Raw genomic sequence first — 121,902 nt, 5'->3', positions numbered from 1 at the left:
GTGCTTCTCCTGGGCCCATATCTACACACCTGTGGAAATCTGCATGCCTGGCTTTCTCTGAACTATTTCTGCTAACCAGGGACTTCATTCACTGGTTGATCTGAAGGCCCAGCAACGAGATGAGTGTGGAGACACACTCATGCTGAGAGAAAGACTCTCTGATGATACAGGATCATAGGCACAGGGGGGCAGTCCCACTGTGACAGTTCATGCTGGGTTCTGCACAAGGGAAAATGTCGGAGAAACCCACATGCACATGTACACACATTCAGATGGATGCCCTTGAAGGAGCTGTAAGTAAGCTTGGCATGTCTGTCTCTAGGCCTTGTACTGGGATCTAGGTAGGCAGATGTTACTGTTGGGGGAACTGGGGGGACGGCACATGGGTTTCTCCTTCCTACCTGTGAAACTAAGGCTGAGAGTGTAGTCATCTCCGTGAAAAGTTTGAAACACAATAGGATTCCTTTTCACCAGAAGAACACCCTGAGAGGTGGGTATGGTGGCTCACACCGGTAATCCCAGCACTTAAGAGGCTAAGGCAGGAGGATTACCATGAGTTTGAGGCCACCCTGGGTGATATAGTTCCATGCCAGAAGAAGAGGAGGAGGGAGACTAGGAAGAAGAGGAGAAAGAAGAGGAAGAGGCTGCTGGCAAAAGGTTGGAGATGAAGCCATGAAGGAGAGAAGCCTCCATGACCTGCCAGCCCATCAGAGCCTCGTCACAGAAGCACCCTCTTCCTCTTCCCACCAGACTCTGAACTCCCAAGGTTCTCACTCAACTTGCTCAGCATCATTTTGATTTCCACGGCATGGTTACTTAACAATTTGTGATGAATGAATGAATGAGTGAATGCATTAATGAACAAGTTTCAAGCTCACTCTCTGGTGGGGCAGGTCAACAAGAAACTCAATCCTCTTAGAGCCCCAGGCAAGTTCCAGGGTTCTGCAGACAAAGAGGAATTTCCCAGGATGGTGAGTGATGTGAGGAAGCGTAGTGGAGATTGTCAACAGCAGGATGGTGTGCACAGAGGCTGAAAGAGAAGAGAAAGACAGACAAGGGTTAGATGCTGCAGGGGATCAGGTGATGGCCTTATGTGGGGTTCCTAGATGGGAGCATAGGGCACTTCAGTCCTTCATGTTCACAAAGGACTCTGGGAAGGCGTCTGGCTAGAGCCAGTGTTGTGTCAAGGATACCAGAGCATGCGCAGTCAGTCCAACAGGAAGAAGGAGCATCATGGAGACCCATGGAAGCCCACAACTTGGAGGGCAAGGAGGAGCAACCTGGGGGCTCAGAAGGAGCAGTGAGGGAGCCAGGAGGATGATGAGGAAGAGAGAAGTGTCCTGGGAGCTGAGACACGTTGTTTAGTCACCTGTTGTACAGAAGGTGTAGTTCATGTGTGGAGTGTGCACACATGTGGGTGCACATGGCTGTGTGCAGGGGAGGCTGGAGGAGGATGTCTGGTGTCCTTCTCTATTGCTCTCTTTCTATTCCTTTCAGGGAGGGCTTCTCACTGAGCCTGGTGCTAGGCTCACAGCCATCAAGTCCCCGAGGGCCTCTTGTCTTCACCACCAAATCACTGGAGTTACGGGCTTGCATGCAGCCAAACCTGGGGTTTTAGTGTGGATATTGGAAGTTTGAACTCAGATACTCATGCTTGAGCATCCAGCCATCAGCATGGAACCATCTCCTCACCACCACCCGAGCGTTTTACCTGCATGTGTGTGTACATATCACACGTGTTCCTGGTGACCACAGAGGTCAGAAGAGGGCATTGGATCCCAGGAACTGGAATTTCAGATAGTTGTGGGCCACTATGTAGGGCCCAGGAACTGAACCTGGGTCTTCTGCAAGAGCAGTAAGTGTTCTTAACTGCTGAGCCATCTCTCCAGCCCAGCTCTGAAACACTGTTAAATGGGGTAGTGGCCTTGGAGGACAAGGACAGCAAAGAGACATCTTTGGGAATGAAGGGTTTGAAAGGTGTGTGGGGTGGGGAAGAGTTGAGGGAAGCTGTGAAGGGAGAAGAGGAAGGAACAACTGCTGTCTGGAAGACAGAGAGAGCAGTACTGCCCTGTGCCTTTTCCTCTCGGCTGCTTTTCAGGACATGTCAGTGGGACTGTGTGTCCACAATGTTGTGTTCCCTCAGCGTCACCCAACTTGCTCACAGGCTTTGCTTCTCTCTCTCTCTTCCTCCCTCTCTCCTCCCTCCCTCTGTCCCTTCCTTCCTGTGTGTGTGATGTATGTATGTGTGTAAGCTAAGCTTGTAAGCTGATGTGTAAGCTGTGATGTTGAGTGTCTTCCTCGATTACTCTCCAACTTACTCCTTTAAAAAGTATGCTTGTGTGTGTGTGTGTGTGTGTGTGTGTGTGTGTGTGTGTGTGTGTGAAGGTGCATGTGTGGAACTCAGAGGACAACTTATAGGATTTAGTTCTCTTCTTCCGCCATGCGGGGATCTGGAGATGGAACTCAGGTGGTCAGCTTTGGCAGCAAGGGCCTTGATCCACTGAGCCACCTCACCGGCTCCACCCCTGGTTTTTAGAGATGGCTTTGTCTTCCTGCTTCAGCTGTGCAAGTGCTGGAGCTACAGATGTGCTCCACCATGCCCAGCTTTCCCAGCTGTGTTCTTCTTATTTTCATCTTGAGATAGGGTATCATGTGGCCCAGGTTGGCCTCAAATTTCCTCAGCAGCAGAGGATGACCTTGAACATTCTGATCTTTTGGCCTCCACCTCCTGAATTCTGGGATTTCAGGCATATGCCACCATGCCTGGTTTATCTGGTGCTGGGGATGAAACCCAGGGCTTCATGCCTGCTAGACGGGCGCGTGCTAGACAGGTGCAGGCTAGACAGGCGCAGGCTAGACGGGCGCAGACCAGACGGGCGCAGGCTAGACGGGCGCGTGCTAGACGGGCGCGTGCTAGACGGGCACTCTACCCACTGAGTCCTCCCGCTCCGCTCTTTATGCAGGCTAGCATCTTCCTTCCCGCTCTTTCTAGTCTCCAACCTACCTATCTTTCCTCTGCCTCAGTGCTTTGAACTAACATTTACTTAAGCACTACTGTGTATCTAGCCACCATGATTCCAGGCACCAGGGGCATAGCAATGAACAAAATTGGCCAAATAAGAGAAAAATCCCTATCTTGGATTCTGAAAGGAAACAAAAATAAATGCAGTATGTAGTTACAATTGTGTGTCATATATTAAGAGACTACATGGAAAGAAGCAGGGGCTGGAGAGATGCCTCAGAGGTAAGAGTGAGTACTTCTCTTGCGGAGGACTGGAGTTTGATTCCCAGCACCCACTTCAGGCTGCTCACAGCTCCAGCTCCAACACCCCCTTCTGTTTTTAGGGCACTTTACTCATGTGCACACACACAAACAGAAACACCTATCTACACATAATAAAAATACAATAAAAGCAAATCCTTTTTAAATGGAAGCTCTGGGGTAGAAGGGTCTGGCAGATGTGAGACCACGGAGAGGCCAGTCAGTATGTCTGGAAGAGAATGGAAACCAAAGGGTGTGTATGTCCCGGAAAGTCTGTAGACATTACCTCATGTTGGGATTACAGATTGGGAAACTGAGGCTGATTGAGAGGAAATGGCATGTTTACTTATCTGAGGAAAGAAGGAGGCAGTGTGCAAAACCCACAACTGTACTGAATCTTTCTTCTGCCCCTTGGGGCAGCTGCGGACTTCATCAGCACATCTGCTTATGTGACCAATAGGATTTCATGCCACGATGAGCAAATTAACCCACTGGCTCCTTCCCTACCTGCGTGAGAACTGAAACATCCCAGTGTGGCTCTGACCTTTTGTTGTACTAGACAAGGAAGTCAAGATGAAGTCAGCTCCCTTGTCCAGGGTTGCACAAAGCTGTGTAGCCACACGGTGATCCGAACCTAGATGAAGGCTCTTCCCCGCTGTAGTTGGGAAACACTCAAGTGGATGGTACAGCTGGCTAAGTGGTGAGATTAGTCCCAGACAAGAGGAAGTACGCCTCTTCCATTGTCCAGAGAGGAAGAGGGAAGGGTGAGGTTATGTGTGGGCTGTGGGTCAGGTGGCAGGAAGTGGAGGATATACCTGTCTAGTGGCTTGATTTTCTTTCTTTCTTTCTTTCTTTCTTTCTTTCTTTCTTTCTTTCTTCCTTTCTTTCTTTCTTTCTTTCTTTCTTTCTTTCTTTCTTTCTTTCCTTCTTCCTTCCTTCCTTTCTTCCTTCCTTCCTTTCTTTCTTTCTTCCTTCCTTTCTTTTTTTCTTTCTTTCTTTCTTCCTTCCTTCCTTTCTTTTTTTCTTTCTTCCTTCCTTCCTTTCTTTTTTCTTTCTTTCTTTCTTTCTTTCTTTCTTTCTTTCTTTCTTTCTTTCTTTCTTTCTTTTTTTCTTTCTGAGAGACCTCATCTTCAGGGCCACACACACTCAGGTGAGGTGGAAAGTACTGGAAATGACTGGGAATTGGTGCCCATGTTACTGCATGGGGCACTGTTTTGGTAAGTGACTAGAACAAGGAGGCCAAGAAGGCACCTGCAGGATGGATGCTGAGCCACGGATGCTGAGCCACGGATGCTGAGTCAGGAGAGCTAAAGGTGGTCAGAGGCTAGGGCAGAGGAAGAAGTGAAGACAGGAGATCTTGGTGGCGAGACCTGCCTTGGGAGGGTCAGGTGTCTTGGGGTGGAAGAACAGCTATGGTTGAGTCATCCACAGCACCCACTGGCAGTGTCCCTCAGAGGGAGTCCTTCCTGAAGTAGGACTTCCTGTGGCCCAGCTGGGCTATGGAAAAGGGTATCAGGGGAGGCAGTCTGTGGCCATGGGAAGACTATGGACCTCAAAAGCTGGTAGGACCTCTCTCTCTGGGCTCCTGACCTCATGTTGCATAGTGCTGGGCTAGGCAGTCTCTGAATGACACATCTTGACACCCCCAGCTTCCCAAGGTTCCTGCTTGATTGTTGGAGACAGGGTCCCAAGACTGGTTTTGAACTCTCTGCATAGCTTGGGCTTCTGACTTCCTGCTTCCCCATCCCAATTGCTTGGATCACAGATGTGATTCTTCCCACCCCCTTTTTTTTCAGGGGTAGGCTTCTTCCTTAGACATGCTGACACATATTTTGCAGGTGAGGAGACAGATTGAATACCAGCCCTCCTGACTCAATGTCTCTCTCTGGCTTCAGAACTCATGTGACTCTTTGGTTACCCAGGCAAAAGAAGAATCTATGGAGTCCAAAAGAGGGCATTAGATTTCCTGGAACTGGAGTTATAGGTGGTTGTAAGGCGCTTGAGGTCAGTGCCAGGAACCCAACTCTGGTCCTCTGGAAGAGCAGCAGGTGCTCTTAATCACTGAGCCGCCTCTCCAGCCCCATCTGTAGATGTTTCTAAGTCAGCATCCATAGCCACTGGTGCCTGCTGACACCAGGCATCCTTGATGGCAGTGGACCTCCTCTATCCCTCCATCTCCGCTACCTCCCATTATTTCTGTTGAAGCTCTGCGGTCCATCAGAAACCAACCAGCTGCGCAGGTCAAAAGCTGGGAGTGGCCCCCAACTCCTGCCCACACTCCCTGCCTCCCGCCCACATCCCCCCCTGCCACACTGGCAAGTCCCTTGATGTTAGCTCCAGATCAGAGAGCAGAGGATCCACCCACTTAGCCCCTCTCAGCCCCTTCCATCCAGCACAAGTTGCATGGCACACAAACTGGTCTCCGCTTTCCATGCTCACTCAACCCCCTGCCACGCATGTCAACCCATTCTCCACATAGCACTGTGGTCGTAAAACCCAGGAACAGCACATTGTCAAAACCCATCCAAGTCCATAATGGAACTGTAATAAATTCCAAGTGTCCCTAGGCAATCAGCATCCTTCCAGACTCACCTTTCACCACGTCCTCCGCCTTAGACCCCTATGCTTCTTTGATGTTCTTAACATGGTTGGTGTCTTCCTACCTCAGGGACCTTGTCATTGCTGTTCCCTCTCCCTGGACATACTCGCCACCACCCTGCCCATGCCATCTCCCGATCCCCTTCTCTGAACTGAGTGTTCTCTTCCTGTCTCTGTCTTTATTGGTCTCCTTCCTGTGTCTTGTTTTAATCTGTTTTATGTGTTTATTTCCTTGTGCTCTCTCTCTTCTCTGTCTCTCTCTCTCTCTCTCTCTCTCTGTCTCTCTCTCTCTCTCTCTCTCACACACACACACACACACATCACTGTTTAATATTCTTCATGTTTTATTAATTTAATTTAATTCTCATTCAGAATACAAGTCTGTCTTCAACAACTTGAGTGTCAACTCTGATGAGGAAAATGTTCACCCACTTAAGCCTGTGCAGCCTCCATGAGAAACCTCATGAAGGGAAGGGATGTGTCTCCCAGAGGATTCGTGAGGGCAGGTACCTTGCCTACCTGGTCCACTGCTGAATCTCCAGTATCTAATCTGGTGCCTGGTGCATGTGATGGGATTATATGGATCACAATGAATGAGTGACACTGTCTTCACACCTAATTCTAGGACTTCTGCACCCATAATTCCTTTCTCTTTAGACCTGAAGTTTGTCTCATTACTCAGCTCTGAGACAGGGCACAGCTGGAAAAGGCTGTGGAATAATCGCCGGGAAAGCCCATTTCTTGCTGGTCAAGCCCCTGCTAGGAGATAATGCTTCTGAACTCGGGGCACAGGATACTAGAATTAGGAAGACCCCCCCCACCACATTAAAAACGAATACAGGGTACTTTATGTTTCAACAGGGGTTGTTTTCCAAAGCCATAGGCTTCCTCAGGGATACCTGACTCTTCCTCCTGCCTTCCTGCCTCCGCAAGCCACTGTCCTTTCAAAGACCCTGAGGAAGTCCCCTGAGTGGGAAATCTGTTTGGTCTTCCTATTAGGAGGGGTGCCTCTTGAATTTATATTGTCTTTTAAAGGATTTATATTAAAGTGTGTGTGTGTGTGTGTGTGTGTGTGTGTGCATGTGAGTACAGGTGCCTTCAGAGGCCAGAAGAGGGCATCAGATCTCCTGGAGCTGGAGTTACAGGTGTTGTTAACTACCCAATGTAGGCGTTTAGAACAAAACTCAGGTCCCCTGCAAGGGCAGAAGATGCTCCCAGTGGATGTGCCATCTCTCAAGCCCGTATTTACAGCCTTTGAATTCACACAGAAGTTTTTAAAGTTTTAAAACTCACCTAGTCTCAGAAGGATTCTTGGTGAGAGGTTCTTTATGCCCTTGTCGCTGTTCGTCATCACCAAGCCCTCCACCCTCTCAAGCTCAGATCCTCAGCCTACGTGGGGGCCCCAGCCCCAGTTCCCTGGCCTCTCCCGGGAAACTTTTTGTCTCTGGACAGGGTCTCGTATAGCCAGGCTAGCCTCTACCTTACCACGTAGCCGAGGATGCCCTTAAACTCATGATCCTCTGCTCTGCTTCCCCAGCACCGGGATTACAGCTGTGTGGACCACTACACCCGGTTTACGCAGTGCTGGGGATGGAGACCAGGGCTCCATACACGCCAAGCAAGCAATGTACCCACTGAGCCCCAGCCTAGCCCTGTCTGCTGTGAACCTTTCCTGGGAAGCCCTGTCCCCTTTCTAGGGCAGCATCCTACCTCCCGTACCTGGAACAATGCTTCTCCACAGGGACAGGCATCTCCTGAGTTGTGCACTCAGGTCTACCACCATTCTACCAGGCAGTTTCCTCTCTTGTCCCCTTCCTGGCCTCAGTCTTACTCAGCTCCTGGATCAATGACACACCACACTGAGCTGGGTGCCCCACCTCTCGACTGTCCGTGTCCCTCTGAACCCTCACAATGGCACCAGTGGCGTGTAACCCTCTGGTCCCAACCTGTCAGTGCCTGTCCCTGCTTCCCCACCAGAGGGAGAGCCCACCGAGGGCAGGGGCCAGAGCTGACTCAGATATTTCCCCACCACCCTAGGCTGGGCACACTGGGAGCTGTCAGGAAATGCCTGCAATCCAGATCCTTATCTTTCCCCTGCTGGGAGAGCTGCAGGGCTTGCTTCTGCATCTCCTGCCTGCCCCTCACCTCTCTCCTCCAGCCTCAGATTTCAGGCTAGCCATTCCCTCTGCCAGCAACACTTTCCTGCAGTCAGCAAAGCACTCTGACCCACTTTACATGGTTCTGTGCTGGGGCAGGGCTCTCTCCCCGAGGCCACCCCTTTTCTGCTTAAATGGACAGGACACAGTCCCCACTGACACCCCTCAGCACCAGACTGCTGCAGAATATTGTGCCATGTACCCCTCCCTCTCTTCTCCCTCTTCATTTCTTTCCAGCTCTCTCCTTCTCTGGCCTTTGTCCAGAGCAGCTTCTGCAGTTTGCTGCATCACAGGTCTCACACTGAGTCTGAGCAAGGCATGGACACAAGCATCTTTGTGTGAACTTCTCCAGTTCCAGGGCTTTCTAGATTTGGAGGCCGGTGCTGCCTGGGCTCAGGCTGGAAACCCAGCTTCGGGGGCAAGGCCACCTGGTGAGCAGATGTAGTCACAGCGCCCTCTTGTGGTCAAATCTGGATACAGCGCCTTCTAACAGTAGAAGCCCGGGGGAGGGCAAAGTCCCAGGGACGCCCTGCTGTGTATGCATCAGGAAGCAGGTCCTCCGGATCCCAGAGTAAGGATCAAGAGCCCCTGCCCCCTCCCCGAGTCACTGCTATGTGACTCTGGGAAAGTTACTTGGCTGGGTTGCACGTTCATCTACCATAAAGTATTAAACATACATGACTCTCATATTCCTGCACTAACAAGGGAGGAACGCCTTCTTGGCACTAGGCCAGCCCCACAAACACACAAGCGTGGAGCTGTACAGTCTACCTGGAGAATATTCAGCTCCGCCTACCCCAGTCCCTCATCCCCACTTCTTATCCACAGCTGCTTCTCTTTTAGCAGCCAAGCGATTTTCAGAAAGTGGTCGTTGGATGGACTCCCGGAATAGAAGCCCTCGGAAGACTGGCCTTCACTGTTAGAATAAAACCCAAGTATTCGACTGCACACACCTGGTCCAGCTCCGATGTGGCTAATGGAACCCCCTGCTGGATCCCTGGAAGGGATCAAGGTTATTCCCATACCCTGGCTGCTGAATTGGCAGTTCCCTCCTCCAGAGGGAGCTCTTCCCCAAGAAATCTTTGAGATTCGTCCCCCTTACTTTATGTGGGTCCTGCTTCTTCCTCCCTTCCTCTATTCTACTTAAAACAAACAAACCTTTATGCTGGATCTGTAGCTCGGAGATAGACTCTCTAGAATCCCCAGGAGGTGTGGCTCAGTGGTAGAGCCCCTGCCTAGGTCTCCAGTGAGGGGCTGGGGGTGTGGCTCAGCATGTTAGGCCCTTCATTCAATCTCCAGCAAAATCATCCTGAGTGAGGTAACCCAAACCCAGAAAGACAATCATGGTATGTACTCACTCATAAGTGGATTCTAGATATAAAATAAAGAACAATCAGACTACAACCCACAGAACCATGGAGGCTATATGTGTATATATATATATATATATATATATATATATATATATATATATATATATATATATATATATATATATATATGGAGGTCCCTAGGACAACTGTGGCTTATAATAAATTTTGGTTTTACTCAATTACTGAGCAAGCCTCAATGAAACATCTCACTATTAAGATAAGAATACATACTCTATCAAGCTGATAATAGAAAAATTAATTAATTTTAAACAATAAAAATAAAATTTTGAAATATTAAACAAACAAACATTTTACTAAAGTTAAAAAAAGGGAGAACTAGGGACTCATCATTCTTTTCCACATTCTATTCTTTCCCTTGTTTTATATATTTCAAATTTTTTTAGCGGTGGATTCTGCTGGAGTTTATCGGTGGATTCTGCTGGAGGATCCGATGCAGATAAACACTGGAGGGCTCCTGTTGCAAATCACCCTCTGGAGCGATGGAAAGATCTTTCTACTAGCACATGGAGGAGACCCGATCTAGTGTTGGTGTGGCCCCTGGGTTCTGTTTATGTCTTTCCTCTGCACAATGAGGTTCCTCTTTGGATTCCTGAGCACTGAACGCGCCCTGTGGCTGCTGCTGAACCCCAACATGACAGAGACCTAATGGGTCTTCATGAAAAAATCTACCCTTCTGATGCCAATGGAGATTGAGAGCCCAATATGGCCAGCTTTGGCAAGCATTAATGTAAGCCTAAGAACTGTAGCCATGAGATTGGATTCTCCAGAAGAGCTGCCAGCTAAAGTCATGCTGGGATCAAGAAAAACGGGCCTTGGTGGTTCATGTTACTGGAGTTGTATCCATGCCAGTGGATGTCCACACAATCCAGAAGAGAATTTGACATTGCTGCTGCCACTGTTGCTGTTATAACAATGGTGCACACCACCGCTACTGTTTCTGGGATTACCATTTCATAATTGCTTACTACAGCTAGCACAGTGGAGACCCTAGCAACAGAAGTAGCAACTGGGCTGGAGAGATGGCTTAGAGGTTAAGAACACTGGCTGCTCTTCCAAAGGTCCTGAGTTCAATTCCCAGCAACCACATGGTGGCTCACAACTATTGGTAATGAGATGAGATCTGGTGCCCTCTTCTGGCCTGCAGGGATATGTGCAGACAGAACACTGTATACAAAATAAATAAATAAATAAATAAATATTTTTTTAAAAAAGTAGCTACCACAGTTAATCTTTCATTCTATTGGGCATGATAAATTTAATTCAATAGTTATATACATCTCAACTGGCTTTGAAAATTATAAATTTATAAACTCAAGTTCCAGTTGCTTTTGGAATACTATCTTACAAGGACTCCAACGTACAGTATGGCTCGTTAAGGAAGGGAATGGCTCAGTTGCCTTTAGCCTACTGGCTATGGGTGAGATAGGACCTCTGTTGGTCTTTTCTGTATCGAACACACAGATTGCAAGCCCAGTGCCACTTTGAGATCTTTGGCAGCAATTAACTATGCAGCTCACACACGATTGAGCCTGTATGATAATGAGTACTCAGAGACGGGTAATGCCTGGGGGGCACTCACCAACCTAAGATAGAGCACCTGTGTGGCCTGGGCAGGAGTCTCCATGATGGGTAAGGTGACCTGCTGACATCCCATGCAACCCAAGTCAGAAGCTCATTTTTTAATAAAAGGGGGACCTGTAGGTCTCTGGCCCCCGTTTTGGGTTAACTGTTGCCTTGCTTGTGGACCTTGACCTTGATATCCTCCCTATGCTAATTCCCTGCCAGGTTCCACCCTCCTGAATGCTTAAGGGAAGTTCCTTGTCTGTGTATCCTGAATAATGGGCGTTAACAGCTTAGATGCAAGATTGTAAAACATCAGTAGCGAACTTCTGCCCTCCGGGGTCCTCCCATTGTGCTGTAAGCCTGTATTTAAGACCTCCTACCCCCTTTAAGAAATGACATTCGACATTTAAAATTAATATATATATATATATATATATATATATATATATATATATAATTGAATGAATACTGTGAATGTAATCTATGACTACCACAAATGTGGTTAATATCATGAGTGTAATTAATGAATATCATGAGTGTAATTTAAAAAATAAATAAATAAAAATTTAAAAAAAAGAAAAAAAAAAAGAAAAAGTGGCAGTCACAATGGCCCAGTATTTATTTGTATATTGTCCTTTTCTCCCAGGATGTAAATGCCTGGAGGGAGGGGCTCCTATCTCTGCCCACTGCAGCTTCCTGGCACCTAGAGGATCAGACAAAGGAATGTCCAATATTTGCTGAATGAACAATTGACATGGTACTTAATAAGCCCCGGGGAACTGGAGGAGGCAAGGCATCCATTTCTGCCTTTCAGGCCTATCTTCATTAGCAAACTGGGTACCTACTAAGTTCATGAAGTCAACAGGTCACTTCCATGAGGACAGGACTGCAAAGACTAAGGCACCCTCTGTCCAGGGTTCGGGGAGGATCAGGGAAGGCTTCTAGTACTCTAGTGCAGGAGACGTTAGCTCTCGAGAAGCCAGGTCACACCTGGACGGGAGACTGGCGCCACCACGTCTCTTGGGGAAGTTTCCTCGGCCTCTCAATTTCCTATACGGCAGGGCAACACCCAGAAGCCTGCAGCCCCCTGGTGGCCAATCCTAAAATGCAGCCCCAAGCTGGACATGGTTGGCCAGCTCCTTTGACCACTGGACTCTGATCTCTCCAGAGATCTGATGGGGTGAAGGCAAGCCAGTTCTATTCTCACAGGAGGAAACGGTAGATTAGAGAGGTTAAGACAGGGACCTGGCTCAAGTTCTGTCTACAGAGTCCAGGCTTGGAGTGCCTTCCTCACCCACAAGGCAGTCACCCTCCCACAAGAGATACCAGGAGTAGGCAAGGGCTGGTGACAGCCCCCGTGGCCTTCCAGCTGAGTGACCAATAGCCATGTACAACCATGAGGTTGCCATAGGAAAGAAACAAGAAGGTACCTATAAGACCACAAAGCAAAGCTTAAAACGAAGCTCCTAGAAAGCATGTGTATGTTGAAGACACGCATGCTCACTCTGTTAGGTTTCCATTGCTGCGGTAAAACATCATGACCAAAAGCATCTTAGGGAGGAAAGGTTTTATTTCTCTCATCTCTCGGGTCACACTCCATTAGCAAGGGAAGTCAGAGCAGGAACTGAGGCAGAGGCCATGGAGGAATACTGCTTATTGGCTTGCTCAGCCTGCTTTCTTATAGTACCCAGAATCACCTGCCTAGGGACTGCGGCACTCACAGTGGGCTGGGCCCTTCCAGATCAATCATCAATCAAGAAAATGCCCTATGGGCCGATCTTATGGAGGCATTTTGTCAGGTGATTCCAGCCAGGGTCAAGTTGGCAAAATAAAACCAAAAAGCACCAACCAGGACACTGACCCAACAGTCATACGAAAACCATGCAAGCTTGGTTTGGAATGTATCAACTCAGCAGACCACTGTCTTCCAAGGACTCGCAGGCTAAGACTGCCATCAGAGAGCAGCTGAGGCCCACAGCAGGGATTTCCCAAGCCTTGCTATAACCTGCCTACACCAGTGTGTTTGGCCAATAGGCTTGATTAATGACCTTCTGTAGATCTAGGGCTTAAATGTTTATGTAACTGCTTCCACAGCAGCGTTCCGGGGCAACCTGAATCCATGCACAGGGCCATGGAAACCCTTAGCTGGTTCAGAATAGCTGGTTCAGAATAGCTGGTTCAGAATAGGCTTTCTCTGATTCCCTTAGGAGCAAGAGCTGTGTTTTACCTCGATGAAAGGGGCACAGTGATGATTGTGAATATGTTTCTCCTACTCATTTAGCTTTGTTTACCTGACTTGGGCAAACAAAGTGAGAGCCAGGGCTTTCCTGAGCCCACAGAAGTGCGCGGAAATGCACAGTTGTTGGTCTCTTCTCCCTCAACTTCTCCAAGGTTCAGGTTGCTGCCCAGGGCACGGTCCTCCCATGAGACACAGTCACTTCACAGGGCTCAGGTCCCATAAGACACAGACAGGTAGCTTTAGAGGGGCAGGACACTGCAGGGCAGTCACTTCACAGTGCACAGATTGCTTCACAGGCACAGGGCACTACAGAGTACAGTCACTTCCCAGGGCACAGGGCAATGTAGAGTGCAGGGCTTAGGTCACTCAGTGGCGCTCAGGTCACTCTGCAGGGCACAGGTGGCTCCTGCCTGGCCTCCTCCATCCCGGCAGAGGGTGACTCCATCTCTGGATTGCTCACAGGTGCAGGGTCCCTGTGGGGCCACAGGGTCACTGGTGGCCTGGCTCCGGTTCCCGGGCAGTGGTGGCTGGGCTTGCAGCACGCGGCGGCCCTTGCCAATGGCCAGGCGTGGCAGGCCTCGGTTGAGGCCATCCAGGAGTGCACAGGCCTGGCAGAGTGTGTGACTGGCCAGCGCCCCGCAGCGGGAGCAGGTGCCTGGAGGAGGCGGCCGAGCCGCCGGGGCAAGAGCGAGGCGCTCTGCCGAGTGCACGAGGTCCAGCACTGTGGATGGCCGCGCCGCCTCCAGCTGCTTGAGCAGGTCGCGAGCGTGGCCGCGGAAGGCCTCGGGCGCGTACACGCACTCCTCGGAGAAGTAGCGCAGGCGGCGGAAGTGCGCGTACAGCACCACCTCCTTCTGCGAAGCGAACTGCAGTGGCCGGCACCGCGGGAGGGCGCACCCCTCGCCCCCAGAGCCCAGCACTCCGCCCCGTGCCAGCCGCCCCGTATCACCACGCAGGAAGTTCATGAGCACTGTCTCCGCCATATCGTCGGCATTGTGGCCTGCGGGAGAGAGCTTGAGTGAAGGATGGGGACAGAAAAGAGGGGCCGGGAGGGGGCGCCAAGAACCCCTGGAAATGGAAAGTGGAGGACGCTGTTGGGAACCCCTGGACCAGGAGACCGAGGGGAGGATCCTATAGATAGAACTTCAGTAATGAGATAATGGAGAAGGGACCATAAAGTGGGGACACAGAGAACCCAGAGAGAAGAGGGGGCGGTGGAGACACCATGCCACCCCACGGCCTCGCAGGATACACTACCCCTCCACACCCTTCCTGTGCTCACCTGTCACGATATGTGTAGCTCCCACTAGGCGAGCGCCCTCCTCCAGCGCCCTCCTCCGCAGCACCCCGCAGAAGGTGCAGCAGGAACGGCTGCGGCCAGAGCCGGCCGTGCTGCGGGCCACGGCGTCCATCGTCCAGCCCCCGAACAGGTCTGCATAGGCCACAATGGTGAGCGGCAGCTCCCAGCGCGCTGCCTGGCTGCTCACGGCCTCCAGCGCTGCGTCACGGTAGCCGCCGATGCCTTCGTCCACCGCCACCAGGTGCAGCGTGATGCCCAGGCGCGGCGTGAGCTCGCGCAGCACATGTGCCAGGACCGTGGAGTCCTTGCCGCCCGAGGCGCCCACGGCCACCACGGCACCCGGGGGCAGCAGGCGCCCTGCGAGCACCGTGTGCAGCACCTCGGCCTCAAAGGCCGCACAGAAGCAGGAGCCGCACAGCGCCTGCCCTGAGCGCGGGCGGCGGAGAGCAGCACGAGCCGCGTGGCAGGAGGAACACGTTGGGGCGGGCATCGCAGGAAGCTTGTGATGTCTACACTGTGAAGGAAAGAGTAGGAGATCATTTGGGGCGTCTACACTGCAGGGCTGATGGGAGAGGAGAGGGGTCATAAGAGATACCCACACTGCTGGGCTAATGGAAAAAGAAGGGAAGCTGGTCACCCAGGATGTCTGCACTCTGGAGCTGAAGGGAGAGAGAAGCGGGTCACATGGATAGTCTATGTTGTGTGGAGGCTGCGGAAATGACGACCTACCCAGAGTGGCCCTTGCACAGGGGAGACTAAGGGAAGGGCAGCTTCTTTCTGCATCAAGAAAACAAAGACCCGACGATGTGATTTCAGGGGGGCAGGGAGGAAGACATGCAATAAGTGGGGTGCCTTTAAGAACGCGTTGCACAGTTTTGAGGTCACTATTATTACAGCCTTGACCATGGAGACAAGGTAGGTGTCACTGACTTTGACTTCCTGGGCTGACCAGAACCCGGAAAAGCCTGCTATTTGTAGACAGAGGGCTACAGATGTTTGGATTTTAGTAGAGGAGGTAGGATACCAGACAGCACCCATGAAAGGCATGGTGCCCTCCTCCTCTAGGCACACCGCAGCCTCCTGCATCACCTCTAGGTTACCAGTTCTGCTGAACCAGTAAAAACTTTGCGGGCTCAGTCCTCTCCCCCAGAGCACCGCATTTCCAGCTTGGACTGTTCAGTAGCCTCTTGTCAATCCGAGCAGGCACAGCTGCCCTGGGATTGACCACAATGATCAGGATTATCTGGCAACTGCCGACTTACTGTCACTAACTCCCACGAGGGCAGGACCAGTGCCACTCAGCCCTCAACCCCCACATGCCCGATTCCTTTCACCAAATGATGTTCTACAGGGAAATGAAGCTCCGCCCTTCCAGGCACTCAGACTTCACGCTCTGGGGTCTAGGGCCACCCTGATCACTCACCCTGTGGGGGGCTCAAAATGCAAAATCCAGTCTTGACTTGCTTTCCAAAGTCCCTAATCCATCCTCAGAACTCATGTTCAGATCCCCTAAAAGAGTACAGCCCATCCTGTTTGTAGCTTCAAAAGAGAGGGAGAAACCAGATACTTCCCACCTACTCCATGGCCAGCATGCTTGTCTCAGTCATTGGTCTCTGCCTTGATCTCCTCTCCTTTACAATCGCTGTTTTGCATATTAACAATCAGCAGATCCAGCCCAGTTATCTTTTCTAGGTTCTTCTGTGACTAAGGTTAGCACTGGCCCACTCACAGCCTGGGAGGCCCTGTGGCTCCTCCCCCTTACTCTCAAGTATCCCAGGAACACACCCCCTTTGGCCCCAAGAGTTCTTTCTGATTGCTGAGCCCAGCAAGCAGCGCTCAGAGCTCACTCGTCCCTCATGACCGAGCATTGCTCCTTGAAATATTTCCTTCCTGGCTTTTGATTCCATCCTCCCTCTTGCCTGGATTATGCACCCATCAGTGTCTCACCACTTCATTCCCTCAAGCCCTGCCCAGCAAGCTGAGAATCACCAAGCTCAGAAGGTGCCTCCAGGATCAACCTCCAAATGACCCAGTGAAGATTCTTGCTGGGCAACTTTCAGACCTCAATTGCCCCTGAAAACTGTCCCTTCTGCCTGGCATCTCTGTCTCCTGAGAGTGGCCACCACCTTCTGCCTGGCATTTATTCAGAATGGGGTACAAAGTCACTCTAATCCTGTAAGGGGGTTACTGTTATGAGGAGTAGCTTATGGGCGCAGGCAGAAACGGAAGCCAGGAGACCACATCGGCAGTCCTGAGCTGAGTAAATAGCTGGGAGGAGGGAGAAAATTGTGTACAGACGCTGCAAACCCAGAGGTAATACCAGGCATGGTGGCGCACACCTTTAATCCTAGCACTCAGGAGGCACAGACAGGTGAATTTCTGCAAATTCCAGGCTAGCCTGGTCTACATAGTGAGTTCCAGGCCATTCAGGACAACATGGTGAAATCTCGTCTAAAAACAAAAACACAACAAACAAAAAAAACCGAGGTGGTGCCTCCGAGTGGCCGACTTTCCATAAAGGGCAGAGGAGAGGTCTCCAGAACTACTTAACTGGGAACAATAGAAGGCAGATGGTCTGCCACCACCAGGTGAACAGAGGCCTGGCAAGAGGCCCGATTAGAGGGGGATCCTAGTCAGAACACGAGTTGGCAATCATAAAGGCGAGTGCTAAATCCCTTGAGAGACCTTCACCTCTCCGGTGGCACCACAATCCCGAGCTCGCTCGACCCGGAGCAAGAGGAACACTAACCTGGGTGGAATGGGCTCTGCACTCTGCCTGCCACGCGGAAGCCTGGAGCGGAAGCTGCCCTGAGACTACAACTCCCACAAGCCCTTGGACTGTCTTGCCTACGACTACCAGAATGTAACAGCTCCAGCGGAACGCCTGTAACTCTACAGCAGCTTGGACTACAATTCCCAGCAATTCCCACTTGAGGGCACGGCTTTGCTTCAATCTATGGCTCCCAAAACGCAGGGCTCCTTAAGGTGCACACGCTGGTGTGGAGACCGAGCTCAGGGTACTGCTGTTGCCCTGGCAACGCGAGGTCACCAGGCGAGATGCTCGAAATCAGAAGTGGCTGTGGTCTAATTTCTTAGTTTTGCGATTTATTATATGCTACCGCTGCTTTTTTTTTTTTTTAAATGAATATAGACCTCACTATATAGACCAGGCTGGCCTTGAACTCAGAACCCCACCTGCTACTGCCTCCAGAATGCTAAGATTAAAAGCGTTTGCCATCTTGCCCCTTTCTATTTCTATTTTCTTTCTTTTCTTTTTTCTTCAGAGAGGTGAAAGGAGTCCAGATGACTCACGGCTACACACGCTATTGTAATATACATCAGTAAATTGTCATTGTGTGCTGCTTAAGGTTGCTCAGAACCTGGCTCTGGAGGTGGGATTGCCCGCCTCATCCTTTAGACCCAAGCATTGGTTCAGCTGCCAGCTGGCCTCCTGGCCCTGTGAGAAAGAGAGGGAGAACAGCCAGAGATGGAAATGCCGCGTCCTTGAGAACAGAAGGCGAGTAAATTCTCAAAGAAGGATAGCGCATCCTTGAACACAGATGGGATGTGAGCCGTGCTCAGATACCTCTGCTACTGCTCATCCCGTGTGATATAAACTAAAAATATCTGTTGTGGGAACGGCTGTTTCAGAGACGGTCTGCCTGGGACCCTCTTCTTCAGCCAGAGGCTTCTGCTGACTGTATGGTTGGTTCCCCGGCTTCCCCAGCTGTTTCTGCTGGATGTTCGTTACATGTCTGATCTGGTGCCCCGTTATCTCTCTGCAGTCTGCTGTTCATGAACTTGAAATGAAAAGCACTGCTGTCATGGATCATTCCCCAGTTTGAGACAGCTCTCTCTACAGGCTGAACCGCACTCCAGCTCCTCACTAGAGGATTCTAGGCAGGAACTCTATCATTGAGCCACATCCCAGCCTCACACTGGGGAATTCTAACTCAGTGCTCTACCATGGAGTTATGCTGCCAGCACCTTCCTGGGGAGATTCTAGGCAAATGTTTTAACACTGAGTCATGCCCAAGCTCCACACTGGTGGATACTAGTTAGCACTCTTCTGAGCTACAGCCTCAACACGTGCCCCTTCCTATGCTTTTGATTTTTAAACAGAGTCTCACTATGTGGTCCATGCAGGCCTCAAATTTACAATCCTTCTGACTTTGTCCTCCAAGTAGCTGGAATTACACCTTTGAGCTACAAGGCTGGGTTCAGCTGTGTGGTAGATAGACCTAGACCAGTGGTTCTCAACCTTCCTGATGCTGAAAGACCCTAGCCCTTCAGGCTTACACCCCCAAGCCTCAGGAAAAGAGAAACTTCAAGCACCAGGGAATGAGAAACTAAAAATCTAGTTCTAAGGGCAACCTGACTCAGCCACTACTCAATCACCCCTGCCAAAATGTAACAATGTAAAGAGATTTCTGTTAAGAGATGTGCACAGCTGTGACTGGGATAGTTGTAGGTGTTGCAGGAAGGACCACTGTGACCTGTGTGCAAACTCCACTCCTGCCCTGATACCCCCCTTGAGGTTTCAGAAAAAATGTACCTGTTGACATAACTGTACCCCCTCTGTGATCACTCTGTAACCAGACCATGATCTTGTGAAATGAAATTGTATGGGAATTGTAATCTTATGCCTTTTGTGGGTTTTTCCTTTAAAAGCCCCCATGGGGCTGCAGTAAGATGCGGCTCTTGCTCTCAGGATAAGAGTTTGCCCTACTGTACAGAAGCTTTAATAATAAAACCTCGTGCTATTGCATCAACTGGACTGGAGTCTGGGTTCTTGGGGCACCCACTTGAGACCCTAAACTTTGGGGTCCAACAATGCTGTGACCCTTTAATACAGTTCTGTATGTTCTGGTGATCCCCCAATCATAAAGTTATTTTCTTTACTACTTCGTGTCTATAATTTTGTTACTATTATGAATCATAATGTAAATATCTGTGTTATCTGATGGTCTTAGGTGACCCCTGTGAAAGGGTCATTCGACCCAAAGGAGTCATGACCTACAGGTTGAGAAATGCTGACCTAGACCATGGGGATGATGTTTCGATACCATAGAAAGAGCCAGCTCAGTTATCTGACCAGTCCACTCTGTCCTGTGGTCCTTGTATGTAGCATGAATTCTAATTGGTCTTGATAATAAAAACCCGGAGCCAGATAGCGGGATAAATGCTGGAAGATCAGAGAGACAAAAGAGCAAGCCACAGCCACCACATCTTACCTCACCAACTCCTCAGCCTGAAAGAGAGTGAACTCCTGTCTCCTCCCACCTTATATTCCTTCTCTGTCCAGCCATATCACTTCCTGTTTCCATCTCCCCTAGTGCTGGGATTAAAGGCATGAGATCCCAAAGGCTGGATCAAAGGTGTGTGCCACCACTGCCTGGCTCTGTTTATCTTTTAGACTGGATCAATCTTGTGTAGCCTAGGGTGACCTTGAGCTCACAGAGATCTGTCTGCCCCCTGAGTGCTGGGATTAAAGCTATGTGCCACCACTGGCTGGCCTCTATGGCTAACTAGTGGCTTAGCTCTGTACTCTGATCTTCAGGCAAGGTTTATTTGGTGTGTTTATGGCTCAATGCCCTAATTTGCTTCCTAGTTGCTGTGATAAAACACTGACCAAAATGAACTTGCATTTATTTTAGCCTACAGACCACAGTCCATCATCAAGGGAAGCTGTGGCAGGAGCTGAAGTCAGGAGCTGGAGCAGAAACCATGGAGGAACTCTATTTAATGACTTACTTCCAGGCTCCCATTTAACTGCCTTTCTTATACTGGGAGGACCATCTTCCCAGGAGTGGTGCCATCCACAGGGAGCTGAGTCCTCCCACATCAGTCAACAATCAATAAGATCCCACATGGGCTGATCTGACTGAGGCAATTTCTCAGTTGAGGTTCCTTTTGCTTCTGTGTTACAAGTTGATAACCTAGCTTAACCATCGACAGCCGACATTTGCTCACCAGTGTCACTTAAGTAGAAACTATCACATTTCTGTCCCAGATACTGCATTTCCTGTGGTACCATTACCTTTCAGGAAAATATCACACATGGGAGCTGAGGATATACCTCAATTGATAGAGTGTTTAGCCACGGGTTCAAGTCCCAGCACTGCCCAGACCACATGGGTGGTACCTACCTGTAATCTGAGCACTTGGGATGTGGAAGCAAGAGGAGGATGTGGAGTTCAAAGTGGCCTGTGGCCACATAGTGAGTTTGAGGTCTGCCTTGGTTATGTGGGGCCTTCTCTTAATCAACCAGTAAGTAAAATTTAAATGTAATCCATTCAGTACAGTATGTAGAAAAGTTACTGGGAAAAGTAAATTCTCATCTTACTTTTCTCTATTATTCATGGTTACTGTGACTTTCTTCACCTTTTGTTGAGCATCAAAACTTATTCGTTTCCTAATTGATTTAAACCAGCAAGGCTGCATCTGGATCACTCCACTTCCAGTTCTTCTCCAGGCTCTTTCAAGAAGTTAAACTTGAGAAGGGGAACTTGGCTGGGTTTGGATGTATGACCTCAAGCGTTCACCCACTGTCTTAGGGTTTCTCCTGCTGTGAAGACATTATGACCATGGCTGTTGCAGGGTATTTGATCACACTGTGAACCCCGAGATCGCATTATTTACTGGAAAAACCTGTTTCTAGTTGTGGTGTGGCTTAGCCCTAGCACGCACCGTTTTTTGCTTAAATATTGTAAACAGGATTAAATAAAGTCAACCATAAGTCCAGAGGCAGAGCAAGCAACTAGTTGACAGGAAGTGAACATAGGGGAAAAACCATAGAGGGTAAACAGAGAGTCAGGAGGATGGATAGAGAGACGCACAGGAAGTGGGGTGGGGGAGGCACTGAGTTTGAGGAGGTTGTTTGGAGATGGTGTAAAAGAAAAAAAGCTTCTGGGATGTCTGCTGAGGAGGAAGGTTAACTGGGTGCTTTCTCTGCCTCTCTGAGCTAGCAGGCTTTCACCCCAGCATCGGCTCCCAAGTCTTTATTAGTAAAATCAAATGACTAAGATTTTGTTAAAAACAGCTCTTATAAAGGAAAACATTTGGAGGGGCAGCTTACAGTTTCAGAGGTCCAGTCCATTATCATCAAGGTGTGACATGGTGACGTGCAGGCAGATATGGTGCTGGAGCTCAGAGTTAATACATATTGATGGGCAGATAGGCAACAGCAAGTGAACTGAGACACTTGAAGGCATGGCTTGAGCACATATGAGACCTCAAAGCCCACCTCCACAGTGACGCATTTCCTCCAACAAGGCCACACCTCCTAACAGTGCCACTTCCTTTAGGGGCCATTGTTTTCAAACCACCATCCTCCACCCCCCATGGGCAAATCTATTTTCCAACAAGATGTGGCTGCCCACTGGATCTGTCCTACCTGCCTTTGCTGGAGACTAGAGACACAACATGAGTGTGCTATATCAGCTGAATGAATGAATAATGAATGGAATGAGTGAATGAAATTCCATCCATCATATCATGGGACACAGGTGATAGTTCAAAAGCATTAAATTGGACCAGTGGACAAAAGTTGATAAAGGAGAGAATGGAGCACGAGGTAGAGAATGCACGCAACTGGACAGTTCACTCCTCACACTAGCAAGATTTGTATTGCCATACAAGTACCACAAACTGTGCAGCTTATAAACATCAGAGATTTATTCCTTATAAAACAGGTTAATCAGTGCAGTGGCAGATTCAATGTCTGATGAATGATTATGTCTTCACAAATGATGCTTTCTCATGTGGTAGAACAAGCAAACCACCTTCCTTGGGTGTCTTGTATGAGGGGCATTACTCCAATTTGTGAAGGCGCCACCCCCATGACCTAAGCCATTCCTAAATGTGCTGGCTAGTTTTATGTCAACTTGACATGAGATAGAGTCCCCAGAGAGGAGTTTTAACTAATAAAATGCCTCTATAGATGGGGCTGTCAGCAAGCCTGTAGGGCACTTTCTTAATTAGTGATTGATGAGGGAGGGCCCAGCCCATTGTGGGTGGTACCAGCCTGGGGCTGGTGGTCCTGGATTCTCTAAGAAATCAGGGTGAGCAAGCCTCAGGAACAAGTCATAAAGCAGCACTCCTCTATGGGCTCTGCATCAGCTCCTGCCTCCAGGTTCTTGCCCTGCCTGAGTTCCTGCCCCTACTAATTTTGATGATGGAACTGTGAGTGAAATAAGCCCTTTGCTTCCTGAGTTGCTTTGATCATGGGGTCTTATCACAACAATAGTAAGCCTAACTAAGACACTAAACAACTCATCTCTGTGGGACTGGAAAGATGACTCAGAAGAGTGCTTGAGTGTGGGGATCTGAGTTCGGATCCCCAGTTCCCACATAAGAACCAGGAGAGGTGGTGTGAATCTGTAATGACAGTGCTGGAGTGTGGAGGCAGAGTCAGGCAGATCCCAGAGGCTCACTGGCCAGCCAGGAGAGCCTGTCTTAGTGTTCTTTTTTTCCTGTTGATAAAATATCCTGACAAAGCAACTTAAGGGACAAACATTTATTTATGCTTGCAGTTCAGGATACAGTCCACCATGGCAGAGAATCAGGGCAGCAGGAGCTTGAAGCAGCTGATCACATTGCTCCACAGTCAGGAAGCAGAGAGCAATGAAATCATGGTGGTGCTCAGCCACTTTCTCCTTTTCATACGATCCAGGATCCCAGCCCAGGGAATGGAGCCACCCACAGTGAGCAGGCCTTCCCATCTCAACTACTCTAATCAAGATAATGCCCCACAGGCATGACCAGAGACCCAGCTCCTATGTGGTCTTAGGTCTTGCCAAATTGACCATTGAAACTAACCATCACAGATCCTGCTCAGAAATTAAGGTGGAGAGTGACAGAAGAAGATACCCAAAGCAGAGCTCTAGATTGTATATGCGCATGTACAGGAAAGTGCACCCCTCTACACACTGACCTCCCTCCATCCACAAGAACCTACCTGTTATCACCACAGCCTTGGGGATAAGGATCTCAGCACGTGTGTTTGGGAGGGATCAGATGCCACCTTAGCACTTTCATTCTGGAACTCAAGGTCTTCTGAAAATGGGGAAGTGACACTCTAGGTCTTCTCAGTTCTTGTGGGCTGTGGAGTCGTAAGTTCCTCTCTCAGATGCAGGTTCTCGGAGTCTTCTCTTCCTGTCCTGCTTTCTTTACAAACTGGGGACAACAGGGAACCAGATGGGCCATGGCCCAGCCCTTCTGACCACTGAGTTGCTGCAATTTCTGCTAACTAAGAGAGAGAGCGTTGGGCAAAGATGGGGATAAAGGTTAGTTGCCACTTGAAAATGCAGAAAGTGGTGTGTGTGCACTCTCATATGAGAGATAGAGATAGATAGATGATAGATGATAGATAGATAATAGATAGATAGATGATAGATAGATAGATAGATAGATAGATAGATAGATAGATAGATGAGAGAGAAAGAGAGACAGAGACAGAGAAAGAGAGAGAGAGAGACTGAGAATGCTAGTTGAGGATGGTGGCTAGACATGCCTAAACCCACATGTATTAGTCAGGGTTCTCTGAAGGAACAGGATTTATAGAATGAATATACACTATATATATGATATATACCATTATATACACATATACGATTTACCAGAATGATCTACCGGCTGCGGTCCAGCTGGTCCAACAATGACTGCTATCAAATGGAAGGTCCAAGAATCCAGTCGTTCGGTCCAGGAGGCTCAATGTCTCAGCTGGTTTTCAGTGTGTGCTGGAATCCAGAAGAAGTAGGCTCCAATGCAGCAGCAGCAGGTGTGCCCAGATCAGAGGTGGATCTTCTCACCTAAAGAGATCCAGATTAAAAGTGGGTCTTCCCACTTGAAATGATGAGGGGAAAAAAAACCCTCACAGGTGTGCCCATCACTTGGGTTTACTTAATTTCAGATGCAGTCAAGTTAACAACCACGAATAGCCGTTCTTTGAAAAAATCAACAAGATAGACAAACCCCTAGCCAAATTAACCAAAAGGCAAAGAGAGAGCACCCAAATTCACAAAATCAGAAATGAAAAGGGAGACATAACAACAGACAATGAGGAAATCCAGAGAATCATCAGATCATACTTCACCTGTACTCCACAAAAATGGAAAACCAGGAAGAAATGGACAATTTTCTGGATAAATACCACATACCAAAATTAAATCAAGACCAGATAAACCATTTAAATAGACCAATAAACCCTAAAGAAATAGAAACAGTCAATAACCACGAATAGCCATCACGGGGAGCAAACGTAGAATCAGGAGAAGGGAATATGTGGATGGCCCTGGAGGGCTCACAATGGATGGTTTCTTTCAGGCACTCATCTTCTGGTATATCTCTGGGTCACTTTTCTGCAAGTATCTCAGATGTTTCAAGGAAAACTGATGTAAGTCAAAGGAGGCACAACCTCTTAGGAATATTTCCACTTCCTCCTACCTCCCACCACAAGTTAAACACAGTCTTCTTCTAGGAAATGCTGACCATCCCTGAGGGTAGACAATGCAAGGCTGGTGTTCCTCACTTTACTTCCTCTGTTCACAGGAACCTCTGGTGAGTGGGCGACCCTGAGTAAACTAGTAGTCATTGGAGCAAGGGGACAGTAAGAGACAACAGCAAGGAAGAAATATGTAATGATGGGCTGTGGCCATGACTCAGCAGTAGAGAGCCTGTCTGGAATACTCAGTGAGAGGATGGGGTGTGGCTCAGTGGTAGAGCCCCTGCCTAGAATCCCCCAGTGAGGGGCTGGAGACGTGGCTCAGCAGCAGAGCATCTACTAATGTGAGGGACCCTGAATTCCAACACCAACAAGAAATCCATCCTGGAACAAGGAAGGACATTTTACTTTTACAAAAATCTGTGTTATTGTAGTTTTCAAGGTCAATGCTTGAGCACTAGTGGCCCCAAGAGAGCAGGCTTGGCCACACTCACCCTCCATACACCAACTAAAGACATAAGAAAGAGGGAGATTTAATGTAACTTGGTTACACCGGGAAGAGAAACAAATAGAGGTTCAGTGACCCTCAAGTCCATCTTCAGGGTCCTGATGTCAAGTTTAGGTTTAATTAGAGGGCAAGAGGTGTGCATGATCAAGTAGTCCTGGTCAAGGTGTGGTGGTGCCCATCAGTGACACATACTTGTTTGGCCCACAAGGTGTTCCAATGTGTTGTCAAAACTGTGTGGATTCTACCTGGGTGGTGAGTTCATCCTGTAGGTGTTATGTGGACTTTAGCTTTTCTGTTTCCCCAACATGGGAGTCCTGTGGAAATTTTAATTATTTGGGGGCCCATTGTCCCAAAAAGTCTGATAGCCAAATGGAGGTCACAAGCACCTCTCTCTAAAATATCTCCCCTCCTGCTAGATAGGTTACATCTCTAGCAAGTCCCACTGTATAGTGCCTCAGCCTCCACTTCCCCGGGTCTCCTGGGAGTGAGACTCCCCTCTGTGGCCTCCGTGTATTCGCTTTTGTTGTGTTTGTTTTGGTTTGGTTTGAGGGTTTGGTTTGTATGTTTTGAGACAGGATCTGCTGAAGCCAAGGCTGGCCTGAACCTCACTCTGCAGCTGAGGTTGACCGTGGAGTCCTGCTCCTCTTGCCTCCTACCCCTAAGTGCTGGGATTGCAGTACATTCTGCCCTACACAATTCAGGTGGTGCTGGAGATGGAGCCCAGAGCTTTGTGCCTGCGAAGCAAACACTCTACCAAGCTCGCTCCATCTTCAGATCCCTTGGAGGGATTTAAATGGAAGAAGGTTCACATCCACCCCTTCAGAGCAGCTGTCCACCCAATCTGTGCCTCCTCCACTGAGGCTCTGGCTGTGAGACGCTCCAGGGGCCTGAGATCCACCTCCCACTGGACAGTGGTGCTTTGGAACACAGCCCAGGTGTGTTCAGAGAGAGTGTGCCCATGACAAGCTGCAGAGGGAGGGAGGAGAGGCTGGTTACCCCCAGCCTGCATCTCCCAGGTCCTCTTCTCCCCTATGCTCTACATCCGTCCCCAACTCCGCCAATATCATCAGCCTCAGGGGAGGCTCTGTGGGCTCTGGATGAAGCAAACCCATTTTCACTGGGCAGGACATGCCACTCAAAGGCCAAGGTCAGTGCAGAGAGGGAGAAGATGGGATCAGACCCCACACGAGTGAATTTGGGGGAGGTAGTTGCCTTCTTTGGCCTCAGGAGATCTGAGTGGCTGATCTTCAAGGTCCAAGCTCCTCCTCCCAAGGCAGCCACTGTCCTGGCCTCCCCCTGCTTCCGGTGGGACTTCCTCCAGCCTTGCATCTCTTAGTTCCTCAGAGAAGAGCCCAGAGAGTCAGACTTCTGGTGGCCCTGCAGCTTCAGCTCGACATGCTGCTGTTGCTGCTGCTGCTCTGGGGAATGAAAGGGGTAGAGGGTGGGCCTGAGGTTTTGGAGGGTTACACCCTGAGTGTGGAAAGGGAGGTGGTGGTGCAAGAGGGCCTGTGTATCCGCGTACCTTGTAGGTTCACCTACGCCAAGGAGAAATGGACTGACTCAGACCCGATTCATGGATACTGGTTCCGTAGTGGAGCCAAAATAGGGAGTGGTTCCCTAGTGGCCACAAATAACCCACAAAGGCCAGCACCGAAGCAGACCCAGGGCCGATTCTTCCTGCTGGGAGACCCACAGAAGAAGAACTGCTCCCTGGACATCAGAAAGATCAGGAAGGAGGACGCAGGCTCATACTTCTTTCGCCTGGAAAGAGGAGAAGCGAAGTATAATTATGTTCGGAACACGATGACTCTGCATGTGACAGGTCAGACATGACTTGCAGAGAAGCCACCAGGGAAAGCCATGGGTGCCACAGGGCAGGCCTGGGATACGACTCCATCCTGGGAACAGCGGGGTCTGAGCATCAGGGCTCAGGGGAGGAGCTGGATCAGAGCCCGGGCTTCCCCTGAAGCTGCACCTCACCCCTCCTGATCCTCCATTTCTCCCCTCTCCTCACCAGCCCTCACTAACACCCCCCACATCCTTATCCCGGAGACCCTGGAGGCTGGACATCCCAGCAACCTGACCTGCTCTGCGCCTTGGGCCTGTGAGCCCCCCACCTTCTCCTGGACTGGTACCTCTGTGTCACTCTTGAGCACCAATGCCTCATTGCTGACCATCAGCCCCCAGCCCTGGGACCATGGCACCAACCTCACTTGTCAGGTGACCCTGCCTGGAACTGGTGTGACCACAAGGATGACCATCCGTCTCAATGTGTCATGTGAGGCTGGGCTGAGTTGCCTGTTTTGCTAAGGCAGATGGTCCCCAAGGTGGTGTCAGGGTCTGGACACTGGGTTCTAAAATCCTGATAAGGGGACTTGTCAGGATGCTTGTCCCCTGCCATCCCCACCTAGACAGCTGCTGGGGACAGAGGGTGAGTGATGAATCCACTGTGTCGTTCTCTCTTAGATGCTCCAAAGAATCTGACTGTGACCGTCTATCAAGGAGCTGACCCAGGTAGGAGCTGTCCTCGGTAGGAGATCTGCACCTCTTCAGCTCAGGGCGGGGCTTATTCTTCCTCACATAGGACTCACCTGGAGACGGAGGCTGCTTGTTGGGGAGCCACTGGACCATCCCCTCTGAAGCTCCTAGGTGTTTGCACCAGTCAGTATCCACCCCTCACTCCCCCAGATCTGCACACGCCCCTTGCCCACCACAGGCACATGGTGACATGCACACAGCAGAACCACACTGTCCAGGACCTTCTCTCCATTTATGGATCTGCCTGCACACCCCCAATAGTTGTTCTCTGAGTTCTTGTGCAAAGAGACACAGCTACATGGTTAGACACTTAGAACACACACAGTACTGTTCTCAGAAGCTCGGTCTCCAAACTGTAAGTGACCAGTGTCCTGTCCACATGGGCTGGCTGAGCCTGGCCTTGTCCCCTGAGGTTCTGAGAGGAACAAGATGTCAGTAGCAGAGATGATCTTTGTTCTCCATGACTGCAGTATCCAGCACAGATGGATCCAATTCTGTGGGTTTCTAATACCCATGGGCAGCAAGGGCAGGGAGTCCATTCTACCACCAGCAGTGAACAGTGACTAGGTCTTGTATCTATGACCACAAGTGTATGTTCCTGAGTAATAAACTACATGCAGGGAATGTGGCTCAACTGATGAAATAAAAATAAAAATAAAATAAAACCTTGCCAAGCATGCCCAAAGCCTTAGCTGGGTTGCATCCCCAGAACCCCATAAGCTGGACATAGTAGTGCAGAACTGCACTTGGGAGGTGGAGGCAGGAGGATCAGATGTTCAAGGTCATTCTTGCTACATCATGAGTTTGAGGCCAGCCTGAGCTACTCAAGGCATTGCCTTCAATTTTCTCTCTCTCACCCCCCCACCCCAGTTTGTCTGACTCACTCTCATCATCAACTCCAAATATATGCCTGCATCACTTGTTCTCTCTAATTTTGAGGCTTAGAGTCAAGAACCTCACACTGAAATAAAATAAGTTTGGATTCTTGCTGTGGTGGTAGGTGAAAGTCTGTGTCTTCGTTTTTTTCTTTCTCCCCATTGGTGTCAGTCCACCTCTCTGGATTCTAGTGTCTCTTCTCTTAATCTCGTCACAATGACTGTCTCTTTCTCTACAGAACCCATAATCCTGAAGAACGGCTCATCTCTCCCCGTCTCTGGGGGCCAGTCTCTACGCCTCTTCTGTAGCACCGACAGCTATCCCCCTGCCAACCTGAGCTGGACCTGGGGTAATCTGAGTCTGTGCCCCTCGAAGCCGTCCAAACCTGGGCTCCTGGAGCTGCTTCCAGTGCATCTTAAGCATGGAGGAGTGTACACCTGCCAAGCTCAGCATGCCCTGGGCTCCCAGCACATTTCCCTGAGCCTGCATCCACAGCGTGAGTGACCTGTGGGCCAGAGGCGGGCAGCAGGAGGAGGTCAACTCCTGTCCCATCCGTGCGGTGTTCCCAGCAGCTCCCGCAGCTTCACAGGGGAGCGTAGCTCCAGCTTGTGCTGAGCTGTGAGCTCGGCCTGTAAATATCCAGAGCCTCTCTGTCTTATTCCTGCTGCAAGGAGGGTGTGTGGGGTGGGGTGGGGGTGGGGAGTCACCTCAGGAAGCAGCAAATCCTGAGGAGAGTGGCTGGGACTGAGACGGGTGAGCTCTGCACACAAGCTCCTTACTTCTTCAGGCCGGGAGGAAGGGGCATTTGCTAAGAGCATAAACTTCAAGAGAAAACCGAACCAAAGCAAAACAGCATACAAACAAATGGACAACTCAGTAGTCAAGCCTGTGCAGTGGTCCATGCCCCAGCCCCTCACTGGGGAATTCGAGACAGGGTGCTACCACTGAGCAGCACTGCCAGCCCCTCACTGGGGGATTCGAGACAGGGTGCTACCACTGAGCAGCACTGCCAGCCCTTCATTGGGGAATTCAAGACAGGGTGCTACCACTGAGGGAAGGTAGGCAGGCATTCAACAGCTGACCTATATCCCCAGCCCTCTTTTTAATCTTTATTTTGAGACAGTTTCACCAAGTTGGCCAGGCAGTCATTGAACTCAGTCTATAGCCCAAACCCCCCTTGAACTTGAGATCCTCCTGCCTTAGCCTCAGATAGCTGGAAGGGCATGCATTCTTCATTACATCTGGCTGTGATGACACATTCCTTTGCCTGTTTGTGAATCTGAGGTTGGAACCCAGGTCCTGACATATACTGAGATACACTTAATGATCCAATTAAAAATGCAAAAATAATCCTGGACAAGATACCGAACTAAATCAAGTCAAACTGCCGCCTAGCTCTTTGATGTCCCCTCTGCCATCTCGGGTCCTTCCACTGCCCCTTCCACACAGGTCCCTGCGCTGGTTACCTGAGCTAGGGGTGAGAAAAGCAGGAGGTCCAGGCTCCTGCAAGGCTGGGGTGGGGAGGGGAGGAGAGGAGGGGAGTTTTCTTAGAGTTCTCTCTCTGCAGGCAGTGCAGCGTTATCAGAAATGACTGTGGGGGCCTTTGTGGGTGCAGGAGCCACAGCCCTCCTCTTCCTGTTTTGCTGCATCATCCTCCTGGTGTGAGTATCAGTGTCGGTGGGGATGGACAACCTGGGGTGATGAGGGACAAGCCTGGCGCCTGACCCTGAGCCCAGGCCTGGAAGAGCGAGCCTGAAGTCAGGGGAGCCTGAAGTCAGGGGAAGCTGTGGTTTAGGCGTATGGTCGGTGTGTGGGACCCTGGAGTGTTGCAACCCTCAGGCCCCACTGTCCCAGATGGTGAAAACCACCTTTCAACACAGGAGCCTCTGGGACGGGACCACTGGCCAACCTGACCATCCTTCAGAGGCTTAATTATAAGTGTGTGGGGGGAGGATGCCAGCTGCCCCTCCACCTGCCCACACTGAGAGGCCCCTGGTGTCCTTGCAGGGTAAGATCCTATAAGAGACCAGCCAGGTCAGCTTCAACAGCCCCAGATCCAGATGCACTCAAGGGCTCGGTTTCTCAGGTGAGTGATCCGTGTGTATGTGTTCAAACCCAGCATCTTCCTGCCTGGACACCATCCCTGAGATGGATCCCAGATTGTTCTGCTGAGTGTGGTTCAAGCTGGATGTCCTGCAAGCAGACTTCTCTAGTCCGTTCCCCAATTTGACAATTGCAGACCATGTCCTCCACACTGCTTGCTCTCTGGCTGGGCAGGGAGGAGGGCTCAGCTTATCTTTCTCTTTTTCTTCTGTTCTACCTCAAGTTCTCATCCGGTCTCCCTCATCAGGATAACAAGGTGCAGGACCTTCTCCACCTTTTGGCCCCTACCATGACTCACACACACACACACACACACACACACACACACACACACACACACACACACACACACAGAGAGAGAGAGAGAGAGAGAGAGAGAGAGAGAGAGAGAGAGAGAGAGAGAGAGAGCCTGCCTGTCTTTTTGTCTCTCCCTCTCTTTCTCCTCCTTTATCTCTGTCCCTCCCTTTGCTTCTTTCTCTACCCCGTCTCTGTTTTTCTCTCAGTTTCTCTCTCTTCCTCTCTTTCCTCCCCTCCCCTCCCTCTATCCTCCCCTCCCCTGTCTCCCTCTGTCTCTCAGACTTTCTCTGGGTCTCTCCTCCTCCTCCCCTTTCTCCTTCTTTCTGTCTCTCTCTGGGTCCTTCCTCCTCTTCTTTCTTTCTCTCCTTTCCTCCCTTTCCATGTCCCCTCTCTCCTCACTGTGCCTCTCCTCCTCTTCCCCTCTCTCTTCTGCTGTCTTCCTCTCTCTTTCATCTTCTAACTCTCCCTCTCTCTGGGTCTCTCTCTGTCTCTCAGTCCCAGTGTGTCCCTCTTCCTCCTCCTCTTCCTCCTCCCTCTTCCCTGACCCTTGGCTTCCCTTACCTGCTACCAGGAGCAAATTATTAGTTTTACCCACTTGCTCTGTATTTGAATTTCTGCTCCCTGAGCCCACTTTATATAGTAACATGAAGGGTGGTCTGACTCTGTAGCTGCTCAGCTTTGCTGCTGTAATAGGAAAAACACCATAGGCCATATGCAACTGATGAGCATGCCTTGTGCTAATAAAGCTTTATTTGTAAAAAATAAACATAATAATAATAAACAATAGGCTGGATTTGACACAAGGGCTGATTTAGAACGTAAAAGCCCAAACTCCTCAGCCCTGCATGGCAAGATGGGAAGCTTGCCTCAGATGCAAATTTTAAGATGTTGCCGAAGTATCAGTCATTGAGAGAGAGAGAGAGAGAGAGAGAGAGAGAGAGAGAGAGAGAGAGAGAGAGAGAGAGTTGGGGTTCAAAGATCAACTTTAAGTGTAGTTCCTCAAGAGTCATTTTTAGGGGGCAGGCTCTCCCACGAAGCCTGGGGCTTGCAGATTAGGCTAAACTGGCTGACAGGGACCCCAGAGATCCTCTTGTCTCTGCCTCCCCAGCTCTGGATCTTATGCCTGCAGATCATCCCTGACCTTTTATAATGGGTTTGGGGAATCGAACTCGGGTCTTCAGGCTTGTGCTGCAAGGTCTTTACTGACTGAGCCATCTCCCAGCCTTGGTGCTCCTTTGAGCTTTTCCTAGATTCCATCCTTGGAATCTTCTCTGTGGTCAACCTCCAGGAAGTTCTGTGTGCCTCTGGAGGGCTCTGGAAAGGATACAGAGTTCCATATATCCTTGTTTTGTCTTTTTCTGTGTGTGTGTGTGTGTGTGTGTGTGTGTGTGTGTGTGTGTGTGTAGGTGGACATTCGAGCGGAGGCTTGAGGCTGATGTGAAGAACCACCCTCCCTGGCTCTTCCACCCTATCATTGAGGCAGTGCCACTCAGTCAAACCCAGAGGTGGCAGACATGGCTAGTCTCACTAGCCAGCTTGCTGTAGGGAGCCCCTACCTCTGCCTTCTAAGGTTAGAATTACAGGTGGGTCACCACACCCACTTGGCATTTATGTCATTCGGGATCCAGACTCTGGCTCTCACGGTTCTGCAGCAAGCGCTTTACCCGAGTCATGGCCCCAGGGCCATCCTTCCATCCGTTTGTGAAATGTGGAGTACTTACAAGGAAGCCCGCAGACCAGGTGCCAGGGACCCGTCTTTGAAGATACTTAGAGAACCGTGGGCTCAGTCGTGTTTTATTCTAGACAGGCAGTTATCAAACCACTCAAACAAACAACAAAGACAATATATGAATACCATGTAAAAGATAGAGACATTTATTGTAGGAAAATGAAGGTACAAAAACTAGGAAGTGCTGGGAAGATAGGCTATGTGGTTAGTTTGTTTACTATCTCATCTATCTGTCTGTCTGTCTATCTATCTATCTATCTATCTATCTATCATCCATCCATCCATCTATCTATCTATCACCTATCTATCATCTATCTATCCATCTATCCATCACCTATCTATCATCTATCTATCTATCTATCTATCCATCCATCTATCACCTATCATCTATCTATCTATCTATCTCTCATCTATCTATCTATCACTATCTATCTATCTATCTATCCATCTATTATTATCTATTTATTTTTCTATCTATCATCTATCTGCCTACTTATCTGTCCATCTATCATCTGCCTGTCTGTCTATCTATCATCTGTGCTCTAGATTTTGGTAACCCCATGTAACATAAAATTCACCGTTTTTGCCCTTTTCACATACACAGTTGTGTTACAGATGCCTAGGACTTTTTCATTTTGAAAAACTAAAACTACATACTGAGCAACAGCTCCTACCGCCTCCCTAGGCTTTCCTCCCCAAGCCCCTGGCATCTGCCACTCTTCCTCCTCCTCCTCCTCCTCCTTCTCCTCCTCTTCCCCCCCTCTTCCTCCCCCCCCCCCCCGTGAATTTGACTTCTACAGATACCTCCTATGTAGGACCACACCATATTTGTCGTTTTGTGACTGTTTTTTTTTCATTTAATACATGTACTTAGGATCCATCATGTTGTAGCACACTATAAGAGTCCTTGCTGTTCTAGAAGGTTGGTAATATTCCACTGTATGTGTATGTACCACAGTTTCTTTAGCCAACTTCTGAGTTTCTTCTACCTGTTTACTACTGTGATATGAACATTCATAAATGTGAAAGATCAAGATTGTATTTTCAATTATTTTATATATGTATATACCTGCATTGTTGGGTCATATAGTTCTACTTTTCATTTTTTGAGAATTTGTCATACTATTTTCCATGGTGATTTAACCATTTTACATTTCTCCACGTGTTCTTCAATATTGCTATTTTCTGTTTTCTTTTGCATTAATTTAATAGTGCATATCCTCAAGAGTGTGAGGTGTTATTTCTTTGTGGTTTAAATGTGCATTTTTCTAATAATAATAGTATCTCTTTCCTGTCTTTCTGGAGAAATGTCTGTTCCAGGTCTTTGTCTATTTCTCTGGTTGGGTTGTTTGTTGTTGAGGAATTATAGGTATTCTTTATCTACTCTGGCTCTTAGTCCTCACCTGATGCATGGCTTCTAAATATTTTCTGTAGATTGAATGTGGTTTTGGTTAGTGATGAGGGAGATTGGATTCTGCCATTTGATTATTTCAGATAGAGGGAGGAGCAGGTACCTCAGAAACAGGAGGCAGCCAGCGAGTGGAAAAGCAACTATGAGGGCTGTGTGAAGAGACAAGAGAAGCCTAGGCCACCACAGGAAGTGAGTTTGGAGAAGTTGAGTGTGTAAATCATGTCTGAGCAAACAGACCACTATGAGTGCAAGAAGGAACAATCTAACCCCAGCTTCCGTGGAGAAGGAACAATCATCCAACTGTAATTTCTTTCTTTTTTTTTTTTTCTGATGCAAAAGCAAAGAGTCTTTGTATTGTTACGACTTAACTCAGGACTCTCTGTCCATCTGACGCAGCAGCAGAGTAGGAGAGACCCTGAGTAGCAATGGGGCAGAGTTTTTTTTAGATTAATTTATTTATTTTTCTACTATCAGCTTGATACAGTATAAATTCTTATTCTAATAGTGAAATGTTTCATTGAGGCTTGCCCAGCGATTGAGAAAAACCAAAACTTATTATAAGCCACAGTCATCCTAGGGTCCCCCCTGCTATGTAGCCTCCCTGGTTCTGTGGGTTGCAGTCTGATTGTCCTTTGTTTTATATCTAGTATCCACTTATGAGTGAGTACATACCATGTTTGTCCTTCTGGGTTTGGGTTACCTCACTCCAACTGTAATTTCTGTGGACGCTTCTGGATGCAATAGGCAGGAAAAACGTTAGCAAGGAAAGGACAGAGGCAGAGGCGTTAGGAAGGAGGCTGGAGATGGTGTGGAGGGAGTCTGGACTGGCTGCTGGATAGCTAATGAAGCCAAAATGAAGAAAGTAAGTATGGGCTGAGGATGGGGTTTGAGTGACAGGAGATGAAGGGCAATAAGTGAAAGAGGTTGGAAGCTGAATCAGATGTTTGCCTTGAGCAGACAGGAGGAGACAGGCGCCCATCACTGAGGGTGAAGAGAGCACAGGAAATAATCTGAGGCAAAAAGGAGGAATGCAAAAACAAAAACAAGAACAAGACAGTCACAAAAGGACAAATACTCTCACTTTCTTCATTTCTTTCTCTGTTTCTTTGTTTCTTTCCTTCTTTCTTATTACTATTATTGCTTAATTACATGTGTGGACACACATGCTTGAGTGCAGTACCCACCGAGGACAGAAAAGGGAATCAGATCTCTGGAGCTGGAGTTAGATACTATGGGTGCTGGGAGCTGAACCCTGGTCCTCTGGCAGAGTAGTGAATTCTCTCAACCTCGGAGCCATTTCTCTAACTTTGAGTCTATTGCTTTGCTGCTTGACAAGGGTTGAGGGTTCAGGTACAAATGCTCCAGGCTCACAATGTTCCCCTTACGATTCTTTAGATTTATGAGTTTTCTTTTTAATATTTTTATTATGTTTGTTTGTTTAGCGTGCATGTGTGTGTGTGTGTGTGTGTGTGTGTGTGTGTGTGTGTGTGCATGCTAGGGTGTGCATGTGGGGGTCAGAAGAAAACTTTCAGGAGTTGGTTCTCTCCTTCCACCATGTGGGTCCCAGGGATTGAACTCGGGTCATCAGGCTTGGCAGCAAGCTCCTTTACCCCCTTAACCATCTTGCCAGCCCAGCTAAGAAATTTTTAGCTTGAACATCACATCAAAGCAACACCCGTTCTGTGGAAACCATACTTCAAAGTTTGAGTTTTGATTATTTACTGGTACCAGCAGCATGTGGTACAATACTCTCCTGTGATTCTGGGCAGTAGCCATGTGCCACAGCCCCCAGTCCATAGCCCCAAGGCCATGAGGTGTGTGGCCCATGGTTTTTCTTTTCTTTTCTTATTCCTTTCTTCTTTTCAAGACAGGGTTTCTCTGTGTAACAGCCCTGGTTATCTTGTAACTCGCTCTATAGACCAGGCTGGCCTCAAACTCACAGAGGTCCACCTGCCTCTGCCTCCCAAGTGCTGGGATTAAAGGGTGTGCTGACACCAGACACTGTCCTTGGGCTGCAATGGGGGCTGGCCGGCCTTGCATGTTCACATTGACCCATGCACGCAGCTCTAAGTTGGTGAGTAGTCCCAGACAGCAAACAACTGGCTGAACACTGAGAGGTCAGAGTACGTGCAGAAAGGGAGCTACTGCAAGGACTGTGTCTTTTGTTCATGGCCCTCCCAGAAACTGCTTGCTCAAGTCTCAGGAAACTGAAATTGAGGCCTGATCTCTGAGAGAAGACTGACAGCATCTGCTTGGTCCTTTCAACTTGATACAGACTTCTTGCCTCTGTGTTCACACATGTACCCACACCACACACAGATGTAACACACACATGAAGAAGAAAGAGCCCAGTCCTATGTCTAGCACATCCATACCACCTTGAACTATCCAACAACCATCTAAAAATCTCACACATGTGTTCCTAGTACAATACTAGGTGTTGGAGTCAGAAGAATTGGTTATGGTTTTGGCTGAGATTTTGGTTTGGGTTTCTCTTTATGACCTGTTATGATTGTCCAGACTGGCCTGGAACTCACTGTGTAGTCCAGGCTGGCCTTGAACTTGTAGCAAGTGTCCTGCCTCTGCCTTGAGTCTAGGATGGCAGCTGTGCACCAGCTTTGCCAGGGAGTCTGGAAAAGTTGCTTGCCTGTTTCCATCTCAGCTTCAGATCTATAAAATAGAGGCAAAAATAGTATCTTGCTGGTAGAGCTAGGGAGACTGGGTGCTTGTTATTAAATGTTTGGAGAATGTAGAAATGAGGGTGAATTCAACACAAATGCACACGGGTGACTGGAGAGCTCGCTCAGTGGCTAAGAGAGTGTTTATCTCTAGTGGAAGACCTAAGTTCAGTTCCCGGAACCCACATCCAGCACTCACAACATCCTTTAACTTCAGCCGTAGGAAATCATGCCCTCTTCTGGACTCTGTGAGTACTACACCATATGTGCATACACCCTTACACAAATACTTGTAATTTAAAAATTAAAATGTATGTTGGTGAGTGGATGAGGGGTCCCAAGGGTCCCTGCTGTCCTACCCTGACTCTCTTTCTCCCTCTCTTTACACAGAGTCCCCTGGTTGAACCCCAGGTAGATGACAGCTTCGAACCCCTGCCTCCCACAGTTGAGGCGGCCCCCTCATCCACAGAGGAAGAGGTACATTATGCATCCCTCAACTTCCATGAGATGAAGCCCAGGAATCCACAGGGGCAGCAGGACACCACCACGGAGTACTCAGAGATAAAGTCCCACAAGTGACCCGCATGGCTGTGACCATGGTTGGAGGGAGCGCAGCTGCCGCAGGGTGAGAGACACCAGATGCTGGCTGGTTCTAGAGAAGGAAAGAGTCCACCGGGTCAACATGCCCTGCACATGACTTCAGAGCCGCTCCTGTATCACACAGGAGTTCTGCTACTGCTCATGCCCCTGTGCTCCCTGTCCACCCAGTTCCCAGGCTCTGGCAACCGCCATTGTGCCCAGGAAACCATAAACTTGACTTTCTTCCAATTGTATGTGTGTGGGTGTTTTGCCTGTGTATCTGTTTTGCTTGTATATCTGTGCGCCGCTCACATGTCTTTTGTCTGCGGAGGTCATCACACCCCCTGGAATTGGATTACAGAGGGTTGTGAGTTGCCACATGGGTGCTGGGAATTGAACCCTAGTCCTCTACAAGAATAGCCAGTGCTCTTAACCACTGAGCCATCTCTCCAGTGCCAAGACTGATGTTTTTAGATTTAATTTTTATTTAAAAAATAGCATGTATTATTTACACCATGATAAGTCTTGTTGTATTTTCTTCCAAGTGTATCATGTATACATAGCCTTGTTCATCGCTATTACCTTCTCCTGTCTGTCTTTGGTTAGCTGCTTGTCCCTTTCTCTACCCAAACAATCTGCCTTCTAATTTCATGTTGTATGTACTAGTTTGTTTTCTTACCTTTGTTGACAAAACACTGACAGAAACATGAGGGGTGGAGAGGTTTATTCTGGCCCATGGTTTCAGTCTATCATGAGGGAAGCTCCACACATCTTCATGGATCAGGAAACAGTGGGTTTAGGCCAGAGCCAGAAGTATATATCCATCTTCCAGGCCCAGCCCCAGACACCTACTTCTACAATTTGGGACACATGCCTGAAAAGCTCTGTAGTTTTAGAAATTATTACCACCAGGTGGGTACCAAGTGTCCAATACATAAGCCTGTGTGGACCATGTACATTCAAACCAAAACTAGGTGGGTGAATGGTAGCTAGAGAGATAGGTAGACAGAGAGACATGATAGAAAAGTAAATGGTAGGTAGATGATAGAAAATAGATAATGATAAGATAAATGGCGGTAGATGTAAGATAGATGTACAGATAGAAAGATAAATGATAGACAGTTTGACAGAGATGCTGTTCCATTCTGCTCTGCTGTTTGGACTGCACTGATGCACACAGCTCAGAGAAAGTTGCGGACAGAGCCCTGTGGATGCTGAGGAGCTGTCCAAAGTGTCCTAACTTGGTTTCCTTTTCCAGATTTTTTTAAACAATGAATGTTCTTTGGGAAGGAAAAGCACTTTAGAATAAAAAGCATAAAGAAAGAAATTAACATAAGAGGAAACACTGACAATACTTAACTTTTTTTGCAATTTTTTCACTTTTCTGTGAACATACAACTGAACTGAACCTGTATTTGTGCTGTACATATTATACCTATCACTGCTGATTAATCTATACTTTTTTTGAGTCGGTGTGATGGTTTGAATGAAAATGGCCCCTATAATTCACAGGGAGTGGCATCATTGGAGGTGTGCCTTGTTGGAGGACATATGTCACAGGGGGAAGCTCAAGCCAGGCCCAGGGTCACTCTCTCTTCCTGCTGCCTGCCAATCTGGATATAGAATTTCTTCTCCAACACCATGTCTGCCTATCTGCCACCATGCTTCCTGCCATGACGATAATGGACTAAACCTCTGAACTGTAAGCCAGCCCCAATTAAATGTTTTCCTTCTAAGAGTTGCCGTGGTCATAGATTCTCTTCACAGCAGTAGAACACAGACTCACTAAGACAGACACAGAAAGAGACAGACAGAGATGGAGAGGAAGAGAGAGAAGTGCAGTTTCTATTGAGTTCAGAAGAGGGTGACAGATTTCCCTGTAGCTGGAGTTAAAGGTGACAACAAGAAATATTCCTGCCCAACATGGGGGCTAGAACCCAACTCAGGTCCTCTGCAAGAGCCTTATGAAGTCTTCTTCCTCCAGCCCCTGGTCTGCTCTGTCTCTGATGCCATCTCTGTGGATCTGTGGCCCTGACAGATGGAGCTGTGCATATTCATTTATAACTTAGAAGAGAGTGGCCTTCCTCATTGGGAAGCCCCTCTGCCAGTGTGCTTCCTAAACTTGTGTGTGTGAGAACCCATTGAAGCAACTGACACCAGTTGTCTGAGCTCAAAATTGATCGATTTCTCTGTCATTGGCAACACTGATTCAAGCATCTTCGAGGCTCTTTCAAGATTCCTTGGTGTCAGGAAAAAGACGTGAAGTTGGAAACATTGGGGGGGGGGGCGTCTGGAATTAGAGCCTGGAGCTCTCTCATGATCTTGTCCCAGCTTGGCTGGCTCTGATTGGCAGATGGTGCTGCTAATGGCCAGGCTACCTGTGATGTCACCCCTCACCCAGGTCCCATATAGAGTCTTCCAATTCATCTAGAAGACTTGATTTCTTCGGTTCACTGAGACTGGCTGGTTCCCTCCCCAGGGGACACCCTGTGATGGTCCGATTCAGCTGGTCCCCATGGGAAACTCGCTCTTGTCTCTCTCCCTCACCTCCTTGCTGGACTGAGCTCTCTTCTAGGTCTGCCATGAACTCTTATGTCCGGTTCCGCCTATGGGAAAGAAGGAGGGGAAAAGTCACATTTTGTGTTCCTAAAGTCCTGGGAAAGAAATAAAGAGGCCTGTGGAAGAGACAACCCAGGCTTAGTCTCCGTGCCCAGAGTTCCTAACATTTCCACCAATACTTCTTAATATTAATTTATTTTAATGCCAGAAAAATAATTAGCATAACCCACCTTTCTAATTTCACTTCTGCTGCTGTGACAAAACACTCAGACCAAAACAATGTAGGGAGGAGAGGGTTTGTCTCAGTTAACAATTCCAGATCACAGTCCATCACTGAGGGGACTCAAGGCCAGGATGCAGGCAGGCCTGCTTGCTGCTCCGCACAATATGACACCCAACTGAGAAACTCACTCACAACCAAGGAAGTACAGCAGAAGGCATGGAGGATGCTGCCTGCTGGTTTCACAGACTGGCTTAGACTTAGCCAGCTTTTTAAAGTATACCATACCCATGTCAGCATCATCACCACCATCATTTAGTGGTGCCAACTTTATCACCATAATTTCTGCTGTATATTGGATCCAGAAAGTTCCCTACAGAACTGTGTGTTAGAGGTCCAGTCCCCAAGGTGCTGAGAGCTGTGAAACCCTTAAGAGGGGCCTAGTGAAAGTAGGAGACCACTGAGGGGGGATTGGAAGCCTGGCTCCTTCCCCTCTCTTTGCTGTCTGCTCATCACAAGGTGAGAAGCCAGAATGTATTGCTTTGGCACTGGCCCAGTACCAATGGGGGTCAACTGACCATGAACTGAAAGTTCTGAAACTGTGATCCAAGATATATCTTCATTTTTATAAGTTAATTGACCCAGGTATTTTGTTACAGTAACAGAAAGCTGACGGATACCATCACCATTCCTTCACCATTACCATCACCACCACCTACTGCTACCATAACACCATCATCTCATTATGTATCTCCCAGCTACCCTAGAACCCACAGAAGCCCACCTGCCCACTACCTCCAAAGTGCTGAGATAAAAGGTGTGTGCCGGCATGTCCAGGTAACCCTTATGTTTTAGGAGTCTCTCACTGACCCTAAAACTTACCGTTTCAACTAGACTGGTGGTTGACCAGTAAGACCCTAGAACACAGCTGTCATCACATCCTCTGGAGCTGGGATTACAGGCACATACTGCCACGAATGGTTTTTACATGGCCGTAGGATATGAATTTAAATCTTCATTCTTCCATAGCAAGAATTTTACCATTGTGCCATCTCTCCAGCCCCATTACTATTACTACTATTGAATCTCATGCCAGGGCAGATTTGTGCTCCCAACCTGACATTTGTAGTGCCTGAGATATTTTTAGCTATCTAAACCAGAGTGGTGGTGGGTTTTACTAATGGCATCTGACAGTCACGTGCCAGGAGCAGGGCTCAACGCCATTCCATGCACAGGAGAGCCTTACTCCCCACATCTCAAGTAACTAACTCTCCCTAAGCACGGGCAGTGCTGAAGTTGAGACATGGTCTACTCTGCTGAAAGATACCTTCATCTTTTAGCACCTTTCTCTAGCTCCTACATAATGAGTCAGCTCTCCCATTAGCTACGTCCTGGGAATCTATTTGTCTGCCTCATATGAACCCTGGTGTCCAGTTCCTGGCTCGTTTCTCTATCTGGCCATGTCTCCTGAGTCATAAGATTCCTGACCCCATGATGTTGAACAATGGTCACCTGATGGAGCAAAATATAATCAGGGTGTAGACCAGCATTCCACAGACGTAGGCACTGCCCAGGGATGCCAATATGATGAGTAATATTACCAAGGATCCTGAAATGGAGAATTCTCTGTGGACAGCAGGTAGTGGCCCTGAAAGGAGAGGACAACAGGACATAGAGTTTATTTGGCTGTGATAAAACACCATGACAAAAAGCAACTTGGAGGGGAAAGGGTTTATTTTATCTTACAGTCTGTTATGAAGGGAAGTCAGAACAGGAATTCAAGCAGAAACTTGGAAGCAGGAACTGAGGAACAGGCTGTGAGGACCACTGCTTGCTGGCTGGCTCTCCATGATTTGCTCAGCTTGCTTTCTTATATAACCCAGGACCTGTTGCCCAGGGGTGGCACCGCCCACAGTGGACTGGGCCCTCTCAAGTCAATCATTAATCAAGAAAATGTCCCACATGTTTGTCTACCAGCCAGTCTTACGGAGGCATTTTTCCCAGTTAAGATACCCTCTTCCCAGTTGCATCGAGGCTTCTATAAGTTGACAAAAACTAACCAGCATACTCAGCCACGTATGGGTTCTTCAAAGATTTATCAACACCCACTATGTGCAAAGCACGATTCAGGTATCAGTGATTCATCAATGATCAAAATCAATTCCTTGGGGCTAGTGAGACAGGTCTGTGAGTGAAGCGCTTGCCAAGCAGGCCTGATGACCTGAGCTCAACGCCTAGAACCCATGTAAAGGTGGAAGGAGAGCTGACTCCACACAGCTGGTCTTCAGCCTCTACGGGTGCACTGTAGTGGGGTGCATCGCTCTATGTGCACATGTCACGCACACACACAATAAAAATAAAACCAAGCCCTGGCCCTTCTGGGCTGGCATGCAGGTGGGAGGACATGATGCTTGATGTTGCCTACTTGACCGATGTGGAATGGCCAATGAGACACATCGCTGGACATGTCTGAGAGGGCATTTCCAGAGAGGGTTGACTGAGGAGGGAGGAGCCATCCCAGGGCTGAGGTCCTGGCCTGAAGCAAGAGTAAGCTGCGCACCAACACTCTCCTCTGCTTTCTGACTGCAGGTGCAGTGTGACCCACTGCCTCATGCTCCTGATGGACGCCATGATTTCCCTGACACCGCGTACTGACATAAACCCCTCCATCATGACGCTGATTTTGTCACAGCAATGAGAAGTAACTAATACAGATGCAGACAGTGGACAACAGAGTAGAGACGGCCAGCGTACCTGAGGATAGGGAGCTATGAGGGGTGAAGTCTGGTTACACAGGGTTCTTAACTCACTGAAGACAAACACAAAGCACCATGGGCATGGCAGACACTGTGCTAAGGGGCAAGCGATGAGCTAATGGCTGGCTAGTCTTCGCCTTCCGAAAGCTTAGAGACTTGTGGAGAGGGAAACTATAAACTGGGGAGCCTCATAAGTATGCCATGTTGAATCAGCTCACAGCTTTCTCTGGGATATGCAGGCAGGCTGGTCGCCTTTTGGGAAGTTTTCTACAGTGTTTTGATTATCACAGTACCCTATTGTAGAGGGACTTGTCCTGAAACTACACATGGGAAAACCGAGTCTGGAAATGGTGCAGTTCTTGCTCCTGCTACACATTGGTAGCAGGGGTACAATTTGAATCCTAATCCTTTCATTGTATGTGTGTGTGTATGTGTGTGCACGCACGCACACGTGCTCAAGTGCACATGTACATATGAGTGTGTGTAATGTGTACATGTGCATGTGTTTTGTTCATGCATACAAAGGTAAGAGCTTAACCTCAAATGTCATTCCTAAGGTGTTACCCAATGTGTGTTTTAAAAAATTGCATTTGGTTACTCGCCTGTGTGTGGAGGTGGGAGGACAATTGGAGAGAGGCATCCCTCCTCTTGTCCTGTTGCAGGTCTCCGGGACTGAACCCAGGCTGTCAGGCTTGAGGCAAGCACTTCCACCTGCGGAGCATCTTTGTGTGTGTGTGTGTGTGTGTGTGTGTTGTTGGATTTTTTTTTTAAGACAGGATCTCACTGTACAGCCCTGCTGACCAGGCTGGCCTCCAACCCTGCTTCTGCCTCCCAAATGCCACAGTATCTGACCCCATCTCACTTTTCAAGACAAGCTTTCCCACTGGCCTGGAGCTCTCAAAGTGGGCTAGCCTGTGAGCTCCAGGGATCTTCCTGTCTCTGCCTGCCCCAGTGCTGGGATCACAGGCACACCACCACAGCTGACGTTTTCACCTGGGTTCTGGATACAGGCCCTCACGTGCACAGTGAGCACTTCACTGAGACAAGCCCTCAGGCCGAGCCCCCACCGCTTACTGACCCTTTCCTTGGCTCTCTCCCCTACACAGGTCAGTTTCTTTCCTTCCAGCAAATGACTGAGCTCTGTGGCTGCTGGGGAGAAAGCGGTGCTTTCCTTATTTGCAAAGTTGTCACACGTTCCTGATTTTAAAACCACAAGAAATAACCATTTCTGCAGTGTCTGGACTTCCATCCATCTTCCTACTTTCGATTATGGGAGTTACTGTCTTTTTGCGGTGTGGGTCTGTGGGTTCATGACCGACTGGACTGTTGAATGAAAACTCAGAGGCTCCTTAAGAATGAATCTATCCTTTTGTGGCTGCAGGGGGATACAGCCTCTAAGGAACCTCTAAAAATGCTCACCCAGAACATTTTTATTTTCTCGATATTTACAGTTTAGCCAGTTCATATCCATATGCTCAAAACAACCTGAATGAAGCATCCAAAAGTACAATGCCAAGTGCAAGTTTTTCGATTCATCAGGTACCACAGTTTCCCAGGTTTCCTGAACCAAGTTTTGCATAGGCTTGTATCCTTGAGAGACTTTCGAGCAAGATTCACATAGAGGGCAACAAGAGAAACAAAAGGTGGATTAAGGCTAGGTGCTAGCACTCTGGAGTCAGACCAGGTGTAGTCCAGTGGGAATTCCCGCACACCATATGAATACATTGAGGGCAAAGGCTAAGGGGTCAGAGTCCCTTGTAAAGGAGTCTCTCCACTTTCCCATCTGCAGTGGAGCCTTGGGTCAGGTGCTCAACTCCCTGGGGCTGGGTTTCCTCACTTGTGAGACAGAGGTATTGAATCACTCACTGTGCCGAGAGACCAGGATGGTCACACAGGCCCGGACTGTGGCTAGACATAGAAAGTAAATGCTGGCCAGTCTTGTCTCTGGTGGAATTTGCTCTGACTTCAGGACTGGAAACTACGGATGATTGATAGAGTAGACAGATTTGGACAGGTCCTTAGAAGACGAGGAGGGTGTCACTGAAGGGCTCTAGCAGGCCTGAGCATGTCAAACATGGCTCTGGCCTTGCCCTTCCCCATTCTCTCTTCCTTGCTAAACCATTAGATTGCATTCCTAAAGCTAGCCCCCAAGGTCTATTCCCTTATCTGGCCATTTCCTCCTCCTGAGGCTGACCACCAAGGTCCAGCTATCAAAGTATTGAAGTCCAGCAGTCAAAAGTCTCCTTTTGGACACCCTAATTAACAGGCTAAATCAAAACTAAACACCTCATCCTCACACAGGGTTTTCCCCTTCCCCTTTATAAACTGCCATTTGTCTATGGGCCACATCTGTCTGCTCTCTATCCAGAGGCAGTCCTTTGTTCCCCAGGGCAAATATCCCTCCCTTCTCCCTTACTCTCTGTCTCCTATCTTTGTCTCTTATTCCCTGCCCTTTGTCCCTCTGAGGCAAATAAATCTCCTTTGTGTTGGCACTTCTGCTCTGTGAGGAGAGGTCACAAGGCATGAAAAAAAAAAACAACAGTATCAGAGCTTTACTAGGAGGAGAAGGGGCACAGAAGAGAGTGACCAGGCCTGTGAAAGACATGTGCAGGAGACAGAGAGTGGGGAGGAGGAGAGAGCAGAAAAGGGGAGGATTTCCCTGCACATGCGCATGTGGGCTTATGGAGCTAAGCCATGTATGTGTAGATTGCATGACCATGCTGCATGCATTATGTACTCATGCAGTGTATGAATGATGTAAGACGTAAGACTCCTTGCTTGGCTGCTGAACTGTGCATGTGCGGTCATGTAGCTGGAGGAGTGACTGGAATCCTAACATTCCAGACTTTTTTGCTTATTGTAAAAAAGGCAGGTGAACAGGAATAGGGGCATTGTTCTAGCCACACCCCCATGATCCCTCATGCCCTGGTGAGACTCTTAGTCATTTCCACCTAGTCATTTCTGGGTCATATGTCCTATGTAATCCATGCGCTGTGTGGTCATGTAAATTGCGTGCAGCATGACCTTGTGATCTATGTGCTTGCGTGGAGTAGCTACATGGGTCCATGTGTGCATGCATGGGGTAGTCCTTAACAGGCAGATCTCATGTACCCACCCTCACCTCCTCGCCTGCACATCCTGTCCTTTCGTCTTCCTAATAAAACTTTTTTTTTTTTTTCTTTTTAAGATTTATTTAGTATACAGCATGTGTGACTGCAGGCCAGAAGAGGGCACCAGATCTCATTACAGATGGTTGTGAGCCACCATGTGGTTGCTGGGAATTGAACTCAGGACCTCTGGGAGAGCAGACAGTGCTCCTAACCTCTGAGCCATCTCTCCAGCCCCTAATAAAACTGTTGATAGTGGGGTTTTGTTGTGTTTCCTGAATTTCCCTCGCAGGGTAAGAGTGCCACATAAAACCAACTTTGGGTGCTATGCAAAGCAGGCCCTCCTGGCACTTTGCGCCTGGGAACCCGTGCCAAGGATTCTGCTCCATTCATGACTGCCCACTTTCCATTTGCCTGGCCATCAGATTTCTGCACACAACAACAATTGCTACTGCAATTGGTGAGTCCCCCACTTTTCAGCCAATGTAAACATCCTCCTGGACCAGTGGAAATGCCACCGAGTGTCTGGTGCCTCTCTGGTGTCCCTGAGACTGGGGTAACCCTGGGCATGGCCTTTACTGGCTATAGTCAATCCCTATTGCAGGCTAAAATTTCTAGCCATCTCTCATGTCTGCAGTTTGAGATAATTTGTGCTGTTGGACCCCTGTCCTCGGGTGCATCCTCAAGCTGCATGAGGCCAACACATTTCTCTGGCTTGACGAAGCAGTAAATGCTGATGGACTCCCAGAGGGTCCCCGTTTTTGCATGACTTGGCCCCCACCCCCTGCTTGATGAAGTGCCGTGGCAGCTTATGCCTATTTATAGATCTATCCTTGGCCGTAGGGATGCCCAAGGCTTTGGCTTTGGGTCACATTTGTTTTTTTTTTCTCCCAGCTGCAGTCATGGGACATAAAGGCTTCCTCTTCTTGGTCTCACTCCTCCTCTGAGAAATGCCTTAAATATCCCTATTTTACGTAAATAAGGCTGCATAACGGCTGCTTGAATCCTGATATTTCACAGGAATTATCTAACTTCTGCCAGTGAATGGGCAAATGAAAAGAGTTACCTTATCCCCACGCTTTTACCTAAGCCCTTGAACCCTCCCTTTCTGAGTTTTCCTCTCCTGCCCATGTGCATTCCTACACCTGAGGAATCTCTGATTCTAAAGAACCTGCCAGGTGGCGGCGGCGGTGGCGGCGGCGGCCGCCTTTAATCCCAGCACTCCACTCAGAGGCAGAGCCAAACAGATCTTTGTGAGTTTGAGGCCGGCCTGGTCTACAGAGTGAGATCCAGGACAGGCACCAAAAACTACACAGAGAAACCCTGTCTCCAAAAACCAAAAAAAAAAAAAAAAAAAAAAAACCAAAAAGAAAAAAACCAAGTCTGGAAGCAGGCTAAAACACATGTAAATGAGTTTTATGATCAGGATCCACATTGGGTCTAATAATCTGGATGACTCTTTAGCCAGAGATCAGTTTACAGCCTGCCTCCTAGGGGGTCTTTTTAAAACTGTCCTCAAAACCAACAAACTATAAAAACAAACAAACAAACAAACAACAAAAAAAAAAAACCCCATAATTCAAGATACAGAATAAAATCCATCTCATATCTCCCAGAGCTTCCTGACATCAGGGCTAAGCTTAGGCATCTGGAGAGAGGTCCCCTGACCCCACAGGCAGAAGTTTCAGCTGTGGCATTTAAGGTACCATGGGAGAGATGAAAAGCTCATGGCACATGCCATCCGAACAGCGCATAAGGGCACCCAGGTCCCTGTTTTAAATGTGTGCTAGAAAAGGCCACATGGGCTAGTGCATGCCCTGCCGCTTGGGCCATCAATTGAGCCTTGATCGAAGTGCCACCTAGAGAGATAACTGGTCAGCTGACTGCCCTCATGCACCTCGTGGCATGGGGACATCAAACAAAGACCTCCAGCAGACCTCCTGGGCTTGGCTACAGGCTCACAGGGAACCCAGGAGGTGATCCATTTCCTTCCTGTTGGACACCAAGCCACTTACTCAGTCCTGAGGGAGTTTTGAGGTCCCACCTCTCCTCGTTTCCCTATTGTCGGGGTAGGGGACAGCCTTACCTGCCGCATCAGATCCCACCACTTAATTGTATTCTCAGGGGCATCCCTCTTACACACACATTCTTGGTGGTGCCAACCTGCCCTGTGCCTCTAACAAGAAGGGATTTTCTAGCTAAGGTAGGAACATCTATTTCATTTGCTCCCCACATTTGCCTCACTCCAGACTCGCCAGCAGCTCCTCTCCTCCTCCTCCTAGCCACCCACCCTACTAACTCTATCAGTTCATTCTCCTTGCCAGTCTCTCAGGTGGACCCCAAAGTCTGGGACACCCAGAATCCTTCTATCGCTAGGCACCATCTGCCTATGACTATCCAGTTACAGGACCCTACCAGATATATCACCCAAGCTCAGTACCCTCTCTCACTCCAGAGCCCAAGAGGACTTAAGCCTATCATTTCTGACCTCAGAAAAAAGCTGCTCTGCCTAACCTCTTCACCTTTTAACACTCCCATACTTGCAGTTAAAGAGTCTAATAGAACCTACTGCCTGGTTTAAGACCTCCGGCTCATTAACTCTTCAGTGGTCCCCCTCCATCCAGTAGTGCCTAACCCTTATACTCTCCTGTCCTCTATCTCTTTAGGAACCTCTCACTTCTCAGTTCTAGACCTCAAGGATGCCTTCTTTTCTATTCCTCTCAGGCCTCAGTCTCAAAATATCTTTGCTTTCACCCGGACTGACCCTGACACTCACCTGTCCACACAGCTGACCTGGACTGTTCTGCCACAAGGATTCAGGGACAGTCCACACCTATTTGGTCAGGCTCTGGCCTCTGATCTGCTTTCTCTGTCTTTCCCTGGCTCTAAACTAATACAGTATGTAGATGACATTCTCCTCTACAGCCCATCCTTACAAATTAAACTAACACCTCTGCTCTCCTAAACTTCTTGTCCAGCCGAGGCTATAGGATATCCCCCTCCAAAGTTCAACCGTCCACTCCCCAGGTCACCTATTTGGGTCTAACCATTACTCCAACCCACAAGGCTATTACTATAGATAGAAAGCATCTAATCCAGTCTCTTGCAGTCCCCTCCACTAAGCAGGAGATTCTGTCCTTTCTGGGAATAGCTGGCTTCCTATGGTCCTGAGTTCCATCTTTTTCTCTCCTTGCTTGCTCCTTACATGAGACAGCTCTGGGCTCCCCACATGAGCCCTTCCTTCACCCCATTACTAAACCTTTCCAGAAGCTCCATCCAACAGGCTCTCCTCCAGGCCCCAGCACTTCACCTTCCAGACCTAACCGGTCCCTTCTCCCCCTACTCCCCCTACGTAGCAGAGGAGGGATTTGCCCTGGGAACTCCAGGGCATCAGCTGGGACCCTCTTTTGCACCTGTAGCATATCTGTCAAAGAAGTTAGACCTTACCAGTCAGGGCTGGGCACCTTTCATCCATGCCTTAGAAGCTGCAGAGCTCCTTATTCAGGAATCAAAGAAGCTAAGCTTTGGGTCACCTATTACTGTCTTCTCTCACCACAACCTATCCCATCTCTTAGCTTATAAAGGCTTACAGACTTTACCTCCTTCCCAGGTTCTTTCTCTCCAGGTGGCATTACTAGAAGATGTCACACTATTCTCCTTCTCATTCCTGCACCGAAACCTTGGAGGAACTGCTACCTCACCCTTCGCACATACAGGAGGGCACATTGCCCCAGGCCACTCATACCTGGTACACAGATGGCAGCTCCTTCTTACATGAGGGGACCCATAAAGTGGGCTATGCCATAGTGTCAGATACTGAGATAATAGAGGCACAGGCATTACCCACACACACCACTAACCAACAGGCTGAGCTGATAGCTCTCACCCGTGCCTTCCAATTGGCACTGGGGCAATCCCAATGTTTACACTGACTCCAAATATGCTTTCCATATCCTCCTGTCCCATGCTGCTATCTGGAAAGAGTGTGGGCTCCTTGCAACAAAGGGAGGATCCATATCTAATTCAGGTCAAATAATGGCCATGCTAAAGGCCTCCCACCTCCCCAAGGCTACAGGAGTTATCCACTGCTGGTCTCATCAGACTGACAGCTCCATCATCTCCAAGGGAAATAACCAGGCTGACCAGGCAGCCAGGACAGCGACCCTCCAGGGCCAAGTCTCACCCCACCCACCACAGGGAATCCATACAGTGCAGCCCACACCCTCACAGGCAACTCCTGACACTAGGCAAATTCTGTCCTATCTACACCAGCTCTTTCCCCCTAATGGTCTTGTTCTGTCTCAGTTCGTGAAAGCTCACTTGCAGCCCACCTCTGAGGACTTACAGTTCTTAAGAACTATTACTGCCTCTTGTGAGATTTTCCAAAGGACAGACCCCAATACCAAGTACAGAAGTCAGCCTTTTCCCACCCTCCAGCCTAGAGGTTCCCTTCCAGGGACCGACTGGCAGCTTGATTTTACCCATATGCCCACTGTCAGGAGAATTAAATATCTCCTCGTGATGGTGGACTTATTTTTGAACTGGGTAGAGGCATACCCAGTTTCTAATAAACAGGCTCAAACAGTTGCAGATCTCTTTCTCCAAGAAATTATTCCTCAGTTTAGGATTCCTGCCTCTCTTCAGTCTGATTATGGTCCAGAGTTCACCTCCCAGATTTCTCAGACACTAGCTAAGGCTCTCAATATTCCTTGGCATTTTCATATCCTATACCATCCTCAGTCCTCAGGGAAGGTGGAGCGCACCAACTGGTCCTTTAAATCTATTCTTATTGGGGTTGGGGATTTAGCTCGGTGGTAGATCAAGGCCCTGGATTTGGTCCTCAGCTCCGGGGAGGCGGGGGGGGGGGGGAGAAAGAAATAAAATCTATTCTTACTAAGATGTCACAGGAACTTCACCTCGACTGTGTAAAATTATTGCCTCTAGCTCTTTTCAGGCTCAGGGCTCTTCCCAAGAAGCCTCTTTCAATTTCTCCATTTGAACTAATGTATGGGAGGCCAGTTCTAATACCAGGTCTTTTATCCAACCCTCCAACTGTTCCAGATAGCCTGTTAACCCCCCTGCTATGTCGCCTAAGGTCTATCCTGTGGAACTTCGCAGACCACTCCTTACCTCAGCCATGTGACAGTCCTTGCCCACCCCCAATCCACACTGGGGATCAGGTTCTTCTTTCCCCTCCAGGCCAGCACCCTTCACCCCTTTCCACTAAATGGCAGGGACCCTTCAAGGTAATTCTTGTAACCCCCACAGCTGCTAAGCTCGAGCGCTTTCCTCACTGGGTCCACCTGTCTCATATGAAACCTTTTATCTCACCTCCATCCCAGAAAAATCTCTAATACGTAGTGACACAGACAGGGCCCTGCTCTCTCAAGTTCCAGAGGACACCAGGATCCACTGCCTTGTCACCAATTCCAGAAGAATGAGGTATCACCTCATATGCTCTTCCTTTCTGGTTGCTATTCCTAATTAACTACTTGGCTAACTGTTACAAGATCACCATAGGGCTGGAGGCCGAGGACCATCAGATATACCCAGGTGGTAAGGAACAGTAACAGTCCGAAGGTATTTACACCCCCAGACTCCAAAGGGTCTGGGCTCTGCAAAAACAGACTTTAATATAACCATCTATTACTGTTAAATGCTCTCAGCAATTGATCACCTGTGTCTCCTGGATGCTAAACTAATAAAAGAAATAGGTGCCTTAAATAATCTGTCTCTGATAAAGCTTATCCCAGGTAAAAATTAAAAACATGTTCCAAATTTCTCTCTCTCTCTCTCTCTCTCTCTCTCTCTCTCTCTCTCTCTCTCTCTCTCTCTCTCTCTCTCACACACACACACACACACACACACACACACACACACACACCAATATAAACAGAGTACTAAATACTACAATGTAATGGTCACCAGCCCAAGATTTTAATTTTCTCATGGCTGCTTCTTAATATGTTCAAAATTTTTCTAAGCTCCAGAAACCAGCTTGAATCCATCTGAATAGGTCAGATCTGCTTCAGATAAGTGCAAAAATCAAACTTTCCTGGTCTTGGGACCCCCTCTCTCACCCTGGGGACCCCCCAAAGAAAAAATTAAAAAGTTCTTTTTCTAAGCTTGTCTCTGTCTTACCAGCACCCTCCCAGACTCAAGTAGCCAGAGTCCCAAGCCAAGAAAGATGGACAACTTCAGGGCAGCAGACGACAGCCCACCATCCCAGGATGCCTAACTACTTCAAAAGTCCTCTTTCCTATCCCCCTAAGAGCCAACCGATGCCCACCAAGTCAGCTGGAAGCAGTTTTTGGGAGAAACAACATCCCATACCCGCTCATCCACCATCTTTTACAAAAACAAAGAGTTTGGGATTATAGGAATTCTAGCCATGCCCCCATGATCGTGCATGCCTGGGTGGGACACGTAGTCATTTCCACCTAGTCATTTCTGGGTCATATGTCCTATGCAACCCATGCACTGCATGGTCACGTAAATTGTGCACAGCATGACCATGTAATCTATGCACATGTGTGGAATAGCCATGTGGGCCCATGTGTGCATGTGTGGGGTAGTCCTTAAAAGGCAGATCCCATGTACACTCCCTCTCCTCCTCATGTGTCTTTTCAGCAGGCCTGATCACATCCTGTCCTTTTGTCTTCCTAACAAAACTCTTGATAGTGGGTTTTTGTTGTGTTTCATGACTTTTCCTCACAGGGTAGGAGGGCCGAGTAAAACCAACACTTTGTGTTGAGAGCTTAGTCTTGGTGTGTCCTGTGCTGACCAGTCAGCTGTGAGTGGGGTGTAGTAAGAGGGGCTTCTTGACATGGGAATTGCCTAGACAAAAACATGGGAGGAAAAGTCTGGAAAGTATGTTGATTGCACTCACGAGGTGGCTGGATGGTGACCTCCCTGTAGAAGGCCAGCTGGGTCTCCGGGTTCTCCACAATACACCGATAACTGCCCATTTGCTCCCAGGACAGACTAGGGAGGGTCATGTTCTCCTCTGAGACACTTAGGAGGGAGCCATTATGGATCCAGTGGTACTTGGGTTCTGGCCTGGAGAAACAGGTGCATTCCAGCTGCACAGTGGAGCCAGTAACAGCAGTCAGCACACCATTGAAGACATCGGGCTGGGTCCACAGTGATACATAGTCTGGCCCATCTGCAGAGACAGGACAGAAGACCACAGCTATACTCTGATCACTCTTAGGATGGCATCCTGTCCTCCAGACACAAAGTGTCCCACTATGTAAAATGAGCCACCCCAGGTGACAGCTGAAACACAGGAATGGCAGCTTCCATGCTGAGTTCTTGTACCTCCTATGGGATAAACCTTGGTAGCCCCACACACCATAGCAAAAGACACAGAGCAAAGCAGAAAAACTCACCACACCAACTGTGTGAAAGGAACCAAGCTAAGCTGTGTACATATTTCACAAGTGTGTTATCCACAAAATTTATGTCATTCGGTTCCAGAAATGACCATCTTACAGATGCAAATCTCAGAGGAGAGGAAGAGGGTTCAAGTTCCCTGTTCATACAACAGCAGCAGCAAGTAGTCAGGGCTTAGCTCCGGTCTAGGGGCCCAGTCTTGGTTCCAGCCGGAAACCCATGAACAGGAGCATGGAGGACAGAAGCTGTCTGTCCTCCTGTGAATAAGCTTCCTTCGGATGATGTCACAGCCTCCATCTTAGGAAACAGGAGGAGCACTGAGCAGTTCCTAACTACAATGTGAAAACCATCTGAGATGTCTGATTATGATTTTCAGTTGAAACTAAATGTTAAAGACAGTTCTGAGTGCTGAAAGATTCTGGATGGGTGTTTATTAGTTCCTCATATCTGTTGTTGTTGTTGCTGCTGTTGTGTTTGGGATCACGTGGCTTCGTGCACGCTAGGCCTGCACTCCACCACTGAGCTATACCCCAACCCGTCATGGGGGGTTCTGTCCTGGGGCTCTGTCACCGAACTGTATCCCACACCATGAGTAAGTTTTTAAATCCAACTTGCTGTTGAGGGAGCATAATCCATGCAACTGGAGCAAGAATAAACAATGTAGTGATATTTTGTTTGTGCTCTAATCAATGAAGCTTGCCTAGAGATCAGAGCGTTAGCCACTGGTTAACCATAGAGGCCAGGCAGTGGTGGCACACACCTTTAATCCCAGCACTTGGGAGGAAGAAACAGGAAGTGATATGGCTGGGTGGAGAGAGGAAGTGATAAGGTGAGATGGAGACAAGAGCTTGGCCCCCTTTTCAGTCTGAGGAGTCCTAGAGGTAAGAACTCTCTGGTGGCTGGCTGCTCTGCTTCTCTGATCTAGCAGCTTTTACCCTGATATCTGACTCTAGGTTTTTATTATTAAGACCAATTGGAATTCGAGCTACAAAAAGTGAAGGTGACTTACCTAAATTCAGAAGAAAAGAACAAAATCCATGAACAGATCTGAAGGTTTCAGAGAGTTAATAACTAAAAATTAATCTAAACATAATTAGAGATGAAGAGATGGCTCAGTGGCTAAGAGCATTTGTTCTTACAACGGACCTGAGTTTGGTTACAGCACCCACCGCAGGCAGTTCATAACTGCCTCTAATTTCATCTTCAGGAGAGCTAATACTCTCTTTGGCCTCTGTTGGCACACACACACACAGTATATACTTACACAGATATACACATAAATAAAAGCAAATAAAAAGGTAAAATTGTGATTTGAAATAAAAATAAGAATAAAAGGTCAGTTGTAGTCTGCTCCTGTTTGTGTGTGTGTGTGTGTGTGTGTGTGTGTGTGTGTTTATGAATTATGTGGTATGTGTGGTAGATTTATACACATGTGCATGAAGGTGTGGGTGCATACATGACTTACATGTGCAGGTTAGAGGTCAACATCACATGCATCCCTCAACTACTCTTGAGTCGTCTTTATTTTTTTTTGAAAAAAATTGTTTTCATACAATATATTCTATTATGATTTTCTCCTCTTCCAGCTCCCCTCAGATCCTCCCCACCACCTCACAAACCCATCTCCATGCCCTTCCTTTTTCTCTCTTTAAAAAACAAAAAAAAAAACAAAACAAAACAAAAAAAAAACAAGCAAGCAAGCAAACAAACAAGACAAAGTGTCGTTCTGACCTCGAATTCATCTATTCTGGCCAGGCTGGCTGGCCAGTGAGCTCCAGCGGTCTTTCTGCTCCCCCTCCCGAGTCCTGGAACTACAGGCACACACTACCCCACTCAGCATTTATGCAAATGTCGGGGATCCCAGTTCAGGTCCTCATGCTTGTTCAAGGACAGCGCTTTCCCAGCCCCACATGCCTCTCTTAAAAAACAAGCAAGCAAGCAAGCAAACAAACAAGCAAACCGACCAACAGACCTCAGTAAACTCATACTGGCCATTTCTAATCTCAGAATGGGGATCACATCCCTCTCCTAAAGCCCAACACCCCATGGGGACCACAGAGCTAAATGGCCAGAGCTGGGATTTTAACCACACCAAGTTGGTAGCAGGTTGGCTCAACCTTTCTCCTCAGTATATACTAGAGTCTACCCCTGGCTTCTCCTCACTCCCTCCCCCAGCACCCTGTCCACTCACAGGCCACACTCAGCGGTATCTCCTCACTCCTCTGAAGTATTTCTGGGAAATCTTCTATGGCACACTGAAGACTGTGGTCATAGCGACTGACCCTGTGGATGACCAGAGTCTTGCCATCCAGGGAAATTGTCATGCGGTTATTGCCTGAAGTTGGTACAGAATTCACATACCACCTGATGTTGGAGGAGTTGGTAAGACATTTGGCAACCACGGAATCCATGCCTTCCACCAGGACACCGGCACTGGCTGAAGCATTGGCTGAGATGCCTGGGTCGCTTTCCAACTCTGGGTGAAGCAGAAGGAACAGGTAAGGCATAGAGTCAACTTTTTCAAGCTTTAGGACATGTTGAAGATACGGCATATTGGAGAGATGTCAAGAGCTCTAAGATAAGGCAAAAGAGAAGCCCCGGAGCTGACAGGGGCGGAGGAGGGAGGGGTGGGCGATGGGCTGCACAGCCCTGGGCAGGGCCTGAGTCATTCTATACTTCAGTTACAGCACATTCTTGGTCACGAACAGGTGGCCTAGTGGTCGCTTTCTTCCCCCTCTCCGTGTGCCTATATGTGTTGTATGTAGGGCATGTGTTTATGGGTGAGAGTACCAACACATGCATGCCACTGAGTGTGTATGGAAGACAAAGGACCACCTTGAGTATCGAGGCAGGGCCACTTGTTCACCTCTGTGTGCCCAGCTTGGCTGGCCCGTGAACTTCCATGGACTCAGGAGTGCTGGGCTTACAGATGTGCACCCACCTTTCAAACGCTGGTCTTCGAGCTTTCTTGGCAACTCACTGATCCACCTCCCCCCACCCCCCAGGAAAAGCTAGAGAGCCACCTTCATGGATTCCAGTGTCACTTTCAGGTGACCGAGACCCTGGACAGTATGTCCTCCAAGGAATCTCCCTATCAGAGTCCTTAGGGCTAGTTTCCGGTTTCTCATTGGGGACATTGGTTGCCCCGACAACTCACTTAGAATCTCGAGCCAGCCAGTCGCTCTTTGAGTCCCGTTGCCAGTGTCCACCATGACGGTATAGTAGCCTGTGTCATTTAATGCTGACCTCCTGATCACCAGGCTACCTGCGCGGGTCACGTTCTCACGACCGGTGTACAAGGGTCCAGGGTGTCGCGTATTGGGAGGTTTATAGCTAAAAATCATGTTTTCTGTACTGTTGTCCATGTCCCGGTACCAGCTGTACTCCAGGACATCTTCTGGGACATTTTCTAGGGTCAGAATGGTCCGGAACCTCTCTATTCCTGTGAGTGAGTCTGGGCTGATGAAGATCTGGCCGGAAGCCTGACAAATCCCACAGGTCAGCAAACTGGCTGAGGAAACCAAAGAAGAGAAAGGAAGGGGAAGGCAGAGGGGAGGAGAATGGGGAGGGTAAGGGTGAGGAGGAGAGGGGAAGAGACAGAGAGATCCAGGTAATTATTTTAACAATTCTATAACTGTCAGAATTTGAATCTGCAATGTCTCCCATAAGGCTCAGATTTTGGACACTTGGTTCCCAGCTGGTGGCATTATTTTGGGAGGCTGTGGAGTCTTTGGGGGCAGGGTCTAAGAGGTGGAAGTAGTTCACTAAGGGTAAGCCTTTAGAACACATGTCCAGCCACTGGCTGCTGCCCTGCTCCATGCTCCTGGTACATGCCATGGTACCACACCCTGCTGCTGCCATGAGTTGGACCGCCTCACTATGGCTCCCCCAGTATGCTGGACCGCCTCACCATGGCTCCCCCAGGATGCTGGACTGAAACAAGAGCCAATAAGCCTCCCCTCCTTTGTTCCTGCCAGGAATTGTCAGTGACTCCAAAGTAACTAATACTATAAATTAAGAGTTCCCAGTACAGCTGGTCTAGAGTTGGCTCGGTGGTTAAGAGCGCTTGGTAAAGAGGACCTGGCCTTGGCTCCCGGCACCCCCAGTGGGTGACTTACAACCACTGTAACTCCAGGGTCTCTGATGCCCTTTTCTGGCCTCCATGGATACTTGCATACACATGCTGAACATCATACTCTCGAGCACACACATATACACATAAAATAAAAAAATAAACCTCCAAGAGTTTTCAGTTCAGGAATGATCCCCCCCCCATTTCTTCAGTCCTGTCTTTATCCATTTTTTCCTTATCCTCTCTCAGCCCACCCACTTCCCTTTCACATGATAGCCATGTGGATCTCAATAAAACCCAAATGTGGCCCTGCTCTCCTCTGCTCAATGGCCTTCCATGTATGCTGTCCCCCATTCCTGACCCACAGATCCTGCTCAATGGCCTCCCATGTATGCTGTGCCCCATTCCTGACCCACAGATCCTGCTCCACTCTCCCCTGGTGTCCCCCATTCCTGACACACAGATCCCGCTCCACTCTCCCCTGCTGTCCCCCATTCCTGACCCACAGACCCTGCTCCTCTCTCCCCTGCTGTCCCCCGTTCCTGACCCACAGATCCCGTTCCACTCTCCCCATTTGCAGCCTCCCTGTAAACTCACTGCATCTTTATTTCTGATGTCTCCTGACCAGCCTGGGCCAGGTGATTTCTGGGTTTCCTGGCATCCCGAGATCTCCATACCGCAGCCTTGACCACTCAGATTTTTAGTTTGAGGACAAATCTGTGAGCTCCAGGCAGACTGGGCTTGGCTGTGCCAGTCAGCACTGGGCACACGGCTCTCCAGCTGATGTATGGGGCAGCACCTAGCATGGCCGTCTGGAGGATGAATGCAGGGGAGTCTCTCTGAGACTGACTGAGACCATTTTGATTGCAGATCTGAATTCACAGAAGATGGTGTGGGTGGGGTGGGAACCGCTACCACCTTAGACACAAATGGTGTCCCCTGCGCTGCAATGCCTGAGGTTTGTCCATGGGGAGGGAGAGGTGCCTGAGACCCCACTCCATAGTGCAGGGCGAACACGAACAGATTCAGAGCCGGTGTCTGTGTCTCCTAACGGATCCCAGTAGCTGTGCATGCTGTGGGGCATAAAGAGTCCTGGAGAAGGAGGGGGTTAGAAAGGGAAGGGTGGGAAGGGAGTCCAGACAGATAGGGGGACCCCAGGGAACATGGGGTGATTGTAGGGAGGAGGGGGTCCAAGTTCACCAGTCCACATGGCAGGTGGATATTACTGAATTCTCTGTCTCTCTGCATGTGTTCTTGCTGTGGCTCGTGTATGCACATGTCTGAATCTGTGTCTCATCTGTCTGTGTCTGTGGGTGAGATATACCCAGATGTGTGCTCACTGAAGTCCTGGTGAGTGTCCTGCCTCCGGCTCTCTTCCCAACACTTGCCTCACGGGACTTCTGAGGGACTTCTGTGTTGTGCCCCACAGGTCTGTTTCCTACCCCTTCCCAGCTGAGCTCTTTGCTGGGCTCCCCTCAGCCTCAGAAGGAAGATTCTTCCCCCTCTTACCTATAAGGGGGAGCCGCCTCCAGGGGCTCCGGTTGGGCCTGGAAAGTTCCATGAGCTTCTTTGGTACTCCAGAGCTTGGGAGGTTCCAGTCGGTATGCCAGCCCTGGCCTCCCCACTCCAGTGTGGCTCCTCCTAAGATGGACTCTGCCCAGCACGGAGGGTGGACCCGTGGCAACCACCTCTAATCTTTATGGTTTTATGTTGTCTTTCAGCATTAATTTATCTTCTTTTATACCTATTAATATTTTTTTCCTGCTTATGACACCAACAACGCCAGCTTCTTGCTACTTTTTAAAAACTGGGAAATACTGAAAAGCAGTTACAAAGGCAAGAACACAATGTGTCTGTTGTTTCATTTTTATTCCAGCTCTGGGGATTGAACACAGGACCTTGCATGCTAGACAAATGCTCTGCCAGTGAGCTATATCCCAACCACAAACAGCATTTTTTTGTGTGTGCTAGGGTTTGAACCCAGGGCCTTCTGCATGTCTATTTTTTTGTTTTTGTTTTTGGTTTTCGAGGCAGGGCTTCTCTGTGTAGCTTTGTGCCTTTCCTGGATCTTCGCTTTGTAGACCAGGCTGGCCTTGAACTCACAAAGATTTGCCTGCCTCTGCCCGACAGTGTCTATGTTTTTTAAAACATTTTATTTATTTATTTGTTTGTCTGTTGAGAGAGAGAGGGGGGGGGGAGATGCCAGTGTGTGTAGGCCCAAGCCTGGCTCTCACCTAACCCCTCCTACTCTCTTCCTCTTACTGAGAGGCGCAGACAGGAAGCAGGCTAGGATGCATGCAAATAAGTTTACGATCAGGACCCATGTGGGGTCACAGTAATCAGGATGGCTCTCTAGCCAAAGCTCAGTTTACAGCCTGCCTCCTGGTGGGTCTTCTTAAAGCTGTTCTTTCTTTCTTTCTTTCTTTCTTTCTTTCTTTCTTTCTTTCTTTTTTTTTTGTTTTTTGTTTTTTTGTTTTGTTTTGTTTTGTTTTTTGTTTTTTTTTTTTTTCGAGACAGGGTTTCTCTGTGTAGCTTTGCGCCTTTCCTTGAGCTCACTTGGTAGCCCAGGCTGGCCTCGAACTCACAGAGATCCGCCTGCCTCTGCCTCCCGAGTGCTGGGATTAAAGGCGTGCGCCACCACGGCCCGGCTTAAAGCTGTTCTTAAGCCAGCAAACTATCCAAAAAAAATTCAAGACAGGGAATAAAATCTGTTTCTTGTCTCCCAGAGCTCCCTGACCTTAGGGCTAAAACTTCAGCATCTGGAGAGCAAGGCTCCCGACCCCACAGCAGTCAAGTTTCAGCTGTGGCATATAAGGTGTGCAATGGGAGAAATGAGAAAGCCGAGAAAGGAACTGCCAAACGTCACAGCACCAAAGAAAGAAAACAGCGCTGGTTACTGGTGCTGGTTACCACGCAGAAAGGTCATGGCCACCAGAGAACCCAGGATCAGTATCAGAGCTTTATTAGGAGGAAGAGGGGTGGGGGTGGGGGACAGGAGAACCAGGCCTGGGAAGGAGCATGTGCGGAGAGAAAGATGGTGGGGGAAGAGGAAATAGAACACACAGAGAGGGTGGGGTCTGCGGCTGGCTTTTTACCGTGAACATGTGCAGGTGGGCTTATGGAGCTACACCACGCATGCGCTGATTGTGTGACCACACCGTGCGCGTGTAGTCACCAGCACACGCTGACGATGTAAGACACAAGACTGCACATGTGCAGACGTGCAGCTGGAGTGAGGGCGGCGGAATTCTAACAATCAGGCTTGGTGGCAAGCACTTCTACCTGCTAAGCCCTCTTGACAGCCAAAGACTGCTGCATTTTATCTGGTTTTCCCGTTCAGGGTCGTGATCGATCTTTTCATGCTCTTTCTCTCCACAGCACAATTCCCACGTCACACCCCCTCACGCACTTTCCCCCGTATTCAGGCTGGGCAAGGCAGTCAGTCAGTCCAGCATGAGGGATGGGTTCCCAAGAGCCAGCCAAAGCACCAGGGCAGCCCCGCTCCCGTTGCCACCAGGCCATTTTTAAAGGCCTGTTCCACTCAATGAAAACCTTGTGAATTCCTACACACAGAAGGCACAGCTGGCAACAAACCTTTAGGATTAAAACAAAGGAGAAAATTCCTGCCACCCAGGGCAGCCGTGGAAACGACACAGGCCATGGTGCTGGTATAAACAGACCATAGCTTGCTCTTCCCATTGCGGTGATAAAACACTATGACCCAAAGTAACTTGGGGAGGAAAGGGTTTATTTTAGCTTACAGCTCTCAGGTAACAAGCCACCACTGAGGGAAGTCAGAGCAGAAACCTGGAGGCAGGAGCTGAAGCAGAGACCGTGAAGGAGTGCTATTTACTTGCTTGCTTACTCAGTCTGCTTTCTTACACAACCCAGGACCACTTGCCTAGAGGTGGTACCACCCACAGTGAGCTGAGACTTCCCACATTAATTATTAGCCAAGAAAATGCCCTACAGTCTTGCCTAAAGGCAATCTGGGGGAGGCATTTTCTTAATTGAGATTCATCTTCTCAAATATGTCTTGGTTTGTGCCAAACTGATAAACACAGCCAGCACACAGACCTACCGCGCTCCAGCTAGGACCTACCTATTGCCTTTTTCTACCTTCCCATAATAGGACAAGCCCAGTGGTTACATCAGAGCTCTCATGACCTAACTATCTGGACACACCCTCAGAGACATACTCCTAGGCATTTCCAGACCATTAAGTTGACATTAGTAATCATCACGAGGCTGTAAAGATGGCTCTGCAGTTAAGAGCACTTGCTGCTGTTTCACGAGACCCAGATTTGGTTCCCAGCACCAACATGGCACATCATAGCTGTTTATAACTCCAGAGCCAATACCCTCTTCTAACCTCCGTGGGCTTCTGCATGCATACAGGGCACATAAACTCACAGAGGCATACACACACACACATGAACAAACAAAGAAAACCTCAAAATGTGTGTGTGTGGGGGGGTTGCTGGAGAGATGGCTAAGCAGTTAAGAGAGTACTGCTTTTCCAGAGGACCCTAGAGTTTTGGTTCCCAGAATCTGTATCAGGCTACTTACAACTGTTTGTACTCCAGCACCAGGGGACCTGATGCCCTCTTCTGGACTACATGAGTATCTGCACACACTATGCATATTATCCACCCCTTGAACCCACACAAACACACAAATTATTGAAAATCACTCATTAAAAAAAAATTAAAACCACTGTAGATGGATTTTCTTTTCTGCCACCAGCCCCAAATAATGACGTGGAGAATAATTATTAATTATGAAAGCTCAGCCTTAGCTTAGGCTTATTCCTAACTAGTTGTTATAACTTAAATTAACTCATGTTTTTAAATCTATGTTTTGTCACATGGCCATACTGCCTATCCTGCTTCTTCCACCATGTCTGGCTGGTGACTCTGCCTTTCTTCTTCCCAGAGTTCTTGCTGTGCCTGGAAGTCCTGTCTACACCTCCTGCCTAGCTCATGGCCATCCAGCTTTTTACTACACCAATCACAGCAATACATCTTCACAGTGTACAAATATCCCACAACATTTCCCCCTTTTTCTCTAAATAAAAAGGGAAGGTTTTAACTCTAACACAGTAAAATTATATACATAAGAACAACTATCAGGCAAGAATTACATTTAAAATGTCCAGTCTGTCTGTATTTGGCAAATTTAGAGAAATTATTCCATTAACTATCCTATCTTGGTGAGTCAAAAGTTTTGTATCTAATTTACTTACTAACCTAACTTGTATTACTAACCCAAAACTATTTTTTCAGACTTCAAAACATTTTCTTAAACCACTTAAGCTTTTGTCTTTCAACCTTATATACTTTACACCTCTTTTGTGAGTTTTTTTTTTTTCTCTGAATTTGGTAACAAGGAAAATTGTAACTATAACTATTGGGTCTTTAACCCCATCAGAGACCTGAGAAGGATATAATATTACCTGAGTAAACAGGAAGTGCAGAGCAAATATCTTCCAAAATTATAGAAATGATAGAAACAGATGGCTGCCTGGACAGTCAACCAAAGTTTCTTTGCAATGGTGGGGCATCCATCTTTTGTCTATAGGCCTAGAATATCTGACAGATTTTCTGTGAAGCAGACATTTTGAAGGACTGTCCTACCTTGTCTTGGCAAAGTCTGGCAGTCACTTTCTTCTGTTTCCTGCTTGTCCAATTTGGACAGCATACAGTCAGCAGCCAAGGCAAGGGCAGTTTCTCGCCCAGTGGCTAGCTTTTCCACAATAAAGGCAAACTCCATATGGAGGTTTTTCGATGCCTATCATCCTTTTATGAAGTAAATAGGTGCTGCCAGGAGCAGATATGTCTCACTGTCATGAAAAACCTTAGGTTAATACAGCCTAAATGCCATATTCTGTAGGTCTCTAAAGTGTTTGAAGATCACCTACCTATCTAAAATATATCTCTGCTGTCTTAGTTAGGGTTTCTATTGCTATGACCAAACACCATGACCAAAAGGCAAGTTGGGGAGGAAAGGATTTATTTGACTTACACTTCAGCATCGCCATTCATCACTGAAGGAAGTCAGGACAGGATCTCAAACTAAGCAGGATCCTGGAGGCAGAAGTTGATGCAGAGGCCATGGAGGAGGAGCTTCTTACTGGTTTGCTTTCCATTGGCTTGCTCAGCCCACCTTCTTATAAAACCCAAGACCAGCATCCCAAAGATGGTACAACCCACCATCAGCTGGGCCCTCCCCCATTGATCACTAATTGAGAAAATGCCGTACAGCTGAATCTCATTGAGGAATTTCCTCAACTGAGGCTTCTTCCTCTAACGACTTAAACTTGTGTCAAGCTGACACAAAACCAGCCAGTACATCTGCTTAACCTTGAAAATATACCTAACATGACTACAAGTTTGATTATTATAGATGACTAACTACTAATCTGTATTTCTTAATTATACATTACATTTTTAAATGAGCTGCATAGGTACAATACCTTAAACAAGAGTAGAAACACATATAGGGTGTGCTCTAACAAAAATAACCTTAAATTTGTATCAATATACAAAAATTCATACCAATACAAAATATTTGAGATTAATAGTTGCTTTTTAGTTTAAAGTAGATTCAATAATCTACCCTTTTATCTCATCCTTTACATATGCCCCTTTTTCTTCTCAGAAAGAGATCCTTGAATCTAACTTCAATTGCTTAGTTTCCTCCCTTATCATGACCAGTAACAATTTGCAACCAACCCCCCTAAACAATAACAAACATCCATAATCCATTGAACAACCTAAAACCATCCATGAAACCTCTTGGGAATGTGAGCATTATGTTCTCTAGACTGCTTCCTGTTGTCTGGGAGTAATGGCATTTCTGGCAGACCTGAGAAAATTGGGACAATGGTCCAGTCCTGGAAGAGCTAGCTGTACTATTTTTTGTTAGTCTCTGTGTGATTTAAGCATAGGGCTTATCTGAAGTCTTGACTAGAGTAGTCTGAGGCTGGACCATCTCAGCTTCCAAGTTGTTCTGAATATAGAATTTTGAAGAAACTGCAACAGAGGCATTCTGAGAGGCTGGATCACCTAGGCTACTTGTTTGTCTTCATTGGTATCTGGGTTTTTTTTTTTTTCTTTCTGAAAACACACAAACTTTTAAAGGTGACATATATCTGCATTAATACAAGTATGGAATGTGCAGTGTGTATAGGTCAGCTAAAGATGATTTTTTTCTGTTTTATGTTTGAGCAGGTAAAAGGTATCTGTCAACTTTATAAGTCTTTTTGGACTGTATAACCAAACCTCTATCCATGCCATATGAAAGGATGGCATGTAATAATAAGTCATGAGAACTCTGTAGCCAACAAGATTTATCATGTCTCATCTAGTATCAGAACTATTCCCATTTCAAGGGATCAGCATATATGTCATATAATCTTTCATTTTTTTTCTTTATGTCTGTAGCCAAGAATTTCAGGAGGTCTTCCCCAGTCAAATCTGATCTTTATTAATTTTGAAAGAATCATAACTTTTGTTTCCTTTGGAAACAAAGGCATAACCTCCCTCCCAATGCAACATATTTTCTGACTTCCATTTTGAAGTTAAGGCATTCTCAAAATATATAGATTGGTTTAATTTAGTAGTTTCTATACTCCAATGTCTCTCAGCAACTATTGTTTTTTGTACATTAGCATTTAAAAAATTCAAAGTCAATAAACACCATACAAGATCCAGACACCCCGTGTATTTTCCATCTTTATGTGGCTATTTGTTTTAATTACTTTACTCTCTCTTTAAAGACTTTATTATTTTTAAACCAATTATTTTTTCTATACCTATTTTCTTTTCTTTCTTCAGCATCTAAGCACATCTTAAAACAGATTGTACCTTTTTAGAAGTTTTCTATGTCTGGACCTGGCTTTACTAAGTACCTGCAGCATTCTCTGACCGTGTGAGACAAACCTTAAACTGTCATGTCAGCCACTGGGTGGCTCAGCTTAACAAAAGCACCAGCAACTAGCTCTAGCCTGCAGGCAGCAGCCAGTAGCCAAACCTCTGTGTGCCACCAAGCACCCACCTGCCCGAGAGACGGCAGGACTAGGAAGCCACATCCAGATCCATTTTCAGAACTTTTCTTAGCTTTATCAAGTCCTGTGTTTGGATATTCAAGCCTCCACATTGGATGCCACATGTAGACGGACTTGCTTTGCCGCCACCAGCCCCAAATAATAACATGGAGACCTATTATTAATTATGGAAGCATTGCCTTAGCTTAGGCTTGTTCCTAACTAGTTCTTCTTTATATACTTTTTTATTTTTAAGACATTTCTATTAATTTTACATACCAACCACAGATCCCTTCCCCTTCCTCCTCCTACCCCTCAGCCTTTTCCCCATCCTACCACCTATTCCCACCTCTTCCAAGGTAAGGCCTCCCATGGTGAGTCAACAGATCATGATACACTCAGTTGAGGCAGATCCAAGCCCCTCCCCTGCACCAAGGCTGTGTTAGGTGTCCCATCATAGGCAGTGGGCTCCAGAAAGCCTGCTTGTGCCCTAGGGATGGAATCCTGATCCCATTGCCAGGGAGCCCCTTAAGCAGATCAAGCTGCATAAATGTCTCATCCATGCAGAAGGCCTAGTCCAGTCCCGTGGAGGCTCCACAGCTATTGGTCCACAGTTCATGAGTTCCCACTAGTTTGGTTTGGTTGTCTCTGTAGATTTCCCCATTATGACCTTGATCCCCTTTGCTCATAGAATCCCTCTTCTCTCTCTCTTCATCTGGATTCCTGGAGCTCAGCCTGGTGCTTGAATGTTGATCTCTGCATCTGCTTCCATCAGTTACTGGAAGAATGATCTATGGTGACAGTTAGGGTATTCACCAATCTGATTACCAGGGTAGGCTAGTTTAGGCACCCTCTCCACTATTGCTAGTAGTCTAAGGTGGGGTCATCCTAGTAGTTTCCTTGGGAACTTCCCTATCCCCATGATGTCTCCCTCTGTCATGGTATCTCTTTCATTGCTTTCCCCCTCCATCCCTGTTCCAACTCAACCATCCTGTTCCCTTATGTTCTCATCCCCTATCCCCTAACCTCCATTGCCCCGATCATCCCAGTTTACTCATGGAGATCTCATCCATTCCCCCTTCCCAGGGCAATCTATGTGTCTCTCTTGGGGTTCTTCTTGTTAGTTAGCCTCTCTGGAGTTGTGGGGTGTAGTCTGGTTATCCTTTGCTTTACATCTAGTATCCACTTATGAGTGGGTACATACCATGTTTGTCCTTCTGAGTCTGGGTTACCTCACTCAGGATGATATTTTCTAGCTCCATCAATTTGCCTGTAAATTTCATGATGTCATTGTTTTTTACTGTCAAGTAATACTCCATTGTGTATATGTACCACATTTTCTTTATCCATTCTTCAGTTGACAGGCATCTAGGTTGTTTCCAGGTTCTGGCTGTTACAAATAATGCTGCTATGAACATGGTTGAGCATGTGTCCTTGTGGTGTGATTGAGCATTCTTTGAGTATATGCCCAAGAGTGGTATTGCTGGGTCCTGAGGTAGATTGATTCCCAATCATCTGAGAAACCGCCATACTGATTTCCAAAGTGACTGTATAACTTAACTAGTTCTTACAACTAAAATTAACCCATATTTTTAATCTTTGTTCTATCACATGGGTCTTTACCTCATCTCTCCATACTGCCCATCCACAACAGAGCCACATACCCAGAAATATTCTCTTGTTTTCTGAGAGGAGAAACCATGTATAGCCTGCTCAGTGTGCCCACAGGAAACTGGCAAGACATGTATGACAAATGCCTGGTCACCCAATAGGTGAGCTGACAGCAGGTTAACATAACAACACACCAGAGTACAACATGGTGAACCAATGCATTTATTGGGGTTTATTGGGGTTAATTACAGAAGAAGTGTCTCAAAGGCAATGCATCCCTGAAAGCCCACTCCCGCATGGGCATTGGTTCACAAAAACTGCAACCGTCACTTACTGTATGCTGGGTAGGTCATTCCACAGGTTGGAGAATGTCTCTTCCAAGCAGCTTGGCTAGTCTGTTTCCTCGGCAGTCCTTACTGCTTATCTCAGCTTAGGGAGAAAGGCACATTGTGTATCTGATCAGGTTCGGGTGTTTCCGAAGACTTATGTGTTCTTTACTTCCCAGGTCTGGATGAGCCTCCCATCAAAACTTCCTAAGTCTTCAGGAGCTTTGCTCCAGGATGGGATGTTGTAATACAGAAGAAATCACGACACAGCACAGCCCCCTGGCCTGTCCCTTTGGGGCATTTGTCTGGCTCTCCCAGCATGGGCAGAACCCCAAGGGCATCAGTAGCGTTTCCTGCATCTGTCTCAGCCCCAGCCCACAGTAAATGCTGACTGAGGGAACGTTCAACACTTCACCCATGACCACTACTATCTTTTATGTTCCTAAATCCCCACACTGAACCTTCATCCGTGTGAATCTGACAGCCTTCGGGGTCTACTGCAGCACCTCTCGGGCTTCTGATTGTTGATACGAGCTGAGGCTTGATGACTTTTGACTGGTGAGGCCCTGTGTGCTGTAGAATGTTGTACAGTGTGAGCTCCACCCAATAAATGGAAGGAGCTCGACCACATCTTCCACAAGGTGTAAGAAATAAAATGTCCTCACACATTGTCCCATCTCCCAAGCCTGGGTAAACCTCAGAGATTCCTGAAGGGACTCTCAAGACAGTCTGAAGATCTTTAAAAAAAACTGTCAACAGCTTGTGAATCAGGAAAAATGTCTGATTCAGACCCCACTATCCGGAGAAGTGCGAGGTGGGAGCAGAGCGTATTCTCTACTCCTCCAAGAATGCCTCTAACATCTCTCTGGCCTCTGGCTCCGAGGTGTCTTTCTATTCCCTGCATATGGTTTTGCCACCTGTGGATTGGGGGTTTGCCTTCTATGAACAAGGACTCTCTCACAGCATCTCCAGCCCCACAGTAAGCCCTTGCTGTGGTCATCCCTCATACGAGCCCAGGACCCAGACACCTCCCGCCATGATGCTGATGGGCCTGTTCCAGGCAAGTGAGTGGGCTTGGGAACAGGGGTTATACGCTCTGAGTCAAGCTAAGCCTCATCTCCCCACATGGCTTCTGACATGGAATCTATAATTCCCCATCAAAATATCAGAAACAGCAACCATTCCATTCTTTGAGTCCCACTGATCATCCTATACCATGCCTCTATTTTGCACTGTGTCTGTCTCTGGCAACTGATTCACGCAAGGATTGATAGGATAAGACTTTGGTGACCATAATCACACTGCCCAGGGCAAATTCCACCTTTTCTCTGTGGATACCAGAGTTTCACAGGAGATAATGGCAGAAGAAAGGGGGTAGAAAAAAGAAGAAGGAAGAGGAGGAGGAGAAGTAGTAGTAGTTTCACATGGAACTACTGAAGCAGACATCTGTGCATGTAGCAGGAAAGTCACAGGCTCTGGGAGGTCATAGGAGCTGTACTGTAAGGCTGGTATGGAACCCTGTCCTGGGACTGGCTAAGGGCAGAACATCAGGGGCTTTCTGCACCTGGTTCCATTCTTGATCCTGCATGTCACCCTCTCACATCCTCATCCACATCCCAGAAGCCCTGGAGTCTGGCTGTGCCAGGAACCTAATATTATCTGTGCTCTGGGTCTGTGAGCAGGGGATGCCTGCTGCCTACTGGAAGTCAGCTGTCCCCACAACTCCAAGATTACAACCAACCTCACCTTTCAAGAAACATTCCTTGGAGTTGGTTCAACCATGGAGAAAATAGTCCAGATAAATGTGTCTCTTTGGTTGCTGGGTCAGGGTTGGGGACCTATGGTGCCTATCTGAGGTATGGCTGGCTGGGGAAAAATGCTAACCTGCTTCTCGAGTCCTGTCTTCTCTTCCTTGGATAAGCATACAGTCCCTAGAACATGGAGGATGTGAGGGTCAGGTACTCAGTTCTGGATCCCTAGTGCCAAGGGGCACAACAGAGGAGTTGAGCCCTGCTCTCATCAAACTAGTGTGATAGAGGGTTGTACAGACAGGCACATCAAGGATACATTATACAGAAGACCACTAAAATGGAAACCACTGAGGTTTCCTAGTACTCAGTGGTGGGGGAAAACATGCAGAAACACATACAAGTGGTGTGTGATCTCCATGCTGGACACTAGAGCTGTGAGAACATGGTCTAGTCTTAGCACCTAATGCTGAGCTTGACATACCCTTGTCTATACATGCTGTTCAAGCACTACAAGTCAAGTCTGATCTAAACGTGAGCCCCACTCTACAGATCACAACAGATAATTCTAAATGTTGAGTTATTCCCTAGAGCCCCACAGCTCACTGGTGGGCTTGGAGGGGGCTAGGCTAGAAGAAAAGTGGGCACACATGTGCACAGGGCAGCTACTCCATTCACAAAGTAGCACGGCACTGACTGGCTTTGGACTAGCCTCTCCTCTGTGGCATCTGCAACAGAAAAAGCTGCATGCCAGGGACTAGACTGCGCTGTGTAGTGCTACACATAGAAGTGAGAGGACTGCACAGGGAAGGAAGGACCTGGTGTCCTAAGAACAGAACACCACGGGGCCTCCTGTGGTCATTTCTGGGGGTACAAGTGTCAGTTGTGGGGGCATTCCTTTAGCAAAACTATCACCCATCCAGACTTCATCTCATTTTTTTGTACCTCTTAATACAAAACAGCCCAAAGGTGAGAGAAGAGTTGGTCCACGTCTCTTGCTCAGAAATTCCAAATGAGGGTATCTACTCCAACCTCAGCCAGGTCAACTCTGTGGATGTCAGTGAAGAGGATCAGCCCAAATATCCTGATGTCTGAGGTTGAGCCTACAACACATAACATCATTTTGGGTTCAGGGAACTGTTGTAGACCACTAGGTTTCCTAGTGGCTCTACCCTTATGTACTGCATAAGAGGTTGACTGGACCATGGGCCTGGGTACCAGGTGTTTGGAAGCGTCTACACTTGGCTGTAACTAGCAAGGGGGAGGTCTTTTGCTCCACCCCTTGGCATTGTTATAAACAGACTTTTGGAATAAAGTTCTGGACCCATTTGGATAAGGATCCAGGCCCACTCGAATCTATCCTGTGTTTTCTCTCTATTTCTCTCCCCTCTATTTCTAACTAAGTCTCTTATCCCTCATTCATTCTTCAAGAGTCCCTGGGGTGAATAATGGTGGGTGCTGGTCCTCTACAGATGATGCCTGAACAGAGACAAAGAAAAAGATAAAAAGGAAAAAATAACCCTAGGACTTGGCGAAAGGATTGTGGGGTGTTGCATGTGTAGGCATGCTGATAAGGAATCGAAAAATGAAGGCAATGGTATTTTATTCTCGGGTGTATAGGCAGGTGGTGAAATACTGCAAGGCTACAGCATTAGCTTTCTCTCCATAGAGCGCTCTCTATACAGCTCGCTCTCTCTCCTAGCTATGAAAAATTAGGAAGGTAGAGTGTAGCAATATAGTGTAGGAAAAATTAATTACTTAAGATAATTACTTATCTTAAGATTAATTACTTAAGATAAGTTAGGCAACTAGACAAAGAAACTAAGTCTTCAATCTTCTAACGTTGGGGGCTATGAACGCAAACTGGGAAAAAATCCATCATCTTTAAACTTAATGGGCAGAAAAAAAAATCTATCTTCTTTAAACTTAATGGGCAGAAAAAAATATATATCATCTTTGAGCATATTGGGTAGAAAAAAGATTCCTATGGAAGCTTTTGGCCTGGTGTCAACTAAAATGCTAGGTCCAAGCAGCAGAGGAAAGAGAATCCCCCTGCAGCCGGTGCAGATGGAAACAAAAATCCTCTGCTCCCCCAGCAGGGCAACATTGTAACCGGGAATTGTTCCCCCTTAGCCGCAGAAACCAAAGTTTAGAGAACAGAAGATTTGGGAAAACTTGATGGTCTTTCTTTCTCTTGGGAAAAACATAAAAAGCTTAAAAGCCTTTCAGAACTTCCTCAGTTTTGCTCTCTGTAAGGAAAAATTGGTTTCACCTGGACGGGAAAATTCCCCTGAGGCAAGGGCCTGATGAGGCAGGGAAGGCAAGCTGCCGCTGCACTATCTGGAAGGAGCCGGGCAGGGACAGGACAGGGAGCTATCCAGGAGAGAAGCTTTCTTTTCCATCAGAGAAAGGACTTTTCGGAAACAAACGCTTTCGGTTTGCCTCACTGACCCAGAGTGAAGCCCTAAGGGTTTTGCCTCAGGCAATAGCTGCCGCCTGAGTGTGCAGACAAATGGATACAAAACTGCTCAGGAACTGGGTCAGAGAAAAGATCTAAGCAGAGCTGTATACCTGTTAAATAGTGACACAGGCATTCTAAAGCAAGCTTAGGAAAGAAAAATCTCCCACTGCAAAAGTGAAACTCTGTAAAGGGAACCAGAAAGTTTGCAAGTGTACCCGAAAGCCTTTCTGGGAAATGTAATATCAATGCAAGTTTGAAACAGTGCCTTATATGGTCTAATAGCTGTGCAAGACATTTTTGCTAAGAGCTTCACGGCAGTTCAATATGGGAATTTCACCTCAGCCTAAGATGAGGCTTTATGGTAGCTTTTCTGCTGTAACAGAAACGTTTGTCTGAATTATGGCACAGGGAAGCTGTTATGAATTTGGGTAAAGGGACAGCCTCTAGTTAGAAACCATTTACCACTGAGAGCACACCTCTGCCAGTTCGGAATGGCTGAGAGAGCTTGGCAAGAAAGGTAACTTCGTGTGGCTTTGTTCCGAGAATGTTACAGCTCCCTAGCAACATGTGTTACAACTCCATAGCAACAGCACTCACCAAATCCCAGTGTTGACAAATCTTCCTTCAAACTTTCAAGAACTTTTAGTATCAAAGATGACTAAACTCTGAACTTTAGAAATGATTTGTGTACTCCTGGTGTTAATAGTTTAACTAAAAAAATCTTTTCTAGGGGGCTGGAGAGATGGCTCAGCGGTTAAGAGCACTGGCTGCTCTTCCAAAGGTCCTGAGTTCAATTCCCAGCAACCACATGGTGGCTCACAACCATCTGTAATGAGATCTGGTGCCCTCTTCTGGCCTGCAGGGATACATGCAGACAGAACACTGTATACATAATAAGTAAATAAACCTTAAAAAAAATATTTTCTAGGTGTTAAGAAATATCTTGTAGATGTTTGCTTTAATGTCAAGTTAGTTCTATTATATGTAAAATGATAATAGTTAAGAAATCTCTCCTAGATATCTTTTCTAAATCTCTTCTAGGTATTAAGAAATCTTTAGGTGTTTGAATAGATCTATAGAATTTCTTAAAGACATGTAGTAATAAATGGCCATGTTAGTTGTAAATGTAAGTTTAAATAAGATAAGAAGTATATTTGCTAAGGTAGTATAAGAAGTATATTTACAAAACTACACAGAGAAACCCTGTCTTGGAAACAAACAAACAAACAAACAAACAAAAAAGAAGTATATTTACCTAGGTAGTCCTATAGAATGTAACTAAGACTTAGGTAAGGTTTATAAAGTAGACCTATAGAATGTAAGTTTAAATAAGAAATGTAAAGGCTTGAATAGGACTTAGTTAAGGTTTGTAGAGTAGTCCTATAGAATATAAGTTTATTATGAAGGTTTGAATGAGACTTGGGTAAGGTTTATAAAGTAATCCTGCAGAATGCCGCTTTAAATAGGTCATAGATTTAGTCAGAAAAATGTAGGTTTAGAATATATAGGCTTTAGGTTTAAAGATATGAAGAATAGATTTTCCCAGCCTGGGAAAACAATATCCATAGCAGACTTGGCAGTTCCGGAAACCACCAATAACAACAAGAAGCAGCTCCAGAGACTGCCAGCTTCAGAAAATAGCAACCATGTGTCCACATCTGAGATCCATGAAGCATCATAGTTTTTCAAGCAGCAGTCGCCAAGAGCCAGTGCAAGAGCCAGCAGCCAGAGGGTCTCGGGAGCTGAGACCCTCAAGGCATCAGCGCCGTGCAGGTGGCAGATGTACGAGGGTCTACAGGCTTTCTACCAAAAGAAAACCACGGTGAAAAATGAACAAGCTAAGCTATGAGACAGGCTAACGGCAAGCAGCAGTTTGGAAAGTCCAGCAGAGACGCCGCGCTGTGGGAAAGGTGAACAGCAAGGTTCTGTAGCCTTTGAGATGCTACACTGTGAGAAAGGCGAATAGCAGAGAGAGCCCAGTGGTTCGCTTTGCCTCGGAAAAGATGAACCGCGAACAATGAGACCTCAGAGACCAGACTACTTCCAGAGGCTGAGAGAAGAATGATGTGGGTGCCTGACAAGCCAGCCTGGGGTTCTGTGGGAACTGCCGAGACTGACTGCCGAGCTCCAGCGCCGAGGTGCAGGATGTTACTTGAATCATGGAGTTGCCCTGAAGCTACATTCGTTGATCCAACAGGACAGCGAACAGAGGATTCCAGGACCCAGGATGCTGAGTATGTTAGAACAGGTAATGGGATCCAAGAAAGCCGCAGTTCGTAGCAACTAGGTTTTCCTCCCAGAGCCAGAGTTGCTGTGGGGAAGCAACGGCTCAGCTCCTAGCAGACACAGGAGTCCAGGAATGGATGCTTATGGGAGGCACAAACAGATTGGACTGTGAAAGTCATAAAAGCCTGATACATCTAGCAACAAAAGTTTTTCAGTTTCTGTTTGCTGACTGCACAGAGATGCTTGTTTGGGCTGGAATTGTTAACTGCAGAAAGTTTTTGGTTTGTGAGAAATGTTTCTTCAGAATTGAAAAAAGTCTGGTACCAGAACTCTTTTTGAACTTTTGGACTTAAGAAATGAAATGGACAGTAACGATTTCATTACAATGGGACAGTTTGAATTTACTTATGCATAGACTCTATCAACAGTGATGACCTATGAACTGCTTATGGAACTGTTTATTTAAAAATGGAACTGTTTAAATAGAGAAGTTTTTAAAAAGGGGGGTGTTAATATTCCTCAGTATATTTAATTTAAAAAATATTTTCGTGTTACTTGAGTGAATTAATGTTGTGTTTTGTATAGTTCTATTAGGAAATTGTTTTTTGAATGTAGGTTTATAGGTTGAAAGTAGGTTTGTAGGAATTAAGGTTGAGTAGGTTTGTAGGTTGAGAGCAGGTTTGTAGGATTAGGAGTTTGCTTCGAGATGTAAGACTGCGAGAATTGTAACTATGTATAGCAATATTTATGTTAGAATTATGTTAACCTGTTAGTCTTTAAGTTTGATGCAGTTGCATCAAGAGTTTTTTTCTTTTAAAATATAAAGAAGAGGGACCTGTTGTGGGCCCCTAGGTTTCCTAGTGGCTGTACCCAGCAGGACTGCATAAGAGGTTGATTGGACCATGGGACTGGGTACCAGGTGTTTGGAAGGGGCTACACTTGACTGTAACTAGCAAGGGGGAGGGCTTTTGCTCCACCCCTTGGCATTGTTATAAACAGACTTTTGGAATAAAGTTCTGACCCATTTGGATAAGGATCCAGGCCAACTCAAGTCTATCCTGTGTTTTCTCTCTATTTCTAACTAAGTCTCTCATCCCTCATTCATTCTTCAAGAGTCCCTGGGGTAAATAATGGTGGGGGCTGGTCCGCCCCAGGGAACTGGTCCAAGAACTGTTCCTGGTATGAGTTGCTTGGTGTCTATTGCATTTTGATCTGTTGTTGAAGGCCTACATTCAGTACATAAGGTACTGTTATAAAACCATGCTCAGTCAGGATGCATCACTTAAGAACTTCCCAGTCGTGGCAATGAAAAGTCTTATCTCAGATGTGTTCTAGATGTTGACTTCTGATGGAAGACCTTCCTACAATCAGTGCACACAAAGGGTTTCTCTTACATGTGAACTCAGCGATGCATAACTGGAGAAACTTTTATAGCCACTGTATTTTGAGGCTTCTCTTCTGTATGAAATCTCCAATGGAAGATATTTCCAAATTGAAAATGCAGTATCAGCTGTAATGAATTGGATGATGCACCATTAGTTGCGATGCATTGCTAAATAACTAACCACAGTTGCTGTGACGGTAACAATTCTCCTCAAACTTGCTATGCGTTGTGGGATCGTTTCCCACAGTAATGGCATTCCTAAGGCTTCTCTCCAATGTGGCTGCTGCCGATGGCAATGCTGACTTCTAGAAGAAGGGCTTTTCTCATTTGTGACAGTCTCTCCCTAGTGTGTTAAGCAATGTCTCTGCAAAGATGACCTGCTACTGAAAGCCCTCCTACATGAGGGACACACACACGGTTTCTCACCTGTGTGAACTTGCTGGTGATCTTAGAGTTGGCTCTTAGAAGTCAAGGCTTTCCCACAGTTACTACATTTGTAAGGCTTCTCACCAGTGTGAATTCTCTGATGCATTCTGAGTACTGACTTCTGATTAAAGGCTTTCCCACACTCATTACATATGTGGTGTTTTTCTCCAGTGTGAATTTTCTGCTGTAGATTGAGAGATAATTTCCAGAAGATGGTTTTCCCATGTTCAAAACACACGTAAGGTCTCTCCCCTGTGTGAATGCAATGTTGCACCTTCAGATGGGATGTTTTACTAAACAATTTTCCACAGTCCTGACAGTTATAAGGTTTCTCTCCAATGTGAGTCTAACGATGGGATGTCAACTCTGATTTCTGGAGAAATTATTTCCCACATTTTTGACATACGAGGTCTATCCTTAGTATGAGTCATCTTATGTGTATGGAAACCTGACCTGTTGCTAAAGGCCTTCCTACATTCTGTGCACACATAGGGTTTCCCTCCTGTGTGAATTCTTTCATGCACTTAGAGCTGGGCCTTAGCAGAGTAAGCTTTCCCACAGTCACTCCATTTGCAGGGTTTCTCTCCTGTGCGAATTCGCTGGTGTGTGCTGAGGACTGACTTCTGATTGAAGGCCTTCCCACATGCAGAACACACATAAGGTCTCTCACCAGTATGAATTCAATTATGTATCTTCAAGTGGGTTCTGTTACCAAATGACTTCCCACAGTCACAACATTCATAAGGTTTCTCCCCAGTGTGAATTCGATGATGGACCTGCAGGTGGAATTTGCGATGAAATAATCTCCCACAGTCTGGACATGAATGAGGCTTCTCCCCATTGTGAACTGGATTATGCAAGTGAAACATCTCCCACAGTCAGGACATTTGTGAAGCTTCTTCTCTCATGTGAGTTCCTTGATGGGATGTCAACTCATATCTCCTGAGGAAGGCTACCCCATATGTGTGACAGATAGCAGGTCTCTCCTTAGTGTGTGTTATCTGGTGTTTATGAAAAGCTGACCTGCCACTGAAGACCTTTCCACATTCAGTGCACTCAGTGGTTTCTCCGGAGACTGACTTCCATGTTGCTTAAGTGGTTGTTCATGACTAATTTTTCCAAACTGATTACCTTTGTATGCATTCTCCTTTTGAGCAAGCTTACATTTAGCATTACAAGAACCTTGTGTGAAGAGTGGAGCAGATGCAACAGTGTCATTAAGCTGTTTGGTGATGCTGTTTTGATTCTGACCATTTGCTTCTAGTTCAGGGTCAAAACCTTTTGCAAATGAACAAATGTTCTTGTGTAGGAACACAACAGCTCACCAAAGCAATGGTTTCCCAGGCTCTTTACATTCACATAGGCTGTCTGTGCTCAGTATTTTCTTATTGAAGAAGGCATCAGGACTCAAAGGTGGGATCTGATTTTGCTGATCTCTCTTTGTAGGGCCAATATCCTACCACAGCTCTTGTAAAACCCAACACTGTGAACCACCTCTTGTGACTTCCCTTGCTGTATCATTTTGAACTGAAACTTTCTCAGAAACTTCCTGTGATGGAGTGTCAGGCCCAGATTCCCCTTCTAGGAAGAGAAAGAAATGAAGAGGTAGGCACAATAACAGGATGGAGAAGGAATCACATAGAATGAATACAGAGAAATCTGAATCAGATACCAATGCTGCTGCTGCTGCTGCTGCTGAGAACAATGAGCAGAACATCCCACAACTTGTGCCGTATGTCAGACACTCATCTTTATAGCACCCAGCAAGTGTTAGGCAACTATGCTATGGACATAACAACTATGGCAACTATACCCACTCTTACTTTTTAAGAGGTTAAAAAACTGAAGAATAGACTGCTTCGGGGAGTGGCCAAAATCACCTTGCTCCTCTGCAAGGAAGATCAGGTTTGGAGAAACACAACCAAGTCAACTTTATAGAGAGGACACGGATTCTTAGATGTAGTAGGGAAAGTAAGGCAGGAAAAAAGACAAGTACAGGGTACTCTTAGAACAGAACCAAGGGTGAAGAAGGGGGTCACAGCAGAGGATTTCATTAGCTGTGGAGAAATGCAAATTAATATCCTTTATCCATTTCTCGTGCTTATGATTTTTGTCCTGTGTTGTTGAGAATTGATCCCATGGTCTTACTCATGCTACAGCCACTCTACCCTTAGGAGTAGATCCAGACCCTTAAAGTTTCATTATTTTATTTGTTTGTATTTTTAGATAAGGTCTCATGTAGTGTAGGTTAGTTTTAAATTAAATGTGTGCTGAGGGTAACCTTGAACTTCTGGTCCTCCTGCCTCCACCTCCAAAGTATTGCCATTACAGAAGTAACTGAATGCTCAGCTACACCTTCACTCTTAAACAGAAACTTCACACATATATTGGCTTTGCTTATGCTCTTGATCTTACATTATGTATCCCCAGACATTTGCTTAGAGTGTCTCTAACTTTTTATGTCTAATGTAACCTATCAGTACCATGCTGAAAAGCTTTTCTGTAACTCTCAAATATATCTTACTCATGTGGACATGGGAATATCCAATTTACTCTAAACAGTTTCCTCATATTCCCTACCCACAATTAAATTTGCTTTGTCTGCTCCTCTGTTCCAGTTCAAAACTGCTTCATGGAGCAGCACCCACAACCGAGTGTTGAAAACTAACTTCCAGTGTCACCTAACATCTGGGGTAAGATCACTGTGTCTAAATTTCAAAAGCAATTGCTCTCCAGACCTTCATGTTGGCTTGTATTTCAGGCAGCCCTTCATTAAACAGAACAACGATACCAAGGTTAATGTTCTCCCCATTTCATGCTACCATTAGTTGGATTAGAATTTCTTCCTTTGAGTTTCTATAAACATATTGAAAATCTCCTTCTAAAGTAGGTAAAAATATTATTTTTGGAAATTCATTAATTTCTTTCTTCCTTCCTTCCTTCCTTCCTTCCTTCCTTCCTTCCTTCCTTCCCATCCATCCATCTCTCATCTACCACCCATCCACCCATCCATCCACCCATCCATCCACCCATCCATTCATCCATCCATCCACCCATCCACCCACCCATCCACCCATCCATTCATCCATCCACCCATCCACCCATCCATCCACCCACCCACCCATCCACCCATCCATCCATCCATCCATCCATCCATCCATCCATCCATCCGTCTGTCCATCCATTCACCCATCCATCCATCTATTCATCCATCCATCCATCCATCCATCTTCCCAAAAATAGTGTCCTCAGGCTTAACATCAATGTGACAAAAGTTGAAGTTCAGTGAGATTCTGTCTCAGAAAGTAAGGGGGAAGGATAGTAAGATGGCTCAACAGCCTGACAACCTGAATTTGATCCCCAGGACCCAAATGGTGAAAGGAGAGAACCAACTTTTGTAAGCTGTCTCTGAATTCCACACATGAACCTTTGGCATTCTTGTACACAAACACACACACACACACACACACACACACACACACACACACACACACACTAAAGAAGGAGGTTGTCTTGTGGAAATGGTTCTCCAAGCAACTAAATATAGTAGCAGATACAGTATCAGCACCAGGACTGCAGAAATGAACACAGGAATCATCACAATACAATTTTGATGTTCAGTGTGATTGGGTCCTTTGAAGCAATTCCCACAGGAAGGCATGGCCATAGGGACATCCGGGAAAATGTAAGATCCAGTAGAGAAAAGAGCATCAGTGAATGTAAGAAAAAATGAACAAGACAAAACTTCATGGCCACAAAATGATAAAATAATGCAAAAAGTATGCACAAATGGGGAACTGAGTCAGTTGACATAAAATGAGGTGCTCTCTTAGAAAAATAAAATTAGAAAAACAAGGCCAATTTATATATCACATGGGTGATATGAAAACCAATGTGCCTGCTGTCCAAGGTGACTGACAAGATGTGCAAACACGAGTCCTTCTGTGTTTGTGCCTGAGGCTCTTCATGGATCACAAGGAGGATGAGGTTGAGTTAATCAACTCAGGCACCCTGATCTCCACAAAGAAGATGGTTGGTCTTTTTTCTTTCTTTCTTTCTTTTTTTTAACAGGGTTTCTCTGTGCCTGTCCTGGATCTTGCTCTGTAGAACAGGCTGGACTTGAACTCACAGAGATCCACCTGGCTCTGCCTCCCGAGTGCTGAGATTAAAGATGTGCACCACTGCTGCCTGGCTGCTGACTAGTTCTTAATGTCCACTTCTGACTGAGTTTTACAGTGGCCCCACATCTGTATTTATGGAGTACCTAGGAGTCTGGGGGTTTAGCTACATCTGGCATAGGACATCTGAGGGAAAAAAATCTACGTACACTATGTTCTTATGTCTATTAACTTTACTCCTCTAAGACAAATTCTATCAGTACAGCTACAGCTCCGTCAGGCATTCAGGGCAGGAATAACTCTAGGTACACCAAGCTCAATATCTGACTACCATATTTCTCTGGGATGAAATCCTGTTTCCATAGCTTCAGTTCTGTCCAGCTCCGTAGCTCACAGTCCTGCTAACGACTAAACTCTTACGCTACCAGCCTCATCTTCGTCCTCTGTATCCTCTTTCTCCATCTCTGCTACTCTCTACTCCTGGCACTCAGAAAACTCTACCCGAGATCTGCTTACCTTCTACAGAACCTCTGTCTTCCTCTCTTTTCTCTCGCTATGCCGTTCTGTCTGTTTCTACAGAAAATGCCTGCCCTTTCTTTCCCTGGGTAGGAGGTTCTCTGCCTCCTCATGAATGTTATTCTACCTCTCACCTTGATATGTAAAAACCTTTTTTTTTTTTTTTTTTTTTTTTGTTCTCAGTCAGTTGTACTGGAGAGCCGCTAGGCCTCAGGTCAGGGGGATGGTCTGAGCTTCATTTGCACAAGAAGCAAAGCTATGCATCTCCCTCCAGCTTGCCTTTGCTTACCTGACCTTATCCAGGTACTGGCTCCAGCAGAGAAGTTACCTAGAAGTTCAGCAGGTCTGAAAATATTTGTCCATGCAAGAATTTCATAGTAGAAGACAGCTGAAATATTAAAGGCAGGATAGCACCAAATATTCATAATAAATGGCTTGCCTCTTGACAGACCCTTGGCTGGTCAAGGTATAGCTTGGTCAAGGTATTAACACAGCTGAATCTCTATGATATATTCTTTTGGCCCAGAAGATGTAGTTATAATATAATGCATCTAGTACCGATCGTAGATTTTGGAAGTAGGAAACAACCTACATGCCCACTGGGCAAGAAAGTAGGCTGATAATGGCCCCAGAACACTAATCCACCTCTACCTGGGTGATGGCCACTCACTTTGACACCCCTGGTTTGCGAATTCAGCCTTTCCCATCTGTGCTTCCTTTCCTTTCTTAATCTTCTTCAGGATTAAGAAAGGAAAGGAAGACCTCTACACTGGGAATGGCATACCCTATGAATTGGAAGGATGTCAGACTTTTAAAAATTATTTCTTTACCAGTAGCTTCTTGGGTTCTAGCTCATCCAATGAAGTCAACATTTCCCACTGAACCTAGTGTAACATTTAGGTACCCAAAAAGAATTACACTTCAGGACTACCTAGGCAAAAATCATTAAATACTTCTGATGTCCCACCATGTTTGGCAAAGGGAAGGAAGGAAATCCTCAATGGAGCTCATCCTGGACCCCTAGGCCAGCTGTGCTCACCCACTGCCAAGAGGTGGCTGTAGATCTCGAGCATCACGTCCTGGTACAGGCGTCTCTGGGCAGAGTTCAGCTGCTGCCACTCCTCCTGGCTGAAGTCCACGGTCACATCCTCAAATGACACCAATCTCTGTAACATGAACAATGGGTAAATCATTGAGGATTAGGGCATGGCATGCAGGGCTGGGCTGGTAGTGACTATTCGCCAGGATGCATCATTAGGCTTCTTATAAACACCCATTTCATATTCTATTCTAGGGATGAAGGAAGCTTACTTTAAAAAAACAAAAGTCTTGCTATTATATATTCAAGTTGTTTCCCTTTTGAGGGATGCCAGACACAATTCCCTCTAAACTTTAACACAGTACAAACAGCATGACATTTGTTAAGTAGCATTACATAGGCTGTATCTGTGCCTAGTCATTGGGATCCAGTGTTACATGAGCTTCTTTTCTCAAGAAACTCAGACACTTGCAAAAACAGGATCTGCATGGGCTGGAGAGACGGCTCAACGAATGTTTAATTGTTGGGTAGCTGTTATTTTTCTGGACTGAAATCCAGCTGGGGAGTGAGGGTGAGGCGAGGAGAATCTTCAGCAATGTGGCTCTCCGACAGCTGCACAGGAAACCGTGGGGTCTTTTTAGCCGTCATGCCTCTTCCCCGTGCTGAGAAGGGACTTTTCAGTGAAACAGCTGCCCAAGTTGCCACAATAACTATCTGGTCCACCAAGCTGTACTTGAAATTTCCCTTGGTCTGTAGTTGCCTTCTGCAGGTGGGCTGTAGAAAAACGGACTCCACAGGAAGTCATTGGGCACATGGACAAATCTAAATGAAGAACCCAAGAGGTAGCACAATCAGCATGTCACGATAAGATGGGGGGAGGATCTGACTCCTGTGGTCCACTCAACCACTTCAGAAACTGGGAGCCCAGGACCTGCTGCCTCCAGTGTCTGTCTCTAGCTCTGGGGACCTGGGAACCTAGGAAAGGTCCTGCTTACCTCACATGACCCATCCCACTCCTGTACTCCCAGTCTCTGGGGTTCTTGGGATAAGTTCACATCAGCAGACATGCCTTCACTGGTTTCCACTCTTTGTGTCTCTTCCTAGAAGACCTGATTTCCACAAGAGCTGGAAGCTGGGTGGGCAATTACAGGTTCTAAGCAGAGCTGCTGGGCAGAGGCCAGCTGTGACATCACCCGAGTACTGCAGTCTGGATGCTGTGGCATGACCATAGATTTGCAGAGACACTGGAAAGTCCTGGGAAGTCAATGACCACGTGACCACTGATCTAACATCGAACTCTCAGGATCCAAGGGAAGGTCGCTATGCAGACCTGGCAAAGCAGACTCAGGAGAGTCCTGCTCCTGTCATCAGAGTCTAACTTGGTTATTACCAAAGTGAGGATGCAGGTGATGTTCACTAGCACTGGATGGGAGTCTGATGAAGGATAAGGCTCAAGACCAGGCACCTGCCTGGCACATGGCAAATATGCATCCAAACCAGCAAGTTGCCAACTTCATTTCTATTTAAATTTTACATGACCATCTCAGTCATATATAATAATGAGGCCGGATGCTATTCCTTAATTTGCCCGATGGTCACTGAGTAGAAGAGCAGGCAGGGATCAGTATCACATGACACACTGTTCCCACTGTCTCATGTGGTCAGCACTTAGAAAGAGCCTTTTGTTGTTCCTCTTGACTTAGAAGCTCAGGGGGCAATAGACATTTCTGGTTCCTATTTCATTTCCAGACTAATTCTGTGTCCATCCATGACATGCCACACAGGCTATTCTTTTCTGACACATCACCTAAAATCACAGACCCAGTCTCTTATGTGGTTTGGGAAACATGTATTTGTGCACCAGGGCCTCTATTCACAGGCCACTTCATGCCTGCTCATAAGGAGTGGCCTCTACTACACCAGAATGCAGACATTGATACCAATAATGTTCATTATCCTCTGATCACCACAAAACTGTAGTTTCACCTTCCAGTCATTGAGATGTCTTAGGCTCCTGAAAATGTCACTACCTGGAAAGTCAACAGACATTTCCCAAAGAATCTAATTTACTGGTTTCCTGAGACACAACCCCAAACATAGCTCAAATAACATGTCCCAATATGGAAGCAGCATCATTCTGGTCACCTGTCCATCACAGACACCATGTCCACGGGGTCGGAAGACAGCACTGGCCCACATCCATGCACATGTCCTAAGAATACAAGCAGGGACTAAAGTCTTGTTTTTACTCATCTTTTGAGCTCCAGGCCTTACAGGAAATAGCCTTCTGGGATTGGAAAGCCCTGGCACCTGCACAAAGCACCACGCCCAGCATCCTGGCTGGAGTCCAGAGGCAAATGTACATGTGCTTATGCCCTGGCTCTTGTTCTATCCTTCTGTAAGTTTTACCTCTGGAATGGAAAAAAAAAAAGCATAAACAAAAACACTGAAAATGGTTATCTTTTCAGTTCTGGCCCAAACTGTGAATAAATTAGTTTTCCCATTTTTATCTTTATGCTATTTTTCTCTTCCCGTGGCCAGTGTTTGTCCCAGAGCCAGGATTCACGGCCGAGTCTCCAATCACACTCTCAGGCTAGAAAGCACTGCAGTTGCTCCACCGCATCCCTCAGCAACCCTGCTCTCCCGACTCCCACAGGACTCCCACCCCAGCTCAACCACAGAATCCCCCTGCAGCCGCCTCAGCCGTCACTCAGCACAAACCAGTGCTCAGCAGGACAGCGTCCTCACTGCGCTGCCACTGCTCACTGGACACTGCGACTCAGAGAGCTGCACACTGCCGCCCCCCCCCCACCACCACCCCCGCCCGACTTCCGCCCAAGGATGCTAGGGAATCCCCGATGTAACATTCCAAATTCCCTCCATGTCCAGAGACACCAATGCAGAACCTCCTAGGGAACTAAATGGAAATGGTCCTCCCTGCCACTTCCGGTTTCCGTTCCAGTTGCATCTGGATCTCTCCCCTGAGAAGTGAATGAGGTTTATGCCTACTAACTTTATTTATTTATTTATTTAGTCTTTAGGGACACTATTACTTGGAAAATTACAACACTAGTACAAGTCAAGTCTTACACATTTAACATTTGCTTATTGAAAGCAATTCATAATATCAAAATTAATCATGTTTTACTTTTATCCTCACAAGAACACAAAAATGATGAAGAGGAACTTAAAACAGAAAAATTTAAAAAGGTAATACAACTTTTCTTAGTAGTCCTTGGGTAGTTACGACAGAAGACTTTCCATCTTTTTGTTTCTTTGAATGGAGACCTTGATCCAAAGTCTTGGTTCTAGTATCTGCTTCTGCCTCCTCCTCTATCAGATCGGCTTCCTCCACGGCCACCTCCTCCTGGTGCTCCTCGGCTTGAACTGCTGTAGGAATCATGTGGAGGAGGGTACCAATGCCTACTAACTTAGTTGTGATGTGCCAGTACTTATGAGTACTGTTACCTCAGTACTTATGAGTTCCTGTTTCCTGTTACCTCGGGTAGTGTCATGGCAGCACCCATAGGATCATGATACTGGAGGATAGAATTAAGGATTTGTCACTCAGTTCAACTGAGGGAGGGGTGGGTAAAATGAAAGGAAAAGTCTGAGGCTGTACCACACTGACAGGCCATTTCTTAATACTGTGTACATTAACCTATTTCTAACTTAACTGACATGGCATATTTTCAGTATAATTTATCTGCTTTGGTTTTCAGAGGCAATCATCTGTCCCTAGTTTCCCCTTTCTATAATTACAGACATCTGGCTCCACACTGAACATATTCTGAAAAATACCCTCTGTGTGTATTTTTTTCCTTTTAAAAGTTATTTAGGTATATGTATGTATGTCTGAGTGTATGCCATGGATGTGCAAGATGTCTAAGAAGACTAGAAGGGGAGTTCGATTCCTTGGGACTGGAGTTACAGGTATCTGTGAGCTATCTGGTGTGATGTTTGCTGCAGACAGCACAGCTCAGTCCATGAAACAGGACTGGGAGCTGGCAATGTGAATTTTCAGCAGGAGAGGCTATAGAGTGTTGTCAACAGCCTTGTATGAGAAAGAAACATCCTGCATCTAAGAGCACCCTTGACACACTGACAGAGGAAAATAGTCTGTACAACAGACACGTCCACCTCAAGGTTCAGGGAATGTGCTGTTTCTTAAAATGTTCAGGCCTTTTAAGTTTCTGTATATTTTTCTATCCATACTTCCTTGTTTTTGTTTCCCCTGGTAATCTATTAAATAAAACATTCTGTTAGCTGTAAACATACTGTAATCATTGTATAGTATCTTTACATGTAATTGCCTCTAGTAAAACAACACTGGATATACTCTGGATCCTTAGAGCTTCTCAGATGCTCTTTGGGTATCTAGCCTTCCATGGGGAAAATCTATATTGCAGACCCTGAATCTTTGTTTTATGGATCTAGCTCCACTAAAGATCCAGAGTGCAAAATAGAAATGGAAGAAGGCACATTTCTTAATTCTTTTTATGAAGGCACTATTATCCCATACCAAAAACACATAGACTCAATAAAAAAAAGAAAATTATATATCAATATCCCTTATGAACACAGATACAGAAATTCTTAATACTTGCAAATTGAATTCAAGAACATATCAAGAAGATATGATCAATTTGGCTTATTTGAAGATATGATCAATTTCACTATGATCAATTTGACCTCCTTCCAGAGATGCAGGGATGGTTCAACACATTTAAATCAATAAATGCAATCCACCACATAAACAGATTAAGAAAAAAAACACACAGACTGGAGAGATGGCTCAGAGGTTAAAAGCACTGACTGCTCTTCCAGATGTCCTGAGTTCAATTCCCAGCAACCACATGGTGGCTCACAACCATCTGTAATGAAATCTGCTGCCCTCTTCTGGACTGCTGTCATACATGCTGTATACATAATAAATAAATAAATCTTTAAAAAAAAAAAAAGAAAGAAAAACACACATAATCATCTCATTAAATTCAGAAAATTCCTTTGACAAAATCCAACATTATTTCATGATAAAGTCCCAGAGAGTCTGAGGATATAAAGGCCAGCAAACCCACAGCCAATATCATCCTAAATGGAGAGAAACTCAGAAGCCATGTTCATTAAAATTGGGAACAAAACAGTGTCCACATTCTTTCCACAGCAATTCAAATGATACTTGAAGTTTTAGCTAGAGCAATAAGACAACTGAAGATCAAAGGGATACAAATAGGAAAGGAAGAAGTCAAAGCATCCTTATTTGCAGATATGACTGTATACATAAAAGACCCTGAACACTCCACTAGGAAATTTCAACAGCTGATAAAAACTTACAGAAAAGTGGCAGGATAGAAAATTAACATACAAAACAAGTAGTGTTCCTATACACAAAATGACAAACATACCTGAGAAAGAAATTAGGAAAACACAATGCCTCAAACAGACAAACAACTTGTGATTACTCTAACGAAGCAGGTGAAACTTCAAGATAGATATTAAAAAAAGAAATTAAGGAATATATTGGAAGATAGAAAGAATGGATCAATAAGATTAATATTGTGAAAACGGCCATCCTACCAAAAGCAATCTACAGATTCAACACAATCTCCATCAAAATTCCAACATAATTCTTCACAAAAATTGAAAGAAAAATAATCTTAAACTTCATATGGCAACATAGGAGAAAAACAAAACAAAAAACCAAACAAACAAAAAACAAAATAGCTAACAATCTTGAATAATAGAAGAATTGCTGGAGGTATCACTATTCCAGATTTCAAGCTGTACTTCAGAGCTATTGTAATAAAAACAGCATGGTATTGGCATGAAAACAGGCATGCTGATCAATAGAATTGAGTTGAAGACCCAGATATAATCCCACACACATACAGATACCTGATTTGACAACCCAAAAATACACTTTGGAGAAAAGACAGCATCTTCAACAAATGGTGCTGGTCAAACTGGATATCTCATGGAGAAGCATGAAAGTAGATCCCTATCTATCACTTTGCACAAAACTCCAAATGGATCATGGGCCTCAGCATAAACCAGATACCCTGAATTTGGCCAAAGAGAAAGTGCAGAATAGGCTTGATTTCATTGGCCCAGGAAAGGACTTTCTAAACAGGACACTGATAACACGGACATTAAGACCAACAATAAATGGGACATCATGAGACTAAAAAACTTTTGTACAGCAAAAGACACTGTCATTTGGACAAAACAACAGTCTATAGGATAAGGAAAAATCTTTAACAATTATATATATACATATATATATGTATATATATGTGGGTTAGTATCTAGAATATACAAACAACAACAACAAAAATCCAGTAAACAAATAATCCAATTAAAAAAAGAAGTTGGGTGGTTAGGGAAACTTGCTGCTATTGCAGAAGACCCAAGTTTGGTTCCCATTATCCACATGGTGGATCTCAACTATCTGTAATTCCAGTTCCAGATCTGATGCCCTCTTCTGACCTTTGGGCATATACATACATGCAGGCAAACACTCATAAAACATAAGCTAAGAAGTCATGACAGTGATCTCCAGTGAAATGCTGGACTGTTTTGACTTACCGAGATGTGAACAATGTCTATTTATCCCAGATAGGGCACTGACGACAGGCCCAAGTCATGATTCCACAAAAGTCCAATCAGTGAGCCAATGAGGTAATGGGCTTACTGGAGTGTGAATGAGAGGTTCTTTAGAAAGGCTCACATAGCTCAAAAGCAGCTGCATCAACAGGAAGTCCAGCCCAGCATGGATGATGACTGCATCCATGGAGCTCCCTATACAACTTGTAGGCAGCTTTATGATCAGAGACCCTCTCATGCCCTGCAGTAATTACTACTTCATAACCTTGAAGAAAGGCCTTTATAAACCTTATGTTTTGGTAACTTCTTGAGACTTATGAGTTGTTTGCTCCTGGTATCTTTTAAATATGTGTTGGTGTGGGTATGTACACTTGAGTGCAGATGCCCATAGAGGCCAGAGGTACAGATCCTCCTGAGCTTGATTTAAAGATATTTGTGAGCTACCTGATGTAGAATGATGGGAATCAAACTCAAGTCCTCAGGAAGAACAGGAAATGTTTGCAACCACTAAGCCTCCCTCCAGGACAGAATGTTTTAATTCAGAGAAAAATGCTACACAAGAGACCCCAACTCTGTGGATATCTGATTTCATTCTGCCGAAGAAATATGTAAAAATAGTCTTGGATCTATGTCCATAAATGTGTGTCATCGACATCAAATAACCAAAAAGTAGCTGGATCACATCTTTTTACATTTTGACAATTCTGGACAATTGTCAATTCTCAACAGGGTTCTCGCCTGCTGTTTTGCTTTTCCATACTGGGATTAAATGCACAGACAAGCAGTGAGCCATATCAGTCCCTGCAAACTCTTTAGATCTTTGTCAGTATCACATGAAAACTGTAGTCTCCTTGTAACTTATAGTTATAGATACACATTTTCATTTGAGAGAAAATTCATGACAAATTCGCCAGCAACCACTACCATATAATAATGGTCACTATGCAACTCCAGAACACTTCCACTCCCTGGAAAGAAACCCTGCACCCAACCCATGATGTTGTCTTTCTCTGTTCTGTGGCAGCCACTGAACCTGCTGTAGTATGTGTACTTGTCTCTTTGGGACTCTGCACAGAAGTGAAGCATTTAAAAACAAAGTAGTCTTTTGGCTGTCTGCTCTCACCTACTATTATTTTCAGGGTTTGGCCTTACCTGAAAATGCACCATAGAGATCCTGGTCAACAGGGTCTCTGTCACTTGGACTTCCCTGTTTCCAATCCACTTACTCTTAGCTGCTCTTCCAGGTCTCCCTTAAGAGTTGTTGGCCACATGCCTCACTCACTAGTGAGGACTGTTCTCCAATGAACACCGGGGCTGGGGTGAGGCTGATGGCATTGCGGCCATGCACAGGGCCCTATTCTAAAGAGCCTAAAATAGATGCTGAAGTTCAATGATGGTGACAGGGCTGTAGGACATGGGAGAGGTATCTAAGCATCCATCCACGCATCCTTAAATGCCAGACCATACACTCACACAAATGAATGTGCAAACATGTTTAGGCATGACAGATACAGGTGTATCACTTGCTTTCTGGCACTTAAAAAATTAGTTATCTTACAACACAGGAAAACGATTGCTACAATTTCCCACAAACTTTGCCATGCCTTAAATCATTTACAGACTTATCCCAAATCTTTCAAGATTTCTTTCTGTGACAAATAGTCCTTTAAAAGTCTAACACAGAGGCAGGGAGATGGCTGTTAGTAAAGCCTTTGTCTCACGAGCATGATGACCTGCGGTTGGTCCCACAGAACTTAGGTGAAAGGCCAGGGACAATGACACATTTATAATCCCAGTGATGCTGAGATGGGAGTTGAAAACAAAGTGGTCCTGAGAGCTCACTGGCCACCTAGGTTAGACTACTTGGGGAGGGTCCAGGCCAGTAAGAAACCTTGTCTTAATCAAAAGAGGTAACAGCACTCGAGGTAGCCTCCAGACATCTTCACTTGTACAAACACATGCCTGAGATTAATGGCCATCAGCAGTAATCACATTTAAGATACCTTTGAAGTTGGGCCTGTTGTCTTTTTAATGTTCCTTCATAGGAGAGGTGTAGAGGGCCATTGATCCCTCACCTAGTATCTCAATTACTCCCCACTGCCAGTTTGAGTCTTGTAGCCTCATGGTTTTAGAAGATGCTGAAGTATAGACTATGGTAGATTTACTGAAGGGATGTCATCTATGCAGTTATGGGGAAGTTGTCATCTATGCTGGGGTAAACTTTTAAGTAGTGTGGCTGCTTTGGGGTCACCTAGGCTCCTGAAAGTATCCCTCATGTTCTGTAAGTATGCTCAATAAACTCACTGATTCCCTAAGTTGGGCTTTGGTGGAATTCTTGTGAGGAGGTAGAAACCTGTCTTCTCAAGAAAAGAGTTCTCATAGTACACAAGAACATCCACAAATACGTGCACCCAGAGGCATGCACACACATAAACAGAAGTGCATAAACATGGATATTTGTGCTTCTCCTTACAAATCTTTATTCTTTTCCTCAGGTATAATAATTTGTGAATTTAAAATAAGCAATGTATAGCTATAATTAGGTCTCTTTATTTAAATTAAAAACATGAATAAGACCCAAAGCTGCAGGATCACCATGACACAGGGCAACACCAGGATATCCAAGAGGAGTCCCAGTGAGGGCCCAGCATCAATAGTGTAGCAGAAACCAGAGGCTTTGAACCAGACCAATGACTCCTTGCGATGAACACATGCAAGTAAAGATGAATGGACGAAAGGGTTTACTGCATGACTGTGTCACACTGCAGCTTCCATGACAAGATTTTTCTTTAAATTTTATTTTATTTGGGGGGGGTGGGCATTGCAAGGGTAGAGGGTGGATAAAAGAGGGAAATGAATAGGATCGAGATGCATGATGTAAAAGACACAAAGAATTGTTGTGGATATTCCTTTACGCTGTGTGAAGATGTCACTGTAACTGGTTTAATAAAAAGATGAATGGCCAATAGCTAGGCAGGATTTCCAGGCACAGAGGACACTAGAAGAAGGGCAAAGTCTCCAGCCAGACACAGCAAGCAGGATGGGCAGTACAGAGTAATGGTAATCAAGTCACAAAGCAGAAAGTTAATTAATAGAAATGGGTTGATTTAGTTATAAAGCTAGTTAGAAAAAAGGCTAAACTACCAGCTGAGCTTTTATAATTAATAGTAAGTCTCTGTGTCATTCTCTGTGAGCTGGTGGCCCTAAAAGAAAAATCCATCTACAAAGAATAAATAAAAAGTTAATAAAAAAAATGGATAAGGAATTGACTGTGGTAAAGCCTTTCGTATGATCACAGTATCTGTAAGAACAGTGTGAGGTATGAATGAGTCCCTGGGTCTAATGAAATCAGGTCTTTCTGCACAGATTAAAACAGATGAGCCTTCAGTTGTTGAAAACTTTCCTAGTTAAGTACCGGCAACATTTCCTTCCATTTCAATTTGATGACGTACCTTCAGCCGATATGCATGGCGGAACAACTGCACACACATCCAGCACTCCTAAAGATTCTCACCAGTGTGAGTTTGTTGGTGAGATGACAACTGTGACTTGCGCAGGAAGCCTTTCCCACATTTGTGACAGACAAAAGGTTTCTCACTACTGTGAGTTCTACGATGTACTTGCAAAGAAGATCTGCCACTGAAAGCTTTCCCACATTCAATGCACACGTATGGTTTCTCACCTGTGTGGATTCTCTGATGCTCATTCAGTTGGGCTTTAGATGACATGGCTTTCCCACAGTCACTGCAAGTGTAAGGCCTCTCCCCAGTGTGAATTCTCTGATGTGTGCTGAGAACTGAACTGTGGCTGAAGGCCTTCCCACAATCAGGGCATATGTAAGGCTTCTCACCAGTGTGTATTCGATTGTGTACTTTAAGGTGGGATTTTCTTCTGAATGATTTCCCACAGTCGCAGCATTTGTAAGGCTTCTCACCAGTATGAATTCGATGATGCACAGGCAGGTGGGATTTATTACTGAACAACTTTCCACAGTCAAGGCACTCATAAGGCTTCTCCCCTGTGTGAAACCGACTATGCTTCTTCAGATCTGATGCATAAACAAACAATTTCCCACAGTGCTTACACATGTAAGGCTTCTCCCCAGTGTGAATTCTCTGATGTGTGGTGAGGACTGACTTTTGGCTAAAGGCTTTCCCACAGTCAGAACACACATAAGGTCTCTCACCTGTGTGTATTCGAAGATGGACCTTTAGGTGGGATGCATAGCTGAATGATTTCCCACAGACATGGCATTTGTAAGGTTTTTCCTTTGTTTGGACTTCATGAGACACCTGCAGGCTGGATGTACTTGTAAGTGATTTTGCACAGTCAGGACATTCAGAAGGTGTCTCTCCTCTGTTTGTTCCTGGATGAGAACTCAACTCATATTTCTGAAGGAAGGATTTTCCACATATGTGACAAATAAAAGGTGTCTCTATAGTGTTAGCAATTTGCTGCTGACACAAAGCTGACTTAGCAGTGGAGACTTTCCCATATATGGTATATGCAACCGGAGTGTCCTGAGAAGGAATTTCATGCTGTCTAAGTGGCTGCTTAGGGCTGAGAACTTTTCCCAGCTGTTTACCTTTGCATGCTTTCTCTTCTCTGTTAGGAACTGTGCACACAGCATTAGAAGGGCCTTGTGTGAAGAACTGACAGGATTCAACAACGCCATTAGACTGCTTTGGGGCAATGCTTTGAGGTTCACCATTTGCTTGAAGGTTAGGATTAGGCTGCAGAGTTTTTTCAAATGAGCAACATTTTGGAGATCTGTTTTGTGTAGAAATGAGGTGGAGGCCTAAAGGTATATATCCCCCGGTGGCTTCACGCTCATAACTATTGTCACCTATCAGTGTTTTCTGGTTGAAGAAAGTACCAGAACTCAAGAGTGGGCTCTGGTTTTGCTGATCTGTCTTTGTAGGGTCACCAGCCTGCCACAGTTCCTCTATAACAGAATGTTCTCTTGATACATCATTTGGAAATGCAGCTTTCACACAAATCTGATGTGGTGAGCCATGCTCTGATTCCCCTGTTAAGAGAAGAGATGAAGGAACAGACACAGTGAGCATGATGAAGGAGGAATCAGTCTGAACAGAAATCTGTGTCAGGCAGTAATGATGCTAATGATGGTGACAAGACCAAGAAATGCTACCGTGGCCCTTAGAGTATGCCAACACTTACGAAATACAGCCTCCATGTGCGCCAGGCAACTACCTGTGCTGTTGTATGAATCTAGCAGTCACTGTCTCCAGGGTAAACATTAGAATGAACAGTTTTCACTGTCTCCAGGGTAAACATTACAGTGAACAGCTGTTCTCTAGAAGTGTCATTGTGGAAAACAGTGATTGTTTCTCATGATTTGTAGAACTGTTTTTCTGAGGGGGCATTGCAGCCTTCACATGACTTGGGTCACAAGATGCTTCCAGCACACTCAAGGCTCTTGGATTATTGGGCACTGCAAAACAATAAGGACTAGAGTAGCGGGGACATGATGCTTTCCTTTAGAGAAACATGAATTAGAATGAGGACTTTGGTTTGAGGAACTTGTTTACCCAACAAACAACTTTGTGCAACAATCAATAAATATGCCTGTGTGCCGTTCAGGGTTCAGTTCATCAGAGGCTGGTCCTTCCTGCTGCCACACAGGCCTTAAATTTTCATCTTGGAGTGACGTCTTTCTTCGACGAACTCACACAACACAGGGCACCTGACACTATGCCGTGAGTACATGAGCTCACTTAATCCCCACAGCCATCCCACAATGCATCTGCACCTACACCCCTCCTTTTCCTCGTGAGGAAGCCGAAGCATTGGTCAGTAGCCAAGAGGACTTAGATAATTTGTTGGGACGACTTGGTTTGGTGAAAGACAACCAACTATGCAGGAGGCCTGTGCTATAGATATAGAAAGATAAATGAGTAAGGGAGAAAACAGCCACGGCTTTACTGGCAATGGGCAGCCAGCATCAGAAGGGGATGTAGGCAGAGACTTCATTAGCTCTGGAGAAAAGCCCTGACCATTTTCTCACCTGGTTAAGTTTTTTTTGTTACATTTTTTCTTTCCCTCTGTTTGTAAGGGTTAGCTACATACTTCACCCCGGTTCCACAAGCCCTCCCTCTGAACTTTACACCCCTAAATGTTTATTTTTTGTAACTTATTTATCTGTGTAAAGTTTGTGTTCACGGGTATACATTTGTTTACTCATGCATGTGGGGGCCAACGGCTCAGTGCCTTCTTCACTCACTTTCAACCTTGTTTTCTGAGACAAGGTCCGTCACGGAATCTGGAAATCGCCAATTCAGCTAGACTGGCTGCTAGAAAGGCTCTGGGCTCTTCTGTCTCTGCCAGCTGAGCACTGGATCACAGGAGTGTGCCACTGTGCTCGGTTTTGATGGGAGTGTTAGGGATTAAGCCTGGGTCCTCATATTGCAGAGCAAGCACTTTACCACTGAGCCACCTGCCCAGACGGCCCTACTTCAGTTCTTCTGATGTGTGACTTGTGTGCATGGGTGTGTTAGCCTGTGTGCTCACTTGTGGAGGCAGAGGTGGACTTTAAGTATCTTTCTCTTATGGTTCTCCAACTTCTTGTGTGGTATTTGTGTGCCCACCTTTGCATGTACACGTGGACACCAGAGATCAACTTTGGATCTCTCTCTCTATTGCTTTCCATTAATTAATTAATTTAACTAGTTACTTTTTGTTTCTCATTGAATCAAGAGTTCACTATTTCTGCTGGACTGGCTCTCAGGCCACTGACAGCTTACCACTAGTGCTAGAGTTACAGGGACACAGGCTTTTAATTGGGAGCTGGGGACACACACTCAGGTCCTTCCCACTGCACAGCAATCATGTTACTCACTGAAGCATCTCACCAGCTACAACCACCTTATTTTCTTTGAGACATGTTCACTGAACTTAGAGGACACTATTTTGGCTAGACTGGCTGGTGGACCTAGAAACTGACTATTGTCTTCCCATTTCCATCCCTTAGTACGGGGGCAACAAACTTTTAAATACAAACTTCACACACTACTGTCTCCACTTTTCTTTTTGATACTATGTTGTCAATCCTTCAGCATCCATCTGCAATATAATAAACTTTGCACCACAAGGATAATGCAAAACTTCTCCATAAGTTGCCAATATTGGGCTGAAAAGATGGCTTAGTGGTTAAGAGCACTTGCTGCTCTTGCAGAAGACCCAAATTTGGTTCCCAGCACCCACATGACAACTCACAACAATCTGTAACTCCAGTTCCAGAGGATTTAACACTCTTTTATGGCTCTGCAAGCACCAGGCCCACACATGGTACACAGGCATACATGCAGGCAAAGCACTCATACATATAAAATAAACATAAATACATCTTTAGAATAAATTTTATTTCTTCACTGTATCTCAATAACCTCAATATAAAAATGGTCAGTTACTCCTAACTCTGAGCATTTACTCATATCCTCTAACTCAGTGGCTCTCACTGTGGGTCATGACACCTTTTGGGGGCTTGAATAACCCTTTCACAGGGGTCACATATCAGATATTTACATTATGATTCATAACAGTAGCAAAATCACAGTTACAAAGTAGCAACATAAATAATTTTATGGTTGGGGGTCACCACAACATAAAGAACTATATTAAAGGGTCCCAACATTAGGAAAGTTGAGAACCACTGCTCTAAATTAACTAAGATTACTTGGTCTCGTCCTTTATTCCAATTCAAAATTACTTTATGAATAACCAGTCTATGTGCCCTCAAAATCAACTCCCATGTGATCTCCCATTAGGGTGAGACTACTTCATTCGAGTTCCAAGGGCAGTTACTCTCTACACACTCGGGTGACAGCTGCATTCCAAGCAGCCTTCCCTCAACCACACAGGACAAAGGCACTAAGGCTGCTTTCCTGATTCCCACGCTGTTACACCACACCATCCATTACAACCTGTTTCCTTCCATTTACTTTAGCAGACACTGAAAAATCTCCTAAAATAGGGAAAGTGGTCTCTTTTGCTTATCTTTGGAAATTCAGTACACATAATTCTTTATTAGCTGAAACTGCTGTCCACGGGGCAATCTAATCAACAGATTATATGCAATGGGGGAGAGCAGCAGAGGAGACATTAACAGAGACCTAGCTACACCTGGCTCAGAGCACAAGTTAAAAAAATACTTGGAGAGATTTGCAAATTGGAAATATATGGCCACCAGAAGAGCTGGTGAATTCTACATCATACAAAATAATAGAATATTTGCATCAACTCTATCAGGAAGAAGAGAAAGAAAATAGACTGTTTGCTTTAAAAAAGACCTGTTGATAGAATGTTAAACTGAATTCCTAAGTGAAATCCAAAAATCTCATTAGGAACAAAGAGTCTAAGGAAATAGGGAATTAGTTTGTACTGATCTTAGCAGAATTAAGAAATAGTCATGTACATTGTATACTGGAAAATAAAAATGAGCAGGAACTGTGATGTAATAAACTCAAGGACAAGAGCCAAGAAACTACAGTTTCTCATAGGAAAGCACTTTCTAACTTGGATGATGATGACTCTAGTTTCTCTTGTCTCAAAAATGAGGAAGGGGCCATCCACAGGACCAGTCCTCCAAATAGCTAGACATGGCAGCAGGTTTACCACACAGAGAGACTGCAGAGGCTAACACAGAAATCACCACAATTCAAATGTGGAGCCTGTCCTGGTTTCATTTTGACTGCTGTGATAAAATACCCTGACATGAAGCAATTTAGGGGGAAAGGACTTATTTTACCTTGCCATTCTGTTATAGTCCATCATTTCCGGGAATTCAAGGTGGTGGGATGCAACTGGTCACATCACAGGCACGTGAACAGAAGAGAAAGGCTGACTACATGCACATCTATTGTTCAGCTCACTGTCTGTACTCCTACATTGGATGACCCAGCTACGGGGAACGGTGCTGCCCACAGATCTGGGTCTTCCCACATCGATGAATGGAATTCCCCAGAGACACGCCCACAGGCCAATCTAATGTAGACAATTCCTCATCAAGACTCCTTCCAAGTGGTTCTGCATTGTATCGACAACACAAACCACAGGAGGACTAAGAGGCAGCTCCTGTAAGAAAGTTGGACTGGGCCCACAAGATGGCTCAGGGGGTTAGGTGCTTGCCGTCAAGCCCGATGATCGGAGTTTGCAGGTTGTCCTCAGACCCCCACAGGGGTGAGTGGAATGTGCACACCCAGGAACATAAATATATACACAAATGTAGTAAGAAATGACTACAGGAGAACATATGAAACAGGAATATGGTGGTGCTCACTTAGGAGGACACAAAAGAAGAGCCAGGATGAAAAAGGACACCAATGAAGGGATAGATAAATGGGGTGAAAGAATTAGAAAACCACAAAATGACAAAACATACAAAAAGTAATATATACATAGAAAATCTGGTTACAGAACAGATACAATGAGATGCTCTAAATAGTTATGAAAAGATATCACAGGAGGGCCTTGAGAGATGGCTCAGTGGTTAAGAGTGTCTGCTGCTCTTCCAGAGGCCCTGAGTTCAGTTCCCAGCACCCACATGGGTGCTCATAACCACCTGTAACTCTAGTATTCTTCAGGCCTCTTCTAGTGCGCGCGCAAAAACAAGGAAACATTTCTTTTACTCATTGCACAAGCAATACATCACACTGATAATGTCAACTGTTGACAGTTAAGATACACAAACAGAAATCCATGTGTGATTTCTTCGTGTTTCATGACATGCAAACATAGACTATGAATTTGTACAGACCATTAGGCAAATATCCAGTAACCACCTTTCTGTCCCTATTAAAGACTCCTAACAAAATGTAGTACAGTGTTTACTATGAAAACTGGGAGTAAAGGGCAATCTGGGTGCCCACTCCTGAGGGGATAAGTAGGTCAGCTGGCTGATTACACCTCTCAACTATCTGCCTCCACCTGACAATAGTCACTCACCTTGACACTGACACCTCTGATGTGGGAAATGAACTTCCTTCACCTTGAGGATGGCCTCTGGCCTGGGATACCCTGTGAATTGGAAGGATACTGGATTTGTTACATCTTCTTAGAGGGTAGCCAATGAACTCTGTACCGGCTAACTGCCAAAGTCAACAGTAAGTACTGCATGCAAAGTAACACATAAAAGGTGCCCAACGGGAGTGAAGCCAGAGCCAAACAACAGAAATTAGGACAGATTTCTGATATTCCACCAAGTTTTGCAAAGAGAAAAACATGAGGCTCATCCTGGACCCCCCGGCCAGCTGTGCTCACCCACTGCCAAGAGGTGGCTGTAGATCTCGAGCATCACGTCCTGGTACAGGCGTCTCTGGGCAGGGTCCAGGCACCGCCACTCCTCCTGGCTGAAGTTCACGGTCACATCCTCAAAGGACACCAATCTCTGTAATAACAGAAAGATACAATAAGTAACCATGTGTTTTTAGTAATTCCTCGCCCCCCAGGAAGTTCCATTTAAACTTTCCACAAAAATACTGCTTTCACATTTTACATTCAGGCAGGAAGACAGTATAGAGAAATACCCTGCCATGTGACGTCTCACTCACCCCACCCTCATGAAGGACAGAATTTCTCTACCGAATTTAAGCGGATGACAGCCACCAAGCCACACTATGCTTGCCCACAGTTGTGTGGGTTCCTGCAGTGCAGCACTCCAGTATGAGCTTCCACTCTTGGAAAAACTCAGACTGGCAAAACAACAAACAAAGACTCAGCACGGGCTAACGAGGAACAGTTTACAAATCGACACCAAGAGAATGTTGGGAGGGAAATTAAGGAATGGCTGTCTCGCTCTGCAGAGCACAGAGGTTGAGCTGTAAATGAGGGCTTGAAACAGGATAGAGCACCATTTTCCAAGAAGGAATGGAGGAAAAGTGGAGAGGCAGGAAAATCCACAGTGAATCTGGGGAGCACCAGGGGGCTCTGGGCGAGGTTCAGAAGTAATAAAAACCCACCAGCGAGACACAACTGGGTGGGGGATGATTTGGAGGCACAGCTTTCACAAACCATCTTCCATGCTAGAGATCAGTAACACAACTGCCCAAACTGCTCATGCCTCTGGAGGCCACTCCTCATCTGCGATCCCATAGCGAGGCCAAAATAACCTCTGGTTCACCGAGCTAGACTTGGGTGCGCCCACTCCTTTGTCCTGCCAGTCCTCTCCAGACAGAGAGGTTGAATAGAAACAGGGCTCCCGAGGACGTCATACGGCAGACGGGCAGTTAAACCTAAACCCAAGAAGCAGCACAATGTACATGTCGCGAGAAGATGAGGAAAGGCTGAGGTTTCAGTCCTCTGGGCTTCACTCTTAGCTGGAGCATCAAGGTTGCCTCAGGAACACAGCTTACAATCTGGAACTTCCAATGTCTACACTCTGGTTCTGGGGCATGTCTCCTCACCTCACATGACCCCTCCTGCTCCTCCACTTCCAGTCTCTGGGGCTTCTGGCAGAAATTCATGTCGGTCAACATGTCCTCTGTGGTGTCTACTCTTGGTCTTGGCTTTCCTCAGGATTCGGGTGAGCATGTGGAGCCGCTGAGTAGAGCTGACAAGCAGAACTCAGCTTGGTTGTCCTAGAAAATCAGCAGCATGGATGACTTGGCCTGACCCGGGGATCTACAAAGACACAGAAAGTCCTGGAAAGTCAGTGACTGTGGGACACTCACCCAACATTTGCATGTGAAGTTTTAGCCCTACCTGACAGGCATCACAAACATTACGGAGCAGTGGACAAGGTTAAGAAAATGCCAACTCTTTTTTTTTTTTTTTTCCTCTTTTCTTTTTTTTGAACAAGGTTTCTCTATGTAGCTCTGTCTGTCCAAGATCTCACTCTGTAGACCAAGATGGCCTTGAACTCAGAGATCAGCCTGCCTCTGCCTCCTGAGTACTGGGATTAAAGGTGTGCGCCACCATGCCTGGCTCAAATCTTTTATGAAGATCCAGAAAACAAACAAAAAGATCACAGTTTTGAACAAAGGGTTATAAAGAATTCACTTCCAGGAAAGGCACAAAGCTACACAGAGAAACCCTGTCTCAAAACAAAACAAAACAAAACAAAAAAGAATTCACTGCAGAATTCCCACCCTTTAACTGTGAGAAGAGAGGATATTAAGCAACGTGAAGTTTCTAAAGGAAGATGCAGGTGTTCACAGGCATTAGGGATCAAGTCCTTCTGCCTGTCTGGCAGTGAAGGAAATACAAATAAAAGAATACTCTTTCTGTTTAGTGGCTTTCTATCCTACTTCAGACTTCTCACAGTTAAGCCGCTGTGCTCTATGGAGAATAACAGCTGTTCCTTTATTGTCCTGCCTCACATTTTGTGTATATTGGTAAAAATGCTCCTTTTCAGCCCATACCGAGTCTTTCCCTTTGCTGTTTTACATGGCTGATCCAAGTTGACGCCCAGCAGCACCCACGTCGGTGGCTCACAACCACCTGTCACTCAAGCTCCACGAGGATCTGAAGCCTTGGGCCTCCACGTACACCTGCACTTATCACACAATCACGATTAAAAGTTGAAAGAAATTGGACTAAAAGTCAGCAAGTGTCAACTCAATTTTATTCAATTTTCACGCAATACTCTGAACTGTATGTCACAAGCATTAGTGTACCTGGTTTTTTAAGAGGCGAATGAGGCTGTGTGCAGCGTTCCATAATTGGACCCAAGGTCACTAAGTACAAGTGCAGGGGATGGACCTCTCTCCTGCCTCACACCATTCCTGTTGTCAGATTAGAAAGACAATTATGGTGACATGGGAAGGAAGGCATGGGAGGGGAAAGAGACCTCGTGCTTTGTGCTGTGGAAGATGGAAAACTTCAGCTGCTACTGAAGCCCAAATGTGCTTTCAAAAGGCATCCAGGCAAAGACAGCACATTCAGTTTCGCTTACTGAGGGCCAGAGAACACATTCCTAAGAAAGTAAATCCGATGGTTTGTCTTCAAAATCAAAGCACCCTGAATCAGCTTAGCTCCAGCTACAGATGGACAAAAGCCATCAGACTGACTCCTGCTAGTGTCTGCTACCTACTCCCTCCCCCCAGAAAAAAATCCTTAAATAGTCAGAGTAGAAAATGACTAACAGCCAAGTTCTCCTAACAGCGACCTGCATTCATGACAAGGCCATACACCTAATAGCTTTAAAATAATCAAGAAGTGAAATGTAGAAATGAAACCACGGGAAGTTTTTGTGGAGACACGGCAGAATAAAAGCAGCGGTGGGAGGGACAAGATTTCAGACAACTGTGTCCTCCTGATTATTTAGCCAATCAGGCAAAAGAAACTTTAAATTTCTGGGACCTTCAATTTATACGACACACTCCTGTAACCCAGAACTCAGGAGGCAGGAGCAGGAGGATCACCGCCAAGTTTGAGGCTGGCCTGGTCTACTTAAGTAGATCTTCACTCTGGCTTAGACTTCTGCTTGGCTGTCTCTATCCAACCTACACTATCCCAGGAACCCGCCTGACTCCATTTTGAAGGCAAGAACCATTATGCTGTATTGTTAAACCCAAGTTTCTGTTTCCCGGAACCTGACCTGCCCCAGCTCATGACTTTGACTTGTTTTTGGGAACACTCAGCCCCATAACCCTCTCTGATCACAGGCTGACCACACGGTGATGGCTAATTTTTTTTGAGATTATTCTGTAATTCCTTACTGTTCCATTGTCTTAGGTAACCCTGCTTTGCAAGCCTGGCCGTGGTGGCGCACGCCTTTAACCCCAGCACTCAGAAGGCAGATCTCTGTGAATTCATTTCTGTGAATTTGAGGCCAGCCTGGCTTACAGAACGAGTTCCAGGATAGCCAGGAAACAGCTACATGGAAAAACCCTGTCTTGAAAAACAAAAATCTACATGGAAAAACCCTGTCTTGAAAAAACAAAAAATAAATAAATAATAAAATAAATCTGCTTTGCAACTACTCACAATTTTACTCCTTAAAAGGGCCCTAAGAAAAGCACTCAGGGCTGCTCTCTTTAACCCTACTTAGGAGGCAGTCGCTGGTCAGTTCTTGGGTACACCCCAATAAAAATCAAGCTTGCTTCAAATTTGACTCAAAATTTTGGAAGTGGTCTTACTATCTCCTGGTAGGTTAATACATCTCCCTTCAAGGCCCAAAGATGCAGTCATCTTCAATTCCAGAAACTGTAAAGCCTTCTAGAACAGACTGCTCCCAGAGGAGGACAATCAGGTATGAGGATGAGGCTTCACTGTACAGCAGAAATAAACACCAAGGAGGAAACAGATTGGTCTCTTTGGGCCGAGGACAAGGAACAGATTAACAATGTAAGGAATATTCTGCAGGACAGGACTCAAAAAAAGACAGGCAGGACTACACACACCACGCCCAAGACTTCTTAAATCATCTATGTACACAGGTCAAAACAAAAAAGGATGTTGGCTATGTAGCCCTCCTGCTACACTAAGCAGCCTCCACTTTCAGGGATCCCGCCGGTACTACCTCCAAAGGGTAGTCAGGGGCCTCCAAAGGGTAGTCAGGGGCCTCCAAAGGGTAGTCAGGGGCCTCCAAAGGGTAGTCAGGGACCTCCAAAGGGTAGTCAGGGGCCTCCAAAGGGTAGTCAGGGGCCTCCAAAGGGTAGTCAGGGGCCTCCAAAGGGTAGTCAGCGGCCTCCAAAGGGTAGTCAGGGGCCTCCAAAGGGTAGTCAGGGGCCACCACATCCTGACCAGCAATCCCAAACCTCTGTGTCACTACAACAGACTGCGGTCACTGGGTTCTTTACCTCTTCTTCTGCCTGATGTGGCTAATTGAAGAACCTTCCCCTCCTCTCTCTGCTTTCCACCATGACTAACTAGTCTTTTCAATGGGGCTTCCCGACCATGATCAATCTGTTGAGGCTGGAGGAGGCCAAGCACTTACCCTAACACCTGTTTACAGCACCATGCTGCTCAACAGAGCCTTGCCACGTCCATAGGGTCCTAAAGCCAGGCCAGCACGGAGCAACCTACACACTTTGAAGGACCCCAATACCCAAAACTGGCCACAGGAATTATAAGCTTTAATTTTTTTCTTTCTCAGCACCAGCTCCCTGTGGGAAGCTGGTTAGGGAAATGGGCCGAAGCCATGGTCCCCAGCACCTGCACAAAGGCTCCTCTCCTAGCTCTGCTCCCTGGAGCCCAAAGCTACGAGCTCGCGCAGACTGTACCATCCCTTTTATCAGTTCTTGACACTGCTTAGGCGTGGGCAGACCGAGAATACTGCAGCCTGGGTGTAAGTCAAAACCGTCTATAAACTCATTTTCTATTTTCATCTAATTTTTCTCCTCTCGCAGACGGACTCAAGCCAGTCACGGGCTATGCAAACACTCCCAGTACAGAAAGCGGCGCGGTCGCCCTCAGACACACACCAGCCCCAAGCTCACAACAGCAGGCTCCATCGCCGCCCTCAGCAACCCTGCTCTCCAGACTCCTAAGGACGCCCAGCCCAGCTCAACCCTGGCATGCCCCAGCAGCCTTCTCAGCCGCCACTCAGCACAAACCAGCGCTCAGCAGCACAGCATCCTTCCTGCGCCGCCGCCACTCACCTCACACTGCTCGGCAGAGAACTCTGCACACGGCACTCCGGGGCCGCGACTTCCGCCCACGGACCCTCAGGATTCCCCAGGTTCCGAATCCAAACTCCCACGGCGTCCTGGTAACGATAACAACAACTAACCACGTGAAGATCTAAGCGGAAATGGATACTCTAGGACACTCCTGGTCACACCTCAGCCTCCGCCGCGCCCCCCCCAACCCCCCCTCCCCGCCTCCCGGGCGGAAGTCGGTATTGCGCGTTGCCACTACTGCTTGCAAAGTTACAAAGTAGTGTTGCGCATGCCCACCACCCGTGGGAGGTTATGTTTTGCCAATAGTTAGAATGGTGTACATTCTGGTTCTCTTCCCCCCTCCCCGACCCCCCCAGACGTTGTCATGGCCACGTCCATATTCCAATTATGCGAAAGTCACCATCAGAATACACATTTCCGAACATCCTTGAGTCATGTGGAATGTCACAGACTTTAAAAGTCTGAATCTGTCACACATAGGAGATTTGTTTTCTACGTGGGTGGGTATACACGTATCTAAGAGACAGTGATATTGCATATCCCTAAAATTTCTCTGTATTTTCACACGAACTTGAGGCTTGCTTTCTTTTTCTTCTGATTTTCTAAAATTTGAAAAGTTGAAAGGGTTATTGGGAAACAGGAAGTGAATCAATGGGGAACATTGAAGTCTGAAATGAACCTTGTACACTATCCTGGGAACATGTCATGGCCCTGAGGAAAAACATCTATCCTCACTAAGAAGTGTAACTACAAAACAAACAGTGCCGAATAGAAACAATGCAGAGCAGGCTGGTGAGGAGCAAATTGCGGAGACGCCAGTCAAATAGCGAAAATACCCAGAACAGTAGAATGAACGTCCATATTCCTAATGAGAACTCTAGAGGGGGCCTCCCGCAGAACAGGGGCTCCCTCTCAGACCCTGGACTAGGCACAAACCACAACCAAACACCGTTTTCACCGAGAGATTCTTTATTAAGCAGGGAAGAAAAGTTAAAGCGGCTGCTTTCTGACTCAGGCAGAAAAACAGCAGCAAATGACTTTCCAGGTGCAATTTTAAGAGGAGAAGAGAGGGGAGGGAGGTCTGTGTTAGACGGATATGATGCAGTAGTAGAGGAGATAGAGACGGGAGAAGGGGAAAGGAACAAGGGAAAGAGGGCAGGGTATTTGTCTAGTGGGAGAGGGAGGCATGACCACGACAAAGGACGGCCTCTGGATAGGAGACAGAGGTAAAGGGGGAAACTGGTGTTAGGATGAAGTGTGTAATTTTAATCGGCTAATTTGGTTAGGTGAACCAAAGGGGGCTTCTGATTGCTGGGCTTTCAGTTCTTTGATAGCTGGACCCTGGTAGTCTGCCTCGGAAGGAGGGATTGGCCAGATAAGGGAACAGTCCTTGCTAGCTATCTTTAGGAATGTAATCTGATGGTTTTTGGCAAAACAGAGGGAATGAGAGAAGGGTAAGGCCCACAAGAGCCACATGCTCAGGTGGGCTAGTGTCCTTTCAACTCGAGCCCTGGCTGACCTGGACTGTTTAGATGGATCTTCTGCACCTACTCTCCAAGTGCTGGGATTATGGGCATGTGCCGCTGCGCCCATCTCCACAGATGGTCATGCTCTTTCCTCTGAGAACAGACCACAGGAGTGTGAGCAGAGCTTTAGGGCCAAAGGCTCCTGTAGTCCTATAAGATTGGGCTTGGTCTTTGGAACTCAGTCTGCCCAAGCCAAAGCAGTGTCAGGATTGCTAGAAGGGGTGGGACTGTGAGGTACATGTATGGAAATGTAGTTGTGGGCTCCAGGCACCCCACCCAGTCATTTATATGTGATTGTGATTGTTCTTGATTGCATATGGGTGGGAGTGGGGTGAGGGGTACTTGTCCCCTAGTGCTTTTAGATTGGAAAGAGAGAACAGAAGAGAACAACTCTATTCAATAAAGGGAAACCGACCATTCATGCTGGGTGAACACTTCACCCCAACTGCTGTGGGTCCCGATGCTCCCGGAGCCCCTCGCTCATGCTCTCTGAGTAAGTCATTGGTTCTCTAACAAACTGGTGGAACTGTACTTTGTTGTTAGGACCCTATAAGGACGGGGTAGACATTGTTTATATCTCCCCGGGAAGGAATTCTGGCAGTACCTATGCGTTTTGTTCCGTCCTAACACACACCTCAGCAAAGATGGCAATCATAAGCTCCGCGTTATGGACAAGAACTCATTTCAAGTAGCTCACTAGGGAAAATGTTCAGCAATATAATCAAGCAATGATCAAAATATATAAGCAACACTTATACCAAGAAATTATACCAGAACTACTCCTTCTACTGAAAACCTCTCAGTTTTGTCCATGGACCCATGGGGCTCCTTCCTTCCTCCTGCACCCTGCCTGGTCTGATTGGTGTTCAGCTGAAATCTCCAGCTCACCCCTGCTTGATCCGGGAAGCCCCATTCCTCTCTCTCCAAACCCCACCCTCTCAGAGGGTCTCCAGCCAAGAAAAGCTGCCAAAAGCCCGGTTCAGCACTCTTGGTGGCGGCTCCTCCCCTGAATCTGCCAGTGAGTGCCTCAATCCCTGCCTGAAGAGTTGTAATTACTTTTGTATTTGTAATTATTTTGTATTTGTGGCTGGTATTACCAGAGGGGCTGGAGAAGATAAGGTTAGAAGGCAGGACACCTCCTGAAGACAACTACCAGCTTCACAAAGGTAGCATGGCATCGAGATGCTTCCACAGGAAGTCTAGGAGAACCTGGAAGCACAAAGCCAAGGATATGGCGCAGGGAGGATATTCTGGTTATCTCCTGCTACGTCACCATAATCCACACTGAATCCTACTGTTGTGAGAGACTACTGCCTTTCTAATGCCGTGTGGGTCAGGGATTTGGTGAGGGATTGGTGGAGTGGCTGTAATCTTGGTTTTTCATGCAGCTGATGAGGAGCAACCGGAGTGCAAAAACAAGAATGACACCTTGGGAACTGGTTCAATCTCTTTAAATAATATTCTTTTTAATTTTTTGAAATTAAATTTTAATTACAACATTCTCCCCCTTCCTTCTTCTCCCTCCAATCACCCTTGCGCTCTCTCTAATTAATGGCCTCTATTTCCTAATTGTGTGTGTGTGTGTGTGTGTGTGTGTGTGTGTGTGTGTGTGTGTGTGTGTGTTCCTAGATACATAAATACAACCTGCTCATTCCATATAATGTTACTTGTGTGAATATGATTTCAGGTCTGACCATTTTGTTGCGATAACGCCCGCGCTACCACCACCTGTTTACCATGTCCAATCGAGGGGCTGTGGATCAAAAAACAGAGACAAAAGACAGCGAGTCATTTGCCACAGCAGAATGCCCAATACCATTTATTGAAAGAGGGAGGAAACCTTAAATACAGGCTTACAGCACAATGGGAGGACCCCAGAGGGCAGAAGTTCGCTACTGAATGTTCTACATTCTTGCATCTGTTAACACCCAATATGCAGGATACACAAACAAGGAATTTCCCTTAAGCATTCAGTTAAGCATTTATATTGGTATCCAGTCTTGGAAGTGTTTTTTTTTTCTTTCTTTCTTTCTTTTTTTTTTTTATCTCGTTTTTCACTTAAGATAAGGTCTCTCTATGTAGCTCTGGCTATCTTGGAACTCACTATGTAGACCAGGCTGTTTTCTGACTCACAGGCATCTACTTGCCTATGCCTCCCAAGTGCTGGGATTAAAGGCATGCACCTTTAGTGTATCCCAGCTGAGTGCTGGGATTTAGTGTAGTACCACTACACTCAGCTTTGAGTTGATTCAATCTTGATGTCCATCATGTACGTCTCAGGACCTCTCAACACAGTGTCTCTCTATAGGCTGCATTGGGTTTCCCATAGCTTACCAGCTTCAGCTGACACAGACTTAATTATTATATGGCAGCTGAAGGATACAAAAACAAGCATTCAAACTCTGGAAAAATAGAACAGTGGTTAAGGGGCCTGGCTGTTCTTGCAGAGGACCTGCGTTCAGTTCCTAACATCTACATGGTAGCTCACAACCATCTGGAACTCCAGTTCCAGGAAGTCTATAATGCCTTCTTCTGGCCTCCACAGGTGCTGTATAAACATTATGAACATATATACATGCAGGCAAAACACCTATATGCATAAAATTTAAATATATTTAAAAAGAGAACAAACATTCAGATAAAGTAGAAGCCTACTTTGTTTTGTTTTGTTTTTTTTTTCGAGACAGAGTTTCTCTGTGTAGCTTTAGAGCCTGTCCTGGATCTCACTCTATAGACCAGGCTGGACTTGAACTCATAGAGATTCACCTGGCTCTGCCTCCTGAGTGCTGGGATTAAAGGTGTGCGCCACCACCGCCCGGCGCCTATGGCTTTTAATGTTGGGGTCTTAATAGTGACATAATGCTACTTCTAATATACTGAAACAAGGATAAAAGCCCACCCAACTGGGGATATAAACTCACTTTGCAACAGAATAGCCAAATTTACACTATAAGAACATATTAGATGGAATACAGTGTTGTGGTAGTCCTTGGTAAAAATATCATTTGGGCAAGAGAGGCCCAGCACTTGGGAGGTGGGGGCAGAAGAATCAGGGGTTCAATAGTGGGAAAGGTGAGAGACATGAGATACTGTCTCAAGCAGTACAAAATAGAAAACCCATGGCTTCAGAGATACCTCAGTGGTTAAGAGCACTTGATCTTTCAGAGGACCTGGGTTCAAGTCCCAGCTTCTACTGCATGCACTTGGTACACACACTAATACAGATATAGGAAAAACCACTCATATACATAAAAACAACTCCTTAAACAACACAAAACATGATCTGGCTCACAAAGGGGATGAGTGTACAGGGTGTTATGATATATCGTGTGGGGATCCCAGCTGGCCGGGCCAGGGTATCTCACGATACCCTGGGAAACATAGGGGACAGACGCAGGTCGGAGGCGCATGGAACAGTCACTCACACCCAGGTTCTGCATCCATGTGGAGAGAATTTGTATAATAGAGGGATGGAGAGAAAGATAGGAAAGAAGGAGACAGGAAGGAAGGGAAGGGAGGGAAAGCAGAGGTGTGCACACCTCATGGGAACAGGGAGAGAGAGAGAGAGTGGAAGAGAGAGAGGAAGGGGAAAGATTTTTCCTTAAAAGCAGGCTTTTATGTCGGGACACAGGGCTGCCCCAAGGGGTGGGTTTCCAAGGGGCAGGTCAGAATACTAACACAGGGATCCACAGCGAGAAAAAATGTGAGAGGGAGCATAGATCTGAGAATCCGAAGGAGACACCCAGAGCTTATCCATGACCATATTTGCTCCCATAGAAAGAAAACGGTGTGGAGGGGTGCCAAAACAGCTAGACCACATGGCTGCTCTGACTGGCTTACCGGCAGGCAACACCCAGATCCAGGAAAAGCCATAAGCTGACGCCCCCAGGAATGGGCCGAGGATGGGAAGTACCTGACATCCCAAACATTCCAACCATTAGATAAGGTTAGGTAAGACGGCCAGATACCCTTGAGCCTAACACACACCTATTCCTCCTTTTTGCTGAGACCCCCAGACAAATGTCAGCCAACCAGGGTTCTGAAGCCTGGAAATCCCTTCACTCCAACCTCTACTATGATTAAAAACCCTACCCAACCTGGGCTCAGGGCTCTCTGCCCTCACTACTGTGTCAGACAGACAGAGAGACCAATCCCGAGTTTGCTTTTATATACAGGATATGGTCTCCGTGGTGGTCTTTTGGCGGTCCCCATGATCTGGGCATAACAAAAGCCAGCATGAGATAAGCTTTCTGAGAAGAATGAGAAACGTGGGAGCCAGTATGAGAACATGGGAATAAACAAGGGTATAAAGCTAGGAATGGTAGATTTTGCTAGTTTTGTCAACTTGGCAGGAACTGGGATTACCTGGGAAACAAGCCACCAGGCCTACCTGTGAGATTCTTTTTTTTTTTAAAGATTAGATTAGCCCCAAGGCTTGTCTATACAGTGATATCTTGATCAGGTTAACTGAAGTTGTGAGACCAAAATGAGCCATCTTAGAAATAAGACCAAAATGCTTTCACCCTAAAATTAAGGCCTAAGATTTCTCCTTTTGGGAATAGGCCATTAGTTACTGAAACCAGTCAGTTCAGATTCCAGAAACCAGGAAGTGTAAAAGTACAGAGTCACAAGATAGTCACGAGGTAATGCCTGCCAGACTATGGAATGTCCTCTCCCTGGATGTATTGGACGAAGTCCCTGCCTAGGCTTGTATTGCTTTTGGATATCCAGAATTAAACCTTGCTTTTGCATTCCGGCATGCTCGTCTTTGGTGGTCTCTCTGGGGGTCACGATCTGGGCACAACATTTGGGGGCTCGTTCGGGATCCCCAGAGACCCCCCGCCGGGACCCCTAAGAGCTCCGGAGGTCCATTTGCACCGATCGGTAAGAGCGCTCTGTTTTCTTGTCTTTGCTTTCCTTTTCTTATTTGAAGCCGGCGATTGAATCTGACAGGCTCACCTTGGCGGACGCGCCTGTAAGGTGACCCTGGAGGAGTCGAGAGACGTCTCGACCCCTTGTCAGGACGTGGGGGACCCCTCCTCCGTCAGAGGACTCCTGTGTGGAGTCCATCTGTTTAAGGGGACCAGGAACCAATCTTAGAGTTCTGTGGCCCCATCTGTATGGTTTTTGGATCCGTGTACATCAACACGGGTTCCAGAGACCCTCTGTTGCACCCGGGAATCTGTTAAGGCCTTGTCATCTGTTAAGGCCTTGTCATTTCTTTATTGTCTGTTCTTGTGTTTGTTTTTTGTCTCTCTCCCCTTTGTTCATTAGCTTTCTAAACTAAGCGTAAGTGGGTGAGATTTTGCTCCGCAGAGTGGCCAACTCTTAATGTTGGCTGGCCGGCGGAGGGCACGTTTGATCTGGCCATTCTTCCTTTTTGTCTTCCTATCTTGTTCGTCAGTGTTATTTGTTATACCTTCATAAATGTATAAATGTGTGAGAACTGTGGCCACATGTGTGAGTGTTTTATGCCTGAGCTTGTGTGTGCATTGGGACTTGTGGGCCGATTGCCAGCCAAAGGGATGGAGACCCCTTCGGTGGTTGAACTGGCACAGACTAACCTAACATTGCTTCCTTGCTCTCTCTGACCAGAGCACAGGCAGCAGGCAGCAGAAAGCTTGCGGCTGCACAGCTGCTACTTCGGGGACCCAGGGCGCCACTGAGAGGGCTAGGCGGGCCTAGATGCAGTGGGTTCAGGGCCCCAGCTCGCTCAAAAAGCTGTGGAGTAGAGGCTTGGCTGCATGGGAACTAGGCATGGCTTTGTGCTAGAGCGGGCTGTGAGCACTGTGGGCCCAGATATGGCCGGCAGGTTCTGGCTGGGCTCCTGTGTGGACATGGGGCAGAGCTGGCGGGAGCCAGCAGGAGCCTCAAGAAGCTCAGTGTGGGGGCTGGTGGAGAACTAACTGCCCCTCCAGGGTCACAGCTGAGGAGTGGCCTACAGGTCTGTGGGCCCAGCCAGGGCGTGGAGTCACTTTCAGTTTGCCGTTATCGTGTACTTGAGGGTCTGAGGTTAACAGCAATCTTTTGTCTCCATGGTGCATGCTTTCCCTGCTTTCCCGGTCCTCCTCTTCCATGCTGTTGGGTGGGGCTCCCAAGACCTGCCCTGGGGCTAAAACCTGATCAAGGTCTGGCTCCAAGAATGGAATGTCACCAACAGTTTCTTGTCTGAGGTACAGTGCTGATGCAAATTGAGAGTTATTCTTGTTATGGTATGTGCATGTATTTCTGTTCTTGTTTAAAATATTGTAACTTTACAATATAATCTAGAGTACTGAGGGAAATCACAAGAAAGATTTTGGTAAGAGTTTCTGTTTTGAAGGAAAAGAAAAGGTGGAATTTGTCTAGAGTAAATGAGGGATCAAAGGAATGGACTGAGGGTATATGGAAGGTTGTAGAAGGTCAGAGGGGATGTGATGTAAACTGTTATGGTTTAAATTTGTCTCAACAGATTTCCATTTGGCTGGCAGTCACCTCCAGGTTTCAGTTGCTGACTCCACTGCTCCAGACGACTGTGAGCTCCAGACTTGCTAAAAGCTGACGTGGACCAGCCCAGCTAACATGGTTCTTCCCTGTCCCTATGGGGTCAGGCAGCTACATGCTTCTGACAAATGCCCCCTTGCCCAGTCTTTGACTAGCTTTTCAGCCTTTTGGGGACCCCTGACATCGGCGCCCCAATGCCAGCTCGAAGCAGTTCCAGAAGAGAATACATCACCCATATTCCCTGTTCAGAAAAGGCTGAAATGCTGAGTCAAAAGAAAACTCCCTGGCATAGAGACAAGATGGCTAACTATACATGGCCATTATTAGAGAGGGATACTTAGGAGCTAACTGTCCAAAACCCATGATTGGGTTCCATTAGGCACATGAGAAGGGGGAAATGTGAGACCAAAATGAGCCATCTTAGAAATAAGACCAAAATGCTTTCACCCTAAAATTAAGGCCTAAGATTTCTCCGTTTGGGAATAGGCCATTAGTTACTGAAACCAGTCAGTTCAGATTCCAGAAACCAGGAAGTGTAAAAGTACAGAGTCACAAGATAGTCACGAGGTAATGCCTGCCAGACTATGGAATGTCCTCTCCCTGGTTTCCAGGGTAACTGACCACAGAAATGCCCCCACCTGAGGGCAGCCAATGAGAAATGGTGGCGGGCAACCACTCCCTTAGAAGTAATTTCTAGAAGTCCCTAGAAGCGAGCCAATCAGAATTGTACCTGTACTAGCACCCCTAAATGATGTAACCTTGTGACTTTTCCCTTTAAAAACTGAGCTTGCAGACAGGTGGGCGCTTCCTCCAGCCTCCACTGCGTTGGATGTATTGGACGAAGTCCCTGCCTAGGCTTGTATTGCTTTTGGATATCCAGAATTAAACCTTGCTTTTGCATTCCGGCATGCTCGTCTTTGGTGGTCTCTCTGGGGGTCACGATCTGGGCACAACAAAGTGAGAAGATACACCCTAAAAGAGAGTGGCACCAATTCCTGGGCTTGGGTCTTTGAATTCATAAAAAGGAGGAATCATGGCTGGAGGTTGTTAGAGCACTGGCTGCTCTTCCTTAGGACTCAGGATCAATTCCCAGTGCCTACGTGGAAGTACACACACGTTTGGAATTCCAGTCTCAGGGAATCTAATGACCTCTTCTGGCCTCTGGACACCAGACATGCATGAGGTGCAGAGATGTGCATGCAGGGAAACCACCCACACACAAAACAACTGTGAGTGGATTCAGCTCCAACACCGACCAGCATGACTGACTCTCAAGTTACTTCTACAAAGAAGCCATTTTCCACAAGGCACCTTCTGAGGTTCTAGAAGGTCACAAATTATGGATGAGCATTATTCACACCAGCAAACCTGGGCTGTGGAAGTACTAGCATATGTTAATGAACATTCTGGACTTCTGTGTCTGTCAGATGGTCCCTTGAAGATGAGGACCCCTGAGAACCTGAGACTGGCATGGATCGCATGGTGATCATTGCTGCTTGACAAAGTTCTAGCATTTCAGCATTGCAGACCACACTTCTCTAGCACGTTTTTACTTTCATATTTAATGATTTTAAATATTAATGCCTTCCCCTTTGGAAAATTTTGTGGGGGTTTGGTAAAGGATGAAAATGTGTACAATGGTAGCCTCTCTAAACAAAGTAATTCTCTGGAAAAAAAAATTCTTGCCACTTTGGAACTAGGAATTCCAATGTGCCCTCCTAATTACACCAAGAACTGCAAAGTTAGAGATTTACTAGGTGGGGCTGGAGAGATGGATCAGAGGTTAAGAGCACTGGTTGTCCAAAGTTCCTAAGTTCAATTCCCAGCAACTACAGGCTCACAACCACCTATAATAAGATCTGGTGCCCTCTTTTGGGCAGAACACTGTATACATAATAAATAAATAAAGATTTTTTACTAGACACCCCTGATCCCAAGGATGAAATGCCTACAATTCATATCCAGAGCCTGAGCCCATTAAGGACAGGAGTTCAGTTAATAAATACAGAGAAATCAGAATGGTACCGTATAAGTAAGACATCAGGACCTTCCCCTTTGGGAGCGTACGAGGGGAGCAGGCTCATTTAGTAAGACTAAGAAATTGTAGTGTCTGCTCCCACAAGAAGTCCTTTTCCCAAGGTCAGGTATTTGGATAAGAGCCTGCATTCTCAGGGGCTTGAGGAAAGTCCCGGCTTGCTAAAGCAGTCTTTCTCCATATCCATGGCAAGAGGAATTTATGGCCCTTCATTAACATATGACTGATGCCTATTGTCAAGGTCAAGGCCTAACTTCTTCTTCAGTCTCTGATTTCAAGCCACACCCCAGCTCATATGCCTCCTTTCTCCCATTTAATCCTATGTGCAATAAAAGGTGTAGTCTTTTTTTCAATTAAACACTCACTGCTGGCGGCCCGCTAGATTCACCCTCAGATCATGTATGCCTGACTATACACAATCCTCCCTGAGAACCTCCCCCCCCCCCACGCCAAAGCAGGTCTCTGGCAGGAGATGGTGGTGGAGAACCCACTGAAGAGTTGGGAGCCCCAAACGGGCCACAACACCCCATAGCAGTGGTATTGCCATGCTGTGGACAAGTCCAGCGTGTGTAGCGCCCTCTCTTTCACCTACACCCCCTCCTGGACAGAGACGGAAATCAAAGGCTTTGTGCTACTTAAAAATGTTAGGAAACAGGGACACCACTGATAGAATTTTCCACAAACTTTCCTAGAAGTAGTCTGGTAGCATGTTGCTAAACTATCATCCAAGCAAAACAAAACCATTTTGTATGACCAAGCAGCTGTTTCTTTGGAAATACTATCACAGTTAGTCTTGCTGACTGTTGACATTTGCTCATAGGAGAGGCAGGAAGTTCACTGGACTCCTACCCATGTATCCTCCTACCAGCTGCTCCTTCTGGGCAGGTGCAGTTCTGCCCTAATTTCATGTGGTTTCATAGAGAGGCTAGGATACACAGGATGGGGCTCCACTTACGTGGCTATGGGAAAGCCTTTATCCATACAGGATAAAAACCTCCAGTGAAGCTCCTTTAGGGTCACCTATGCTTCTGTAAGTGACTCCTCATCTATACTCTCTTAGTTAGTTCAAAAAACTGGTTCCCCAGGGTGAACGATTGTGAAACTGAACCTTGGGGTGTCATTGGGATCATATGTTCCCCCAGGAGAAAATTCTTACAACACAAGTCTTGTACTGTTGTATAGGGCTTACCTCAAAACATGTATGTTCAGGTGGGACCTCCAGCTGGTCTGCACATAATCCCGAAAGCCTCATTCCCATCTCTCTCAAAGCCACGCCCACTCAGAGAATCTCCGAACAAAGGAAAGGCACCAAAAAGCCCAGTTCTGAGTTCTTGTTGGCTACTGCAGCATCCTTTCCTGAAGTTGTCAGCTGCTCAAGTCCCCTCCTAAGCACTCAGCTTTTGACCATACTTGGGCATTGTTGTGCCCAGATCGTAACCCCCAGAGAGACCACCAAGGACGAGCATACCAGAATGCAAAAGCAAGGTTTATCTGTTACAAGTCATGACAGGGAACTCAACTCAAGTGAGGCAGAGAAGAGTTATTCTTTCTTGGGGAAGGTAGTTTTTTATAGGCAAAACCCATAAAATTTCTTAGAGGGGAGGGGGTTAGTACGGGTCCATCCTTGATTGGCCCAGTTTTTCCTGGGCCTGGACTTTATCTTATTCTAGCTTATCTGTTTGCCCTGTCAGGAGTTTTACAACTCATCTCCGGGGTCTGGTCATGTTATCTCTGGAGAGGGGCATCTTGTGGTTAATTGGTTACCATCAGACATCCTGACTCTGTTCTTTTGTTCCTGGGGCTGGCGCCATCATTTCTGGGGACTTGAAACTGGCCTGGGTCTATCTATATTGAGATATCTTTGTCTAAGGCCCCCTTTTTGAGACAATAGAGTGAGGGTCTTGTTGTGCCTAGATCACATCCCCAAAGCCGCCACTGGAGACTTTAGGTACAGAATGCAAAAGTAAGGTGTTGTCTAAGTATACAAGTCTCCAGGGAGGCTCTTTTAAATCTCTTACTCACAGCAGGGAGGTTGGAAGGAGCACTCCCCTTTCTTTGTGAGGCTAGTTCTTAAAGGCACAGACCATATAATTTATTTTAACCCGCCTCCCTTTTTAGTCTTTTGGTTGAATATCCTGACTGTGTTTTCCAAAGTCCCTGTAGCAGATACAGCCACCTGGGGAAAAGGGGTCTAAGTTCTTATCTACACTTAGGAATCCTGGTTTAAGCTTCTCTTTGTCTGTAGGAAATAGAGTGGGGGGTTTTACTGAGGTATCACAGGCATAAACCTAGCTTGTGGCAGACATGCCATCACTTTTTGCCTACAACCTATATAATATCTGCTTTAGTTTGGGCGTGTGACTTTTCTGGTCTTGATCTCTGGAACTGGAGAAATCGCCCGGTATTTGCTTTGCTCAAATAAACCTGTTGTTGTACTTTTTCATTTCGACATGATCTGGCTTACTGAGTAGGCAGAGAAACCTATTATCAGGGGGCAGAAAACCTATTAATGTATCTTATATAAAAATAGTTATCTTACTATTATGTATTAGAAGCTTATCTCGCCGGGTGGTGGTGGCGGCGGCGGCGGCGGCGGCGGCGGCGGCGGCGCACGCCTGTAATCCCAGCACTGGGGAGGCAGAGGCAGGTGGATCTCTGTGAGTTCGAGGCCAGCCTGTCTACAGAGCTAGTCCAGGACAGGCACCAAAACTACACAAACCCTGTCTCTAGACCCCCTCCCCAAAAAAGAAGCTTATCTCAATGTTTAATTGACAGTCTTTAAAATGTCTACTACGGGGCTGGAGAGATGGCTCAGAGGTTAAGAGCACTGCTTGTTCTTCCAAAGGTCCTGAGTTCAATTCCCAGCAACCACATGGTGGCTCACAACCATCTGTAGTGAGATCTGGTGCCCTCTTCTGGCCTGCAGGGGTGTGTGCAGACAAAACACTGTATACATAATAAATAAATCTTTAAAAAAAATGTCTACTACAATATAAACATTTTGTGCTTCTTCTAAGATCATTATTACATTTCCTCATTCATAATTGTTATGCCCAGATTGGGACCCCCCAAAGAGACCACCGTAGACCTTGGATGTCCAGATGCAACAGCAAGGTTTATTCTGCAGATACAAGTCTAGACAGGGACTCATTCCTACACCCAATACAGTGAGGCAGGGAGGAGTGTCTCTTTCTTGGGGAAGTTAGTTTTTATAGGCAAAACCCATAAAATTTCTTAGAGGGGAGGGGGTTAGTACGGGTCCATCCTTGATTGGTCAAGTTTTTCCCGGGCCTGGACTTTACCTTATTTTATCTTATCTGTTTGCCCTGTCAGGAGTTTTACAACTCATCTCCGGGGTCTGGTCTTGTTATCTCTGGAGAGGGGCATCTCGTGGTTAATTGGTTACCATCAGACATCCTGACTCTGTCCTTTTGTTCCTGGGGCTGGCGCCATCATTTCTGGGGACTTGAAACTGGCCTGGCCTGGATCACAGTCCCCAAAGCTGCCACTGAATACTTTAGGTACAGAATGCAAAAGTAAGGTGTTTTCTAAGTTTACAAGTCTCCAGGGAGGCTCTTCCAAATCTCTCACTCACAGCAGGGAGGTGGGAAGGAGCCCTCCCCTTTCTTTGTGAGGCTAGTTCTTAAAGGCACAGACCATATAATTTATTTTAACCCGCCTCCCTTTTTAGTCTTTTGGTCGAATATCCTGACTGTTTTCCAAAGTCCCTGTAGCAGATACAACCACCTGGGGAAAAGGGGTCTAAGTTCTTATCTACACTTAGGAATCCTGGTTTAAGCTTCTCTTTGTCTGTAGGGGACAGAGTGGGGGGTTTTACTGAGGTATCACATTTCCCCCCTTTCTTTGTTCCTAGAGGGGCTCAATCATGGGCCCCTAACTTGCTCTAATTCAAGAGATTCTCATGTCCTCACTTCGGGGTCTGCATATGACTCATATTCGGTGGTCCTAACTTGTGTATAACTCCATTGTACCATGAGTTATATACTGCCTAGCCTCTGTTTTATAAATTGTACTAGTCTGTTAAGTATATAGGGCCTGAGTAAGATAATGAGGATCACAGTGGGCCCTATTAGACTTGCCTCTATGTTAGGGAGCTTTTTTGACCCAGCATTTCAGCCTTACTGAAGAGGGAAAATGGACGAAGTGTTTTCTTCTGGAACTGCTTCAAGCTGGCACTGGGGCGCAGTTGTCGGGCAGGGGGCAGAAAGTTGAAATGCTGGTCAAAGACTGGGCAAGGGGCATTTGTCAGAAGCATGTAGCTGCCTGACCCCATAAGGACAGGGAAGAATCATGTTAGCTGGGCTGGTCCACGTCAGCTTTTAGCAAGTCTGGAGCTCACAGTCGTCTGGAGCAATGCAGTCAGCAACTGAAGCTTGGAGGTGACTGCCAGCCAAATGGAGATCTGTTGAGACAAATTTAAACTAGAAACAGAAGTTAAAATTTATGAACTTATTTGGAACTCCTAGGTCCATATCTTTAGTAATGGGAAAAGCACTAGTCCCAAAACTATGAGAGGAAAATATTATCTTTAGGAACACTTATCTGGGGTCCTTCCGACCTCTGTGAAGTGGGTCTAGGTTTTATGACTCATTTGATCCTTTGAGGCCTATTTACAAAATGACATAAAAGTTTTAGATACGTTAGATTACTAATCTGTACCGAAATCCATATTGTAAACAAAGCAGGTAATGGGTATCTGTAAAACAGCAGAAGTGGACTCATACCTTTGAGTCCCAACAAGAACTACAGATTTGGGTTAAAAGCTTGTGCATTTTTCTTCTGTCCAGAAAGTCAGGTATAAATTGGACAGAGATTTTTGGCCTCATGAGAAGCTCTTTTAGGTTTATATTTACATATATTTAGATGACATCTAAAATAAATTCAAAATGTTGAGCTTGTAACTGAACAATAAGTAGTCATTGCTCTACCAGCTCATCAGGGCTCCTAAATGTTAAGCTCTGAACCATAGAACAAGAGAGTAATCTGAAACATATTTTATCTTAAATCATTTTTTTTTTTTTTTGAGATCATCAAAGCTTAGAAGTTTTTTTATCCTAAAAGTGAACTAACAAGCTAGTTATCTCCTTGCAGAAGGATCTGGTTGATGCTCCCATGCTGACAAAGTTAGAGCTAGCCTAGCCATCAGTACTATCAGAAATCTGAGAAGGATAATATCTGAGTGCAGACCAAGAAGCTTCCAATCCTATAAATTACAGGGACCAATCCCTACCCAGGTCTCTAGAGCGTTGGAGGCACCAGTCAGAACAGCATCAATCTTCTTTCACCATCCGGCCCATTACGATCCTGTTTCCTGACTTCAGCACCAGCAGTTCTGTCACAAGCTTCCCATCAGTTCCTTTACCAGGCTCTAATGTGACCATCACTTTTCCATCAGGCTGGGGGATGCTTCGGAAGAGACAATGTTGCTCCCAGATGAACTGTCCAGTCAATTTGATATCTATATCTACCTGGCCAACCCTGGTGACATTATCTTTGATGTGGTAGGGAAGGCATTCAGATATCAAGGGGTCCTCATTTAGATTTACCAGGTAGGGAGTCTTTTACAGTACAGTACCATCTTCTCGGACAGCCATGTCCATCTTAGCAGGCAATGTTTCTCTCTCCATTCTGAGGGCTTTTGTCTTAGGAGGCATTTTTTTTTTTTAAAAGTCTCATTTATCTTGGCAATAATCTTTGTCTCCTGTAACCTCTCTATGGCCTCCTCAGGCCCAATCTTGGGCGCAGCACTAGGGAGAAGGAGGGCTCCAGCTCCCCATTGTGTGGAGGAGGAGACTAGGGTGAAGCTGGGGTGGAAGGAGATGATACCACTGACAGAGCATCTCTAGGACTGTTTTCTTTTACCTTTAGACCTCTTAGGGCAGAGGCTGAGAGTCCCTGAGCCATCAGCAGCTCCCAAAAATGCGCCACCTCCTTCTGCAGCTCTCGGGTAAGCCAGGCATTGGGGCATCTTGCCCTGTGGTCAGTGTAGCCATGATCCAGGCAGAGACGTTGTGGTGCCTTGTATGTAATCTTCTTTGGAGACCTTGGGTCACTGCTAGGATTGGAAGCCTGTCTGATATAATAAGCTTTTAGATCAACATTTAAATGCCATATTCTGCAGATCTCTGAAGTATGAGGGCTGTCCAAGTGTATCTGAATAGACAAACTTTGAGTCTACTTACTTGTTTCAAGCTCAACCCTGAAAACATATGCAAGGGACTGAGTAAATAAGTAAACATAACCCTGTAATATTATATCAGTATTTATTTATCCTGATTATAATTTTAAAAAAAACTTAATTATTTATGACTGACTATTTATGTTCTTTAATAGTCTACAAAAGTAGCCTAAAAACAATGCTTTTAAGTTGAAGCTCTTCTAGCATCAAATACAGGTTCAGTAAAGAAACCAAAATAAAATATCATTATATAACATTTTGAAGCCTGAACATACCTTGGGTAAGAAGAAACATTTTTTTAAGCCATTGGTTTTTAACTATAAAAACTGTTCTTAAAAGACTGAGATCTCTCAAATGTCTTCCACCACTGCAACTAGACTCTTTTTGGAACTCTAGTCCTGCCATACATTTGCAAACCTCAGCTGTTTCCTATGATTCCTTTATGTTGCAAAGTTTGGCTGCCAGAGCAAGGTATATTCCTGTGAATAAAAGCATTGATGTGCAGCTTTAATATTAATCAAATACCTTATTTATTAAACATATGTTGCCATCTATTTAAATTCTCTAGAAACTTGCTGTTGAACACTTGGTAAAGACATAAGTACTTAGGTGTTAACTCAAGTAGATCTTTATAACCTTAGTAAAAGATGGCTGCCAGCCACATGGCTGCCCATGAGGTCACCAGCCAAGATGGAGGGAGCCACATGGTTGCTGTTTAAAGCTCGTTTTTTTTTAAACAATAACTTGTACGCATACATACAGTTGGATCCAAGTTACATATATACATACATACAGTTAAAGCTTGCTTACATTTTCAAGTCACATACCTGTATACATATGCACATAAGCAGTTTGCAGAATCATTAGCCATTCTTAAGATGAAAACCAGTAAGAATTAACTTTTAAATTCAGTATTTGCAGGTATAAGAAACCATAACAAACAGTTTACATCACATCCCCTCTGACCTTCTATAACCTTCCATGTACCTTTAGTCCATTCCTTTGATCCCTCAAACATTTACGCTAGACAAATTTTTTTTTTCTTTAAAACAGAAACTCTTACCAAAGTCCTTCTTGTGATTTCCCTCAGTACTCTAGAATATATTGTAAAGTTACAATATTTTAAACAAGAACAGAAATACATGCATATATCATAACAAGAATAACTCTGAATTTGCATCAGCACTATACCATAAACAAGAAACTGTTGGTTAAACTTATAACATAGCTGTGGTAGCTTATCAATCATAGGCAGTGACATTTTATTCTTGGAGCCAGGCCTTTATAACTTATTTTAATAGCTTGTATTTTATATAAAATCTTTATATCTTAGACCCTATATAAACCTTATTTAAATCTTATAATTTATTTAAACTTTTATCTTAACCAACAATAATTTGAAACCAATTTTTTTAAATGATGGCAAGTATTTGTAACACATTGAACTCAAATGACCAAAACCCATGTAAATTTTTGTTTTTCCTGTGGAAACAAAAGCATAATTTTCCTAGTATCTTGAACTGGTAACCTTTTTTTTTTTTTTTTTTTTTTAAGCAATATCAGGACAGAGAAGGGTTAACAAGAGAAATTCCTGGCTGGCAGAAGAAACCTTGAAGTTATCACAGTAAAGGAAGGGAGGGGGAGCAGTGGTCATAAAGTATGTCCTTGGCTGCCAGTGTTCCTGAAAAAAAAAGTTTTTGTTAACTCCTCTGACTAAAGTCAGATTTTCTGTTCAGTGTTCACACAGTTGTCAGTTGCAGGCAGCCATTGTCCTGTCCGGAGCAGGACA

General features: G+C 46.3%; 4 protein-coding genes and 1 pseudogene across 15 annotated transcripts; 1 reads left to right on the top strand and 4 right to left on the bottom strand.

Annotated features, from left to right (window-relative positions):
- Positions 1 to 12,525: 12,525 nt before the first annotated feature.
- Ctu1 (cytosolic thiouridylase subunit 1) lies at positions 12,526 to 24,492 on the bottom strand. 4 transcript variants are annotated; one of them, XM_037200101.1, is made up of 4 exons: positions 24,133 to 24,492; positions 23,472 to 23,689; positions 14,495 to 15,026; positions 12,526 to 14,212 (listed from the first exon to the last, which is right to left on the bottom strand). In XM_037200101.1, the coding sequence occupies exons 3-4, from the start codon at positions 15,000 to 15,002 to the stop codon at positions 13,575 to 13,577; spliced, it is 1,146 nt and encodes a 381-aa protein (XP_037055996.1). In that variant the 5' UTR covers positions 15,003 to 15,026; positions 23,472 to 23,689; positions 24,133 to 24,492; the 3' UTR covers positions 12,526 to 13,574. The 4 variants fall into 4 exon arrangements, with proteins under 4 accessions (XP_037055996.1, XP_037055991.1, XP_028714150.1 ...); XM_037200096.1 differs by lacking the exon at positions 24,133 to 24,492 and having other exon boundaries at positions 23,472 to 23,856; XM_028858317.2 differs by lacking the exons at positions 23,472 to 23,689; positions 24,133 to 24,492 and adding an exon at positions 17,262 to 17,314.
- Positions 24,493 to 26,811: 2,319 nt separating this feature from the next.
- Positions 26,812 to 39,283, top strand: LOC114683921 (sialic acid-binding Ig-like lectin 12). Of its 2 annotated transcripts, XM_028858293.2 has the most exons (8): positions 26,812 to 27,286; positions 27,482 to 27,742; positions 27,931 to 27,978; positions 29,117 to 29,374; positions 30,446 to 30,539; positions 30,886 to 30,964; positions 37,487 to 37,721; positions 39,188 to 39,283. In XM_028858293.2, the coding sequence occupies exons 1-7, from the start codon at positions 26,860 to 26,862 to the stop codon at positions 37,673 to 37,675; spliced, it is 1,356 nt and encodes a 451-aa protein (XP_028714126.2). In that variant the 5' UTR covers positions 26,812 to 26,859; the 3' UTR covers positions 37,676 to 37,721; positions 39,188 to 39,283. The 2 variants fall into 2 exon arrangements, with proteins under 2 accessions (XP_028714126.2, XP_037055968.1); XM_037200073.1 differs by lacking the exon at positions 27,482 to 27,742.
- A 218-nt stretch (positions 39,284 to 39,501) lies between these two features.
- On the bottom strand, positions 39,502 to 59,768 carry Ceacam18 (CEA cell adhesion molecule 18). The gene is made up of 6 exons (XM_037200061.1): positions 59,294 to 59,768; positions 56,870 to 57,223; positions 55,904 to 56,188; positions 53,207 to 53,482; positions 41,967 to 42,102; positions 39,502 to 40,281 (listed from the first exon to the last, which is right to left on the bottom strand). The coding sequence occupies exons 1-6, from the start codon at positions 59,343 to 59,345 to the stop codon at positions 40,266 to 40,268; spliced, it is 1,119 nt and encodes a 372-aa protein (XP_037055956.1). The 5' UTR covers positions 59,346 to 59,768; the 3' UTR covers positions 39,502 to 40,265.
- Positions 59,769 to 67,427: 7,659 nt separating this feature from the next.
- LOC114683951 (zinc finger protein 175-like) lies at positions 67,428 to 104,046 on the bottom strand. 8 transcript variants are annotated; one of them, XR_005090161.1, is made up of 9 exons: positions 103,850 to 104,046; positions 99,710 to 99,926; positions 98,568 to 98,694; positions 98,253 to 98,324; positions 91,972 to 93,318; positions 81,687 to 81,813; positions 80,937 to 81,035; positions 70,462 to 70,619; positions 67,431 to 67,871 (listed from the first exon to the last, which is right to left on the bottom strand). XR_005090161.1 is itself a non-coding variant. In XM_037200059.1 (6 exons), exons 2-6 carry the CDS (start codon positions 99,779 to 99,781, stop codon positions 81,797 to 81,799), a joined length of 1,635 nt encoding a protein of 544 aa, XP_037055954.1. In that variant the 5' UTR covers positions 99,782 to 99,926; positions 103,850 to 104,046; the 3' UTR covers positions 81,096 to 81,796. The 8 variants fall into 8 exon arrangements, 5 of the variants coding, with proteins under 5 accessions (XP_037055954.1, XP_037055944.1, XP_028714171.1 ...); XR_005090160.1 differs by having other exon boundaries at positions 67,428 to 70,619; XR_005090162.1 differs by lacking the exons at positions 67,431 to 67,871; positions 70,462 to 70,619 and having other exon boundaries at positions 80,787 to 81,035.
- Positions 75,266 to 76,690, bottom strand: LOC119086808 (annotated as a pseudogene).
- Positions 104,047 to 121,902: the final 17,856 nt, after the last annotated feature.

The sequence above is a fragment of the Peromyscus leucopus genome, chromosome 1, assembly GCF_004664715.2.
Source record: "Peromyscus leucopus breed LL Stock chromosome 1, UCI_PerLeu_2.1, whole genome shotgun sequence".
NCBI lineage: Eukaryota > Metazoa > Chordata > Mammalia > Rodentia > Cricetidae > Peromyscus > Peromyscus leucopus.
The sequence above is the reverse complement of the archived record's forward strand: the minus strand, read 5'-3'. Positions and strand labels throughout refer to the sequence as shown.

Bases quoted from the DNA above. Each gene is read 5' to 3' on its own strand.
- Ctu1 (XM_028858316.2), bottom strand. From the start codon at position 15,098: ATGACCCCTCTCCTCTCCCATCAGCCCTGCAGTGTAGACGCCCCAAAT. The intron at 14,213-14,494 runs GTGAGCACAGGA...TCTCTCCCGCAG, and splicing joins AGCTACACATATCGTGACAG to GCCACAATGCCGACGATATG.
- LOC114683921 (XM_028858293.2), top strand. From the start codon at position 26,860: ATGCTGCTGTTGCTGCTGCTGCTCTGGGGAATGAAAGGGGTAGAGGGT. The intron at 27,743-27,930 runs GTGAGGCTGGGC...GTTCTCTCTTAG, and splicing joins CATCCGTCTCAATGTGTCAT to ATGCTCCAAAGAATCTGACT. The intron at 30,540-30,885 runs GTGAGTATCAGT...GTGTCCTTGCAG, and splicing joins TGCTGCATCATCCTCCTGGT to GGTAAGATCCTATAAGAGAC.
- Ceacam18 (XM_037200061.1), bottom strand. From the start codon at position 59,345: ATGGAACTTTCCAGGCCCAACCGGAGCCCCTGGAGGCGGCTCCCCCTT. The intron at 57,224-59,293 runs GTAAGAGGGGGA...TGGTTTCCTCAG, and splicing joins GAGGCGGCTCCCCCTTATAG to CCAGTTTGCTGACCTGTGGG. The intron at 53,483-55,903 runs GTGAGTGGACAG...CTGTCTCTGCAG, and splicing joins GATACCGCTGAGTGTGGCCT to ATGGGCCAGACTATGTATCA.
- LOC114683951 (XM_028858338.2), bottom strand. From the start codon at position 99,781: ATGTTGACCGACATGAATTTCTGCCAGAAGCCCCAGAGACTGGAAGTG. The intron at 98,695-99,709 runs GTGAGGAGACAT...CTGTTATTACAG, and splicing joins AGCAGGAGGGGTCATGTGAG to AGATTGGTGTCCTTTGAGGA. The intron at 93,319-98,252 runs GTGAGTGACTAT...TTCTCTTAACAG, and splicing joins TCAGAGGTGTCAGTGTCAAG to GGGAATCAGAGCATGGCTCA.